The 124056-nt window shown below is 37.7% G+C and overlaps 7 protein-coding genes across 12 annotated transcripts; all 7 read left to right on the plus strand.

The window, feature by feature from the left end:
• The first annotated feature begins 2115 nt into the window (after positions 1–2115).
• Positions 2116–22699, plus strand: LOC143866843 (uncharacterized). Of its 4 annotated transcripts, none has more exons than XM_077376016.1 (10): positions 2116–2203; positions 7616–7665; positions 20198–20618; positions 20741–20926; positions 21004–21096; positions 21175–21276; positions 21384–21683; positions 21775–21849; positions 21949–22172; positions 22268–22699. In XM_077376016.1, the coding sequence occupies exons 3-9, from the start codon at positions 20208–20210 to the stop codon at positions 22099–22101; spliced, it is 1320 nt and encodes a 439-aa protein (XP_077232131.1). In that variant the 5' UTR covers positions 2116–2203; positions 7616–7665; positions 20198–20207; the 3' UTR covers positions 22102–22172; positions 22268–22699. The 4 variants fall into 4 exon arrangements, with proteins under 4 accessions (XP_077232131.1, XP_077232133.1, XP_077232132.1 ...); XM_077376017.1 differs by lacking the exon at positions 2116–2203 and adding an exon at positions 7344–7435; XM_077376018.1 differs by lacking the exon at positions 7616–7665 and having other exon boundaries at positions 2142–2203.
• On the plus strand, positions 15960–16953 carry LOC143866838 (uncharacterized). Its single transcript, XM_077376012.1, has 2 exons — positions 15960–15988; positions 16092–16953. Exons 1-2 carry the CDS (start codon positions 15960–15962, stop codon positions 16951–16953), a joined length of 891 nt encoding a protein of 296 aa, XP_077232127.1.
• LOC143866839 (uncharacterized) lies at positions 17099–19818 on the plus strand. Its single transcript, XM_077376013.1, has 4 exons — positions 17099–17550; positions 17882–18424; positions 19114–19462; positions 19579–19818. The coding sequence occupies exons 1-4, from the start codon at positions 17099–17101 to the stop codon at positions 19816–19818; spliced, it is 1584 nt and encodes a 527-aa protein (XP_077232128.1).
• A 16095-nt stretch (positions 22700–38794) lies between the features above and the next one.
• LOC143866844 (uncharacterized) lies at positions 38795–77357 on the plus strand. Of its 3 annotated transcripts, XM_077376021.1 has the most exons (10): positions 38795–38864; positions 39691–39731; positions 51653–51803; positions 75438–75529; positions 75618–75803; positions 75888–76070; positions 76159–76455; positions 76543–76621; positions 76727–76951; positions 77036–77357. In XM_077376021.1, the coding sequence occupies exons 4-8, from the start codon at positions 75491–75493 to the stop codon at positions 76552–76554; spliced, it is 717 nt and encodes a 238-aa protein (XP_077232136.1). In that variant the 5' UTR covers positions 38795–38864; positions 39691–39731; positions 51653–51803; positions 75438–75490; the 3' UTR covers positions 76555–76621; positions 76727–76951; positions 77036–77357. The 3 variants fall into 3 exon arrangements, with proteins under 3 accessions (XP_077232136.1, XP_077232135.1, XP_077232137.1); XM_077376020.1 differs by lacking the exon at positions 51653–51803 and having other exon boundaries at positions 38798–38864; XM_077376022.1 differs by lacking the exons at positions 38795–38864; positions 39691–39731; positions 51653–51803 and adding an exon at positions 66981–67092.
• LOC143866842 (uncharacterized) lies at positions 51834–53924 on the plus strand. The gene is made up of 4 exons (XM_077376015.1): positions 51834–52528; positions 52608–52745; positions 52823–52879; positions 52974–53924. The coding sequence occupies exons 1-4, from the start codon at positions 51938–51940 to the stop codon at positions 53844–53846; spliced, it is 1659 nt and encodes a 552-aa protein (XP_077232130.1). The 5' UTR covers positions 51834–51937; the 3' UTR covers positions 53847–53924.
• LOC143866846 (ubiquitin-like-specific protease 1A) lies at positions 53788–55131 on the plus strand. The gene is made up of 5 exons (XM_077376023.1): positions 53788–53989; positions 54069–54167; positions 54251–54493; positions 54588–54682; positions 54762–55131. The coding sequence occupies exons 1-5, from the start codon at positions 53912–53914 to the stop codon at positions 54925–54927; spliced, it is 681 nt and encodes a 226-aa protein (XP_077232138.1). The 5' UTR covers positions 53788–53911; the 3' UTR covers positions 54928–55131.
• Positions 77358–77704: 347 nt separating the features above from the next.
• LOC143866847 (ribosome-recycling factor, chloroplastic-like) lies at positions 77705–82077 on the plus strand. The gene is made up of 7 exons (XM_077376024.1): positions 77705–77908; positions 78650–78691; positions 79004–79060; positions 79182–79232; positions 79440–79496; positions 80269–80759; positions 81879–82077. Exons 1-6 carry the CDS (start codon positions 77843–77845, stop codon positions 80284–80286), a joined length of 291 nt encoding a protein of 96 aa, XP_077232139.1. The 5' UTR covers positions 77705–77842; the 3' UTR covers positions 80287–80759; positions 81879–82077.
• The last annotated feature ends 41979 nt before the right edge of the window (positions 82078–124056 follow it).

A 124056-nucleotide genomic window follows, 5' to 3' on the forward strand; every position in this document is an offset into this window, starting at 1 on the left:
CATCAATTAGGCATGACACTCATAACCTAGCCATTCTTAGGTGCCATGTCTTTCATTTCTTTTGTGTGTGCTTCTTATTCATCTCCGATACATGCATGATTAGCTAGACGTTATCTCAGGGATATTCGTTCCCATGTCGCATGATTTTCGCCCAAAACTCTTCAAAGTTAATAATAAATGGCATAAGAGACCAGGTGCTTGCACTTAGGCGAATTGGGAGCGCCTAACCCCTTCCCCATTCGTATCAGGCACGGACCTTTTGTATCTCTGGTTATCTGTTGCGACAGAGCACAGCATGGGATCCAGGGCCTACTTCCTTGGATGATGACTATTTCTTTGTTTAAGATACGCCTCGAATCCGGGCTGGTTCCCGAATCGAGAGGTATCTCACTTTACATCACCACTCATGCTGTGAGGGGCACTCTTTTGAGAGTTCCTTGGTGGAGCTCTTCTTCACGTGGACAATTTAGAGATTTTCTGGGGGCCCGTTCCCCGCCTCTCTCGGATCGAGGTCCACAGGGCTGCAATGAATATTTTTAATAAATACGCATGCACATATATTTTTAAAAATAGTGAACCCACCTTGTTCGAAGATCTAAACCATTTAGTTCTCATACCCCAATGTATATACGTCGTATGACAAAAATCAACTCCATTCGATGATCCTAACTCTACGGTCTAAAGAGATTTCTATATGGTATAGCTTATCTACACATTAGAGGGTTAGATTATCCAATGGAGATTATATTTGGGGCATAATCTAATAACATTGGGTTGGGGCCTAGCAGGTTAATTTGGTTCTTCTAACAAGATGTGTTTCATTGTATTTTTCAAAATATATTCTCACCTACGAGTGGACACAGTATACATTAGGGCCATATAGCACTTGCGTGCATACGTCATAAAAAGTTTATTTGTTTTTTAGAAAATTCAGTGGGGCCACTTTGTTCAAAGATCCAAACTGTTCATTTGTTGAGCCTTGACATATATATAGGCTGGGCCCCAAAATCATCTCCATCTGGTGATCCTAACAATTCAATCTAATACTACGGATATCATCTCTATAGGATTTTTGGGGCACAACCTATTTATGTCGAGGCTCAAACAAATGAACAGTTAGGAACTTTGAACAAAGTCGCCCGAGTGAGATGATTTTTGTGGAGTTAGGATCATTGAATGGAGATGATTTTTTTGGAGTGATGCATTATTTTTTGGGTATAAAAATTGAATGGTTTAGATCTTTGAACAAGGTGCGTCCACTCTATTTATTGACTCTTTATTCTTATATATCTGGCATTTCTGGAGGACAAATTGGTTATATGATCCTCATGGATCGGCGAATTATTGGGCTGAGTTGGATTTGAACCAGCGTAGACATATCGCCAACGAATTTACAGTTCATCCCCATTAACCAGTGTAAATAGGCCTTTGCTGAAAAATCTTCTCCATAAGATGATCCTAACTCTCCGATACGTAAAGATTGATTAGAGGGCTTGGATCATCCTATGGAAATGATTTTATGGGAGAGGCATCTTTATGCTGGGACAAATGAATGGTTTAGATCTTTCAACAAGCTGGCCCAAGTGTTTTCTTTATATATACTTTTTAAAGGGTCCACCAACTCCAATGATCTCAACCATTTATTGTTGGGCCCACAGAGGGTTTGCCCTCAAAGAGAGATAGAGTACCGCTAGGCCCCACCAAAAGATCACGTTGAGAGAGAGAGAGAGAGGCGTCTGATGGTTGTACCGTGTGAGTCTGTGTGAGAGAGAGAGGCGCGCGGAGTAACAATTGTTAACGGGTTGTACACTTGTACTGGTAAAAAAATGGGGGTGAATTCATCCTAAAGGCAAATTTATCGGCACTCGTTAGCAAAATCTTCCTTTTCGTAATGTTTCGTTAAAAACAACGCGTAATGGTAAGCAGATTCACGACAACTGGCCCGCTGCATGTGTTTAGCAGTTCAGGCAAAAAAGGAGGTCCAACTTTTGATTCCATGGAAAATTATATCTCCGCCCCCTTTTGTTTTTTCAGTAGAAAATCGTGAGAATGTTGAAAGAGGGTGGAAATATCACTTTCCTTGAGAATACTATAAAATGACATCTCCACCTCTTCTCTTATTTGAGATTAGGGGGTTGAGAGAAAAAAGAGAGGAAAAGAGGAGATGAGGAAGAAAAAACAATGGTGGAGTTCTCTTCAGATGGTAAGAGTTTAATTGATTCTTGTTTTCACTTTGATTTTTCCCCTCCTTGTAATGCATTTGTTTTTAACCCATTTTCAATTATTTATTTTTTTTTGTCCAATTTGTCGTCTGGTTCTTTCTTTATTATTCATGTGTGAGTGAATGGTATGTAGATTTGAAAAGAAAAGCCATCACATATAGTTTCATATCACATCTCTCTAGATTTGGACTTTAGCTTAGATGGTTTCACATCACACATCACACTGTTACCTTACGTCAGAATTAATTACATGCAGATATGCTTCAATGACCATCCAATACTTTTCATTCTAAGCAAGCTTACATGAGAGTAAATCCTATCTTCACTCACCCTTTTGTTTCTCCCCTACGTTTGGTTGCTGGAATTTTTTTGATTCTTGGGACTTTTGTGGAATTTCCGCAGGAAACCCACGTTTGGTTGGTGGGCCCAAAATAATCCCAGGAACCAAAATAATCCCAGGAACCAAAAATAAGCATGTAGAAGATTTTTTTTCTTCCCAACAGTTCAAGCAACAAAACAAAACATTTTTTTTCCGACCGTAGTCCGGTCAACCAAACATGGGATTTTTATTTTACCGGGATACTTCCAGGGAGTTTTTTTCCCACCAATCTCCCAGGAAGTTTTTTGTTCCACAAAAATCCCAAGAACCAAAAAAATTCCGGCAACCAAACGGAGCTGGTCCCAGAAAGCATGAAAATGAAAAGAGTGTGGAAATATCACTTTCCATTAATAATATTATATAAAGACAATTGGCCATGCCAATCATTTTTTTATTCTTTCGCTGCTCTCTTAAAATTCATTCATTCATTCTAACTAGTTAATTGAAGCTCTAACAAACGAGTTTGAGTAAAAGAGAGATGGTAGAAGTAACTGAAACAAGAGATGAAAATACCATTGTCTTTTTTGTTTCCTTGTGCTTATATGTAAATTCCAATTGACAGGATTAACATGTTGAATGGATCAGGTGATATAGGAAAAAGAGGCACGAATCTAAACTTCTTTGCTCTTTTATATGTGGATGGAGTAGGGTAGATTTCTTTTTTTCTTTTTAACATGATCTGTATAATAAAACCTTCACATCAATGCTAATGCTAAGAATACTAAGGCCTCTTTGGATACGTGCATTAGTCTCGATAAGATTATTTTAATTAGGAGTTCATTATTAACTAGATATCATGCATTCCTTCTAAAAATCTTCTATTCTAATTTTGAGTACAGTTGGAGCTCTAATAATTAATGCTCTATAAATAATAAAAGACAACCCATCTAACCCTAATTCTGAAAGAAGGCTTGCCTGCAAAATCCACTTTTACTATCAGCAATAAAAGGCAATTGCCGCAACCCTAGCCTAACCCGAGGTTGCATTATCTCAATCCTAATCCGACCCATTCTGAACCTCTAGTCGGGAAGGCTCAACCCTAATCCAAACTGCCTCTAAATCTCTCAACCCTAATTCAAACCATCGAACTTGATTTCCAAAATCCACCCAGGTTGGTTTTGGATTGTCCTATGGCGAAGAATGAGAAAAATACAAACAAATTAAAATTTTAAAAATCTCAGTAAAAAAATTAGGTTAACGTAGTTGGGATTGGGTTGCCCAAGACCTTAGTCATAACCCAATCGGGTTGTCTTTTCCCAATCCAATCCAAGCCAAAATTGTCTTTTCCCTAGCTACGCTTGAGCCTCATCTAATTCAAGACGGGAAATCTGAAACTCGACCGAACCGCAAAAAGCTTCCATCTATCCGCAAATTGTTTTATAGGCTACTCCCATATAATGTAGTTGTCAATAATGTCACCAACAACCGGTAAGCTTTTAAAAATATTCAGTAGGTCTCAAGTAATCATCTTTGGAATCCAGTTTCATATTTGTAAATAAGCTTTTTTTTTAATCTAATCTTCTTTGCAATTCGCATACTGAGGCCTCCTAGGAAGCCATTAAATACATTTTATTTGCAAATAATCATATTTAACTTCAAGACCATTTGCATATAACAATTTATGCAAATAACTTTGATGGAGATCCAAGAGAGACCCTTAGGCCATGTTTGGCAACCATGATTTTTTTTTCATGGAATATTGGCTTACCAAGTCCTTAAAAGATAAGCATAGATGGAAAACCTTATGAAAGGTTATCCTAATCTAATACATAATTGTTTACTTGCCTAATCTACACCATCTACAACATCTAACACCCTAGATCCAGTGGTCAGATTTTACTAGATTTAATATACTGACATAAGTTTCTTTTAGTTTAATGTTATTTCTAAACAGTCACAGTTTTTCAACATGATCTGGATAGTTTATCTATTTGGGTTTACTATGGATGACAATAGCCTAAAAGTCACATGCATGTGATGATCCTAGCCATCCAAGCAACTGCCTACAAAATGACAACTAACCAACATTCAAATTTCAACTCAATCCATATGGACACTTGCGTTGCAGAGGGTGGATTCAAATAATGATTCAAACCATCTCTCTTTATGTATATACTAGTGGGACCATCCATGCGATGCACATCATGAAACTTATTTTTATATTGAAAAGAAAAAGAAAAGGGAAAAATTAATAGTAAAATAATAAAAATAAGGGAGTGTTGATATCATTTCCTTGGATATCTAATACATATAAGAGTTGGTATTGGCCATGGGGTTTGATCATTTTCATCATTTCTTTCATTTAACAAATATATATTTAGTACAACTACATGCAAGGTGTATTAATGAATTAGAACTATTTAATTTTGTATTAGATATCCACCACATTTACATTAAAGGTAGTTTCATGTTAAAAAGATTATTATAAATAAGAACTGAGAAAGGCCAATGGGTGTCAACTCTCAGCTCCTCTGTTTTTATTTCAAGATTTAATTTATTTCCACTCACTCATTCTAATTCAATTGCAATTATCTGGTCTGCATCTGGTCTTCAGCATTTCATTTTCCATGTGGACACGTGCTCTAGAGTATTTCTTTTGCCACATTACGATTTCTGTTGGGTTTTCTTTATGGGATTTGAAGATGAATTACTATCGTATTTTATAATTTTCTTATCAAACATGTTCAACAATGCAAGCCTTCCTGAGTATTTAAAGTGTACAGCCATATTCCTGCTTGGGTCTTAACCTTACGAGATACACAAGAGTAAAATTTCTGTACACCCTCATGTTTGTGTTTTTGAAAGGTTTTAAGTTGGGTTAGGTCTCTTAGGTAGAAGTAAGGTAATGCAGTTACCACCTTGCAATATTACATTATTGCCACTTCAAGCATTCTAATGCGAACCCTATAGGATTATATAAGTGATACTCTTCTTTAATTAACTCTTCTTTAATTTTTTGTGCTATTCAATGACAGATTGTGTACAATCTTGTATAATTCAAAAAAAAAAAGTGCATTATGTACAACCCATCTCTTATATGATCGATTTGCTCTGAATCTAAAGTTCTTTCTTTGTTGCCCTTTTAATTAGGGAGGTGATTTTTTCACCTCCACTGTAGGATTATGCGCCCCTCTTTTAAAGTGAATTGTGGCAGACTTTAACTCTTTTTTATGTCAAACCACGTTAAAAGGGGGAGGGTTGGGGGGGGGGGGGGGGGGGGGGGGGTTGGGGGGCACATAATCCTACAGGGGGTGAAAAAATCATCTCCCTTTAATTATTATATGCTCGCTGGTAGTTTATGATTTGTGATGCTGTGCCTGTACGGAGGGATGTTTCTCTTGGTTTTTCTTCTCTTTTTAAGCTTTGGGTGCTTAAGTTATTTGATTTGGGAGATTGGAATACTTGTTTCTTACTAATCAAATTTACTCAATCCAGGATTGCTACATTGACATTTGCTTTCAAAAGTTCTTGGCCTTATTCACCAAAAATTTTGACTAACGACAACTTCGTTGATATTTTGTACCAGAAACAAAATGAAGCCCCGCCTCAAACTTATGTAGCATTTGGTTCCATTTCATGAATTCCATTTTAGGTCTTTGTGGTCATATCAGCACAGGCTTGATACTCAATTTTAAAAGGGAAGTGATAAATGCGCCCCTTTTCATTACTTGGGACACCCAATTGCAGTGTCTCTATGACTGCAAAGGGGCTGTTGTACTTCACATGTGAGGATTCAACGGATTTGATTGCCTCGTACACTGCTATTGGCTGTCCCGTGTAATGAAAAGGGGCGTATTTATCATTTTTCTCTTAAAAAAATGGAGTTGTTATGGAAATAGCTAACTATGCCTTTAGTTTGGGAAGTGATATATCCGCCCCTTTTGATTTCTTGGGACGCCCAGCAGTAGTGTATCAATGGCTGCAGAGGGACTGATGTACTTAACCTCAGAAGGATTCAATGGGGCTGCATGCACTACAACAAAATCATCAATTACCAGCGGTTTTTAAAACCGCTGCTGTATGTTGGTATTTACCAGCGGTTATTTAGCCGGCCGCTGGTAGATCTTTGGAGAAAAAATAAAGAAAAATACCCACTCGCGCCAACTTTTCACTCCCTCGCTTTCCTCTCCCGCGCTACCCACTCCCTCGCTTTTCTCTCCCGCTCCCTCTTTTCCCTCTTTTCCATCCTCGTCTGCGATTGACGATCGAGGAGACGTGAAACCCTAATCTCCCGTGTCTTTTGCTCCCTCTTTTCCCTCTTTTCCATCCTCGTCTGCGATTGGCGAAGGAGACGTGAAACCCTAATTTTTCGTGACATTTAGAAGCCCAAAACTGCCGTCAAACTCTAATCTCCACTGCAGATTGATGAAGGAGATGAAACTGAGGAAGATAGAAGCTTCCATTGCTCTGTTTTTTTAGGGTTCGACCATTCTTTTTCATTTATTTTCTAGGGTTTTGACCACCCCTTTCCATTTTACTCCATCTCCACGCCATCCTGTTTTTGGCCACTGTGAAACGAAGAAGAGGGCATTTGGGGTTAGGGTTCATTCCTTCTGGCCTGAGATCTACACCATCGTTCCAAGCATGTGAGTTCTCCTGATTCCTCTTTTCTTTCTGAAGAAGGGTTTCAAGGTATTGCTTATTAGTTTCAGATCTAGAAGCATTTATTTCATTTTATGTCTTAGATCATGGTAGGTTTTTTTTCCCTCCTCTCTCTTTCTTTATAAATATGTGCCAAAGCTCTGTTTATTGTTTTCACTTTTACCCATTTTCTGATTTTCGATGTAGGGTTCTTTTAATTCATCAGCAATATTGGTTACTTTGAGTGAAATTAGTGAGTTGTTTACTTTTTATATGGATTTGGTTTTTAGGGCTTTTAGTATTTGGTATTGTTTGATCACTATTCTTTTTGTGTGAGTTGCCTGTTTTAGTGTAGTACTCATGCAGAATTATCTCTCGTCCTTTCTCTTTTTTAGATCTGAAGTTTTATTAGATTAGCCTTTTTTTCTTGTAGAAGAAGATATTCCTTCGACGGATTCTCCACAACAATCTGGCCAGGAAAAGGTCAGATCTTGTTTAACTTCGGCCTTCAGTTTTTCGATCTCTGTTTTAGGTTAGAATTTGTTTTGCTTGGTGATTTGGAAATCAATTTTGACAGTTTTATTGGAGTAATTGAGTTGGGAAAATTTTTTCATTTGTTGTTTCGGTTCAAATTTGGGATTTTTTGTTAGTTTAGTATAAATTTATTGATTCTTTGCTTTTCCTTGTGTTTTTGATGTTTTGATTTTGGTTGCGTAGTTAGTTATGAATTGTGCAACCATACACCACTTTGATGAAGGTAAAGACTCCTCCCTTTAGTGTAGTATGCTTTGGAAGTACAAGCAATACGGAATAATTAAGAAAATTTTTGTGTAGATGTCTTGTATTCTGACGGTGATTTATTTCAGATTTCTTCTCTAACGATATTTTCGGAATTCCTAATGTACTTGCCATTTTATGTGTTTTTAACTCTACGATATGTTTGAGCGGGTAAAAAGACATAAAAGGCTCCTATAATAGCTCTTAGATTTGAAAATATTAAGGTTAAAATAGGAAAAGATGTGGGTCCGGCTGAAGCAAGAGCATCCCCTTAAGAAAGTTACATCGGCTTTTGAATGCTCATTAGTGTAGGAAATGTTCTTTTGTTTCATGTACATTTGCATAAGTAGGGGTACTTTGGTCATTTTAGCCCTTTAATATGCATTTTAGGCATTTCCATAAAATAAGGGTAGTTAGGTCATTTAGAATTTAAGGGGTCGAGAAATTGTGAAGATGTGTTATGACCCAGTATTGACGATTAGCAAGTCTCTGTAACAACGAAAATAGGTAGAAAAAGAGAAGGAAAAGAGAAAGAGGGAGAGCAGAAGAAGAAGATTCGAGAAAATTGTATTTCTTTATATTTCTCCTCTCCTGATGCCCTTGTTTATAGGCCTCTTTTACATAACAGGACTTGATTCTCTGACTCAGATCGTAACCAACTGAGCCTAGCTGGCATTATTCTCGAATTACATGGAAAGCGTAAACGATAACATCCTAGTTTAACAACCTTTTAATGAATCAGATTATGTTAATCTAACGATGGACATAATCCTTCATCCACCGGGGTGTTCTGGTCATTCTACTGCCTCTGACTCTTTTGTCGTGATTTGATTGACCTTCCGATTGTCCTTCTTTGTCAGCAATCTCCTTCTGTTCTTCTTCTTGGCTCTCTGATATACCCTGTTCTCTATCATTTCCCACCCCTTGAAAAATAACCTTGTCCTCAAGGTTGAAGGATGGGTAATCCGATTGAAGATCGACTAAATTTTCACAAGAAGTGTCCTCCAGTAAAAGTCCTTGCCATTGAACGAGCACCTGAGTTACTGGCTTATCTTGCTGAAGCACAAGTCTTCGGCCTAAAATGGCAAGTGGTGAAACAACTGGGTGATTGTTATCAGTTAATGAAGGCAAAATGCAAGGAGGATTTGGTGTTGGTCCATGATATGGTTTGAGTTGCGAAATATGGAAGACAGGATGAATCCAACTATCTTCTACCAATGTCAATTTGTAGGCAACATTTGCCATACGGGCAAAACACTGACTTGGACAAGAACGCGACAAAGGTAAAGTAGTTCGACTCAGGGGAGTTCATGATGACGCGAGAGAGTTTTGAAACTATGATTTGTACTACTAAGGATAAGGATTAGATGTTTTTCAATAAGAGTAACTTCATTAGTTAATGTCCATCTCTATTATGCTATAGAAATTTGATGCCTTCAAACACAAGAATTAAAAAGAACTACACTATTTCATAATTAGGGAATGGATCCACATAGGTGTTGGGAAATACCTTGTTTTTCTTTCTTGCCTCTAAGATATCTGCCAAAGAAGGACGTCCTTAAAGCAAGAAGAAATTGCATGAACATGAAAACACATTAGTACAAATCAGCAATTAATTTATATATAGAATTGTTGTATCATGTATTGTAGGTTTATGGTTTAGCATGAAGTAATGAATGATTCACGTTAGTGTTCTAAAACAATTTCGTCCCCGCTAGTCATTTTCTCCAATATCGTAGTGTAAGTTGATTAACGATTTCAGTATAATTTAATTATTCACGGTCAAGAATAGTAATAGCAAATAACAGAAGAATTAGATACAAATAGAATAATAAAGATCCATTTTCATGTAGCATGCTACACAATAACCCAAATAATAGAGATTAAAGAACAAGGGTCAATCATAAGGAACTTAAGCATATAATCAAATATAATCATTTTCTGGAAGAAAATGTTCCATGTAGACGAACCCAACTAGTGTCAGGAGTAGACTTAGTCAATTTGAGCCAGGTAGATCCTTTCACCTTCTTCATGAAAATTTTCTATAGGATTCATTAGCCGACCCCAATTAGTTTGGGACAAAGGCTTAGTGAGTTGAGTTGTGTCAGTCTACGTACCATTCTCTGATGCTATCTTTGTTGTAGCAATCATATTACAATCCAAGTGTATATCAGAAATTTGAAGGATCGATCCGCTCGGGAAGTGAAAACAGGACAACAAAGGCATGGCGTGCAGATAAGTAAAACAGAATAAAGAATTACAACTACTATTAACCACAATTAAGTCCTTTTCTGTTCTTCACATTTCCCATGCTGTGCAGCAATTCACTGATTTGATTTAATACCAATGTACCTATATCCATGTATTTCAACATGGTCTGTCTCGCTAACACCTACCTGTGTGAGATTGGCATGCAATGTCACACGTGCTTCAGAGCACCTATTAGGTGATACCACTAGCAGGGAGATGTGCATTTGAATCAGTAGACAAGTCATTTAATTTTGCAATATCCCATCGCTTGTTTTTGTAGAAATTTACTCCATAAGAATGAACACGCAACTACAATTTTAAGTTTCTAAAATATGAGAAACACAAGAGATCAATTTTTGTTATAGAAACCATTCTATGCAAATATTATTAGAAATATCAAATGAAATTACTGCATATTGTGCAAACGGCTTTCGTATACAAATGAAATTGAGTTTATACATGGCTAAATTAAGTCATTTGTGCACCCCTGTCTTTTCCTATAACTTCCTATGTTGAGTTATCTTGCAAGATACATGAGCTTGACTAGGGTGAATGTAACCATGATGAGATCTATAAAATCAGATAAAAGGCATAATAATATCAATAATGCAACCTTAATTTTATTCAAACAGTTATTCTCCTATGGATAGTATTGGGTGAAATTGATATACGCAGTTACATTCTATTGGTTCAGATTCTTCAGATTAAAAGTACTAATTATCATGGAGCTGGTTGAAATAATTTATCAAACATGGTGTTACCTGTAATTTGCAGACGATATTGTGCCCAAACACCATATACTGCACTGGCTATAGTTGCAACCTGTGCATGGATTGCTTACTTATTAGCCATAAAAGACTACATACAGATAAGAAGAAACCACGTCCAGAGAAGTACATGAATTGTTCTAAAATGACATAAAATAGAAATGTGTGCTTGTCATATACATATATGATATATAATTAGATATGTGTCTGTTAAACTTGATAAAGTTATTTTAATGCTATAATATCAACAATATCAAGGAAGCAACAAATCATTATAGGAAAAAACACAAAACATTAGCATAAGAATAAAAATCTACAAATTGAATTATTTGTACCAGGGAAATTTTTTCTCATGGTACTAGTGATAAAAGAAGGTTTTGGAGGGGGATTTTGAATGTACAACAGCAAAAGGACCAATAAACAAAGAAAGGTGACCCCGTAGTTCTTGTTTCCATTAATTTTGATGGAAGGGAAAAAATTATTTCTTGTAGAACCAAAAGCACATTTTCTACACAGATATTTTCATTAGAATGCAATTCAAGGATGATATCTTGTTGCTTCTATTTTTTAAAATTTTTTTAATGCATAGAGTAGATCTATCAACAAGAGAGATTATACTAAACCCTTGTACATCACCAAAATTGACAAAGTTCTCTTTTCCATGTTCTACTTGAACCCTTTTTTTATAGGCTTAAAGGATGCCCAAATCAGCCCTCCAAAGATGTGTAGAAGACACTAGATAGACTTGGTTGTTTGTAGATATTTGTAGAGATGTGCAGGAATTCTAGAGTATTCTTGAGAATTCTTTCAAGAGACAAGTGTAGAGTATTCTAGCGAGTCTAGAAATTTCTAGGATGCCCTCGAACCGTTGGATGATGCCGAGTGGCATGAATGCATGATCAGGGCCATTGGCGGAGGAAAGAGACTATCTAAGGGTGAGCTCCTTAGTGCAAATCACCTATGAGACCTCTGAATATGAGAACTTCAAGCGTTGTAAATCCTTCCACGGTATAATACAATTCTTCTTCCGATTCCACTCCTGTGTGCTTTCTTGTGTGAAAGTTTGTTTTGTTGCCTTGATCGAAGGCTAGGACACTTGGATTTGGCTGACTCGGGGCTAAAGTTGAGTTTTGCATGAGTGCCGCATAGGTTTTAGCCTACAGATTAGCAGGCCCATGACAAGTAGCCTAACAATGAATCGGTCATTTGGTGTACAAATATGGAAAACTGAACTGTGTTATAAATGGTTTTAGCTTTTGACTCTTTCAAATGAAAAGGTAGCAGCAGCGAGAGAGTAGGCTCTCCATGGAAAGTATATTACATTATAATAATAAATGAAAATTGGCAAAAACTTAAAAGTTAAAACATATCAACATAGAATTTATGTCTACCACTTGTTCAAGGAGTGTATTGTCAATTAGGAGTCTAACAAAGTCTTCTAGGTAGTGATGCCAGATGCAATTCTCTCAAAATAAGGCAGGGCAAATAGAATGTTAAAAGTAGACATGATTTAATTTATAATCATGTGGATAACTTTGCAAACTGCAGAAAAAAACATTTGGTAGTGAGTGGAAAGAACTGAACTCATGGATGCAATAATTGGGCAAGGAGGAAAGGGAAAGAGATATATGACAGCAGATGTCAAAGAATGTAGAATTTGGAGAGAGAAAAACATGCAAAGATAAAATACAAATTACTAACAGTAAACCAAAAACTTACTATAATGGATAAAGACACTGTAGACTTCACTTGGAGAAAGAAAAAAAAAACAGGGCTCTTTATAGCCTATCCATGAAAACTATAGAATTCTATCAAACAATTAGAACAAATATTGATGGAAGATTATGCATAGAAGTATGGTTCTTGAAAGTTACTGCAGGACAGAATGGGGAATTTTCAGAGAGGTCCCTAAGATACTAAGTCAGCCTGGAAAACTTTCTAGTATTCACTTTCAAAAAACCTTAACGACAAACGTAATGTGAACTTAGAGAAAGAATTCTAAAAGAGAAATAGTATATGGACTCATTAGCAGATAAAACTCGATGACTAATATCCTCAAATTGCTCATTATCCATCCTATTAGTTTGTCACATAAACGGATTCTCGTGTGGGCCTAACTGAAACATTGCTTGTTAACAACGTACAAAGAGGCGAGGGCAATTGCGTGTCATCTTTATCAGATATACTCTAATCTACACAACTCTAGCTGCTAATAACATATCTCAACTCAACTCAACTAAGCCTTTGTCCCAAACTAATTGGGGTTGGCTAAGCTGCTAATAACATATAAATAATAAAAATCTATATATTAGACTAGCCTTATAGCAACCTATTCTCTTCGAACATTCATTTTCAGTCACCAGGAGTGTATGCACATCTCATTAGCCAACTGTCAGGAGTGAATCATTGGATTGATAAGGATGCTGGCTATCTAAATCCCTGGTGAGACATGAAGCAAGGAGATAGTGGACGTGGCCTAATATTTTGCGCGGTAATTGATTTTGCCACTATATCCTTTTTATTTCTTTTGCAAGAAATAAGAAGGAACTGAGGAAGATACAATATCTGGTTTTGGACTTGCAAAAACCAAGTTCACCTGCTCAATCAAAATCAACAGCTGAGTGAAGAGAAAAGTCCTGAATATATCAAAGATAAATGAACTGAAACCGTGTGAGCCTCTCCAATATCACTTGAAAATCGGTTCACTTTGTGAACTGTAAAAGCTCTTTTTGACAAGAGGTTATCAGATATACTAGTCCTCCAATTGGTCGTTACTCGATAAGACTGGCTCCGCCATACACACACATAGTTTGACATATAACTCTAGTGCAGCATTAGAAGTTGAGCATGGGATGAAAATTTTGTTGCATTCAGTTAATGTCTGAGAACACAACAGCGTGGAAGACATGTGATCTCCAACCCCAAAAACATGTAAGGCTCCCAAGATCTTTAATGTGAAAGTGATAATGAGAAACTAAACAACATAAATGAGCAAGATGACTTTTCCACTAGTGGTTTGATGTACAAAGATAGAGTACTCACTCGGGCTTTAAATAAGCTCTGTCTGTATCACAGTACTGCTGAATTCTTCAGGATATATGGCGGTTTTCTCAGCCGAGAAACTAGAGAGAAGTCAAGAGGAATCTAGGCCTACTTGAGGCATAATGTATACCTCCTCATTAAGATCGTCATTTTGGAACATGTTCTTGATATCCATCTGATAAAGGTTCCCACTGTCTAAGAACATGAATGGCAAGAATATTTTGGTGGCAGTCATTTTAGCAACTATAGTGTAGGTTTCTTCATAGTCAACACCACATTCTTTAGTAAATCACAAGTTACAATTTAATCCTTGCATCTTCACTACAATGCTACACGTTACTCATGTATAGCATATAAGATTTAGGTTAAAAAACAGAGCTAGCAGTGCTGAAAGTAAGCAGTATGAGCATGTGAGACAGGAGTTCTGGAAGAAAATCAAAATGTTCAAGAAAACAAAAAATTCTAGGAGACTTATGGACTGACGTCAAGGGGGTTTTGAATTTCATATCGGGTAGATTTTTTTCCTCGAATAAAGATATGTTTCAATCGTAAGGGCCCTTTAACCATCATTGGTCAAGGTTGGAGGATCTTTCTCTATTTTAAAAGATAGACTTCAGAAGCACAGGATCAGAATTTGTAAATCAGGCATCGAGCTAGAGCATCATTTTCTCAATACAAAAAGATTTCTCGACATGAAATCATTTTCCAGCAATTATATGTGGCAATACCAAGATTCAACTACATGTATTGATTATAATTTTATTTAACTTTCATTCTTGCCTGCAAAGAGAAGCATTAATCATAAATTAAATGTAGTAGGTCCATCAAGTTAGCTATTGCATACTATCATAAGAAGTCTTACAGGCTCATATTTTGTAATGGCATAAACCCATCCAAGACCAACTTCTTCATACAATCTTCTAAATGCCTGCAAAATTTATCACTAATCACATGAATTAATGTTTCTTGAGATGGCATGACCAATAGTGGCCTTTAAGATTGTGCACACGAAGTTCACAACAAAAAACACATAGTTCTATAAGTAACGTCAGTAAAACAAAGGCCAGTAGATGTATAATTGAATATTAAATAAAACCTCAATATTCATCATGCATTCAGTTCCATACTGAAAGTAGATGTGCATAGTAGCTAGTTTTTAAGATGGAGCAGTATCATAAATTTCATGGCAAAAATATCTGAAGCCAATGTACTATCAGTTGATGATTTCACTATTCTCAAAAGTAAATAGCCATCAAATCCATTATGATAATAATCATAGTAACACTATTAATTTCGGATAGAGACTGTAAGTTTATCACCAACCAACAATTAATTGACTATGCATGAACTATGGCAAAGTCATACGAGTTAATCTAATATGATAACAATTAAAAAACAAAAGATAACCATGAGATGTAACTTGATATAACTCAGAACAATATAGTTTTGTTACCATGAGATGTAACACACTACTCTATCTAGGAATGAGGCCCTGGAGAGGAGCCTGCCCAACTCCACTTACTCTCAGAAGCCGCTGCTTGAGCGGAAGTTATCTGCTAGCGCAGCTATGCAGTGGAAGCTACGTGTGTGTGTGTGCGCGCGCACGCGGACTGAAGCGCCATGACTCTCATGCAAGAATTAAATTAATATCTATGCCTGCAAAACTCCAGAGTCCAGACGAATGTGTGTGTGTGCCTGCAAAATTTGGACAACATGTCTTCATCCATTCAATCCTTTCTTTTCGACATCGCATTACCTTATTCCCGTGAGTCAACTACCCTTTTTAATACATGTTGCTTATACATGTTAATGTATTGAAAGGTGATTTTTTAATATTTCAAAAGCAATGACCTTTGTTATTAGGATGTTCATATAAGTTGAATATTGTGATCTACCTAGCATCCTCAGTTGTACGCGTCTACGGAAAAATCTCAAAAAGTCATGGATCGAAGTTGGATCCAACTTCCAAGGTATGACTATGGTAGCGTTTAGGTTTTTCAAATGTGGAAGAAATTTTATTGATTATGTATAATTTTAATATGTTTAATTTGTGTTCGCTTTTGGATACAATAGGAATGACCCGGCGTACGAGGAAGGAGTTTCTCAATTTCTTAACTTTGCGTTTACTCATGGAGCTCATGGAGGAAATATATTCTGCCCATGTAACAAATGCGGCAACGTTAGATTGGTTGATCGAGAAGAGGCCGAGGGACATTTGTTGTGGAATGGGATGCTCTTGGGCTACAGTAGATGGGTTAATCATGGGGAAGGATCATCTCGTGCTGTGAGTAATAATGAATACCAAGCACCTCATGAACCAATTATACAAGATGAAATGCACGAACTATTGAATGATATACACCCAAGATCGAGCCATGATCATGATAATAGACCACTAGATGAGGAGGGTCATTCAGCAGATGCACGTATGGACGAGCATAATGGAGATGCGGATAAGTTTTTTAAACTATTACAAGATGCGGAGCAAAAATTATACCCAGGAAGCAAGTTCACTAAATTATCCTTCGTGGTTCGATTGTTTCACATAAAGTGTCTTAATGGGTGGAGCAACAAATCATTCACCATGTTGCTTGAGTTGTTGAAAGAGGTACTTCCTGAGGGTGAAGCATTACTGAAGTCCTTTTATGAAACGAAGAAGATAATTAGGGATTTGGGCCTCCATTACGACAAAATAGATGCATGCCCCAATGATTGTATGCTATACTGGAAGGAAGCCTCCGATGATTCTCAATGTCGTATTTGTGGGGCTTCAAGGTGGAAAACAATTGAAGGGAATTCAGATGAGCAGAGAACCCATTCATCCACAAGAGAGCAGAAAGTTCCTGCAAAGATTTTGCGTCATTTTCCTTTGAAGCCAAGGTTGCAGAGGTTGTATATGTCAACTAAAACGGCTTCTTTCATGATGGCATTATGAGAACCGTACCAAAGACGATATATTAAGGCATCCTGCAGACTCTACGGCCTGGCAAACTTTTGACTACATATATCAGTGGTTTTCTTCTGAACCTCGCAATGTTAGACTTGGATTAGCAAGCGACGGCTTCAATCCATTTAGGACGATGAGTATTGCTCACAGCACATGGCCCGTTGTGCTCATTCCATATAATCTTCCACCATGGATGTGCATGAAGCAACCATATATAATGTTGTCATTGTTAATTCCTGGCCTTTCTAGTCCTGGGAATGACATTGATGTCTACTTACAACCTCTGATCGAAGAGTTGAAGGAATTATGGGTGTCAGGTTTGCAGACTTATGACGCATCGAGGCAGGAGACATTTCAGATGCATGCATCACTTTTGTGGACGATTAGCGACTTCCCTGCATATGCTAACTTGTCGGGATGGAGCACCAAAGGGAAACTGGCCTGTCCTTCTTGTAACAAGGACACATGTTCTCTGCGTTTGAAGCATGGAAGGAAGTTTTGTTACATGGGACACCGACGATTCTTAGAGGCCAACCACAGATTTCGGTCTGATAAGTCTTCTTTTAATGGAACTAAGGAGAAGAGGTTAGCTCCGATTCCCCTATAGGGACACAGGTACTGGATCAACTACAAAGCATTAACATCACATTTGGCAAGAAGCAAGATACCGGTGCAAAGAAGCAAGGTAAGCGTGGGAAGAAGAGGGTCCAAGAGGAGAGTCCCTTGGAGGAAAACAGTTCTGCCTCCGCTGCTAAGAAAAAAGAGAAGCCTCCTAAGGAGCATAATTGGAAGAAAAAAAGTATATTTTTCAGTCTTCCTTACTGGGAATCGCTCTTATTGCGCTACAACCTAGATGTTATGCACATTGAGAAGAATGGTTGCGACAGTGTAATTGGTACATTATTGAATATTGAAGGGAAAACAAAGGACAGTGTAAAAGCACGATTAGATTTACAAGAAATGGGACTGAGAAGGACACTTCACCCAGTGACTACTATAAGGAACAAAACATACTTGCCCCCAGCATGCTTCACAATGTCTCCAAAGGAGAAAGATGTTCTTTGCAACATCCTGAAGGATGTCAAGCTTCAGATGGCTATTCTTCAAATATCTCGCGACGTGTGAATGTTCGAGAGCGCAAGATTTCGGGATTGAAGAGTCATGATTGTCATGTTTTGATGCAGCAGCTACTTCCATTAGTTATACGCTCATCATTGCCTAAGAACGTCAGCTCCGTATTGATTGAGCTATGTAACTTCTTCAAAGAATTATGTTCAAAAGTCCTCAATGTAGGCGACCTCCTCAAACTACAAGATAGGATTGCACTAACACTTTGTCATATGGAGAAGATATTCCCTCCAGCCTTTTTTGATATTATGGTGCATTTACCTATTCATTTAGCGGATGAGGCAATGTTGGCTGGACCGGTACAATACCGATGGATGTACCCCATAGAGAGGTACGCACAGTTCATCAAAAAATTTGATTCGATCTTGAAGGTTTCTATAAGTTCATATTAGTGAAAGTAATGCACGCTGTGATTGTGTAGGTACCTTCTCACATTAAAGTCATATGTGCGCAATAGAAGTCGTCCCGAGGGATCTATTGCATAGGGGTACCTGGCAGAAGAATGTTTGACGTTTTGTTCAAGATATTTGGAAGGTGTTGAATTAAAGTTGAATCGGCCGGTAAGGAATGATGAAGATGCACATGTTGAAATGGAAGAAGGATTTTCTATATTCTCACTAGCAGGACACCCTCTAGGCGAAGTTAAGAGTTGCCCTTTAGATCAAACCACAATTGAACAGGCACATCAATATGTTCTCTTCAACTGCCCTGCAGTTTTTCCATTTATTGCGTAAGCCAATTAAATTGTCTTTAATCTATTCGGTAAATACTTGGAAACTCTTTTCTCTTACGTACATTAATGCTTATGCAGAGAACATGTAAACCATATTCAAAGGCTGCATCCTCGTGCTAGGTCAAGGGATATAGAGCAAATTCACAATAAAAAATTTCCAACTTGGTTTGGCACACAAGTCAGCTCACACCCACATTAAGCTACTCTTCAACTTTATTTAGCATACACGTTGGTCTTTGTTAATCATTATCAAATTTTGAATAGGTTCAAAATTTGCAGTGAACAAGGAGTGAGCATATATCAGAAAAGCTTAGATGGTTAGCTGGAGGGCCAGCGCCTGTCGCTAGGAAATACAAAGGGTTTATTAGTAAAGGTTTCCGCTTTCACACAAAGGCTCGCGAACAGAAAAGGAAAACACAGAATTGTGGAGTTGTTGTCACTGCAAATACAAGAAGTTTTTCAAGTGCCAGGGATCAGAATCCAGTAGCAGGAGATATTAGTTATTACGGTGTTTTAACAGATATCATTGAACTTAACTACTTTGGACGCCTGAAGGCATTGCTTTTCAAATGTGATTGGTTTGATGTTGTAACGCCGAACAGGGGAATAAAAATAGATGCGTTCGGTTATACAGTTGTAAATATGACACGTCATATTTATAAAAATGAGCCTTTTGTCTTTGCATCTCAAGCTGAGCAAGTATTCTATGTGCAAAATCACCCCGGTAACAAAGACTGGATGTGGTTGTGAAGACAAAACCTAGGGACTTGTATGAGTTACATGGGAACAATGATGAGGGAGATGTCCAGACCGAGGCAGCAGAAATCCAAAATTTGGAAGACGTAAATAGCTGGGAACGAATAGATATAGGAGGGACAGAAATTGACGAACCGTTGGAACAATTGACCCAGGCAATACCAGATGATGAAGAATGTGATACAGATTCAGATGATAGTGACGGTGATGAGAGTCCCTTTGCCAACGATAAATAAACGGGATCATATCTCTTTCTCTATTTGGTGTACTGCTTTGATAGTTGATTTGTTTGAATTTTGACAAAATGTCGCTCTTTTCTTAATGTTCTTACATTTGTAGACTTTGTGTAGTGGAACACTTGTATCTGTTTTTTTCTAAGAAATGGTTGAGGGGGTATCATATTTGGGAGTTTTGAATCACTAAATGTTGCTCTATTCTTAATGTTCTTAAATTTATAGGCTTTGTTTACTAAAATACTTACACCTGCTAGCTTTTGAAATTTGATGGATACATTATCATCTCCGCTTAAATGTCAAATCGTTAAATTGTTATCAATTTGCAATAGTTGTATGCTTATTATTTAAGATATCAATCTCAATTGTTAATCATGTACAGGTGATCAGACATGAGGAAACGCAATCTCACTATGCCACCCTCACATTCTCAGGCCCAAGATACTCATGATGATTCCCAGTTAGGACAGGGGGATGAGCAGATTGAGGATCTGGATGACCAGGTCGGGCACTTGCATACACAGCCCTCCTCTGTTCCTGAGACACGGGATGTTGCCTCTTCGTCGAGGAGGTCTTGGAAGAGACGTGGTCCTACTTACTGCAAAGATACATGGGGACGCCCTAGGAGCCAAAGGAAGAGAGTAGTGTTTAATAAATTTGGCCAGCCCGTAGGAAAAATAGGGAAAAAATTCACAAATTTCTTGGGCACTGTAGCAAGACTTGGTGCTAAGTTACCAATTGACCAATTCGACTGGAGTCAAGTGCCTAACGAAAAGAAAGAAGATGCGTGGGAAGTTGTTCAGGTACGATGAAAATAAATTGTATTATTAACTTCCTACAAGTTATTTTAGGAAGCTAGTATTATTTTGATTTTAAATTTTGTTATAATTCCATGGTATTAAAGACTTCTTACATGTCAATTTAGGATTACTATGATGTTGATGAGATGCATAAGAGTTGGACATTGAGTAATATCGGTACAAAATGGAAAGATTGGAAGTGTTATTTGAGAAAAGCTTACTTTGATCCTGGTTTCCCATGCACGGATGATAGAGTAATTGGTGACCAGTGGACGGGTCTCTGCGCCCATTGGCAGTCATCGCTTGCTCAGGTAAAATGCAATCTTATTTTGGTTTTAACATTAATATAAAAAAAATTAACATTATTATATTTGGTTGCTAATTTCAGAAGCGCAGTATAACGAACAAGGCTAACCGATCCAAACAAGTGATGATGCACACAAATGGGACTCAGAGCTTCGCATGTAAACGCTATGATCTGGTAATTTCATGAACTTCTAATTTAATTCCTCATTTATATATTGGTTTTGACATGATAAAATTGTTTTCCTGTTGACAGGAGAAAGGAAGTGGCAAGGTTCGTAGCCGCCCTGAACTATTCAAGCTTACTCATACGAAGAAAAACGGGAAGATTGTTGATAAAGCGTCAGAGGATCTGATAGTATGTTATTAAATATAATGTGCCAATACTATATGCTATTTTTTTATTTATTTCGCCGGTTTTATGTTAAGCTTTATTTCTATTGTTTTTTTTTCTCTTATTTTCAGAAAAAGTTTACACAGTACGAGATGGAGCATCCTGAGTCTTCCAGTAGCAACGTTGCAATCTCCAGAGACGACGCCTTTGCCCATTTCATGGGATCAGAGAGACATGGCAGGGTACGGATGATGGGGTTTGGTACGACCCCAACTGATTGTTTTGGGCCATCACCGAATCGCATGGATTATCGGAGAATGATTGAAGAAGAGCGAAATGACAAAGAACAAATTAGGGAGGATTTTTGCCAGTTTAAGGAGGAGATGACCCAGCAGCTTCAGAATTTCATGTCAAATTTTAGTGGTAGCCAGGTAATGTTTGAAATTATGTTGCATACAAGTAAGATACAAAATTGTAAAATGAGGTTTTTTACATAACGTTTCTATTTTATAATAATTTTAGAATACTGCCGATGCGACTCCATCACGAGATGTGACTTCCCCCCCTGCAAGTCACCCGCCTTGCTCCTCCACAGAGGTATAATTGATTTTACATTTTCATGCAGCTAATTCCAATACTTGACTGATATCATTGACTGTGTAATTTACAAGTTTTCATTTCCTTAATGTTGCCTAGGTTATTTTGATGAGCTTGGCACGACCGGGGATTGAATTGGCCAAAGGACTTCTTGTGAGCGAAGATCCGGCGACGATAGTTGATGGCACACCGATTGGGCCAGGATTCTCTCTTGTTAGTGTCAGGGTTATAATAGTGGGGATGAACTTCTGATAAGACCATCAGGACGACGGAAAACTATTAGAGACGTGGCTGGAGGACATGTCGTTTGGCCATCTTTTTGTGTAAATTTATGATATAATTTTGGTTTTTAATATATTTTTTTATCATATATTTACTAATCGTTTTCTTTATTTTTGTTTTTTAACTTTCTTTGCAGGTTAAAGAAGCACCAAGCAATTAAGTTACTTTTATGTTTGTAGTACCTTTTTGTAGTTATGAACTTGGATGTTATCTGTTTTTTGTAGTTATGGATGATGAGTGACATCATCATTGGGGACATGCTAAACTATAGATAATCTTCATGTGAACAGTGGTTGGGGATATGCTAAACTCTTGTATCCGATTCCAAATTTTTTGTGTGGACGAGGTAGTAAAGGGATGATTTTGCTGGTGATCATATTATTTTTGCTTTATGATTTTTATATCTTAAGTGTGCATAAATAAGGAGGTTGATATGAACAACTGATCAGGTAGCAAAGGGATAGGAATTGCATTCAGCATTGTTTATTCTTTACTTTCCTTGATCATGTAACTTTTACCTTTAGTTTTCTTTAGGAATTCAGTGTAAATAAGAAGTTATCAAGTTGTGGATGGGTCATGAGTCGAGAGTTGAGAAGTTGTTGCTCACTTTCCCTACAGACACGAGATCTACGATGAGAAAGGTAGTTCCCATCTATTAGCATTAGCATTTGATATAGAAATGCTGAGATAGATAGTTTTTAGTAATATTAGCATTTGCTCACTTTCCCTAAAATTCATGTCTCTAGCATGTGTAAATTTGGGAATTTGGCATATATTTTAGTATGCCTTCATGTGTTTATTGTGTTTATGTTGAGTGTTCTTAGATTTCTCTTGCTTCTTAACATACTTACACTTTGTAGGTAGAGTGGGGAAATGTAGATTTTCTACTGCCTTTCGGTAGAGTCTAGAGTGCTACAGAAGGCTTTATTCACGGATTGGATGAAAAGGTACCCTTTCTTTAATGTGATTGTAAATTGGTTAAGCATACATTGGTTCAATGCAGTATTCAACAATGAGAAACTGGTTATTCGGACTTGGTTAAAACACATTATTCTCACTCATGGTCCATGCAAAATTCCAGTTAAGTTACTTGGTTTGAACATAAGATGCATAATTCTCCTAGTCAAGTGAGATGGGCCACATCTTGTTGTGTACCACCACAATGATTGCCCCCACACCAAAAACTGGGTTATTAAGTAGTTATCACAGGGCCCTTGCCACTTCCCTGATAAGCAAGCTATGTTTTCATTTCTCTTGGCACATGCATGTTTTTCATTGTTTGCTCTGATTTATCCACATAACACATTTTCTTCTACCATTCATCAGGGTTTAGTGTAATGTTGCAAATTCTTTTTTTTTTATGGGTAGTGGTGTGCACTAAAAATAGACTACGCACATGGTGCCATTTCCCTCACTTTCATGTGTATTCTCTTTGCATGCTGGAAAAGTAAGGAAAGAGTCAGTGTTGCAAAATCTAGCTGCTAGAAGATCGACCAATGATCTTTTCATATTCTGAGGTTGTATTGGTTCATGTTCTTTTGGGGGTTATGGAGGTGCTCAAATAGAAAGTAACAGAAAGTAATGGGAAATATAGAGGAAAACATCAAACTCCCATACAAAAGGTTCCTGAACTTTGTCTCTTGCATGCCATATATATAGAATCCCACCAATATTGGCTTAGAGCCTCTAGCTTAAACTTCACCTGTACTGAAATTATAGTTCTGACTCAATAAAGCAAACTTGCTGTAATTAAACTTCTACCGAAGTCCGTAAATCTGGAAATAAGCATCTTAGAGACTTAACATAGCCACTTCTAGAAACCTATCTAAACAGCTCTTACACCTGGAACGAATACCATAGATCTGGAAATGAAAAACAGAAAGATTGCTTGAATTTGAGATCTAAAGACCACTGGCGAACCTTCTTCTGAATTTAGAATGAAGTCAAATGATATCACTAGAACACCTTGTTCTGCGCTTTCTTCTTATTCATTAGACTTTAGACCTCCATCTCATTTCGTCATGTAAGGAGGCCGGCAAATAGTGAGGCCGATAGCTTCCTAGGGAAGGAGTTTCTAGGATGGCTTTGAAATACTTAATGACTTTCTCTCCCTTATGAGCCCTTCTTTTGTGAGCTTTTTCTTGTTGTTTTTCTTTGTATTCTTTTGATCATCTCAATCACCAGGATGACCCTGTGTATTTTTTTTCTATATAAATATAATTCTTTACTATTCAAAAAATAGTAAAAGATTGCAACGTTTTAAATGTTGTAACATTAAATAATTCTATACGTCTGAAGTGAAAATTTCCATACGTCTGAATTGATTCATAATTCCTTACGTTTCATGGCTTTTCCTTCTTGTTTTCCTTTGTATTCTTTTGATCATCTCAATCGTCGTGTATCTTTTTCTATATTAATATAATTCTTTGCTATTAAAAACAAATTGTAAAAGATTGCAACGTTTAAATGTTTTAACATTAAATAATTACAGTGTCTGAATTGATTCATATATAGTTCTGATATAAAAACAGATGCCATTAAAAAAAACTAATTTAAAAAGCTTTAAATATTTTAAAATTTTAACATTGAAGAGCCTAAGCAACTACAATTGATCTTATATTCTAAGCCATTCAATCAAGAGAGGAGTCTCTAACTTTAAAATGCTCAATTTTTTTGTATTGCGCGAAAAACATTTTAGGCAAAATTTTTTTTTCATAGGAAAATTGTGTAATTACCTTGATTTAATGTTATACCTTCCTTGGAGGGATCAGTATAAATTGAAAATCCTCCACTTAAATGAAATTTGAACTGGTGTAGTTCAAGTAACTTTTTTTTTTCATTTGTAATCAATGGAATGGCAAGAAATTCTAGTAAGTTTTTCTTTTCCTAACTTTTCTGAAAATTCCTGCATTTCAAATGGGGGCCCGAAAAGGTGTAATTTAGCAGCTGATTTGAGGCTCTCCACCTTGTGTAGTTGATATGTCAAATAATATCAGGTGGGAGATGTTGTCCATGAAACAGTGATTTCCCCAAGGTGCCTTACTACTCAGCAAAGGCACCGACAAAGCAGTGGGGTCGAACAAAGCAGTAGTGAGATTGTGAAAGCATGTATGGAGCCTTCACCTTTATAAAATGCCCATATGCTCGGACCTCTTGACAGTGCAACCATGGGTGAATTGAAGCATTTAGTACTGGTTAAGTTCAAGGAAGGGGTACAAGTGGAAGACATACTCAAAAGTTTGAACAAGATGGCTTCTGAGATTGATGTTATCAAGTCCTTTGAATGGTACTTCTCTTCCTTCTCATTTTCAGGAATTCTTCTTTTCCTTATTGTAGCCCTCAAAATAGATTTCAGTTTTGCTAATCCTAGTCTTTAAATATGTGAGAATCTTTTATTTCTGCTCTGAACTTGTGGTTCAGTAGTATCGGAGTGTTGAGTTGGGTGTCTTGAATTCAATATTTGAGGTTTTCTGAAGAGGGTTGAGAGCTTAGAAAAGGGTGTACATGTGTTTCTGGGTGGGTTTGGTGAGGGATGCCCATTTTCTGCTCTAGTCTCGTTCCTATAGCAAATTTTCTTGTTGCCTCTACTGTCTCAAAGTAGGCTTTACTCCGTACCCTAAATGATTCATTTAGTTGATTATGTTCGAGGCTTTTAAGATCATATATCATGCTGGTGCATTTTAGTTAACTTTGTATAGATGTAAATTGTTTACCCTATAGGTGACTGCAAATGGAGATTGGGTTATTTTAGAGAAATGGAATAATCGTTTATTGAAACCTTCTTCGAAACGATGACCAAAACCTCATTCTATATGAGTTATTTTGATCTCTTTTCTAACCTGGGCAGTTTTTACAATGAAATAGATCTGTGGCTACTAGTTGGGGGCCTAGTAGAGATTTTCATATTGGTAATTATTGTGGTGTGGGCCGTGTCGCACTCGACAAAAAATGGTCTATATCCAGTATTCCACAAGAAAAAGATGGTATTTCATAGCATTTCCCATTCCTAGATTCATCCACTGTAACTTATCACTTTTAACACTTAGTAAATTGAGCATTGGCTTGTTTACTTCTACAGATTCTAAGGAGTTAGTATCTGAAGGGTCTGGCTGTCAGAAAATTCCAATTAAGGAGATCTATGCTGCCACGAATGATCTAAATGCTTTGAACTTCATTGGCCAAGGCATAGCAGGTGAACATCTATTTCTACTTGCCACAGTAAATTCACCCTCTGTTTCATTCACCTAATAGCTTGCAGAAAGATACTTTAGAGATAAAATACAATAGAAGTATATGTGAATGTCTAGAGTCTAGAGTCTAGACATTATATTTAACATAGTGGTAGCAAAGAAGCAACGAAAATGCTCAATTGAATGTTTTCAAACTTTATTTTTATTAACTGCCATGTGTACAAGGTACGAGCCATTCATCATGGTATCAAGATGCTCCTTAATGTTGATATGAACAAGGTGGTGGTGGAAGGGGACTCTCTCAATGTTATTAGATGCATCGAGGTACAAAGGCGGTGCCTTGGAGATTTGCCGACTTCTTTGATGAAATTCAGGATAGAATTGGGGCACCATCGGTCTCTTTTTCACATGTGAGGTGGTCAGCCAATGGCGAGGCAGATAAATTAGCTCATGGAGGTGGTTTCCAAAAAAATTGTCGAGTTTTTCGACTTTCTTTCGGGACCTCCTCGGTCTCGGTTTTTATTTAATGAAATCTATTTTGCCATTCAAAAAAAAAAACCCGCCTTGTCATCATTTTTTTTAAAGATGCATAGTTAACATGACCTAGTCTACCATGCCATAAACAAGAAGAATCAGTAATATAAGCAGAAGAAGATGAAGCTTTATTCATAATGTTCTCAGTTACATTCAGTTTGAATAAGCCCTCACTAGAGTAACCCTTTCCTACAAATTCACCACTTTTAGTGATTACAAATTTATCAGCCTCAAAAACCAGTTTAAATCCTTTCCTGATCAGAAGTGACCCAGACACCAGATTCTTTCTTATATCTGGTACATGAAGGACATCACAGAGCTTCAGAACTTTTCCAGATGTAAGCTTCAACAGCACTGTTCCTTTACCCGTCACAACAGATGAGGACGAGTTTCCCATGAAAAGCTGCTCTCCATCCCCTACAAGCTCGTAGGAAGAAAATACACTTCTGTCACTACAGATGTGTCTGGTGGCACCAGTGTCCACCCACCAGTCCTTCACGTTATTAACCAGGTTCACTTCAGATACTACGGCCGACAGATATTGATCTTCAGCCACATTAGCCTGAGGCGCAATGTTTCCTTGAATGTTTTTCTTCTTATCATTTTTCCGACAGTTTTTAGCATAGTGACCTGCTTTCCCACACACAAAGCAGTTACCTTTCTTTTTCTTGAAATTCTTATTATTTTTCTTGAAATGATCTTTTCCTGATCCAGATGCAGGTTTAGAAAAAGTTTTCTTTCCAGATGAAGATTCAGTGAGATTTGCCTTAGAGTTTAACTCATAGGCCTTAGATTTCAGTTTTCTGAAACGATTTTCATCTTCAGTTCTAAGATAAACAAACAAGTCTTGAAGAGAAAAATCATTTCTGTCATGCAATAATGTGTCTTGGAATTTCTCCCATGAAGGTGGTAGTTTTTCAATAATTGCACCAATTTGGATCTGTTCTTCTATTTTGATCCCTCTAGCAAGAATGTCAGAAACAATCAATTGGATCTCATTCACTTGATCCATAATGGATTTTCCATCTATCATCTGATATCGAAAATATTTTCCAATTAGATGTTTCTTTGAACCCGCTGCTTCGACTAGGTATTTCTTCTCTAGAGTTTCCCACAACACTTTTGCAGACTCAATTCTAAAAAATACATCAAATAATTGATTACTGAGACAACTCAGTATATGACCTTTACAGAGATAGTTATCTCATTTTCTTTTCTCAATGAGATGAGTTCTTGCAGGTTCTTCCTCATCAGGTAATGAGTCAGGATCCTTCAAGATATAGTCTAGGTTTAGAAAAGTCAGAAAGAATCGCATTTTTTCCTGCCATCTACCGAAATCCGATCCGTCAAATTTCTCCGGTCTTTCGGTTTGGGAAGCCATGATGAGTAATTTCCAATAATCGAAATCCAAAAATTACAGATCACAGATCGTAGATTTGCCTTAAGAATGTTAGAAAATTTATGTGCAAATCTCGCCCCCACTATGATGAATCAACGGTGCAGATGGGCGTCTCGGCGTATGCCTCCAGGATACAACAACTCTTGCTCCAGGGGTGTGCACTCACGCAGCCCGGATGCCTAAGAACTTGCTTATATTTGCCAAAAACCTTGAGCAGAAAAGCAGAGAGAAAGCCAGAGAAGAGAAAGAGCAGAAGAAGAATCCGTCAAGGATAATCTTCTGTTTTCTGTAAAGCCGATTTATATAGAAAGGTAATCGATCCGTTAGGATGAAACGTCGCACTCTTTTGGTGCGTGAGAGACGTTTTCCAAACGGTCACTAAACCACGATTAAGAAATCTCAAACCGTAAAAAAAGAATTAAAACAAAATAAATAAATTCTTAACCGTTAAAAGGAAAAATAAATAATAGAAAAAGAAAAGCCTTAGGTCCACGAGCGCGGCCGGCCGGGCCGGGCCGGGCCGGGCGGCGCGCGTGTGGTAAGATCAAAAGCCCACCGGACCCAAGTGGGCGATCCGTGCGCGTAGGATCCCCATAACCTCTTGCTCATTTACAAGGTTAAGAGAGTGAAAGTATATATATGGCCACTCTCATCCTCTCACACTTCCCATCTAGGACTAAAGTTTTCTCATGACTTTAGTCTTTTTGGAGGGAAGCCCAAAAGCATACATAAAATTACTAAAAACACCCCATTGTAAGTTTGAATTACAAAAAGACTTCTTTTCACATAAAAGTCAACAATGGGGCTGTTCTCAACGTGAATCCTTGGATAGCAAGCCTATCCGCGGATAAAATAAATCCCGGCTTCTCTTCCAAGACCCAATGGGAACTCGTTGAATCCTTTCTTCCTACCTCTGACACCAAGACCGCACGCACTTCACTGTTCCTGTGATCTTTTCTTTTTATACAATACCTGTAGGTGCTTTGTTCGCTATTTGAACTTGTAGTCACAAGTAAATCTTTTGGTACCTAACCTGAAATCATAGCCACAAGTGAAGGAAGTAGCTCAGCATCCTTTGATCAGGTGTGATAGAGTTGATTGATGTTACTGACAAATTTATAAGTGAGATTGAAGTTTCAATAACCCAAAGCGATGAACAAATGAATTGATTAGAATTTGGAAAGCTAATTTTAATTACTACATTTTGCATAAGAGAAATATAACACATGACTCATTTTGGAAACAATAGGAGGCAATTATCATTGGATGTGATGCACTGGATAGCAAGATAATGGTGTCACAGGAAATAGGGGCATCCAATTAAAAGTAGTACTTCAATAATAAATAGATTCTAAGCTTAATGAAGGCAAAAAAACACTCATTAAAATGAAAAGAGAACTCTAAAAAAAAAAATCGACTATATGCTTACCAAAAGAAGCAGTGAGTTCCTACAAATGACTGTGAATGTGGGGCAACTAAATTTTCACACAAAACATTAATTTTTTATGGAAGGAATATTTTGATGCACGACATTGGATAGCTTCGCCCCAAAAAGAGGGGGTTATTTTTAATTGCATGTTTCTAAGCCATGCTTAGAATACATATTTCTCACTCTCTGCATTCTTCGATCCGAAATTCACGAAAGAAGTTTTTTGTTTCTATGTTTTTTACTTCTTTGTTACCCATTTTTTCAATTTCATTTTCCCCCTAACTTCAAGAGAGGGGGGGGGGGGGGGGGGGGGGGTGTTATCTTGGTGTATTGATTTCTTCAGTCTGAAGTGATGTTCGTGGTAAAACTCTTACCAGAGTTCAGTTGCCTTGAAGGTTAGTAAAAGGTGTGCTAATTGCTGCGATTCCATTATATGATCAACAAATTGGTTTGAATCAAAATCTTCATAATAGAATTCAGCTCTGGATATATCAAGTTATTTAAGAGCTAGTAAGAAGATCAAAAGAAAAGTACTCATCTCAGTTAATTTTAAAGTACAGAGCTATGGGGATATATTGTGATCTCTCAACTGAATAGGAACGTCACATCAATAGCAGATTGACAATGCTCTAATATGTTCGTTTTTCCACATTATATTCCAGGTATGCACATCGTCAATGAGGTTTGGATAAGCTAGTGAGGTTCTTTTAAAAGTGGCTGAAAGATACTGACACTAGTAGTGCTTAAGCTGAATTTTTTTAATCTGAGCTAACCGATGGTATTGCAAAAACTGGCCCAGATTAGATCAAATTCCTATCTAAGGGGTTCCCTAGCCTTGACAAAAGTTTGTGAATGCTCACATGTGTTGCTGGCCTTACAACTCCCTGGCTATCCTAATTGGTAACTTGTCAAATAAACATTGGATTAGTGAGCCATTGGCTTGAGTCAATCATTGTGCCTTGGGCTTCCAAATTTAATGTGAATTAAGAGAGGAACTCAAGATAAAGTGATCAGAATTCTGTAACTAATGTCCATGTAAGTTGCATTTGACTCATTACAGCATTCAGTTCCTCCAAATTGTACAAATACCAAATAGCAACCTGTTTCACAATCTTGGAATTATGAGGGGTTTCATGAATTCTGTGTCACATATTTGACTCAAACAGAGATGTTTTCTCCGTTTATGTTGCAGCTGAGATTAAATCCATAAAGTGGCGAAGACTCCAGTATCACCATCTTTTAATAGAGATGATAAAGATCTCCTAGTTTGATGGTGTTGAAGTGGCCGGAGATTACAATCATACCAATGGGTTTATGATCGACAGCAACCTCTCCCCGATTAAGGAAGTTAGATCAGTTTCTCTCACTAAAACTTCGTAAAGGAACTGTCTACCATATCATCTCTGAGTATTTGTTCCTAAATACAAGGATTGTAGTCATCTTTAACAATGAGGTTCATTGCAACTTCAGTGCTCAACCGAGACTCACCAATAGCCCTAAGTCTCAACCTCTTTGAACGCAACAAGTTGCCAAATTCTGCTGCCAAGAACAGTCCAGTAATGCATAATAACTGCTGAATTTGGTTGTCAATGTACAGAGCTGACCTTGCAAGAGGGGTGAAGCATCATCAGTTCGAAGAAAGCTTGAAGCTCAATTGTGGAGGAAATTCTCCACCTGACAGCACCTTCCTGTCAGGTTCAGAAATTCTGAACACAGTAACGTAGGGCAGTCACCAATAGGTTAAATACTTGGTGGAAACGATGGACAACAAGATGAAAGTTCCTCTATCACTGCTAGGACCAACAGAAACCAAGTGAAATTTGCTGTTGGTTTTTCCTAGTAATCACAGACAGAAGCAAGAAGCACTGATGTTTCCAACTGATGATGCTTTTTAGAATCAGAAATTATGTAAACCCAGACAGTACAGAAATATGCATCTTTAAGCAACAGACGTACTATGTATAATCGGGGCGAAAACTAATCCAGCTGATCAACTTGGAAACCCGTGGTACACAAAATAAATCAAACAAAACCCAGTAAAGAAAAAAAAACGCAATCAAATGTATCAAAAACATATTTCTCTACCGAAGCGCCCGAGGATCCAGAACTTTCGGCACCATATTTCCTTCCCGACTGCTCACGAACTCGAGACCCCTTACTTTTGCCCTACCAAAAGAATAACCCCAAACCAGATAAATTTTCATCTCTCCAAAAAAAATAGAGAAAAAGAAAAAGTGCACAAAGCTCCACAAGAAATTGAAGAAATGACCGAAGCAAGTTGCCTCAGTCTATAGACCCGATAGCCAAAGAGCACCCCCAAAAATCAAAAATAAGAAATCAATAAATCAAATTTATCATCCCTACTTAAGTAACCAGAAAAAAAATGGAAATGAATATCTAAGAGATGAATAAAATGAAAACAAATGACACTACTTACCTCTCTATAGTGCTGTAAATAAACCTTTAGAGGCTCGATATAGTACACGAATCCTAACGTTGTCATTGCCTCCAACAAATCATCTCCGTTGAGAGAGAGAGGCGTCAAACGATCAACAGAGATGATTTGTTGGAGGCAATGGTAACTTTAGGATTCGTTGGAGGCAATGGTAACTTTAGGATTCGTGGACTATATCGAGCCTTTGCGGGTTTATTTACAGCGCTATAGAGATGTAAGTAGTGTCATTTGTTTTCTTTTTATTCATCTCTTAGATATTCATTTTCATTTATTTTTCTGGTTACTTAGATAGGGATGATAATTTTGATTTATTGATTTCTTATTTTGGCGGGTGCTCTTTAGCTATCGGATCAATAGACTGAGGTATCTTTCTTCTGACATTTCTGCAATTTCTTTTGGAGATATGTGCACTTTTTTCTTTTTCTCTATTTTTTTGGAGAAATAAAAATTTATCCGGTCTAGGTTATGCTTTTGGTAGGGTGAAAGTAAGGGGTCTCGAGCTCGCGAGCAGTCGGGAAGGAAAGATGGTGCTGAAAGTTCTAGATCCTGGGGCGGTTCGGTAGAGAAATATTTTTTTGATACATTTGATTGCGTTTTTTTTCTTTACTGGGTTTTGTTTGATTTATTTTGTGTACCATGGGTTTCCAGGGTGATCAGCTTGGAGTCTATGATTTGGGCAATGACAACTGAAATTTCAGTAACAGGCATAGCCAATTTCAGTTAACTGTCCAGTAAGTATGGATGTAACTGGTTCAAAATGGGATTTATGTATTGATATGCAATAGCATCCGCAACAAATGGACTGTCACAACCTGTAAGCAGATCAAGGTAGCTGGTTAGTATACTTACAATTTTTATTATAACAATGACAATTTTCAATTCGAGAATTTTTTTTTACATGAAAATAGAGTTGAATAAATGCTGGAAAATCACTTTCCATTAATAATCTAATATAAAGACTCAAAAATAATAAAATTCAAAAAATTTAATATTTGAATTTGAATTTAATAACGGGAGAGAAATTTGAATCAAGTGTGAGGAATTGGGTATGAAAGGCACAAATTAAACAATTCAAATAAAATGCGTGGAGATGTCACTACCAATTTTAAAATACGATGTGCACGGGTAAACGAGATACTATTTAAAGCTCAGAGTTCCAACCAAATGAATGCCTTTAGAAAGAAAGCAAAAGATGATAGATTTAATAATTGGTGGGATTTAAAAATGTAAAACAACAGTGAGTTGTTACTGCAGTTAAATAAGGCAGAAATTTGAAGTATGGTAATAAGATGAATTCAATAGAGAAAGCTGCAAATTGATTTTTATAGGATGAGATAATTATTCTAGGTCAGCAGAAAACGGGTAAACAACAAACTAGTTTTTTAAGGTAGCGTGTATTCAACAACATAAATTTAATACACCGAATTTGTAAGGACTGTAGTTCATAGTTTCATTCCACCAATATATTGGAAAATGTGAAAATATGTTTTAAAAGCAAATGTAATAAAACAGAGTTAAGTCAGGCTTGTTTGTTTTAATGACAAAATATACAATTTTGAATTGTTTCATAGAAAATAGATGATTTGATTCTAATCTTCATAAATAAATGAAATCGGCACAGATGAATCGTAAGTAAGGGAATGAAATCAATACAAACAGATCCTGAATATGATGATGAAATTAGTACAAACAATCTGAATGAAATCAATGTAAATAATGAGTCACAAATAAAATGGTAAATCAGTGTAAACCGATCATGAATAAGTTGATAAGATAAATAAAATCAAAGGTTGAGGCCTTCACCGTTTACAAAGTCGAATGCCGAACCGTGTGTTTCACGCTGGGGTGAAGAGAGGAGGAAATGGTGGGTCATGTGAGCCTGTTGGAAAACTTTGAGATGGTGTCTAGTTGCTGGCCCGATTGTTGAAAATGAAGAAAATGAAGAGAAATAAAGAGGAAAAGTGGAGAAAATGCTTGAAAGAAGAGAGATCTTGTTGCTTGTGGTTTTTTCATGTGGGAATGTTGTGTCTAAGAAGGCTCTTGGTGAGCCTATTTATAGAGAAAAGATGAGGTAAGAGAGCCGCTATGGCGAATCTGTCAAAGGATTTTGATGCTATTTTTTCTTCTTTTTTTGAAAATCAAGGTGTAAACACAGGATTTTTCGGGATTTTCTTGAGGGATAAAAAATATAAGGCGGGATTCGGGGGATTTTAACGAGATTCAGCTATATAGGGAAGGATTTAGGGTGGGAAATTGGATATGAGATTTGTAGGGAGAAAACGAGTAAGGAAAGAGGAGTTTTTGTCTTTATGGTTGAAGGCATGATGTTGTAAATTCAAAGAGTTTCTTGTGTTTTTCTATGCTTAAGAGAAGGGGGTAGAGGATGTAAATATGAAGGGTGAATAGGGCTTCCTTTTATTGACTTTTCAAAGGGGTGGAAAATGCAGAATTTAAAAAGCGCATGCTTACAGAGAGACATTTGGCTTTGCCATCCATTTTTTATGCTTTCACTGCTCTCTTAGACTTTTGTCATTCATTCTAACTAGTTAATTGAAGCACTAACAAATGAGGTTGAGTGAAAGAGAGAAGCTAGAATGAACAAAACAAAGAGATGGCTATTTTGCATGCAAAATTCTTCATATTCACCATTGATGGTGACTTTTGGATTAACTATGTTGTCCTTTGAGTTCTTTCATTAATGGTGACCTTTGGTTTAATCCATTAATGGAGACTCTTGGCTTACCCTAGGTGTCCTTTGAGTTCTTTCATTACTGGTGACTTTTTGTTTAATCCATTAATGGATACTCTTGGCTTGCTCCTAGGACCCTACAAATAGGTGCCTTAGGTGAATCAATTAGTGAAATTTATACTCAAATAGATGCTTTCGAAGTCTACTTTCTAACGGAAGAAATGACACTAAAAAATTCCTAGCGTTTTGAGAGTTATGGCAGAAAGAGTGAAACATGTCAGTGTATGTGAAAAATATGTAGAAATGGTGAAATTTTACAATTTACTTGGACGGTATTTGTGGCATAAAATCTAGAGAAATGGTGAAACTTACCAATTTATATGGAAATTGTTTATGGCATAAAATCTGCAGAAATGATGAAACTTACCCGCTTACGTGGAAACTATTTAGAGCATAAAACCGCAGAAATGATGGAACTTGCCAGTTTACGTGGAAACTGTTTATGGCATAAAATCTGCAGAAATGATGAACTTGCCAATTTACGTGGAAACTGTTTATGGCATAAAAATATGTAGAAATGATGAAACTTGTTAGTTTACATGAAACAGATTATGGCATAAAATCTGCAGAAATGGTGGAAATTTGGTCTAACTTTTAATGACCACAACTTTGTCGATTTAAATCCAAATTTAGTGAAATTTGCTCCTATTCAAAGCTCTTGAAGTCTACTATTGAGTGAAACTAACTGTACTAAGAAATTTGAAGTAATTTGAGAGCTGAAATTAAAATACTGAAGCATGCTATTTACAAAGGTAAATCCAAATAGATTTCTATGGGATTAGAAAGTTATGCTTTCTTCTGTGATCCATATTGTATAGAGCATGTTCCCAATACTTATACATTACATGATTCATTAAAAATTAGAAATTCTATTATTTATTATATTGAGACTCCATTGATTGTAATGCAATGTTGAATATTGTCAATGAATTGATTATTTGTCGGTCATCCAGTAAGATGTCATCTGATTATTGGTCGCCTTGATTGGCTCCTCCAGTAAGGTGATCTGATTATTGGTCGCCTTTGTTGGGTCCTTCATCAAGGTATCATCTGATTGTCCCCACCAGAAGGTCATTGGGGTTCGTGGCTTGTGCAAGTCCTCTGTTATTGGACCCATCCGGATTTGGTTATCTATATAAGCTATTTGGTAACTCTTGAGCTTTGTTTTAAATATGTTTGCCCCGTGAGGGATTACACCTGTGATTTATTGTTTTTATGATTCTACTGAGCATTGTTTGGCCATGAACCTATATACTGTGAAATAGGAAATGTTTAGAAGTGATATGTCTCATACATTGCCAAATATTGTTATGATCTTTGTATAATTGAGTGCTAACATGTTATAAGTCGCTTTGCATCATTAGTAGGGCATTTATGTACTCATAGGGCTTAACTTAGTGACTTGCTGAGCTGTTTTGCTCATTCTAGTTAAAGAACTGTTTTTATAGAGGTTGAGTCTCCAGAAAGGGATAGGGATCACTGAGGATCTTGGAGTAAGCTTTGTAGAGCTGTTTTTGTTGCATCTGTGTCAACAGGTAATGTGTATAATGTAAATATGTGATCATGTTATGGTTGAAAGAAAGAGGAAATATGTAATATTCTTTTTGGGATGTATGTAACTATTGAATACATGAATGGAAGTAATCTTAGTGATATTTGATCGTACATTCATTGGAATTCATTGAAAGAAAAAAAATGTAGTACTCTGAACCCCAATATATGGAAACACTTTTGAACGGCACCACACCATGGGATTTTCGGATCTTGGGGTGTGGGTCATGACATCTTTCCTCTTCTAAATTTGGAATAGATAGATTTCTTTGCTTTTATTTTGCATTAATTGAATAATAAAACCTTTATACAAGCGTAAATAGAGTACTAGGGCCTCTTTGGGTGCATCGTGCATTAGTCTTTATTTATCTACAATAGTCTTTATTTATCTATCAGATTATTTTAAGTTAATCTTATTTGTAAATAATGACTTTAATTAGGAGTTAATTATTAACTAGATAACATTTATCCCTCGTATAAGTCTTCTATTTCAATTTTCTAATTTTGAATATAATTGGAGCACTAATAATCAATGCTTTATAAACAATAAAAGGTAACCCATCTAAACCGTTCCAAAAGAGGGCTTTGAGCTTGAGATTGCTCACTTAAAATCTACTTTTACCATCAGCAATAAAAGACAATTACCTCATCCCTAACCCAACCCAACATAGCATTTTCTCAACCCTAACCCGACCCAATATGAAGCTCGGATTGTGAAGGGTAAACCGTAACCTAACCCGCCTCTAAATCTCTCAACCCTAGTCCAACCCATCTAACCCGATTTTCAAAATTGGGCCAGGTTGGTTTTGGATTGGCGTATTGCAAAAATAGAAAGAAAACAAAAAAATAAACTTCTAGATTTTAAAATTGAATTAAAAATTTAGCAGACAACTAGTTAGCACGGCAAAATTTCATTGTATGACGCCACGCCACCTTGACGAAAAAAGTCGAAATGGTTCCATTCTAAAGTCTTTTCTCTAAGATAACATAATTTCCAGGAACTTTTCCTGATACGACACTTGGTGACTTGCTCAAAGATGGCACAATTGTTTAGGATCTTTCCCTTATACGACACTTGTAAAAGAGACGAAAATATTCCCATATCTATGGATAGTCTCAAGAACACTGGAGAATATGAAGAATATAGAGAGAAAGAGATATTTTTCATTTTCTTCAAAATAGAAAATTTCAACTTTTTTTAATCATAGGAGGTGATATGCAACATTCACACTCGATAAGAGTCCTAGCTAAATCTCCTTACCTACATAATTAATAGGTAAGAATCCTAGGCAATGGTAAGAAAGATTGCTACCCAATATCCATTTTTCTTACTAGGTAATAGCTAATTAGAAGATGAATAATTAAAAATCAGATAACTAGTTGGCATCACTCTCATCAGGCATTATTAGAAATAGCTCCTTCTTCATCAGACCCGAAATGGGAAACTGGCATGGCCCCTTTCTTCTCCATGTCAAAAGCTCTCTCATCTGACCACAGTGTTTTAAAGCTTCATATTAGTGCATCCATTCTTTCTTTAAAAGTAGAACTTTTCAAGAAAGTTTTCTGCAAAATATTTTTTTTGAAATTTTAAATTTATGGTTTGGTTCACATACTTTAATTTTTTGGAATTTTAGATTCTGATATTAGGTTCACCTCCTTTTAACTTTTTGAAACTTATTAAGGATTTACCAAATTTATTAGGGGTAGTTATAAATCCACCCCCTATAAATATTTATTCACCCCTTTTATAAGTTGTGGCTACCGGTACAACACGTTACAATCTTACCCCCCTCTTCCTCACACACACACACTCGGTACAATAATCACACACCCTCTCTCACTCTCTCTTAACATGAACTTTTGGTGGGGTTGGCAAACCCTCGGTGGGCCCAACTATAAATGCTTTAAATCATTGGAGAAGTTGGAGCCCGTAAAAAGTTTATATCTTTAAAAATCACTTGGGCCTATTTACAATGGGGCCATCAAAGGAACGGTCTAGATATTGGAATAATGAGGTAGCAATGAATTTTTAACGTGATTCGACGTCAAAAAGCGTTAAAGTTGCCCACAGTTCAAGTTATAAGAGGGGTGCATGCGTACTTCACAGGGGGTGAAAATATCATCTCCCTTCCTTAATCTTTCGTGAAAAATAACTCTAAATGGTGAGCAGATTCACGACAGCTGGTCCGCTGCATGGGGTCCAATACTTTTGATTCTAAGGAAAAATTATATCTCCACACCTTTTTTGTCGGTACCTAGAAAATCGTGAAAATGTTGAAAGGGGGTGGAAATATCACTGTCGTTGAGAATACTATAAGCTGATAAGTTCACCACCTCTTTTCTTATTCGAGATTAGGGTTGAGGGAAAAAAGAGAAGAAAAGAGGAGATGAGGAAGAAAAAACGATGGTGGAGTTCTCTTCAGATGGTAAGAGTTTAATCGATTCTTGGATTCACCTTCATTTTTCCCCTTCTTTTACTTTATTTGTTTTTTAGCCCATTTTCAATTATTTATTTGTTTTTGTCCAGAGTCTTTCAATATCTAAGTTCCAATCGCGGAGGAAAAAAATAATTTTTGTAGAAATTTTTTCATGAGATTGGGGAAGAACCCAAGTTAGAAAAACAGATCACAAATGCCTTTATGTGAAAGTCCCTAGCAAATCCCTTTTCACACACTAAAAAAGATAATTTGAACCAACCTTATTCAATTTTTATCTAAAAGAACCTTCAATTTATGATGATATTCTACTAAATTGATCACAATCATATTATTTCCCTCTAAATTTTGAAAAGGAAACCCATCACATGTAGTTTCATATCACATCTCTCTAGATTTGGAGTTTACCTTAGATGGTTTCACATCACACATCACACTGTTACCTTATGTCAGGATTAATTACATGCAGATATGCTTTAATGACCATCTAATACTTTTCATTCTAAGCAAGCTTACATGAGAGTAAATCCTATCTTCACCCTTTTGTTTCTACCTAACAGAAAGCATGAAAATGAAAAGAGTGTGGAAATATCACTTTCCATTAATAATATTATATAAAGACAATTGGCCATGCCAATCATTTTTTTTATTCTTTCGCTGCTCTCTTAAAATTCATTCATTCATTCTAACTAGTTAATTGAAGGTCTAACAAACGAGTTTGAGTAAAAGAGAGATGGTAGAAGTAACTGAAATAAGAGATGAAAATACCATTGTCTTTTTTGTTTCCTGGTGCTTATATGTAAATTCCAATTGACAGGAATAACATGTTGAATGGATCAGGTGATATAGGAAAAAGAGGTACGAATCTAAACTTCTTTGCTCTTTTATATGTCGATGGAGTAGGGTAGATTTTTTTTTTCTTTTTAATATTATCTGTATAATAAAACCTTCACATCAATGCTAATGCTAAGAATACTAGGGCCTCTTTGGATACGTGCATTAGTCTCGATAAGATTATTTTAATTAGGAGTTCATTATTAACTAGATATCATGCATTCCTTCTAAAACTCTTCTATTGTAATTTTGAGTACAGTTGGAGCTCTAATAATTAATGCTCTATAAATAACAACCCATCTAACCCTAATTCTGAAAGAAGGCTTGCCTGCAAAATCCACTTTTACTATCAGCAATAAAAGGCAATTACCGCAACCCTAGCCTAACCCAAGGTTGCATTATCTCAATCCTAATCCGACCCATTCTGAACCTCTAGTCGGGAAGGCTCAACCCTAACCCAAACTGCCTCTAAATCTCTCAACCCTAATTCAAACCATCTAACTTGATTTCCAAAATCCAGCCAGGTTGGTTTTGGATTGTCCTATAGTGAAGAATGAAAAAAATACAAATAAATAAGATTTTAAAAATCGCAGTAAAAAAATTAGGTTAATGTTTCCCAAGACCTTTGTCATAACCCAATCGGGGTATCTTTTCCTAATCCAATCCAAGCAAAAATTGTTGAGCCCCACCCAAGTTGCAACCCCAGTTATGCTTGAGCCACATCTAATTCAAGACTGGAAATCTGAAACTAGACCGAACCACAAAAAGCTTCCATCTATCCACAAACTGTTTTCTAAGCTTTTAAAAATATGTCACCAACAACCGGTAAGCTTTTAAAAATATTCAGTAGGTCTCAAGTAATCATCTTTGGAATCCAGTTTCCTATTTGCAAATAAGCTTATTTTAATCTAATATTATTTGTAATTGGCATACTGAGGCCTCCTAGGAAGCCATTAACTACATCTTATTTGCAAATATTCATATTTAACTTCAAGACCATTTGCATCTAACAATTTATGCAAATAACTTTGATGGAGATCCAAGATAGACCCTTACGCCATGTTTGGAAACCATGATTTTTTTTCATGAAATATTGGCTTACCAAGTGTTGAAAAGGGGGCAAGGAGAGTAGGAGAAAGAGAGAATTGAGAGGGTATGAGTGAGGAATGATGCAAAGTGGCTGAGAAATAAGGAAAACAAAAACTTGCATTTGAGTTGAATTTTTTCTTTTCCCTATTTTCAGCCACTTTTCACCCTCTCCTCATTAATGCATGCCCGCCCAAGGCTCCCTCTTCCACCCTTCATGCCCCTCTCCCACCACTTGATAAACCAATATTCCATAGAAAAAACTTTCAATTCTACCAAACATGGCCTTAGGGCCTCTATAGATGCTACCAAAATTGATTCTTAATAACAACTAAGTTGAAAAATGACGAATTTCTATTAATCTTGGACTGCTACAATTAACCAAAATCTGTCCTCGAGTAATGTCCTTAAAAGATAAGCATAGACGGAAAACCTTAGGAAAGATTATCCTAATCCTATGATTTGGCCTAATCTTCGAATTTATTACCGACTCGTTTGTCCTGCCGTATCCGACATAGCAGGCGTGTCCACACGTGTCGACACTCCTTTGGACACTTTTACTTGTATTTCTAGAAGTGTTAGACTTAATGTGGGTGTGTAGACATGTTTTTGTACCGTGTCAAGTGTGACATTCTGTTTTTTTTATCGAATACCGTGTTTACCTCATTTAGACAACTCGTATCCATGTCAAAACTGGACACGCGAATCAATATCCACATAATGATTACATATACTTTCTATTTTAGCCGTGTCTCCGTTTCTAAAGTTTGGGGGTTTGCCGTGTCCGACACTCCGTGTTTGACACTCCGTGTCCATGTCGACACACGACACTTGTGTCCCTTTCCACAAATCATAGTCCTAATCTAATACATAATTGTTAAATTGCCTAATCTACAACATCTAACGCCCTAGATCCAGTGGTCAGATTTTACTAGATTTAATTTACTGACATAAGTTTCTTTTAGTTTAATGTTATTTCTAAATAGGACATTACAGCTTCTTTGGACCATTAAATATGGCATTGCTAAGACTATTATAACCATTATTTGCGTGTAGGACCACACGCTGATAATTATTACCGGCATCATAAGAGATCCTTAATCATCATAATTGTGGGAATCACATAGTAATCAGACAATTTTGCTTAGTTCATCACAGTTTTTCAACATGATCTGGATAGTTCATCGAGAAAGAGTGGTTCAGTTTTGAGAATCTTTAGAGTGCCCCCCTTTGCTGGAATTTCTAGTCATTCTCAAACCTTTTTGGGTGCCCGATAAGTCGTGGGAATGCTTTCGGTTAAGGAAACGACGTGCTCGAAAGAGACCTATTGTGTTGGAGGCAAAGAGGACATACTGAGTTTCAGCACAGCTCCATGGAGACATTTATTATACCGGATGTGGGAGATGAAGAGGAAACATTTTTTTTATGGCTAAAGAGGAAACATTAGTAATAGGAAAAGTAACATAATATATCTATAAAAACTTCGGTTGAGTCAAACCAATCGGACGAGGTTGAGTTTAAAAAGAAATTCATAAATATCGATCATTGATTAATATCAATTAATATTGAGTATTAGATTTCGAAACATACGGGGAAATGGAATTATGTGGAAATGGGCTGTGCTTTATTGCATTTTGGGTGAATTTAGTAGGGGTTATTTGAATAGGAAAGGTTACTCTAATAAACATCACGCGCGACCAATAATAGAAAATCCATTGTTTTTATGCTTTGATGATTCCTAAATTGTTCCCCAAAGCAAACATGTCTCTATTGTATGTTCAAGGTACTCTAATCTATTTGTTGAAACTTCTAAATTTTGTCAAAAGTATGTTTTGCCAATTCTAATTTAGTTCCTTTTATTTGTCTGTCCTATTTGTTTCCAAGTGAGAAGAGGTTTACTATATGTTTTTGGATTCTCATAATTTTTTTTCGCTAAAGATGCCAAATTAAAAAATAACCTTGAGTTTGAACCTGGAGCAAATTATTGTATGCAGCCGGAGAGGTGGAAAGAGCGAAAGCCATTATAAATAAAATGGAACTTGCATAAATCTAATGGAAAGGAGCTTGCAAAGAAGAATATTCGAGAAATGATGCTGAAAAAAATAACCGACCTCGATATTTAGCTTGTCGGTGGGGGTGGCTCAGAATGCTGGGCCACCAAGAAGCAGCCATGCTGTACGGCTCAGAATGTTGGGCCACAAAGAAGCAACATGTGCATAAAATGAGTGTAGCGGAGATGTGAATGCTTAGATGGATGTGCGGCCACACAAGGTTAGATAGAATTAAAAATGAAGATATCTGTAAAAAGGTGGGGCTGGCACCAATTGAGGAGAAGATGAGAGAGCACCGCTTAATATGATTTGGACATATCCAACGTAGGCCTTTGGATGCTCCGGTGAGAAGAGGTGACTCGTGCCAAATTGATGGAGTAAAAAGAGGTAGGGGCAGATCGAAAACAACTTGGGTAGAAACAATGAGGAAAGACTTGATAGCTAGGAACATAACAGAGAACATGACTTTGGATAGGGTAGAATGGAAGAAATTGATCCACGTAGAAGAACCCAACTAGAGCCAGGATTAGTGCCGGATAGATTCCTTTCACATTCTTCATGAAAGTTTTCTAAAGGATTCATTTAGCTGACCCCAACTAGTTTGGGACAAAGGCTTTGTTGAGTTGAGTTGAGATATTTAGCTTGTCGGTGCGAATTTCTGGTTTCAACAATAGAGGTGGCAAGGACGCATGAAATAGATAGGGTATTTGACTTGGAAGGATTCTTGGTTCTACAGTATCTTATTATATAAAAGTTGTAATTCATTCAATGCAAACAATGGTGAATGCGTTGAAGTTAGGTTAGTTATGGTGGGTGAGGCGTTTTCGAAGAATGATTGATGGTCATTTAGCATGTAACCGTGGATTTGAAGAGGAAGGAGAATATAGTGACATGGATGCAACATATGGCGTTTATTGAGAGAGAGAGAGAGAGAGAGAGAGAGAGAGAGAGAGAGAGAGAGAGAGAGAGAGGATTTGTCCATATCTAGTAGATTTGTTTCATGTTATAAATGATATCGTTTGGAGGTGTGAAAATACAATTGTAACGGAATAATTAGAGTAAGTTTGGTTAGATGCGATTGTGGTTTTGTTTTTTTTTCTTTTGTTTCTTTTGTGTGTGTGTGTGTTGGGGGGGGGGGGGGGGGGGGGGGGGGAGATTCGTCCATATCTATTAGATTAGATTTGTTCCCTGTTATAAATGATATTTATTGGGGTTGCGTTTATGGGTTTTTTTTTTTTTTTTTGGGGGGGGGGGGGGTTTGGCGATTCGTCCATATCTATTAGATTAGATTTGTTTCTTGTTATAAATGTTATTGATTGGGGTGTGAAAATATGATTGTAACAGAACAATTGGCATATGGTTAGATGCGATTATGGGAGATTTAATAGACTGCTAATTGCAGGAATTTTTGAAGATTGGAAACAGGTGGGTAAATAACAATAAATGGGGGTGGGTTGGTGAATTTTGTAATAGATACGTTCTTAAGCTGTTGGAGGTGCTGAAGTGGCAGCCGCATAAGACTGTGGAGGAAGGAGAGGGTGTCCACCTCAGCCCTCCAACCATTACAAAATGAGGTGGGAAGGACGCATGAAAAAGGTAGTGGGGTAGACGTGGAAGGATTCTTGGTTCCATTGTATCTTATTACATAGAGGTTGTAATTCATTCAATGCAGACAATGGTGAATGCCACGGTTAGGTGTTGTTATGGTGGGTGAGGCATTTTGGAAGAATGACTGATGAAGGTCATTTAGCATGTAACGGTGGAGGGAGGATTCATCCATACCTATTAGATTTGTTTCCTGTTATAAATGATATCGATTGGGGTTTGAAAATACAATTGTAACTGAAAAAATAGAGTATGGTTAGATGCAATTATGGGAAATTTAATAGACTGCTAATTGCAGGAACTTTTTAAGATTGGATATGGATGGGTAAATAAGGATAAATGGGGGTGGGTGGGCGGATTTAGTAATAGATACGTTCTTAAGCTGTTGGAGGTGCTGAAGTGGCCGTCACATAACACTGTGGAGGAAGGAGAGGGTGTCCACCTCAGCCCTCCAATCGTTTCAAAACGATCATCTTTATAATAGATAGATATACACACTAGCAATAACTTAACTCTGAATACGATTAGTGAAAGAAGAGAGCTGTTTTATCCCTGAAAATGTCGTCCAGTTTATGTTTTTCTAGCTTGGGGAAGTTGAAAAGTGTTGTTGTTTAAGAGGGTGGGTCCAGTCTTGGTGATTCCTCTTCGAGACATGGTTTGAGCCTGAAGAACAAATTAACAGTCTCATAGTGGGTGACAATAGGATTATTCGCAAGATCCACAAATGCTCTTAACAAACCTTCATGTGGAAAGTGAGGTGGTGATGAATGGCCCGGAGGCCATCATCTCCTGCGCCACTGGAATGGTCTTTGATCAAGATGCGATCATGGATGGACTTGTAAAGTTGTAAGGCATTCTAGTTCTTCTAGGGATAAAATTGTCATTTCATTCTTGGTTGCGTGATCTTCATTTGAATTCAGCTATACATTTATAGAATCACTTGCATGAAAATTGAACAACAATTCTTTCCATGGGCTATGTGTCTCATCCCATGCAAAAGCTAGTTATGGGAAAAAGTTGTCATTCCATCATCAAACTAAATGATAAAATGACATCAAACTCAATGATAAAATGAATTGAAACTTTACCTTGTAGCGACATCTAATTTTGAGTCCAACAATTTTATACTCAAAATCACTTATCAAAGGGAAACAATATCAGCACAACCATTTTTTAATAATATGCATGAACTTACCTTGTGCTATATACAATTCTCAAAAAGCTTTGTACCACCTTTAACAGCCAGTTAAAGCATATGTGACAAGTTGTCTTCATGCCTATTATCATTTGGCTTCTCAAAATAGTTCCTTAATGAACAAAATACCCTTAATTTACATGAAAACATTCATGTTTATGATTTGATTTATTTCAATAAGAGAAATGCAAAGAAGAAATTTGAGTAACATAGATTTCCCTCTCTATTCTGTCTTCTTTTCAAAGATGCATTTTTTTATAACGGAAGTGCCCATATTATTTAATAAAATAACAAATATGCCCCAACTTTAGTATACTTTTCAATATTACGTGGGCTCTTTGGGTTAGCCTTGACAGAAGATGTGTCTTCATATATTTTCCCTTTAAATATTGAGATTTTTTCATGTGATAGGAATTGATTAGGGGTGCAACTCGGGTCGGGTTGGGTCGGGTTAAGGCCAACCCGACCCAACCCGAGGAGCTCAACCTTCAACCCTAACCCAACACAACCCGACTCTCAACCCTACTTGGCTAACCCAACCCAAGCCAAGCCAAATTGGTTTTTCCCTAACCCGAACCCAACCCGAATTCCCAAGTTGGGTTGGGTTGGGTCGGGTTTAGACACTTCAGAAGAAATATTTAGGAAGGGAAATGGCATCCAAGTTCAAAACCCAAGGAAAAAAAAACACTAATAGAACACATCCACAAATTAAATAACTGCAAATGAAGCAAGGACAGCATGACAATCACAATCACAAGGATATGCACCCTCTGTATCTCCATCTCATCTACACAACAACAGCCATCTCTCCAGAGAATTATATTTTTAAGGATAGAAAGTAGAAAAAAATAAAACGTCAAAAACTAAAAAAGCCAAAAAAAATGTTAATGTTTGCCGGGTTACGGGTTGGGTTGCCTGATGCCCAACCCAAACCCAACCTGAATTTTGGTCGGGTTGCCAAATCCCAACCCTGACCCGAACCCAACCCGAATTTTGTCAACCCAACCCGCCCAAAAATCGGGTTGAACCCTTCGGGTTCAACCCGACCCAAGTTGCACCCCTAGAATTGATGAGGACAATGGGCACTACAAGTGAGATCGTGGGTGTTAGTGGAAACTCACGAAGATTGAAAGGAGTTGTTCACGGAAGCTGGAATTGATGAGTTATACGTGAAGCCTATGATTTGCACTAAGTTCATCTCTCTCCTCCAAAAAATCGGCAACTAAGTCCATAGCAAATCCCGTGTGTGTGTGTGTGTGTGTGTGAGAGAGAGAGAGAGAGAGAGAGAGAGAGAGAGAGAGAGAGAGACTTATGCCCGCATTATACATTTTGTCACTAAATTTTAAAAAGGGCCTGATATAGATTTGGAACTTATGAGTGCTACATATTCAATAGAATGGGACGATAAGGTAGGAAAGGCATCTCAGTCAAGAGAATCATGCCCTGTTATCAGAGCTGAACAAAAAAGCTCTCTAAAGCAGTAGCATCTTTCCTTTCTAGAACAATACTTGCTACCCTCATCCTTTTATATCATCTATTTTTTCGAGTTGACATACAATACTATTAGCGCCTGTTTGGATACCTCATATTTTGTATTTGGATTTGGAAATTTGACATAAGGGGGACAAATAAAAGGCATAATATCAGAGGGGTCAAGTGTTTGTTGAAAATGACCGAAGGAGGTCAAAATTTGGTTTTGAAAATTTCGGATGACGAGAATGCCCCTCTGGCAGAAACCGAGTGAAATGACGTAGATAAATAAAAAAAGCTTTTAAGTTTTCCCTCTTCTCTCTTCCCTCTTCTCTCCTCTCGTCGGCGATCTCGACCATCTGTTTTTCGTCCTCTCCTCCGGCGATCTCTACGGCAATCACTCCGGCGATCTCGACGGCGATCTCGACCAAGGGGAAGCACGTATCAAACCTCGCATTTGAAGGAAACCCTACCTGGTACGTCGTTTTCTTCCCTTACTTTATTCAATCTCATTTTTATTTACTTTTTAAAAGGAAAATGAGGTTGAGAGATGCAAAAGGGGGGGGGGGAATCATGCAATATGTTTTTAATTTTTTTCAGTTCATATACATGTCAGTTACTGCATTTCCTCCTACAGAGTAAAATAGTTGTAAATGTTGTTTATTGCTGCTAGGGTTTTATGTTTGACATTAATTTGTGAAATGGAGAAACGTTCTGCTGTTTATTTATTCTAGGATTTTATTATGTACATTAATTTGTGAAATGGAGAGATGGGATTTCATTTCATATATGCGTATCCACCTACAGAGTAAAATAGAGTTGCATGCTACGGTATTTGTTGATGCTAGTGTTTAATTTTTGACGTTAATTTGTGGAATGGAGAAATGCGATCTCGACGGCGATCTCGACCAAGGGGAAGCACGTATCAAACCTCGCATTTGAAGGAAACCCTACCTGGTACGTCGTTTTCTTCCCTTACTTTATTCAATCTCATTTTTATTTACTTTTTAAAAGGAAAATGAGGTTGAGAGAGATGCAAAAGGGGGGGGGGAATCATGCAATATGTTTTTAATTTTTTTCAGTTCATATACATGTCAGTTACTGCATTTCCTCCTACAGAGTAAAATAGTTGTAAATGTTGTTTATTGCTGCTAGGGTTTTATGTTTGACATTAATTTGTGAAATGGAGAAACGTTCTGCTGTTTATTTATTCTAGGATTTTATTATGTACATTAATTTGTGAAATGGAGAGATGGGATTTCATTTCATATATGCGTATCCACCTACAGAGTAAAATAGAGTTGCATGCTACGGTATTTGTTGATGCTAGTGTTTAATTTTTGACGTTAATTTGTGGAATGGAGAAATGCGATTTCGTTTCATGTACATATGTTAATGCTAGGCTTTTAATTTTACAATTTGTGGAGTGGAGAAATGGGATTTCAAAAACACCTTCTTGAAAACCATGTAGAGCTCCCCTATATTGGCCTTGAAAACCCTCTTTTGGTACTAGTAACCCCACCTAGGTAGCTGGAAACCCTTTTCTGTGAACTTGGGGACCATGTTGGGCAGTTGATGGCCCCTCTATGGCGACTTCTTCTAGGATTTGATGGACCCTCCAAGGGTACTTCTCCTACCCCATTTGAGGGCCCATAATCCCTTCTCTAATACCATGCATAGCTCCCCTCTATTGCCCTTGAGAAGCCCCCCTTAGATACTAATAACCCCTTTTTTGTAGCTGAAAACCCATGACTTTGAACTTGACGACCATCTTCTGGATTTGATGGACCCTCCAAGGGTACTTCTTCTACCCCATTTGAGGGCCCATAATCCCTTCTCTAATACCATGCATAGCTCCCCTCTATTGCCCTTGAGAAGCCCCCCTTAGGTACTAATAACCCCTTTTTTGTAGCTGAAAACCCATGACTTTCAACTTCAAGACTTTCTTCTGGATTTGATGGACCCTCCAAGGGTACTTCTTCTACCCCATTTGAGTGCCCATAATCCCTTCCCTAATACCATGCATAGCTCCCTTCTATTGCCCTTGAGAAGCCCCCCTTAGGTACTGATAACCCCTTTTTGTAGCTGAAAACCCATGACTTTGAACTTGACGACCATCTTTTGGATTTGATGGACCCTCCAAGGGTACTTCTTCTACCCCATTTGAGGGCCCATAATCCCTTCTCTAATACCATGCATAGCTCCCCTCTATTGCCCTTGAGAAGCCCCCCTTAGGTACTAGTAACCCCTTTTTTGTAGCTAAAAACCCATGACTTTGAACTTCAGGACTTTCTTCTGGATTTGATGGACCCTCCAAGGGTACTTCTTCTACCCCATTTGAGGGCCCATAATCCCTTCTCTAATACCATGCATAGCTCCCCTCTATTGCCCTTGAGAAGCCCCCCTTAGGTACTAGTAACCCCTTTTTTGTAGCTGAAAACCCATGACTTTCAACTTCAGGACTTTCTTCTGGATTTGATGGACCCTCCAAGGGTACTTCTTCTACCCCATTTGAGTGCCCATAATCCCTTCTCTAATACCATGCACAGCTCCCCTCGGTTGCCCTTGAGAAGCCCCACTTAGGTACTAGTAACCCCTTTTTTGTAGCTGAAAACCCATGACTTTGAACTTCAGGATCATCTTCTGGATTTGATGCACCCTCCAAGGGTACTTCTTCTACCCCATTTGAGGGCCCATAATCCCTTCTCTAATACCATCCATAGGTCCCCTCTGTTGCCCTTGAGAAGCCCCCCTTACGTACTAATAACCCCTTTTTGTAGCTGAAAACCCATGCCTTTGAACTTGAGGACCTTCTTCTGAATTTGATGGACCCTCCAAGGGTACTTCTCCTACCCCATTTGAGGGCCCATAATCCCTTCTCTAATACCATCCATAGCTCCCCTCTATTGCCCTTGAGAAGCCCCCCTTACGTACTAATAACCCTATTTTTCTAGTTGAAAACCCATGCCTTTGAACTTCATGATCTTCTTCTGCATTTGATGGACCCTCCAAGGGTACTTCTCCTACCCCATTTGAGGGCCCATAATCCCTTTTCTAATACTATGCATAGCTCCCCTCTATTGCCCTTGAGAAGCCTCCCTTAGGTACTAATAACCCCTTGTTTGTAGCTGAAAACCCATGTCTTTGAACTTCAGGACCTTCTTCTGGATTTGATGGACCCTCCAAGGGTACTTCTCCTACCCCATTTGAGGGCCCATAATCCCTTCTCTAATACCATGCATAGCTCCCCTCTGTTGCCCTTGAGAAACCTCCCTTAGGTACTAATAACCCCTTTTTTGTAGCTGAAAACCCATGCCTTTGAACTTCAGGATCTTCTTCTGCATTTGATGGACCCTCCAAGGGTACTTCTCCTACCCCATTTGAGGGCCCATAATCCCTTCTCTAATACCATCCATAGCTCCCCTCTATTGCCCTTGAGAAGCCCCCCTTACGTACTAATAACCCCTTTTTTGTAGCTGAAAACCCATGCCTTTGAACTTGAGGACCTTCTTCTGGATTTGATGGACCCTCCGAGGGTACTTCTTCTACCTCATTTGAGGGCCCATAATCCCTTCTCTAATACCATGCATAGCTCCCCTCTATTGCCCTTGAGAAGCCTTCCTTAGGTACTAATAACCCCTTTTTTGTAGCTGAAAACCCATGCCTTTGAACTTCAGGACCTTCTTCTGCATTTATGTTAGGTTTTATTTTTTACGTTAATTTTTGGAATGGAGAAATGCGATTTCATTTCATGTACATATCAGTTACCGCATTTCCACCTACGGAGTAAAATAAATGCAAATGGTCGTCTGCTATTTGTTTATGCTAGGCTTTTATTTTTACAATTTGTGGAGTGGAGAAATGGGTTTTCAAAAACACCTTCTTCAATACCATGTAGAGGGCACAGTTTATAGTTGATGGGCCTTCTTTAATACCATGTGGAGACCCATGTTCATTGTTGAAGCAGTCATGGTTCACTTGTTTTATCTTCGATTTCATTTATTAAATTATTGGTCCAATGGTGGTCATTGAATTCCAATAGCTAGTGCTTATCTGCTTTGTTTCTCAAAAGGTCTGATGCTATGAGTTTTTTTTTAAATGCATGTGAGCTAATACTCGCCTGATGCCCATGTGGATGAGAATTTTAACAGACCTCCTAATCTGTTTTGGGGGTTTGTCCTTGTTGTTGTGCTTTCAGAAAATTCATATAGAACACTGATCGTTGCACTTATTGCTTAGCTCTTTTGTTTCTTGTTTGCTTTGCTTCATATCTAAGAAGCCAGACCTTAGAGGTTACAGACATGATACATATTTTCAGGTAAGTATGAGAATTGTAATAATTGTTGGTTTGCTTGCTAGCTTTTCTTCATAATAGTACTGATTGGGAATATGAGTTTATGCTATGGGTTGGATTTTATTGATTTTCTTGGTAATTTATTTTAGAGATGATGAGGACGAGAATTTTAATGATTGTCAATATAACTGAGTTTTATGAATTGATCTCGGTGATTTTGATTTGGTTGTTCATTGTTATACAGTTTTTATCCGGTCAGGAGCCATTCAAAGCCTTGAAAGATGGTGATGCGAAAAAGTGATAGAGTGAAAGTAACAAAGCCTCCAACAAGGACAGAAAGGAGTTTAGAAGGGGAGGAGACGAAAACTGCAGCTGTGAAGAAGAGAGGAACAGATGTAAGTGTGTATGTTGTTAATTGTATCAATCATAGTAAGTTAATTCATTTACCACATATATTTTGGCGATGTAATTTGTTTTGCAGGCTCCATACGTCCCAGCACGATGTTCTCCAGTTTCTTTCAAATCGGCAATGGACAGGATAAAGTTCAAGTCAGTCCATTTTCATGCCATAGAAAAGACTCATTTCCGACATCTGTTTGGCATGGAGGACATTATCATGCACAAGCCTCTCATAAGAGCTATCCACGATAAGTGGACTCCCGGCACTAACACGTTCACGTTAGGGAGTATAAATGTCCCCTTCCTTCCAAGAGATGTGGCATTGGCATTAGGACTGCCACTTAGTGGAGAGCGAATGGACGTGGTGAGGGTTCTGTCATTCGACAGGACAAAACCGCAACCTAAAGTGCCTGGCTGGCCATTTCCAGAGGCCAACGTCAAGGCATCGGTTATTGAGAATGAAATTACAGCATTAGTTAGAGAACGCAATAAAGTTTCGATAGAGAAGACAGTGAAATATGTTCTCCTGCATCTTTTTGCCTCTGTCCTTTTCACAAAAAGCGCACATCGAGCTGACGAGCTCTTCTGGCCCTACATCGACGACATAGGAAACATTGGCAACTATAACTGGGCGATGACAGTGTATGACTGGCTCGTAGATTACCTAGACAGAGTCAGCAAGGGTGGCAGGTACCTTGGTGGCTGCTCGTTGGTAATTCAGGTAATTTGGACTCATGACATTTAATATTCTAACTGTGCTGTTTATAGTTTGATTAACATGGTGTTTCGTATGTATGCAGGTATGGTTATACGAGCATACCACATTTTGGATTCCCACCAATCCAACTGCTCGTCCACGTGTCCTTAAATGGGACTGGAAAGCAAACGAATCAAAGACATATCGATTAGTGGAGCAGAAGCAGATAAAGAAATCGGAGGTGAGATATGAAAAATTTGTTAACGTATATATCAATACTAGTATCTTGATAACTGACTATGTTTTCCAAAAATTCAGGTGGTGGTGACATTGAAAGTATCTCTGTTAGAGAAGTCACAGTACCTACAGGATGAGGTAATGAGTCGAGCATGACTATGTTGCCTACGTTATTTTATTTTACTTTTTGATTTTTTAAATTTGATCATTGACTGTCATGTTTAAACATTAGGATGTTGAGGAGACAATGGAAGCCGATAAGGAACAGTTGGAATCCGAGGGGATAGTTTTGGGAGTAGAAAGTGAAATGGAGAAAGGAAGTAGTGAAGATGAGTCGAAGCATATAAAAATTTTGGCGAGAGAGAGAGATGTAGTTGATAGACAGTGGCAGATGATTAGAGCAGCATGGGAAGAAATAAGAAAAAGAGAGGAAAATGTTGGAAAAAGAGAGGAAGATGTTAGAAAGAAAGAGGAGGATTTGAAAAAAGGATGGGAGCGTATGCGGAGAACAAATGAAGGGACTGGGGGAAGAATGGAGGGGGTTGAGGTGGAGAGGAAGGGCGAAAATGCATCTCAAGGTGCACGATTATCTTCGCAGCTGTGCGAGGATTGGACGAATTTAGCTGACCTTGGATGTGACATGGATGCAGCCGCCACCCTAATAGATGTATGGGCTCAGAACCCCAAGTCATATGAAGAAATATTCGGCACCACAGACGGGGTGATCCTTAACCCTTTACAACGATTGTTCGAAATGGAGGTGACCAAGGAAGAGGCACCATCTACTGAAGTTGAGATGAAAGTGAGTGGTCTAAGGGATGAGATGGTGGATTCCGAATTAGGGAGCATTGTGAGGGGTGTGAAGATGGATGGAAGGAGTAGGAAACCTGTGAGAGCCAGGAAAAGCCCCTACTATTCAGGGAAGACCCGAAAGAGAAGGCAGAAGGAAGGGAAGAAACAGGGGGAGGACCCCAACATACCTAAACCACCGCCCAAGAAGAAAGGGGATGACGGGAAGATGCGTAAGGGAAGGAGAACAGCTCTGATAGAGAGACTTCTAAAGCATGAAAAAAGGCAAGTAGATGTGAATTATATTATACCATGATTTAAGTTGATCAGAATTGAAAATTATTAACTAACAATTTAATACAATTTTGCAGTGATATCCTCATGAAAACAGATGATGTACACCTAATAGCTGAAGACCTACAACAGCTTTGGAATGTCAGACAATACATGATTGGCACTGTAAGTCATTTTTTATCATTAATTTCTACATTACTGTAGGTAATAATGTACATCTGACATTTACTTCTCTTCCTTGAAGATTGTCGATATATATGGGAAGCACGTGCAGTCCTCCAACGACGATGGGTTAGCAGATCCTACAATGGGGGGAATTGTCTTCGTTCCATCGGTGGTACATGTAAGTGTAATTTCTATCATCCCACATTGAGGTTTACATAAGATTTTATCTGTAGTATCCCATTGAATTCCTTTTTTTTATAGGGAACTCTGACTGCAGTGGGGACCGAAGTCACTGAGGAGCTGAGGGTAGAAAAGTGGAAGACAGCGAAGGACGCTCTGCACAGTAGACTTATAAACCACCACCTCGAAGCAGTAAAAATGGTACTATTACCATTATGTGAAGACAACCATTGGGTTCTCCTCATTGTCGATATGGTCAACAAAATCTTCCACGAATGCAATTCCTGTAAAGGAATGGAGTTCCAGGAAAGAGCAGGATTGACCGTAAGTGGGTTAGCATCTTTAATGTTTTCCTACTTATAAATCTATACGTATAACACTTATGTTTCCTAAACCTGTCAATGTTAACCACTTGCAGGTTGCGTTGTTGAAGGAGTACTTAAAGGAAAGGGGCTGTGATATAGACCACTTTCAATATGCGCAGATGGAAAATTTCCCACAACAGGCCAATGGGTCAGTATATTAGTATATTTAAATGTTTATTTTTCTAGGCTATGATTTTGATTCGCTCAATACAACCGTTGTTATGCAGGTTCGACTGTGGTTTGTTCGTGCTTAAAGCGATCGACCATCTGTATGCAAATGATCCATTTACTTTCAGCAAGTCTGACATTCCCGCTTATCGGCTGCAGCTGTGCGAAAGATTCTTGCGCGGAGAGTTTGGGGACTGTGGCGATTTCCTTAAGGGGGATATATGACTGAAAAATGAAGAACATCTCTTCAAGTTCTGATGGATGTTGTAAACATGGTGGACATTGATAGTTTTTCCAGTGAAGTTTTCTGTCTATTTGTAAGCAAAATGGGGTAAAATGGGCTAAATTTATTTGTAATTGTTGGGCGCATATGTGTAGGACATAAAGCAGGGTGTAGAGACACAGAGGGAGGGTTTGTTTGTATCTCAGCATACTGACAACTATGTATTTGTAATTAAAAATCAAGTTCTGTCAACTGATGGTCGTTGTGGCATTGGGTTCATTCCGAAATATGGTAAAGGACTTTGAAATTTATCAAATATTTCTTCATAAAGTTTTGGGGGAATTTATATTTGTATTGGATAGAAATATGATTTATTTGTATTGAATTGTGGTTATTTTCTGTAGTTTTAATTTATTTTCATCGTCATAGTTGGCAGTGGGAGCCCTATTTTTTCTGATTTTCTGGGTATTTATATTTTTATTGTAGGTGAAAATGTTAGGACATTGTCTGATAGAGCCCCAAATTGCACGTTGTTCGTACTTTTGAGGAAGAAAAATCTCCCTGCGAGATTGGTGGGAAAATAAGTTATCCCTCTTGAAAAAATATTTCCGGTTTTGTTTGGTTGGTTTAACTGTTGGGAAGAAAATAATTCTTCCGCAAACTTGTTCATAAATTTAACACCATTTATGACAACAGCCACCCCCTTCTCTCCAAATGGATTGTCCACCCCACAGCATAGGAAGATCCATAACGTCCATTTCATGGGCCACAATTTAAATCGGTTTTATGGCAAAAGACAATTCATGCATTTAGATCATGTTTTGTACTTCCTATGTGCTACTGTGAAAAAAAAAATAAAAATTTTTGACATTCTCGGAGCTCCGACAATTTGTCTCGGATCTCCGAGAATATTGGCAGATGGAACCTGGACATATTGTCGGAGTTCCGACCAAAATTTTCGGAACTCCGAGATTCACCCAGCAAACCTCGGAGCTCCGATCAAAAATCTCGGATCTCCGAGATTCGGTCCAGTAGGAATAATTTCCATCCGTCCCATCTCGGAACTCCGACAATATGTCTCGGATCTCCGAGAATATTGGCAGAAGGAACCAGGAAAATTTGTCGGAGTTCCGAGACAAATTTTCGGAACTCCTAGATTTCACCCAGCTACCCTCGGAGCTCCGAGAAAAAATCTCGGAACTCCGAGATTCGGTCCAGTAGGAATAAATGTATTCCGTCTCTTCTCGGAACTCCGAATCAATATCCCGGAACTCCGAGATTCGAACCCTCAGGAAGTCGGAATTCCGAGCCCATTTCTCGGAACTCCGACAATGAGTCCAGTAGAATTGAACAAAATTCCTATATTCTCGGAACTCCGACAATATGTGTCGGAGCTCCGAGATCCGGCCAGCAACGTTATAACCGTCCAGGTTCGTTGTTTTAACTATTCTTCTCCTCTTTCCCTCTTTCCCTCTTTCCCTCTTCCTTCCACTTCCCTTCAAACCCTAACTCCATTTTTCGTTTTCTCTGTCATTTTCTCCCTACATCATCCTCCAAAAGCCTCATCTCCCTTCCAAATCCCTCTCTTCTTCCTAAAACCCTACCATTTCACCCATTTTTCATTTTTTCTTTCTTTCCTTCTCTAAGTCTCCTGTTTTCCTCCATTTTTGGGGTATTCCTCATTTGTTTTACATATTTCTTTTCTCTCCACCCACATTTCCCCTCACCATGCCTCCTAGGACCAAAAATCTCAACATCGGAGGCTCCTCCCAAGTTCAAGACCCCGAATACGTTCCTGAAGTACTTCCCATGGAAGAAGGGCCTTCACGGAAGAAGGCGAAGGCGAAGGTTGTGGCTGCCGAGGTTGTGCCAAAGTCCTATTTCACTGGGGATAAGGCCAAGAAACTCTGGGACGACGTCGGCACTAGGCGCGTCCTGACCGGTAGGTACATTGATCCCCCTGTCCTTGAAAATTTTGATTTAAAGGCCAAATTTGATGCTCTTCATTGGACACCCATCCTTCACATGAACGAACCCGTTTACCCTCGATTGGTGCGTCTCTTCTATGCCAATCTCACCATTTCCCCTTCCTTCTTCAAAATCGAATCTAAGGTCAAGAAAACTGTCATCAAACTCACCTATCAGACTTTTGCCACAGTATTTGGGATTAGCCTTGAGGGCCTCTTACACTATTTTTGGCCGGACGATTGGACACATGAACTTGATGATATTGATCATGACACTGTCTATGGTCGGATAACACGGCGCTACCACCCTAATATGCCCGTACAATCTGCCGACCTCATTCCGGTTGCGTGCGTGCTCCATAACTTCATGTACCACATCTTCATACCTCGTGGTGGGATGCGTGAAGCCCTAAGACCCTTAGAGGCATATATTATCTACAGCATCCTAGAGGGCCGCCAGCTTTGTCTGCCATATATCATGTTTCGCTTCATGTTTCAGACCCCTGAACGCTACCGATCTTCCTTGCCATATGGCATGATTCTCACCCGTGTCTTCCGGCACTTCGGCATCACCTTGGATGGAGAGATGACCATGACTCCTACTGCCCCGTTTGATGTTCCGACCTTTAACCGCATGGCTCTTAATGAAGCAGCGATTGACATCGATGTTCACGATGGAGGAGGCTACGAAGCTGAGGACCAGCCTGCACCGGCACCTCAGCCTTCAGAAGATACATCTCAGTTCTGTACTCGCCAGGATTTGGCTCACATGCAGGAGGCCATTGAGCGATCCATGGCCTCTCAGTTTCAGCAGTTGTCTACCCATGTCGACTCTGCGATTTCGACTCGCTTCCACAACATGACTTCTCACTTTGATGACCAGTGGGCCGCCTATTATCGCTACATCTCCAGTGGTCAGTGGGGCCAGGCGCCGGGCAGTTCTTCTCATCACCCACCGCCTCCTTCGGAGTAGTAGATGGCTCTAGTTCTCTGATGATGGATCCTGTCTTGTTCAGATTTCTTTTTATATTAGCTTTATCTATATGTTTCTATAGTGTTTGGATTATCAGTTGGTTGTATGGATGATATTTAGGTAGTTGCTTGGATAGTCAGTTGGATCTTTTTGGGATGTATTCCGTTTTATATAATTCTGTTACTGTTATGATGTGTCGTGGATGCTATGTCCTTTGAGTGGTTGTATGCACTTTCATTGGGTCACATCTACTCTCTTTCCTTTTGTTCCACCTTTTTTGGTGATGACAAAAGGGGGAGAATATTTGAGCTCCCAAGTCATAATAATATGCATATATTAAGGGGGAGTAAAGCTCTATGCTCCATTTTTTTGGGACATCAATGCCCTTCAAACGAACAAAAAGGTCAATAAATATAGGTTGCAAAATGACAAACTTTTTTTGGCCCTTTCTTACCAGCAGGGAAAAGCTTTTTGCAAACTTTTTTGCAAAATGACAAACTTTTTGCAAAATGAACAAAAAGGTCAATAATATGCATATATATATATATACACAACCAATTTAATTTTCCAGTTCTTGAATTTTCTTACCAGCAGGGAAAAGCTTATTTTAACAATGCTTGCAAGGTAGAACTCATTCGAGCTTCAGAAAACTGGGCAACCTTCAACTATGACAACCCATTCCACCTTAAGAAAACAGGGTTTCCCTCAAAAAATTACAGTATACCAGTAATTACAGTATACCATTAATTACAGTATAACAAAGAATACAGTATTCCACCTTCAAAAAATTGGGTTTCCCTCATAAAACTGGGCAGCCTTCAACTATGCACACCACTAATTACAGTATACCATTAATTACAGTATAACAAAAAATAGAGTATTCCACCTTCAGAAAATTGGGTTTTCCTCAGAAAACTTGCCAGCCTTCAACTATGCACACCACTAATTACAGTATACCAAAAAATGGTTTCCCTCAAAAAATTATTATATACAGCAACTAATTACTGTGCACACTTTCAATTAATCCACTTCTCCTCCTTCATCCAACTGGAGCCTCCAATGCATTCTCCGCGGAATAATTACGTGAAAAAAGGAGCTGCACAAGGTACACCCGACCTACAACACCACCACCACACCGAATAAGTATGGAATCGGGGATGTTCTATACTACTTATTGACCTCAATATATTACGTATCATGTACCTATTGAAAACGGGGGCAGAGGGTCCAATGGCAGATTCATCAGGGAGTTGTCTCTCCATGGGAGGTTCTCTGCAACTCTTTTTGTTGTGGCCTAGTTTTCCACAGATCGTACATTTGCGATGCACTCCACTCTGCAATTCGCGGTCAGATCTTCTCGTTCGCGGCCGTCCATGTGGTCTTTTCGCTATTGGAGGTAATACAGTCTGCAGAGGTTCTGGAGGCAGTTCCCATTGAGTGCGATCTACTGTAGGGTGAAGCACCTCACAGTACGTTTCCCGATACATCTCTATACGAAACCATTTATGGCAATAATCGTACTCATCAAAATCTGTGATGGCAATGGCTGCCATGGCATGTCCGCACGAAAGCCCAAGCGTTTGGAACTCACGACATGTACAGGTTTGTTGCAGCAAGTTTACGACATCATGATGATCACGGGACCTTACTTCAAATTCGTGCACACCTACTCGATAAGCAGTATATCCGCGACCCTGTTCCCTGGCCAGTCCCAAATGTTTTTCTGCATAATGCCTGCACTTTGTTTCCCATTGAAGGCCCATCGCTTGACGTTTCTGTATGTATTCGGAGCTCTTAAAACGAGTCAGCTCCACCGCAGCTGCAATCGGCAATTTTCTGGCATCCTTTAGCACTGCATTGTAACACTCCGATCTATTGGTGGTCAACACATCATATCTTTCCCCCTTGAAGTAGAAACTAGCCAGTTTTCCTTCGGAATAGCGGCTATCCAGTTGTGTGCATTTTCATTCCTCGCCTTAATTTTTTCCATTGTGTCTATGAAAACACTCTCTCTCAAAGCCCTAGCAGCTCTCCAGAACAATTTCTTAAGTAAAGGGTCTTTGAAGTCGGTGTACAGATTGGCGGCGAGGTGACGCATGCAGTAGCTATGGTTTGCAATAGGCATTACTTTAGGCACTGCTTGCATCAACCCCTTTTGTCGATCGGAGCACAGGGTCAATGCGCCTATCCCCTCAGGCAATACGTGCCGCTTCACCAAATAGAGGAACCAGCACCAACTATCTTCGTTCTCAGTCTCGACAACACCAAAAGCTAATGGAACTAATCCGTTGTTCCCGTCTACCCCAACTGCGATCAGTAAGATTCCAAGATACTTTCCACGTAGATGCGTCCCATCGACCAAAACTATCGATCTGAGTGTTCGTTGGAAAGAACGTATGCTGGGACCAAATGCCCAGAATAAGCGAGCAAATTTATCATCTCCCCCTCGACGTAGATCTCTCGCTCGAAAAACACGCATGTAGGTGCCCGGGTTTGTTCTCATCATCTCAACTATCAGTGCAGGGAGCAAGCGGTACGAGTCCTCCACATTTCCACACTTTATTTCAAGGATGATGTTCATCGCAAGGTGTGCTCTACGGTAGGTCATGGTTATACCCCAGTGCGACTTGATGTACTGTCTTATGATCCTTGTCCCCACATCTTCTGGACGGTCAAATAGGGGTAAGCATGTCTCGGCAACCCATGGGGATGTAGCTAGATGATTATCATTGCCCTTTAAGTGAGATGTACACGTATGGTCGCTCACAAACTTCTTCACTAACACATAAGTCATACGGCTAATGCCTGATATACGCCACTTGCAACCTGGTTCCTTGCATACAACGGCATACTTCTTGGGAGTTGACCGTGACTTCTTGAACATGAATCGCTGCCGAATTGTATACTCCTTAACGGCCTTCTTGAACTGCTTCATATTTGGATACATAGCCCCAACAGTTAACTCATCGAACTGAAGATTATCTGCATCTACCTCATTAGCCCCAACATACATGTCGTCTACTTCCAGTGGCCGACTTGTGCCAGCAGGTAGAAATGGCCAACCATTGGCGGTAGGGGGAGCCACTTCTGTTGGCCTAAGATTTTCACCAGAATCTTCGTTCTGATTTTCATTTCCATTATAATTTTCAGGATCATGGGCGGCCTCATCACCCTCCTCATCCTGAACCTCAGCCTCAGCCTCGTCATCATCCTCATCATCATCCTCTGCAGGATCATCATCATTGTCATCTTCAGTTCTAAATTCTTCGAAATCACAACCGAAGACATGAAAATCATCCTCCAAAACGTTAATATGCTCCAACGGCACATCTGCATCATTCCCGGGGACAATGATATCTTCGGAGGTAGGGTTCTCATACATATCGTCCGAGAAGTTTTCATTTAGGTCAACTCGTACCCTACACATTTCAACAATATAAAATTAGGATAGTAGATTGAGTACTTCAATATAAATAAAATTGTACAAGACACACCTTGAACTAAATTGTGCCGAGTCACCTCCTATGATTGTATTACCCAATTCTGTTTCATATTCTCTTTCTAAGTCTACTTCAAAACGAGAGTCGGGAGTGACAGTTACTCGTTCCGATGGATATCTTAGGTGTGGAATCGGTGGAACGGAAGTAGGAGGTATGCATGCATTATGAGAGGGATTTTGAGAGGGAATCGGTGGTACAGAAGTCAAACGTATGGGCAGGTTATGAGAGGGATTTCGAGGTGAAAAGGAAGTAGAAGGTATGACATTGTTTGTGGGCAGAATTGAAGAATAAGATGAATTTAGGCCATTGTCAATTTTTGTTATGTATAGCATCACGGAGTTGAAATTATCTTTCTCAAGCACCTTAACCAACGATTGGAAGATTTCATCGCTATCGACCTCGATTAGAGTGCTTATATATGGATCAACAACATATCGACATTTGATGGATAGTGACACCCGTCCTCCAATACTCCCAATTCGACTGTGGATTAGAGCCTCTAATTCTTTAAGATTCATTCGGGGACTTACCAATAACAATTTCTTACTCCCACCAACATATTTCCAATTAACTTCATCCTTCAGTATGCCATCATAGTGTAACAGTAGAGAAAGCATTGTGCGTGCCAGTTTACGAAGACCTGCAAAGGGCAGACAAGATATGATAAGAACCAGTACGTAAAGGGGGCTTCTCAAGGCGAATAAGTAGAGGCCGACATAAGCAAAACCTTTGGAGGCACACGTTGAAAGAAGAAAATATGACCTTCCTGATTGAAAACTTGTCTGCAAAAGGAGTATATGATATGGTTAAGACTTAAACATGAGAAGAAGATGATAACATATTTTTACTCAGTACATTTAATACCAGACTGAAGCATGGAAATAATTTAACATAAGTGAACATTGCATTTCAAGTATACAGGTCACAGTACGAAATCTAGTTTAAAGACGAAATCTACGAGAAATTAGTTTAACATGTTACATCTGGCAAGGATATAATATTTTCTTAATTAAATTACAGCAGAAGGGATTATGGGCCCTCAAATGGGGTAGAAGAAGTACCCTCGGAGGGTCCATCAAATTCAGAAGAAGGTCCTCAAGTTCAAAGGCATGGGTTTTCAGCTACAAAAAAGGGGTTATTAGTACGTAAGGGGGGCTTCTCAAGGGCAATAGAGGGGAGCTATGGATGGTATTAGAGAAGGGATTATGGGCCCTCAAATGGGGTAGGAGAATTACCCTGGGAGGGTCCATCAAATGCAGAAGAAGATCCTGAAGTTCAAAGGCATGGGTTTTCAGCTACAAAAAAGGGGTTATTAATACCTAAGGGAGGCTTCTCAAGGGCAACAAAGGGGAGCTATGCATGGTATTAGAGAAGGGATTATGGGCCCTCAAATGGGGTAGGAGAAGTACCCTTGGAGGGTCCATCAAATCCAGAAGAAGGTCCTGAAGTTCAAAGGCATGGGTTTTCAGCTACAAACAAGGGGTTATTAGTACCTAAGGGAGGCTTCTCAAGGGCAATAGAGGGGAGCTATGCATAGTATTAGAAAAGGGATTATGGGCCCTCAAATGGGGTAGGAGAAGTACCCTTGGAGGGTCCATCAAATGCAGAAGAAGATCCTGAAGTTCAAAGGCATGGGTTTTCAGCTAGAAAAAAGGGGTTATTAGTACGTAAGGGGGGCTTCTCAAGGGCAATAGAGGAGAGCTATGCATGGTATTCGAGAAGGGATTATTGGCCCTCAAATGGGGTAGGAGAAGTACCCTTGGAGGGTCCATCAAATCCAGAAGAAGGTCCTGAAGTTCAAAGGCATGTGTTTTCAGCTAGAAAAAGGGGTTATTAGTACGTAAGGGGGGCTTCTCAAGGGCAACAGAGGGGACCTATGGATGGTATTAGAGAAGGGATTATGGGCCCTCAAATGGGGTAGAAGTACCCTTGGAGGGTCCATCAAATCCAGAAGATGGTCCTGAAGTTCAAAGTCATGGGTTTCCAGCTACAAAAAAGGGGTTACTAGTACCTAAGGGGGGCTTCTCAAGGGCAACCGAGGGGAGCTATGCATGGTATTAGAGAAGGGATTATGGGCACTCAAATGGGGTAGAAGAAGTACCCTTGGAGGGTCCATCAAATCCAGAAGAAAGTCCTGAAGTTGAAAGTCATGGGTTTTCAGCTACAAAAAAGGAGTTATTAGTACCTAAGGGGGGCTTCTCAAGGGCAATAGAGGGGAGCTATGCATGGTATTAGAGAAGGGATTATGGGCCCTCAAATGGGGTAGAAGAAGTACCCTTAGAGGGTCCATCAAATCCAGAAGATGGTCCTGAAGTTCAAAGTCATGGGTTTTCAGCTACAAAAAAGGGGTTACTAGTACCTAAGAGGGGCTTCTCAAGGCCAATAGAGGGGACCTATGGATGGTATTAGAGAAGGGATTATGGGCCCTCAAATGGGGTAGGACAAGTACCCTTGGAGGGTCCATCAAATCCAGAAGAAGGTCCTGAAGTTCAAAGGCATGGGTTTTCACCTACAAAAAAGGGGTTATTAGTACGTAGGGGGGGCTTCTCAAGGGCAATAGAGGGGAGCTATGGATGGTATTAGAGAAGGGATTATGGGCTCTCAAATGGGGTAGAAGAAGTACCCTCGGAGGGTCCATCAAATCCAGAAGAAGGTCCTCAAGTTCAAAGGCATGGGTTTTCAGCTACAAAAAAGGGGTTATTAGTACCTAAGGGAGGCTTCTCAAGGGCAACAGAGGGGAGCTATGCATGGTATTAGAGAAGGGATTATGGGCCCTCAAATGGGGTAGGAGAAGTACCCTCGGAGGGTCAATCAAATCCAGAAGGTCCTTAAGTTCAAAGGCATGGGTTTTCAGCTACAAAAAACGGGTTATTAGTACCTAAGGGAGGCTTCTCAAGGGCAACAGTGGGGAGCTATGCATGGTATTAGAGAAGGGATTATGGGCCCTCAAATGGGGTAGGAGAAGTACCCTTGGAGGGTCCATCAAATCCAGAAGAAGATCCTGAAGTTCAAAGGCATGGGTTTTCAGCTAGAAAAAAGGGGTTATTAGTACGTAAGGGGGGCTTCTCAAGGGCAATAGAGGGGAGCTATGCATGGTATTAGAGAAGGGGTTATGGGCCCTCAAATGGGGTAGGAGAAGTACCCTTGGAGGGTCCATCAAATCCAGAAGAAGGTCCTGAAGTTCAAAGGCATGTGTTTTCAGCTACAAAAAATGGGTTATTAGTACGTAAGGGGGGCTTCTCAAGGGCAACAGAGGGGACCTATGGATGGTATTAGAGAAGGGATTATGGGCCCTCAAATGGGGTAGAAGAAGTACCCTTGGAGGGTTCATCAAATCCAGAAGATGGTCCTGAAGTTCAAAGTCATGGGTTTTCAGCTACAAAAAAGGGGTTACTAGTACCTAAGGGGGGCTTCTCAAGGCCAATAGAGGGGACCTATGGATGGTATTAGAGAAGGGATTATGGGCCCTCAAATGGGGTAGGAGAAGTACCCTTGGAGGGTGCAGCAAATCCAAAGATGGTGCTCAACTTCAAAGGCATGGGTTTTCAGCTACAAAGAAGGGGTTATTAGTACCTAAGGGGGGCTTCTCAAGGGCAACACAGGGGAGCTATGCATGGTATTAGAGAAGGGATTATGGGCCCTCAAAAATTCAATCCCTACACTCTTCAAACTCATGTCTGTCTTCTTTTCGCAAGCACTTTCACATTTAACACCAAAGCTAAATGGGATAGCATGAGTTTTTAATTACTAATAATAGCAATATCTTATGGAGCACAACCACCCTTTGCGCATTATCATATTGCCACATTTCTCTTAAATAAAATCTTTGCAAATTATTTCTTTCAGATAGTAAAGAAAATAATATGAAAGATAACAAGGGGGTGAAGGCAACGGAGAAAGATATGTGATTGTATAAGAATGCCATATTGAAACATGTACCCCAACTGTAAGAACGGTGTGTTTGCCACAAATGGTTTATTTTTTCTCTAAATATACACTCAACTCCTATTGTTAAAGCATCAATTTCTTTAATGTTAATCTTTATTTGTTAGTTTCAAGAATTTGTTGCTCAAAATAAATGGATGTTAAGAAAGCTTTTATTCATGGAAAGTTCAAAAACATAAATGTAGTTCAAAAGCTTTTAGTATGAGAGGTGAGACTACAAACTACATCTACATCTCTACTATGACAGGTGAGAATACAAATTTGTCAACTGACTACAAACTACATCTCTACTTCGTACTCACACCGAAGACAAATCATGAAAAATAAACTGAGACCAGGTAGGGTTTACTGTTTTTCAGGTTTCATACGTGCTTCACCTTCGTCGAGATCGCCGGAGAGATTGCCTACGGCTCTGTTTGGTTGTCAAAAATCAGGCATCTCATTAGAATTTCGTGGGAATTTTAGATGCTGGCACGTCGTTTGGTTGTGTTTTTCAAACCCGATGGTCAAAACACCCACAACAATGTCGGGATACGGTCGGCCCACGTGGCTCTCCAATGAGAACCGAATGGCAAACCCCCAAAACCGAGTTTCTATATTAGAATTTCAACAGGAATGGCCTTCTCAAACGACGGATGAGGCTCCACGCACTGCTTCGTCGCATATCTACCGCTAAATTCTTGTAACCAAATGGCATTTGAGAATTTAGTTCCAACAAAATCCTAGTAAGCATCCCTACAACCAAACGTTACTTCAAAACCCCACCCCCATAAGGTCCTTTCATTGCCATTCTGCACAAATCCCCTTTCACTTCCCCTTCCCGCCGAGATTCACGAACCAAACAGACCCGTAGAGATCGCCGGAGAAGACGACGGAAAAAAAAAAAAACACAGACGGGAGGAGAGAAGAGGGAAGAGAGAAGAGGGAAGAGAAAGAGAGGGAAACTAAAATGCTTTTTTATTCTTAAAAGTCATATCACCTATTTCTGCCACAAGGGTATTCTCGTCATTGAAAATTTTGAAAACCAAATTTTGACCCTCTTCTGTCATTTTCAGCATACACTTGACCCCTCTGATATTATTTCTTTTATTTGTCCTCCCTCTGTCAAATTTTCTTTGGATTTTGAATTGAGTTTTGAATACAAATATGAATAGATACGTCAGCTCATGTTGAGGGAGACAGAGAGGGAAGGGGGTACTTCCTACTGGAGGGGAGAGGTTGAGGAGCAAAGAGTGTGAAGGAAACTTCCAAATCTGTGGATTTCCAATTACTTATTCCCACAGCATATTTGGAAAACTGATTTTTTTCACTGTCAGTTGCTGAATTGGAAATCCAAGAATTTTTGTATTTGGATTTCGAATTGAGTTGAATACAAATATGAATAGATACGTCAGCTCATGTTGAGGGAGACAGAGAGGGAAGGGGGTACTTCCTACTGGAGGGGAGAGGTTGAGGAGCAAAGAGTGTGAAGGAAACTTCCAAATCTGTGGATTTCCAATTACTTATTCCCACAGCATATTTGGAAATCTGATTTTTTTCACTGTTAGTTGCTGAATTGGAAATCCAAGAATTTGATCCGGATCCAAATTACAATGCAAAAAGGGCTGCAAATGTGAGAAATCCAAATCAAAATCTTCTCGGCATCTAAATGGGCCCTAAAGGAAACCTAATCCCCAAATATACGTCAAGAACTCACCCCATCAAATATACAGCATACTGGGACACTTCTTTTCTTAATAGCAGGGAACATTGCTAAGCTAGTGATTGAAGAAATTCTGTAAGGTATAATCAGTAGCACACATCTGTTAATGTTCACAACCTGTTCTTGTGATTCAAATTATACATTTTCATGTCAAATTATAGGAAAGAAAGAATAAGATGATTTGTGTTTTCGGAGAAATTATATGGTATAAGGCCTTACAACAATAATGCCCTTGTATGGTGGAGGTACCACCCTTGTATTTGATCCAACAGCAGCTTCTCAAAAAGTGAGTTGCTGTGTTTTTGATATATTTTGTAAATCAAATGTATGGTGGTGGGAGACTAAATGTATAGTGGTGGGTGATTAAACCTGTGGTCTGGAAGGCTTTCATTTTCCCAATAAATTTTGTAACAATGATGTGTTTTAATTGTAATAGATCTAAGAACATATACGTTAGCCATATGGTTTGTACCCAAAGCAATTCCTATTTATCAGGGTATAACCAGTAGCACAAATCTTATATTGTTCACAAATTGCTTTCATGATTCAAATTCTACAATTTCAAGTCCAATACTGATTATTACACTCAAACTAACGCAGCATTGAGTCTCCACTTAGAAAATAGATCCACAAAAGGGCACTGTAATAAAACAACTATTAATGGAAGAAAATTATCATTTGTTCCCATCTGAATAAATCCCTAGGATTTACCTACCCTACCCAATGGGGCTGTTCTCAACATGAATCCTTGGATAGCGAGCCTATCCATGGATAAAATCAATCCCAGCTTGTCCTCCAAGCTCCAATGGGAACTCTTTGAATCCTTTCCTACTCCTCTGACATCAAGACTGCATGCGCTTCAGTATTCCAGTGATCATTTCTTTTTATAGAACTTTATACAATAGCTATAGGTGCTTTGTTTGCTATTTGAACTTGTAGTCACACGTAAATCTTTTGGTACCTGAACCTGAAATCATAGCCACAAGAGAAGGAACTGCTCAGCGTCCTTTGATCAGGTGTAAAAGAGTCTGATTGATGTTACTGACAAATTTATAAGTGGGATTGAAGCTTTAATAACCCAAAGCAATGAACAAATGAATTGATTAGTATTTGGAAAGCTAATTTTAAATACTACATCTTGCATAAGAGAAATATAACACATGACTCTTTGGGATACAATAGGAGGCAATTATCATATGGATGTCATGTGATGCACTGGATAGCAAGATAATGGTGGAATTCCTGAATCTTGATGTAAAAAAGAGATCAAATTATTCTCTGATTACTTTATCTAGATTCAAAGATATACTAAAAGGATGTAAAGTGTACTTTGCTGTGCTATTGAAAGATAACTTGATTAGTGATGAAAGTATATACAGGAAGTTAAAATTACAAGGAAGGAAATAGGGGCATCCAATTAAAAATAGTACTTCAATAATAAATGGATTCTAATCTCAATGAAGGCAAAACAGCTCTCATCAAAATGAAAAGCGAACTCTAAAAAGATAGACTATATGCTTACCAAAAAAAGCAGTGAATTCCTACAAATGACTGTGAATGTGTGTGGCAAGTGGCAACTAAATTTTCGCACAAAACCTTTATTTTTTGTGGAAGGAATATTTGATGCACGACATTGGATAGCTTCGCCCCAAAAAGAGGTGGTTATTTTTAATTGCATGTTGCTAAGCCATGCTTACAATACATATTTCTCACTCTCTGCATTCTTTGATCCTAAATTCATGAAAGAAGTTTTTTGTTTCTATGTTTTTTATTTCTTTGATACCCATTTTTTTAATTTCGTTTTCCCCCTAACGTCAAGAGAAAGGAGGGGGGGGGGGGGGGGGGGGGGGGGGGGGGGGTTGTATTTTGGTGTATGGTTTTCTTCAGTCTCAAGTGATGTTCGTGGTAAACTCTTACCAGAGTTCAGTTGCCTTAAAGGTTAGGAAATAAAAGGTGTGCTAATTGCTGCGATTCCATTATATGATCAACAAATTGGTTTGAATCAAAATCTTCATATAAGAAGTCAGCTCTGGATATGTGAAGTTATTTAAGAGCTAGTAAGACTCGCCAATCAGATAAAAGAAAAGTACTCATTTCAGTTAATTTTAAAGTACAGAGAGCTATGGGGATTTAGTGTGATCTCTCAGCTGAATAGGAACATCACATCAAAAGCAGATTACCAAGGCTCTAATATGTTCCTTTTTCCACATTTTATTCCGGGTATGTACATCGTCAATGAGGCTTGGATAAGCTAGTGAGGTTCTTTTAAAAGTGGTTGAAAGATATTCTCTCTGGTAGTGCTTAAGCTGAATTTTTTTAATCTGAGCTAACCGATGGTATTGCAAAAACTAGCCCAGATTAGATGAAATTCCTATCTAAGGGGTTCCCTAGCCTTGACAAAAGCTTGTGAATGCTCAGATGTGTTGCTGCCCTTACAACTCCCTGGCTATCCGAATTGGTAACTTGTCAAATAAACATTGGCTTAGTGAGCCATTGGCTTAAGTCAGTGATTGAGCCTTGGGATTCCAAATTTAATGTGGATTAAAAGAGGAACTCAAGATGAGGTGATCAGAATTCTGTAACTAACGTCCATAAGGTGCATTTGACTCATTACAGCATTCAGTTCCTCCAAATTGTACAAATACCAAGTAGAAACCTGTTTCAGAATTTTGGAATTATGAGGGGTTTCGTGAATTCTGTGTCACATATTTGACTCAAACAGAGATTGTTTTCTCAGTTTATGTTGCAGCTGAGATTAAAGTCGTGCAGCATCCAGTATCACCATCTTTTAATAGAGATGATTAAGATCTCCTAGTTTGATGATGTTGAAGTGGGGATTACAATCATACCAATGGGTTTATGGTCGACAGCAACCTCTCCCCGATTAAGGAAGTTAGATCAGTTTCTACTTACTAAAACTTCGTAAAGGAACTGTCTACCATATCATCTCTGAGTATTTGTACCTAAATACAAGGATTGTAGTCATCTTTAACAATGGGGTTCATTGCAACTTCAGTGCTCAACCGAGACTCACCAATAGCCCTAAGTCTGAACCTCTTTGAATGCAACCAGTCCCTCAAATTCTGCTGCCAAGAACAGTCCAGCAATGCATAATAACTGCTGAATTTGGTTGTCAATGTCCATATCGGAGCTGACCTTGCCAGAGGGGTGAAGCACCATCAGTTCGAAGCAAGCTTGAAGCTCAATTGTGGAGGAAATTCTCCACCCGACAGCACCTTCCTGTCAGGTTCAGAAATTCTGAACTCAGTAACATAGAGTAGTCACCAATAGGTTCAATACTTGGTGGAAACGATGGACAACAAGCTGAAAGTGCTTTTATCACTGCTAGGACCAACGAAAACCAAGTGAAATTTGCTGTTAGTTTTTTCTGGTAAATCACAGACAGAAGCAAGAAGCACTGATGTTTCCAACTGATGAAATAGTTTTTTAGAATCAGAAATAATGTAAACCCAGAAAGTACAGAAATATGCATCTTTAAGCAACAGACGTTCGATGTATAATCGGGGCGACAACTAATCCAGCTGATCACCCTAGAAACCCATGGTACACAAAATAAATCAAACAAAACCCAGTAAAGAAAAAAAACGCAATCAAATGTATAAAAAACATATTTCTCTACCGAAGCGCCCGAGGATCCAGAACTTTCAGCACCATATTTCCTTGCCGACTGCTTGCGAGCTCGAGAACCCTTACTTTCGCCCTACCAAGAGCATAACCCCAAACCAGATAAATTTTCATCTCTCCAAATAAATAGAGAAAAAGAAAAAGTGCACAAAGCTCCACAAGAAATTGTAGAAATGACAGAAGCAAGTTACCACAGTCTATAGATCCGATAGCCAAAGAGCACCCCCAAAATAAGAAATCAATAAATCAAAATTATCATCCCTACTTAAGTAACCAAAAAAATAAATGAAAATGAATATCTAAGAGATGAATAAAAAAAACAAATGACACTACTTACCTCTCTATAGTGCTGTAAATAAACCTTCAGAGCTCGATATAGTCCACGAATCCTAATGTTGCCATTGCCTCCAACAAATCATCTCTGTTGATCGTTTGATGCCTTTCTCTCTGACACTTTTCACTCGCTCTAACAAAAAAAAGCTTCAATCAATTCATCAAGAAAACAAAGCACAAAATCAAAATCTATAAGAGAAATGAGACGATTTTATTACTCGCTGATGACAAAGCTGCTAAATTCAGAAACGCATTCCTGAACGGATTCCCTCGCCTCCTTAGAAATCTTTCCATTCGTAGGAATCCCTTTCTTTATAATTCGACAAACATTAGTCGATGTTTGCAAACATCAGTCGAATTATGAAGAAAGGGATTCCTACAATGGAAAGATTTCTAAGGAGGCGAGGGAATCCGTTCAGGATTGCGTTTATGAATTTATCAGCTTTGTCACCAGCGAGAAATAAAATCGTCCCATTTCTCTTATAGATTCTGATTTTGTGCTTTGTTTTCTTGATGTATTGATTGAAGCTTTTTTTTTGTTAGGGAGAGTGAGAAGTGTCAGAGAGAGAGGCGTCAAACGATCAATGGAGATGATTTGTTGGATGCAATGGTAACGTTAGGATTCGTGGACTATATCGAGCCTCTGAAGGTTTATTTACAGCGCTATAGAGAGGTAAGTAGTGTCATTTGTTTTCTTTTTATTCATCTCTTACATATTCATTGTTATTTATTGTTCTGGTTACTTAGATAGGGTTGATAATTTTAATTTCTTATTTTGACGGGTGCTCTTTGGCTATCGGATCAATAGACTGAGGTAACTTTCTTCTGTCATTTCTGCAAATTCTTTTGGAGCTTTGTCCACTTTCTCTTTTTCTCTATTTTTTTTGGAGAAATAAAAATTTATCTGGTTTGGGTTATGCTTTTGGTATGGTGAAAGTAAGGGGTCTCGAGCTCGCGAGCAGTCGGGAAGGAAAGATGGTGCTGAAAGTTCTGGATCCTGGGGCGCTTCGGTAGAGAAATATTTTTTTGATATATTTGATTGGGTTTTTTTTTTTACTGGGTTTTGTTTGATTTATTTTGTGTACCACGGGTTTCCAGGGTGATCAGCTTGGAGCCTATTATTCGGGCAATGACAACTGAAATTTCAGTAACAAGCATAGCCAATTTCAGTTAACTGTCCAGTAAGTATGGATGTAACTGGTTCAAAATGGGATTTATGTATTGATATGCAATAGCATCCGCAACAAATGGACTGTCACAACCTGTAAGCAGATCAAGGTAGCTGGTTAGTATACTTACAATTTTTATTATAACAATGACAATTTTCAATTCGAGAATTTTTTTTTACATGAAAATAGAGTTGAATAAATGATGGAAAATCACTTTCCATTAATAATCTAATATAAAGACTAAAAAATAATAAAATTCAAACAATTAAATATTTGAATTTGAATTTATTAACGGGAGAGAAATTTGAATCAAGTGTGAGGAATTGGGTATGAAAGGCACAAATTAAACAATTCAAATAAAATGCGTGGAGGTGTCACTACCAATTTTAAAATACGATGTGCACGGGTAAACGAGATACTATTTAAAGCTCAGAGTTCCAACCAAATGAATGCCTTTAGAAAGAAAGCAATAGATGATAGATTTAATAATAGGTGGGATTTAAAAATGTAAAACAACAGTGAGTTGTTACTACAGTTAAATAAGGCAGAAATTTGAAGTATGGTAATAAGATGAGTTCAATAGAGAGCTGCAAATTGATTTTTATAGGATGAGATAATTATTCTAGGTCAGCAGAAAACTGGTAAACAACAAACTGATTTTTTTATCGTAGCGTGTATTCAACAACATAAATTTAATATACCGAATTTTTAAGGACTGTGGTTCATAGTTTCATTCCACCAATATATTGGAAAATGAGGAAATATGTTTTAAAAGCAAATGTAATAAAACAGACTTAAGCCAGGCTTGTTTGTTTTAATGACAAAATATACAATTTTGATTGTTTCATAGAAAATAGATGATTTGATTTCTAATCCCCATAAATAAATGAAATCGGCCCAAATGAATCGTAAGTAGGGGAATGAAATCAATACAAACAGATCCTGAATATGATGATGAAATTAGTACAAACAATCTGAATGAAATCAATGTAAATGAGTCACAAATAAAATGGTAAATCAGTGTGAACTGATCATGAATAAGTTGATAAGATAAATAAAATCAAAGGTTCAGGCCTTCTCCATTTACAAAGTTGAATGCCGAACCGTGTATTTCACGCCGGCGTGAAGAGAGGAGGAAATGGTGGGTCATATGCGCCTGTTGGAAGACTTTGAGATGGTGTCTAGTTGCTGGCCCGATCGTTGAAAATGAAGAAAATGAAGAGAAATAAAGAGGAAAAGTGGAGAAAATGCTTGAAAGAAGAGAGAGCTTGTTGCTTGTGGTTTTTCCACGTGGGAATGTGTTGTCTAAGGAGGCTCTTGGTGAGCCTATTTATAGAGAAAAGGTGAGGTAAGAGAACCGTTACGGCGAATCCGTCAAAGGATTTTGATGCTATTTTTATTTTTATTTTTTTGAAAATCAAGGTGTAAACACAGGATTTTTCAGGGTTTTCCTGAGGGATAAAAAATATTGGGCGGGATTTGGGGGATTTTAACGAGATTCGGCTATATAGGGAAGGATTTAGGTTGGGAAATTGGATATGAGATTTGTAGAGAGAAAACGAGTAAGGAAAGAGGAGTTTTTGTCTTTATGGTTAAAGGCATGATGTTGTAAATTCAAAGAATTTCTTGTGTTTTTCTATGCTTAAGAGAAGGGGGTAGAGGATGTAAATATGAAGGGTGAAGAGGGCTTCCTTTTATTGACTTTTCAAAGGGGTGGAAAATGCAGAATTTAAAAAGCGCATGCTTACGGAGACATTTGGCTTTGCCATCCATATTTTTATGCTTTCACTGCTCTCTTAGACTTCTCTCATTCATTCTAACTAGTTAATTGAGGCACTAACAAATGAGGTTGAGTGAAAGAGAGAAGCTAGAATGAACAAAACAAAGAGATGAAAATCTGTCAGAGTTTTTGCATTAATCTCATTAAGAAATAATATTTCTAAATGAATTAATAAAAACTCAAGATAGTTTCAAATACTCCCCTAGAAGCATAAAATTAGACAAAGCAGTGGATTGTACAAATTAGGCTTGAGGCTTTATATAGAGATGTATGGTGGCTTTTCATATTCATTGAAATCCCAATAGTCATGACATAAATGGATGAATAAATGAGTTTGATTAATGAACCTATTTAATGGTGTTCATTAATAGGTTCATGATGGCTATGTCTCTTTGCATGCAAAATTCTTCATATTCACCATTAATGGTGACTTTTGGACTTCTTGTCCCCGTTGTATCTTTCATGGTATCAATAAATATATATCTTTCATGGTATCAATAAATATATGTCGCCTTTCAAAAAATAAAAATAAAATTGTGTCTTAGTGACTGCTGATTTCAAGTTCCACTTTTCTGGTTCATTTCCACTTTTCTGGTTCATTTAACTTCGGATGATTCAAACTCCTTTGAAATTAGGTTTATCGTTTTGGAGGGAATATGGCTTTTTGGCAACATTGTTTCTCTGTATTTCATACAATCTTATTTGGCATTCTGAACCCGGTCGTCTATCTTTGTGCATTTCTTGTGTGTTATCATTGGGAGTGAAAGGGTTATGTAGAGAGCAATTTATTTATTTTGCTTTAATAAATGTTTCATATGGTCTGTTAAACCAGTTAAGCAATATACCTAGGTTCAGTATGGTCTTATTTGCAAATAATCATATTTAACTTCAAGACCATTTGCATATAACAATTTATGCAAATAGCTTTGATGGAGATCCAAGAGAGACCCTTAGGCCATGTTTGGCAACCATGATTTTTTTCATTGAACATTGGCTTACCAAGTGTTGAAAAGGGGCAAAGAGAGTAGGAGAAAGAGAGAATTGAGAGGGTATGTGTGAGGAGATGATGCGAAGTGGCTGAAAAATAAGGAAAACAAAAACTCGCCTTTGAGTTTAATTTCTTCTTTTCCCTATTTTCGGCCACTTTTCACCCTCTCCTCATTAATGCATCCCCGCCCAAGTCTCCCTCTTCCACCCTTCTTGCCCTTTCCCTCCACTTGATAAACCAATATTCCATCGAAAAAACTTTCAATTCTACCAAACATGGCCTTAAGGCCTCTATAGATGCTACCAAAATTCATTCTTAATAACAACTAACTTGAAAAATGATGAATTTCTATTAATCTTGGACCGTTACAATTAACTATAATCTGTCCTTAAGTAATGTCCTTAAAAGATAAGCATAGACGGAAAACCTTATGAAAGATTATCCTAATCTAATATATAAATGCTTAATTGACTAATCTACAACATCTAACACCCTAGATCCAATGGTCAGATTTTGCGAGAATTGGTCCTAAGTTACCCATTGACTATCTTGATTGGAGTCAAATGCCGAATGAAAACAAAGAAGTGTGGGATATTGTTCAGGTACGATGAAAATGAAATTTATGTTAGATTTTCTTATTGCATTCATTTTAATTCCATCATATTATTAACATTTTACATGACCTTTTAGCAAACTTACGATGTTCATGAGATACATAAGAGTTGGGTGATTGGTAATATCGGTCTAAAATGGAAAAATTGGAAGTGTAAGATCAAAAAACAGTACTTCGATGAAAATATGCCATGCACAGAGCCGAGAGTAGAACAATCGCAGTGGAGGAAACTTTGCATCCATTGGCGTTCCCCGCTGGGTCAGGTAAGATGTGATATTATTGTTTTGGTTTTTCTGTGATTTCATTCAAAGATTTATAATTTATATTATATTAATTCTAAATTGCAGGAGCTGAGTAAAACCAATAAGGCTAATAGGTCCAAACAAAAAAGTATGCATACTGCGGGAAGTAAGAGTTTCGCAATGATACATAGTGAGGCGGGTGGGAATCTTAGCCGCATCGAAATGTTTAAGCGTACTCATACCAAGAAGAATGGGAAGCCTGTTGATCCAGCCTCAGAGGAACTGATGGTATGTTAGGGTATAAAATGTTTATATTTATATATTTCTTGGTTTAACTGGGTAGTTTTCTTATAACTTATCTTTATTTTACTTTCAGAACAAATTTAAAGAGTATGAGACACAGCATCCAGAGGCTACCACTACCGGCATTGTTGCTAGGGACGACGGCTTTGCCCAGTGTGTGGGATCAGAAAGGCGTGGCCGAGTACGGATGATGGGATATGGTGCAAACTTGACTAACACATTTAGGTCATCCTCAAGTCGCATGAATTACTGTACACAGATCGAACAACAAAGAGATGTAATTGAACAACTTAGGGAGGAGAATAGCCAGTTTAAGGAGGCTATTACCCAAAAGATTGATGATTTCATATCGACTTACATGCGCAGCCAGGTAAAATTTGAATTTTGTTCGTTAGGAGTTAGTTATAAATATGTGATATGATGCTTTTGAATGATGGATCTACCTTAAAATATTTAGGGCTCCCGCTGAGGGGTCACCTACACGAATGGATGCTTCATCCCCCTCTAGTATCAACATAGATCACTCCCGCCCTGAGGTATAAATGGTTTTTACGTTTTCATCCGATTAATCATGTATTTTCTTTACTATTATAATTTTGGAGTATAAATGTACTTGGCTTCATTTCTTTAATGTTGCTAAGGTTATTTTGATGAGCATGAAAAAACCGGGGCTTGAAGTGGCCAAGGGACTTCTTGTGAGTGATGATCCGATGACTGTAGTTGATGGCAAACCAATGGGAGATGGATTCTCTCTGGTTAGTATCAGGGTTGCAATGGTGGGTACTGAACCTCTAATAAGACCATCAGGACGACGCAAAACTATTAGAGACGCCGCAGGAGGACATGTGCCATGGGTTTCTTCCTTTGTAAGTATATGATACTTTTATTTATTAATAAATTTATTTCGACTTTGTTGAATCTGTCACTTATTCTAATTTTTTTTTTTGCAGGTCAAACGAACAGGAAGCACTTAAGCCAGTTTCTTGTGTCTTTTCTATTTCTGTTCTTTAGTACATGCATGGATTTTGGTAACTTTTTGTATGGGGTTTTGATGTACTTAACCAAACACGAAGCACTTCAGTCCCTTTGTCTTATTCCATTTCTATGGTTGATGTATGAACCTTTATATTTCATTTCTAAGTTTGAAGTAGTGCATCATTACAGTCAATCTACACATGTAGTGTATTTTGCCACATTATGTTATTTTTATGTAAGGTATTTTGATGTACAATTCGTACAAATTTAAGCTATTTAATGTCTCTGTGTTGTCTATTCCAAATGGGAGCTTTATAAGGTATAGAGATGATGGTTGTTGGGATGTATTGGAGAGGGGGCTGATGGTGGATTGTTGAAGGAGGTGATGTTGAGATGGAGGAGAGGAGGCTGATGGTGGATTGTTGAAGGAGGTGATGTTGAGATGGAGGAGAGGAGGCTGATGGTGGATTGTTGAAGGAGGTGATGTTGAGATGGAGGAGAGGAGATTGTGGGTGATGGAAAGGTTGGTTGTTTTCCCTCTTCTTCTTCTCAGATTATATGTTCTTCGTTTATCTCCATTTCCCCCCTCACATCTTTAATCTTCTTTTTTTATTTTTTCTCTGTTTGGATATTTTTTCCTCAAGGAGCGGTTCTGTTTTGATTACAGCCCTTATTGTAGGCAGCGATGAGAAGCAAGGTCATCAGATGCATTTATCTGTTGTGAACTGAGGAATGGAATCCATAATCCCTTCATCCCCATTTCACTCATTTCTGTTTAGGTGATGTCAAAGGATCAAGCCCGCCAACTATTTGATGCAATGCCTGACATGAACAAATATTATAACTGGGTATGTAATCTCTTGGCACATCTCCATCAACATTTTTTTGTATTGCATATCCATAGTAGTTCAATGTTTTTCCAAGGATATGTCCTCTCCTCATAGATACAATTCAGATTTTATGTAGAAGAAAGAGATACAATTCAGATTTTATGTAGAAGCTTTCTTCTAGGATTGGCAATTCAAATTTTAGAGTTAGGCCATGATTTCTTCCATCAAATTCAAAACTATTGATCTTTCTTTAAAAATCATTGCTGTGAGTGAGATGTTACTGGTGCAGCCTTATATGCTGTAAGTTTACTTCTTTGTATTTGTAAGAGTGATTTGATTAATTGAATAAAGTGGTTGTATTTGATTTTTCTTGGCCGCGTTCCGAGTCACATACGTTTTTTTAAACACTGGTTGTGGGTGGAGGGTGGCTCAGCTATTGGGTGCTTTTCATGGCAGCATGGGTTCTCGGAGGCCAGTTCATCTTGTGGGCATGTTTTTTTATTTGTGTAGGGATCTGGATACTAGATTTTTTTTTCATATCTTGTGAAAGGCCAGCAATTCCATGGATTCTCTGGCAAAAAAGGGTTGTTGGGCAATCTCTGTTCCTTTTTGTAATTTGGTATTTCATTGTACCAAATTTTGTTTTGAATGGTTTTGTACCAATATATTTATATGTTATCTTTCCAGAAAAAAGGAAAGAAAGCGAAGTTGATCAATTTTCTGATATTTCGTGTTATTTCCTGTTCTTCTGAATTGTAGGAGTTGTCAAAAGTTGTGGCCAAGCAAACCGAGGAAGGGAAGGTATGCTCAATGCTTTGTAGGCTTTTCGGAACTTTTCCTACTATCATATAGATTATCGTTTTTATTTCATTTGATTGACTTAAGACTTTGGAGTTTTCTTTATCAAATATGTTTAATTTTTTTTCGCTGCTTCTCTTCTTTTCCATTGAAAATAGTCTAACCCACCTTAAAAACCATAATTGGTTTTGACAAAATTTTGCTAGTATTTGTGAAGAAAAAGCAAAGCATGCGATATTGTAAGATGATATTAGATTTTGTATGTGAGGCTAGAATTATAACTTTCTTCATATGTTGCTGATCTACTATTTGCAGGTCGCTATACGAAACATAAGGAGAGATGCAATAAAAGCTTATGAGAAACTTGAGAAGGTTTGCATCTTGAATTTGCCTTTCAAAGCTTTGAATATACAATTTCTTTTTATTCACTTGTTCTCATTTATTTGCTTAACAACCATTCCTCCTTTCGTGTTATCTTTCTTATATTGTGCAGGAAAAAAAGCTCTCCGAAGACAATGCGAAGGATTTGTCGAGTGATTTGCAGGTACCAAATTGTCTTGTGCTTCATGGGTCGATAATGTCTTAGTTGCTGCAGATTTTCTGTTTTTTTTTAACTTCTACTCTTAGGCTTAGCCTTTTCTTTCATTGATTAAAGCCGTATGTGCCAAAGTATTTTGTATCCTCAGCCTTATGCACAGGAGAGTACTTCCAACACTCAAACTTTAACAATTTGGTTGTCATCTTTTTGCAGAAAGTGACAGATGAGTTTATGAAGAAGATCGATTCCATGTACAAACAGAAAGAGAAGGTATAAAAAGCTTGATACATTACACAGATACTTTCCATGGAACTACATGTAGGGTCACATAAGGTGGCACATGTAATGTACACTTGCATAGCTTTCTCATTGAAGATCTTTTCTTACAGCATGTTTGGCCACAGTTGGAAAAAGAATTTCCAAAACATCCAACTTTCCGAGGTTTAGTAACCCATTCTTCTAGTTAAAAGTTATTTCATAGAAAAATGTGAGGAAAACAACCAGCTCTAAAGCTGGGTTTATTTTTTCTTTGGAAAATATTTCCATAAATGTTTTCCAGTGTAGCCAAACATGCCTATCAGCATGCCCATATTAGTCACCGACTTGCAGGTGAAAAACCATACGGGGAATGATATTCCCACCCCCTTCTCTAGCATTTCTGCCTCCTTTTGATTGTCTTTTCTTAAAAAAACGACTTTTTCGGAAAAATCGAACACAAGGGGTGGAAAGTCAGTTATTTTCAAGAACATACAAACAAAAAGGGGGTGGGAATGCTGGAAAAACAGGTTGGAAATATCATTTCCCAAAACATGTACACAAATCCATAGCACCTGTTAAGTGTTGTATCCTTGTAAACTGAATATGGGTTTCAACAAACCATATTGGCCTTACCCATCCGAATCATGTCATATATTATCTGTACACACTTCACATACATTAAGCCACATTGTTATAGAGCTCCATAGAATTGATAGTTTTCTGTTAATTTTTCTTTACTTGCTCTCTTTTCATAACATATTCCAATCCTGTGTTTGATTTTCAGGAATTGTTGAAAGTCTAACTCTAGAAACAGATTCAGACAGGTCAACCTCGTGAGACTGTTTTTGAAGCTGTACAGTTTATTGTCATTGTCATCATCATCATCATCATCTCCTTACATCATTGATGATCATGACCATGTTCATATTGTGGTGGACCCTAAGCATGTTTTTTTCTGTCTTTACACTGCCTTTTTTTTATTGTATTTGTGTTCTCAGCCCCTTCCTTCATTGCTCTTAGAACTAAAAGAACCCACTGTGTTAGTGCATGAATAGCCAGTGTGCAATGTTTTATTTTGATCAACTGATAGAGCATTCTCTTCCTTTGATACACACAATCATGCTAACTGTTGAAGACAGCTATGTTTTAGAAGAGATGCTGCCTTAGTGTTTGTACTTGATTGAGAAATCAAGAATGTCTTGGGCAAAAGCTCATGTATCAAAAGCTCATGCGAAGTGTCAGGTGACTTTCACAGATTTTCCAAACTTATTTGAGGTAAATTTGCCTCATCTGTTAGAACTATGAATTGTTTTCTTTTTTAATTGGTTTTCAACTTCTATAACTGTATTTCTTGGATGGCTTTCTTTGGATACTTATATTATAAATAAGAGGAAAAGGATTGTACGCTCGACCGTACCTAAAGTTAGGTACGGTAGAGTGCCAAATCACATGGGTCCCACATTTTTGGTGAGCATCTAAACTATTCATTTGCAAGGCCCCATCATAGATAGGGTGCATACCAAAAATCAGCTCCATAGGATGATCCTAACCCATCCATTTGTGGAGGCCAAAATGGACAGACAGTGTTTGTCCACAAATCTGCCCATTTTGGCCTCCAGTTTTGGAGGGGTTAGGATGATTCAATGGTGCTGATTTTTGGTATGCACCCTATCTATGATGGGGCCTTGCAAATGAATGGTTTAGATGCCCACCAAAAATGGGGGACCCATGTGATTTGGCACTCTACCGTACCTAACTTTAGGTACGGTCGAGCGTACAATCTTATTCCTCTATAAATAAATATATTATGTTTGTTTTCTAAAGTAATTAATTCATTCTTTAGGAAATATCAATAAGTATATTTTTTCTTTACAGAAGTTCACATGACCTAAATTATCATACCATTATTTTAAGAAAACTCTTAAGATAGTAAATTTTTCCTACCTTGGACTCATTCTTTGTAAGAAAAAATTTGTCTGCCTCAAGCAAATGCTGAAAACTTTTCTTAAGACGAGAGAGAACCAGACATTAGTTTCTTTCAATTATCTAGTGCATGAAGAACATCGTTAAGATTTAAAACCTATTCCATAAATATTTTCTTTCCTTGTGAATAATATAATTTCTAATCTTTACATTTACAATTATATCTTCCTTACGAGAGGAAGTCTAAGCTGAAGGGAGCCCTTGCAAACACGATGGTGATGTGCAACCAATGGGGGAGCCCTTTCACCTCTTTTTTTCAAGGGCTCCCCTTCAGTCTAGAATTCCTCTCCTTACAAATGTACTTTCTTTCTTTAAAAAAAAGAAGTTATAAAGCATTTTTTTATTGGTCGCCCCGTGCATCGCACTAGTTGTTCAAATGTACTCATAGGCAAATGTGTTTGTTTCTTGCAGGGATGCTGTTTGTGAATAACTCTTTGCCCAATGATGGGGGAAAAGGAATTTCAGGCTGAATACAGTGCATCATACTATATCACATGTGGAAATGAAATTTGACAGTGTTGTCTTGGTTGTGTGTCAATTCTATGTATCCTAATTTGACTTTACAGTAATCAACAAGAATGAATGAAGGCGATTAGTCCAGTGATGTAAACACATGTTTTTTTTAACGTTGATGTGAACATTGATCGATTGAAATAGTATAGTTTTTGGTTTTTATAAATGTGATGTGTATATAACAGGTTCTAATTGTAAAACAGGTTATGTATCAAACAAATTTGTTATTCCCGTGTTTTGGGATCTGCTAAAAATTAATTTTTTTTAAAAAAAACTGTAACTTTTAGCGGCGGTCATGACTGTTGTTATATGCTGCAAAACCCAGTCCATTGTTAGATCTTTAGTAGCGGTTGTCACTGCTGCTATTGGTACCGCTAGTATATGTAACAACTTTAGCCGCGGTTGAGACCGCTGCTATATGCTGCTAAACCCACTCCATAGTTAGGTATTTAGCAGCGGTTAAGACCGCTTCTAATAAGCCCGCTAGTGAAAGTAACAAATTTAGCAGCAGCGGTTTAGACCGCTGCTATATTGGTGAACCTAGACTCCGAAGAGTTGAAAATAGTAGCGGTGATAACTGCTGCTAAATAGTTTCATACACAAGCGGTCCATATAGCAGCGGTGATAACCGCTGCCATAACGTATAGCGACTCGAGATTTAGTAGCGGTTAAATGACTGCTACTAAAAGTAATGGCAGCGGTTGAGCCTGCTTTGCGCAGCGGTTTTGCCCGCTGCTAAAAACCATTTTTGTTGTAGTGCTTTGATAAGTTGCACCAGCATTCTTGAGACTGAATGGCATCACTCTGAGCAGTAGGTTCCACATTGTGTAGTAAACGCCATCTTGGTTTTGTCTTCTGGAGCCATCTTTATCTGATTTTAAAAGAAGAGAATGGTATTATTGTTACAGAAATGTAGAGACAAATACATATGTATGGGGCATGGTTTCAAATTTCGGTTTCGGAATGTGTTTCGATCCTCACTTAAACCGAAATTTCGGTTTCGGTTTCGGAATCCGAAGAAATCTAATAAAATAATATTTTATCTCGTACAAAATTTTGGCTGAAATTACCAAAATTTTATCTCGTATAAAATAATTTCGGGGAAAACAAAATTTCGAGATTTCGGTCGAAATTTAAAACCATGGTATGGAGAGAGAGAGGGTGCGGGGGTAGAAATACAGAAATGGGGATGGTAAACCTGTCAATTGATTCTGCAGTTGCAGCAAAGAGTAGAAGACGGAAAATCTGAGATGGAGAGAGCACGTGTTATGGTCCAACATGGTTAGAATACGTGCTGGCTTTCCAACCTGGTTAGAATACCTGCTGGCTTTCCCCCAGTCTTCTGCAAAAATAAATAAATAAATAAATGATATGGACTCCTTCCTCTCTACCGTTAGCCAACAATGCAACCATGCTTTTTTTTTCCTGTTAATTAAAATTGAGGGGAAAGTTAATATTCGGAGAGGAATATTGAGGGCAAAGGAATTTGTCTCTTGTCGAATTTAAGAGATTAAAGGCAAGTTTGCTGAATTTAAGAGATTTAGGGCGATCGAATAGGAAGGGTTGCTGAATTTAAGAGATTAAAGGGGGGTTGGATTGAAAACGATTGCAACGTTTGGGAGATCACAATAAATAGGAAGGGGAAAGGGTTGCACCGTTTGGAAGGTGTCTAAGAATAAAGAAGCTTAATTGTTTGGAATGGGGTTTTGCTGAACAAAGAACATTTTCCATGGAGAGATTTCAGGGTCGTAGATCTAAGAATGTGAAATGATTGGAAGGGGAAGAGATGTGTCTGTGCAATTAATATGGTTTGCATCCGTTTTGAAATGGAATCAGCAACAATATATATGTCTTTTTGAAGAGTTGAGGTGGCTTCCACATAAGACTGAGGCATAAGGAGAGGGTGTCTACCTAAGCACAAAACGGTTACAACTCCATCTTTAATATAATATATACTAATGGGACCGAGGGATGCACAATTTGAATGTTATTTAAGTTCGAAATGAAATTGATAGTCGTAGGTGCCTTTTTTAGCGAACTCTCAAATGCGCTTCAGTGGAAAGTTCGGCAAAAACATGAACTTTCGCGGCTGCGCGAACTTGAAATCACGGGTTATATGTAAAAACCTTGCTTATGATGTTCACCTCATCGAGGTGAAACTTTAGAAAGTCCACACGTATTCATTTTCGCAGAACCCGCCTCTCCAAAAAGAAGAACGAACCCTAATCTCAAGAACAGGGTATGATGTGCTCTCTCTCTCTCTCTCTCTCTCTCTCTCTCAAGAACAGGGTACGTTTTTTTCCTGTCATTTTTTCCTCCATCAATGCCTAACCATCTCCCTTTCATCTTTCATTTATCAAAGACAAACCAAAAGGTCTCCGGGCAAGGGTTTTCTGAGCATTGTTCTTCAAAAATTGCTATTTGGATTCATCTTATGTTGTTTTTTTTTTGAAGAATCATGTGCAGATTTTAAAACCCATTTCTATTTAAACCTAGGGTTTTAAAACCATTTCTATTCTGCCATCTCTATTTTCTTGAAAATTACAGCACCGTTTTTTGAAAACCCCCTTTTATTTATTTTCATTTTTTAAATCCTTTTATTTCAGATTATATCCTGCTATAAATCTTTATTTATAGTAAAAATGTTGTAGACCTTGTTTATAGTAAAAATCTTTATTTAACCTGCAGGTTCAATCTTTATTTAACCTGCTATAAATCTTTATTTATAGTAAAAATCTTTATTTAACCTGCAAGTTCAATGTTGCATACTGATTGTAGTTGAAAAGATGAGAAAGCTTAAATTAAGATGTCCTAAGAGCCATTTTATCATGTGCACAGCATATTTCCTTTGATGTAGCAGTAGATGTAAATGTGGTGTGCAACAAATTTTGAGTGGATCATTGGTGTGGATCATTGCTAGCCATTGGTGTAGTTTCGGAGGATTTTTGTTTAGGGATAAGATATGGTGTGGGAGTTGGCGACAACAAGTTTTGGGTGGGCAACATCCCTCTTTGGGGGTTCCATACTTCGCATTTTAGAAGGATTATATTCAATAGAATTATTTGGTGTGCAACCTCTCGAAACCTTCCAACCAAGCTTCAGTAGGTCTATCATTTGTCTAATATTGACCTTTGCTAAAAAACTCCACGGTAGGAAGCCCTATCTCTAGATATATTGGAGCTGAATTTTGATGGAGGAAACTGGGTGATATGAACTTTGTTTAGAGATCTGAAGCTCACACCCAAAACAGAGTATCGGAAAGAGAAATGGAGAGAAGAGAGGAAAGAAAAAGGAAGAAGAAGAAGTCAGAGAAAGAATATTGTTTTTCATTATCTGCCCTCATTGGCTGTGATCCCACCTTTAAAAGGGCTGTCACAAATCGTTTAAGTACAGCTGGCGATTTCTTATAACAACTACTATCTTCTCTTTTCATATGTAAAGACAAAAGATGGAAAATTAACTAACTAAGACTGGACTAATCTTAATTACGCATGTAATCCTTCATCCACTTGGGTTTATTCGTAATCTTCCTTTCTCTCACTGGTTGCCCCTGTTTCTGCTGACTTTCCTCATTCACTTTCCCTTCCTGTGCACGTGCTTCATTTCCCTCTTGTGTCTGTGTGCTATCACTGGGTCAGTGGTTGTAGGAGTATAATTAGAGCTCTCTCTCTCTCTCTCTCATCACATCACACTACTGAATTGAGTCTCTAAATAGGAGTATGTGGTGCAGATGATGGAGTATAGCAAAGGATAATTTTTGAACGCTAGGCATTGGCGAGGAAGGATTTCAGCAGGCTCTGTTAATCTTAACTTTGATAATAGTTATTATTTGAACTGTAAATTGTTGGAAGTGGCTGAAAGTGGGTCAGATAGAAACAAGGTTGTTATTCGTTATTCCATGAATTCTTTTTGGTATCTTAACTAACCATGTATTTTTTGCTGTGTTTAGAAGACAATGAGATGGACTTGTTAGATGCTCAATCTTGTTTTCTATTGCCTTGTTTGATGTGATAAGGGCTGCATTTGACCATAGAGTGGCAGCATTGGCAACTTGTCTTTTTTGTTGAAACTATAAATCTTGGCAGCAAGGGCTGCATTTGACCGTTATTTCTAAGTAAATGTGCCACCAACTATTTCAATGAAAATTTTCTAACCATTCAATCATAAATCTTGGATAAATGCTTACCTAAATGGGCGGTTCAGATCCGACCTTCGAAAGATCTAGCTATCCATTTGATAAGTCTTGCTTTGGGTCTCTTGTGGCCTCCATTGGAGATCCAGAGCAAGCCCTATTAAGTGGGCGGTTTAGATCGACGGTATAGTTGGCCATATTTTGGGGCTATAGGAGATCCAAACCAAGCCCTATCAAGTGGACGGCTCAGATCAATCTAACAACTAACTTATTACTCGCTTAGACAGGGGAGCCTATGACCCTGTCCAAAGTGAAATGACTACTTTGGCCTTGCACTTTGTAGGACCCACTAATGCATAATATTACTTAGATATTTTAGTAGGGCCCACAAATCCATGGGATCATAGTAAAAATAGATTATTAAAAGTCAAGGACTTCGACTAACGGGTGATTTCAATGTCTGCATGACTCTAAAAAGTCCCCGCTGGAGTCCCCAAAGTCCAAAGTGTCCGCACATTAAAGTCCAAGTCCCCAAAGAGTCATGGACAATATGGAGAAGTCCGCACATTAATGTCCGCACGTTTAAATCCCGCACGACTAAACCCCCCTATGCCATGGTCATGTTTCCTTATGGCTTAGTTGAACCCAAAACACGTTACTTGAAACGAAAACATGTTACTCGACCTCAAAACAGTGCAAGTCGAAGCCAAAAATCCATGTATTGTAATTAAACCATAATTGAAATAAAACATGGAAAACAGATTGCACTTATCTCTTTTGATGGAAAAAAGTTTATGGGAAACCCGATTAAGAAGAAGAAGGCTGAGTTGTGCCACTGGTCACTCTCCTTAAGAATTGTATCCGCCCCCTACCGGTGCAACCGGGATCTGCGAACCGATGCTCCAAGATAAAACAGCCAAAGTTGGCTCCAGTCCACGTGCACTCGCTGACTGGTCCACCCAGAACCACCTTAGAACTGTGCTCAGACACAGAAGGAACATAAGGAGATGAAGCAAAACCAAAAAACATAACCCTTTTTCTGTGTAAACCTCTTTCTTTTTCTGTTGGCAAAAGCCACCCCAAACGTAGACCCCAAAAACTCTTAGCCTTACTCAAACCGTATTCTCTTCTCCTTTTTATAGACCACAAAGTGTCTATTGGAAAGAGCCACCAATAATGGGTATTAATATTGAGAAAAGCCACCATTAAAAGCCTTGAACGTTTCTCTTCCAACATTCATATCTGTGACCGTTAGAGATGAAACGGTTTTGCAACTTTAATAGGTGTTATTATCATAACCGTTTGGGGTGCCATTAAAAAACAAACATTTTGCAATTAATGGGGTAAAATGGAAACCGTTTTAGGCATTAAAAAGATTTTTTTAATGCGGGCTTTGGGTGTGGAACTGTGGTGTTGATTGGGAACAATATATCATTATCGTTTGATGACATCGATGCCAACTTTGGTAACCTTTGTTCTCAATTTATTTCAAGTTTTTTGTATTCAATTGTATGATAAAATGTGAAATTTCGTCAGTATATATTACTTATATGCCTATCTTCTTGATTTTTCAGGAATCCAAACTGAAGGCATCAAGAATGCACATCTATGTTCGAAGAGGCGGTCCAAATTATCAAACTGGGCTGAAAAAAATGCGGGCTTTGGGTGTGGAACTTAAATGTCGCACTTGTAGCCTTTAAGGCATCCCCATCGATTTGATCCATCCTTTGTAAATTTTCTTTTGTGTTAAATAAATTAAAAGTTATTTTGTCAAAGTCTACAGGTTCTATACTTTTGTAAAGCAGGTTTTGCATGTGTCACAGGTTCTTATATGTGAAGCAGGTTCTCTATGTGTGATAGGTTTTAATTTGTACAGTAGGTTCTGTATGTGTGTATTGTACCCATGTCTCTATGTGTGACAGGTTTTAATTTGTACAGCAGGTTCTATATGGGTGTATTGTACCCATGTCTCTATGTGTGACAGGTTTTAATTTGTACAGCAGGTTCTGTATGTGTGTATTGTACCCATGTAGTCTATACATCAGGTTCTATGTGTGACAGGTTCTCTATGTACAGCAGGTTCTATTCAGCTTTTCTTTATTTTTCAAAAAAAATAAAATTCACACTTTTACCAGCGGTTATAACCGCTGGTATAAAACCCCCGTGAGAACATCCCTATATGTTTACCCGCGGTTATACCCGCTGGTATATCTCAAGTTCACACCGATATACCAGCAGTTATAACCGCTGCAGTTTATTTACTTACACCCGCGGGTTTATTAGCCGCGGTTTACACCGCTGGTATATATCTGTAGGTCAACTAACGACACTGAGATATACCAGCGGTTTAAACCGCCGCTAATTATTACAATACACTAGCGGTGTTAATAGCCGCGGTTCACACCGCTGCTAAAGTTGACATATACTTGCGGTTTAAATAGCTACGGTTATAACCGCTGGTAAAAGATGGACCGACGGGACATACACCAGCGGAAAGGAAACCGCGGGTAAAGTGTATAACAGCGGTGTTACCTAATAGTAGCAGCGGTTTTGACCGCTGGTAAAGATTGATTTTGTTGTAGTGATGCCACGTACACTGCTGCTGGGTGACCCAAGTAATCAAAGGGGGCGTATATATCACTTCCCCTTTAGTTTTTGTACTATACTTTGTCTGGCCATGTCTCATATGCATTATGTCTTGATGAGAATAGTCTGAATTATTTCACGCAAGCTGCTGACTTATGAAGAATTTCTTACAAGTGCTTCATGTCAAACGACTGAATTTATTCCTAGAATTTATTGAACATGTTATGTGTAAATCATGCGATCCTCCAAATTTTCTGGATGAATTTGCCTTTACTATTCTAATGTCAAAATATTATATCCTTTTTTCCTTTCTAAATATACCCTAACGATACTCACTTTGATGTTTAATTAGTTCGCAACATCCGAATTATTTTGCTCCTCTGCTTATCCATCAAGTAATCATCTTTTTAAGTTCATGGTAGCAACTGATCACATGATTATTTTCATAATGTAGATGAACCGCACGTGCAACGCACATTGAAGTTTCAATGGCGCGTCTTAAGAGGACAACTAGGACAACTTCTATAGGAAGTGCTAGGATGACTGTTGTACAATTTAGAGCGTCATTGTCAGTACAGACAGATAACAAGGCATACCTTCATACTCTGCCTATACAGTAGAGGACGATGCACAACCCACTCCTCCTTTAGAAGAGCAGTTGGAAGAAGAGGAACTAGAGGAGGTGGAAGAAGAGGAGCCAGAAGAGGTGGAAGAAGAACCAAAGGAGGTGAAAAAAGAGCAACCAGAGGAGATGGAAGAAGAAGAACCAGAAGAGGTGGAAGAAGATGAACTATCTCAGAGGATGTAGAAGAAGATAACAAGTGCACTGAGGCCTCGAACAAAGGTGAGGCTGGTATTAGGTGAAGTTGTGGATTGCAACTTCAGTGAAGTTGAATAGATGTTTTGTACTCCAACGTTTTTTGTACACCCTCTATAGTATATCTGTTATTACGGTTTTGATGTATGGGGCTGAAACTTCAATGAAGTTGAATAGATGTTTTGTACTCCAACCGTTTTTGTACACCCTCTGTGGTGTATCTATTATTACGGTTTTGATGTATGGGGCTGAAATGAATTAATGAATGAAAATGCATTTTGACTTTTCTGTTTAAATAAAGTGATATTTGATAATGGTTTCAAGATATTAACTTGAATATCTTTTCTTCTTATTTAAGATATGGAACAAATATTCCTATTACTCAGTATATTACTATTTGTATCATCATCCAGGCCACATTCATCTTCAGATATTTCAATGTTGTCTTCATATTTGAACTTGTCAAGATCAACTAAAGAATCTTACCTCTAGCAAAATTTGGTCCCGTGTTACATTTCGTTACATTTCTGAAACTTGTTCAAATTTTAGTATTGGATGATTACTATGTTGTTCTTTGGAAGAAAAAAATGGCCATGTAAACCCTCAGAGAACATAGTGAAATTGGTTAGAACAATAACATAGATATTATTTTCATACACGAACAAATAAAGACACTTAGTTTATCCAAGAAATATAGAAGATTATGTGGTTTTATCTCTTCGTTTTTACTTGCCGGTGATAGATTATGTGGTTTCATTTGCTCTTCTTTTTTACCTTCTATAATGTAGAGAAATTTACTTGATTTGATATGTAACATGCACTCATAAGTACCCAAGAGACAAGGTGGATTTTGAAGTTGCTTATAAAATATGCACAACAAGCCATTATGTAGCTCATTTTTTCAGCATAGAACACCCACGTCTTAGTTGACCAAGGGTACCAAGCCCCCTGTTATAGTAAGTGGGAGGTGATCCATCTTGAACTTGGGTGTCACTTGCCTTTTTTCCCTTAATGATTTGTCAATTACGAATGCCTGACAAAAAATTTTTTTCAATCTTTCATGTGTTGTCGGTTTGATATGCTAGATTATCAACTTTTCTATTAGGGGAGGCATCATCCAAGCCTTAGGGAGCTCCTGGTGGAGTTTATCTGCTCCAGGTTTTAAAGGAGAGATCTATTATTAGTGTTTTCAAGCTCAATTGACATGAGACCAATTGGTTGTTTCTATTGGAAATCGGGTAGCAAATCTGTGTGCTTGAAGGAATGTATCATAGATCCTTGATGGATTGCCTCCTTAGGGTTATCAGATTGGTTTGGCACTTCTCCTTCAAAGAATTGAACTTCTTTTGCTTTGTTGCTTTTTCTTTTCTGTCTTCAGGCTTGCTGTTTATCTGTGTGACTTTTTGCGAGACTTTGGCCTGTAGGCTTTGCAGCTAGGGTTGAGGGAGCCTTAACAGGTTGCTTACCTGTTTTACTAGTAGTATCTATTGGAAATCGGGTAGCAAATCTGTGTGCTTGAAGGAATGTATCATAAATCCTCTAGAACCGAGAGCTATGAAGTAGTCTTTTCCATAAATCTGCATTAGGATTTCCCCTATTTTGTAACCGATTGATTGCCTCTGTTAGCTATACATTTTCAATAGCTTTGATTTGAAAATAATTACTAAAGGAGCAATTTTGATTTCAATTTACTATAAACTTCACCGTTTTCATAAAGAACCATGAAATAACTGATTTTTTTTATTCAAACTCCAACATGAAATGGTTCTTCTTTCTAGTGATTCTCGCTCTACAAATTATATTTCTTTTGATATCTCGTCTTTCTATTCACTCTTTTGCATAGTTATTTTGCTTTCACAACTTCATAATATAATTTCTTTCTCTTTTCTTTAATTCTTGTTGTATACAAAATTTACGTTTATTTTCATTTCTTCGATTTTTGTAAATTTGTTTATTTCATTGTTTTGTAGATCTCTTAAGAAATCCTTCCATCAAGCTTTTTCAGCTACCGACAAGGTAATTCCTTTTTTTCCGCCCTCCAAAAATATGTTTCTTTTGATATCTTGTGTTTCTATACACTCTTTTATAAACAAAATACAAGAAAGTTAAAGTTGTACCAATTTTTGAATTAAAGATAAACAGAGATCCACCATTTCAAAAAAAAAAAGATAAACAGAGATCCAGTTAATCTTTTTTATTTTTTTAACCAATGTTCTAGGATCAGCTATTCTGATATTTGTAATGGCCTGCCTATGTTAAATCTTGAGCATCTCACTCATACTATGCTGACGGAATATTTTAATATGAATATTGTGGATGTAGACGCCAAAAAATATATCGAGATTTTCCTCAGCATTATGTTTGGGATAAAAGAGGTCATCTCTGGACCAAAAGAAAGAAAAAATGCCATTGGAAGAATCTCAACTCAACTCAACTAAGCCTTTGTCCCAAACTAGTTGGGGTCGGCTAATGAATCCTTTAGAAAATTTCATGAAGAAGGTGAAGGATCTACCCGGCTCAAAATGACTAAATCTTCTCCTGACACTAGTTGGGTTCGTCTACATGGATCATTTTCTTCCATTTTATCCTATCCAAGGTCATGTTCTCTGTTATGTTCCTAGCCCTCAAGTCTTTCCTCACTGTTTCCACCCAAGTTGATTTCGGTCTGCCCTTACCTCTTTTTACTCCATCAACTTGGCACGAGTCACTTATTCTCACTGGAGCATCCAAAGGGCCTACTTTGTATATGCCCAAATCATCTTAAGAGGTGCTCTCTCATCTTCTCCTCAATTGGTGCCACCCCCACCTTTTTACGGATGTCTTCATTTTTAATTCGATCTAACCTTGTGTGGCCATACCTATCTAAGCATTTGCATCTCTGCTACACTCATCTTAGGCACATGCTGCTTCTTGGTAGCCCAAACTTTTGAGCCGTACAACATGGCTAACCTCACAGCTGTCTTATAAAACTTTCCCTTCAACTTGGTAGGGATTTTACGATCGCACAGAACTCTTGAGGCAAGCTTCCACATCAACCAACCTGCTCTTATTCTATGGTTAACATCCTCTTCAATCTCTCCTTATGTATAATTGAACCAAGATAGTGAAAGATATCCCTCTTAGGTACCTCCTGTCCAGTCCAGGCATATTTACTACATCCTGGTCTCGCCTCCTTACATTACTAAAGTTGCACTCCATATACTCTTACTCCTACTCAGTCTGTAACCTTTGGATTCCAAAGTAGTTCTCCATAACTCTAACTTAGCATTTACTCCTGCTCATTTACTCCCTTGGTTTCGTCAATTAATACTATGTCATCTGCAAATAACATACACCATGGCACCTCATCCTGGATACCCTCCGTAAGTTCATCCATAACTAGCGTAAAAAGATAAGGGCTTAGAGCTGATCCTTGGTGCAATCCTATTGTAATTGGAAACTCACTAGACGTGCCATCTGTGGTTCTAATTCTACTTACCGCGCCATCATACATATCCTTAATCATATCAACATATTTAGTACGCACTTTTTTCCTTTCAAGGACCCACCCCATTACACTCCTGGGAACCCTATCATACGCTTTCTCCAAATCAATGAAAACCATATGAAGGTCCTTTTTATTTTCTCTAAATCTCTCTATTAACCGCCTAATCAAGAAGATAGCTTCCATAGTCGATCGTCCGGGCATGAAGCCAAATTGATTCTCTGACACCTTAGTCTTGTTTCTTCCTCTTTGATTATTAATATCTTACTTCCGTCTTACTTTATTTACATGTAATGTAGGAAAAATGTGTGATTGATGATGACCAAAAGGGATGGGCTATTGCGCGCATCGGTAAGCAGTGGAGGGAATGGAAGAGTTTCCTGAAGACCAACTACTTTGACAAGAATCTCGAAGGGCATGATAGTAGAGCGATTGAGTCTCAGTACCGATCTCTGTGTGACTACTAGAATACTCAGGAATCAAAGGTATGAGTTTAAAACTGTAACGATTTCATTTGCTTTAAATTGAAATTATTTTTTGCTTAAATATGTAAACTGCTATCACATGTTTCAGGACCGTTGCGCACGAAATAAAGCCATTCGCGCGAAACAGACTATCAAACACACCGGTGGCACAAAGCCCATCTTAGTATATCGAGAGGAGGTAAATTCATTATTGTATTATATTAATTTTCTTCTCATCTATTGATAATGACAAGCATTGATATTGTTGACATGAGGATAGGCTGTAAAGAATAATGGTATCCTTCCAAGCCGAGGAGAACTTTTCATTCGTCTCCATAGCAGGAAAGGCGGGGAGCCTTATGATGATGTCTATGGAGCTCTTATAGTATGTTTCATAACTTTCATACCGTCTTTTTTATTTTATTTTTTAACTCTAGATAAGACTTTATTATAGCACATTCTCTTTTCTTCAGGATAAGATAAAGGAGGTTCCTGATCTTAGCCCCGCAGTTGCTCCAGATGACAGCTAAGACCAGGTATTTGGGGTACAGAGATGCGACAGGGTGCGGATAATGGTGCCCGAACCTACCCCGAGTAGGCTATTTGGCTATACGTCTAGTGGTCGGATGTCACAGGAGAGGGCTAAATCACTAGAAAAGGCCAATGAGAAACTTGTCGGTGAGGTGGCGAGTATGAGAGAGAAGCAGACCCAGATGGAACAACAGTTGGCGGCAGTCTTATCTCATTTACAGGGCTTCCAAAATTGCAATGTATGTTTATAAATTTTTTCCAGTAAATAGTTCTTTTAGTTCACTAATACCTTTATGTATCTCTTTTGTTATATGTTAGCCACCCGACATTTCTGCTCCTTCAAGACAACATGCAACCTCGTCTGGCAGACACAATGATCTCCGTGATGATCATTTTAATCTAAATCTTATCTTGGTTTGTGACTTAATAAACAATTGCCTATTTTTAATTATGATCATTTGGCTTTTTTTTATAAGGTTGTCTTAATGAGCATTCGACGAGAGAGAGAGAGAGTTGAAGTGGCTTGTGGTATTCGTAAGAGTGTTGATCCGACACATGTAGTCGACGACGGGCCATTAGGAGAGTATTTAACTGAGGTCCATGTCATGATTGCATTGGAGCCAAAGGAATCTCTTGTAAGACAAACCGAATTATTCCAATTTATCGGAGATGCTTTAGGAGGAGAAATCGCTTGGCCATCCTATTTTGTAAGTAATTGATATACGAGGACATATTTATTTTTGCTTCATGATAATTTTATTTACCGGTATACTGATTTTTTATTATTTACTTTTGGGTTCCATTTGTTTTCAGGTTAATTCAGCACGGAATACATGAGCCACCTTTTAAGTAGAGAACCTAAGTAGAATCATAAAGGGGTTTTGGCTTCCCTTTAGGGTTCTCTTTTGGGTTCCCTCTGTTTTATGTTCAATTTTGGGTGCCCTCCTAAGTAGAATCCTAAAGGGGGTTTACATGTAGTAGCAACATTATTGCACGTTGGTGCAATTTCGAGACAGTGTTATGTTATTTTTGTGGATTCTCTTGCCTCTTTTAGTTTTTTTTTTGGAATTGTATTGGACCTTTTTTGCCTCATTTATTTTCTGTGAATATTTGTGTATGCAATTTTATAGTCACAATTTTTAGTTGTGATCGAACATATTTAGCTTTGTCTCATGAAAGCAACCTTTTTCGTCCTTCTTCTCGTAGTACACTTCTAGTTTATTTTTTTTGCATGAAGGTACATATAGACTATCTTCCAATTCCTTTATTTGCAGTGTCTTCTTCTATGTTTGTGTACAAGTGGGTTGGCCTTGTTCAATGCCTATCCACACATAGCTTTCGAGTGTTTGTAAGAGCAGGTGGTTTATGCAACTTAATCTCTGCACATGTAGTCGAGGGCAATAGTGAACTAAAAATTAAGTAATCTGAATTGTTTTTAAGATATCTTTCGTGCTTTGTGCATTTAACCTATTGGTTTGAGTTGTATGAACCATTTTACGTCTCTTTAATCAATAACTTTGACGAGTCTATAAATATAAACTTTGAGTCTTTTTTTTTTAAAAAAAAAAAAACTTTGAGGAGTCTATAAATATGAATTTTGTGCGTTTTTGTCTTAAGAAGTTGGAATTGATTAGGACTCTCTTAAGAAGTCTATAAATATAAACTTTAAGGAGGTGTGGGAGAATAAAGCAAACCCTAATCGTTTCTGCAGCCCTAGAAAGAGGTTTTCATGGAGAGCGAGAAGAAACTCAATAACAAAGATTGAAGAACGCAGATCGAGGTAAGATCCGCACTTTAAATTGATTCTTTGAAGAGGAATTGTGTAATTAGAAGGGAAATTTTGATGGTTGAATCCTAATTAGAAACGATTAATACGGTTGGTCTTGGATTTCTTGTGGATTGTTTAGTTTCTCGGTCCCCAATGAATTCAAGAACAATATGTTATGGCTTTGGAAATTGGGAATTTATGGTTTTCACCCGGAATCTTAGAGCTTTGATGAGATTTCCGTTTACTGGGTATTGATGCGTGAAATTGGGTTCAATGGAATCTCATCGTCAAACGCAGTCCGTCGGATCTAACCTCGCGCGAAACGGAGTTCAAACGAACAAGTTATGAACGTATGAAGTTTGTGGAAATTGGGTAGAAAATTTGTGATTCGCGACCTTGGGAAGAAAACCCAGCCCATGAATCTTGGACGCCCGAAGAGAGATGTTTGGACATCCGAAGGGGTGTTCGGACGTCCGATTCGGGCGCTCAAAGGTGAAGAGTTCAAAAAACCCGAGAGCCCCATTCTTCGGGAATTCTCAGAGACGTCTGAAGGGTTTTTCGAAGGATGTGTTTGGATGTCCACAGACGAAGGATGTGTTTGGATGTCCAAAGACCCTGTTCAGGAGTCCGAAGCCACTGAAATCTGAAAATTTATTTATTTAATTCTGAGTTTTGGGTCAATTAATCTGACTTGTTTCTTACACCCAACAATTATTGAATTGACTAAGAACATTTAGTTAATACAAGAAAAGACCCAATAGAGAATTGATTGTGAAACTCCCTTACTGTTAACCATAGGGAATTGAAGAACGATTTCGAGATTGACTCAACTCTCAAACCATGATCAAGGTGAGTAATAGGGATTACTCTAATGGGGTATTCGTAAACCCTCTTGGATGCTTATTGTTTCTTTTGATTTTCACCTGTATTAGCTTATTGATATTCATATCTCAAATTGAATTCTGAGCCCAGTATATTATCGATTTTGAATGTTTAAGGGTACAACCCCTTTCATCGATTCTTTTGACTGATTATTGTATCGAACTCACTATTCTCATTATTGAAACCCTCTATTGAATATCGAACCGTTGAATATTGACAATTCTTGGGAAGCTTAAGTTTATTTCTGGACCCATGCTAGTGGGGAATGCATAATACATTGGCAAACTGAACAATTCTGAACTATTGGCCAATTCTGGACCCGTGTCGGTGAGGAATGTATAATACACTGACGAATTGTCGACAATCGAATTTCTGAACAATAATAAACTAAGCTCTTTCTGAACCCAAGACGTATTGATTTCTGACATTGATACCTGTACCGAAATACCATCTAACATCTGATTATGACCATTTGCTTTTGATGATCTCCATTATTGATATTCTATCTGTTATTGTAGTTCTTATTACTTCACATGAGCTTTGGCTCACCCGTGGTTTACAAAATTTTGATCCCGAGGCATGAATCCAACTTAGGATTGGAGTGGCAAGTGAAGATTACCACGAGGAAGGAAGAAGATTTTTATTTTAACATAGTTATTGAGTGAATATTTGAATGATAGGTTTTGTTAATAATTTATTTAGTTATGGGATGGAGAGTGAAAGATTGACACTCAAAGATTATGGGATTAATTAGTTTTATGGATATTTATGGATTTGATTTAATATAGTTATTTTGAGCATGGTTCTGTTATACTGTTAGCCTTGCATGCTTGTAGAATTCTCTTCACTAAGATCATCTCTTTCCTCAAAGAAATAACCAATAAAATGTGTCTCCCAATGAGTGCCGCCTGTTGTGATGATCCCCAGCAAATCCCATATATGTGTGTTTGCGCTAGTAGGAAACCATGAAAAATCTCATCTATGTACAGAAGAAATGTAAACTTTTTATGTTAAGATAATAATTAAATGACTAATCACAAAAGTACCGAAAAATCCAATTCAAAATTTCAAACTTGCTAAACTGGGCCTGAAATAGATTTGAAACTCAGAAGCGCTACATAATTAAAATAGAATGGGATGATAAGGTAGGAAGGTCATCTTCTCAATTAAGAGAATCAGGTCCCGTTCTTGGAGCTGACCCAAAAGCTCTTTAAGGCAGTAAGTATCTTTCCTTTCCAGAACAATACATGCTACCCGCATACTTTTATAATCGCTTATTTTTTCAAGTTGACATACGATACTACTAATTCTTTTCACATATAAATTCAAAAATCAAGTATGAAGATATCGGATCATATGCCGAGATATGGACTCACAACTCTTTTCACATACAAATTCAAAAATCAAGTATGAAGATATCGGATCATATGCCGAGGTATGGACTCACAACGTAGTCGTGCCTGAAGGGTGTTTCACAATATGCAAGGATAAACTTTGTGTAGACAATAAGGAACAATAGAAGATAACATGCAGAATTTTCCCAAAAGCTGCTGAAAAATCACATTCAATGTATAAAATAAGAAGAGAAGGTCATCCACCACCCTCGCTAAATACTAGGGGTGCAAACCGGGTCGGGTCGGGTTGAGGCCAACCAGACCCAACCCGAGGAACCCATTTTTCCAAACAAACCTGAGTTCCAACCCGGCGGGGATCAACCCGACCCAACAAGAGAAACAATTTCCTCAACCAAACCCAACCCAGCCCGACCCGATTTCCATATTGAATCGTGTTCAGACCATCTAAATATGTTAACCCCACTTGTACTTCTGCTCCCAGTATTTTTCCTCAGAAAATATGCATGGATGCCATATAATTCATCTAATTAAGACACTAATGATCCAATGTAGAAAGTCAAGTTAGAAATGAAGGGTCAATGATATAGGGATGCACCAGTTTCTAATTAAGACACTAATGGATCCAATATAGAAAGTCAGATATTACGTGCATAAATCTAGATTGAACACTATCGAGAGTGCAAGTTGCATTCTGTAAAAACTTAGCAGAAAATGGTCGGGTTATAATTCGGGTCGGGTTGCTTGATACCCCAACCTAACCCAACCTGACTTTCAATCGGGTTATAAATTCCCAACTTGCAACCCAACCCAAGCCGAAAAATTCAACCCAACCCTCCCAATAATCGGGTTGAACCCGTCAGGTTGCCCAAAAATCGGGTTGAACCCGTCAGGTTCGGGTTGCACCCCTACGAAATACCATAAACAGTCGTAATCCCCAAATACACAGCAGGAACTCACACGATAAAATATACAACATACTGGGACTCTTCTTTGCTTGTTAGTCGGAAACATTGCTAAGCATGTAAAAGTAGTGATCGAAGAAATTCCTTAAGGTATAACCATTAGCAAACATCTTATAATGTTCACAAGCTATTGTTGTAGGAAAGAAAAATTTCATGTCAAATTATATAGGAAAGAAAAAATCAAGATGATTTGTGTTTTCGATAAATTTTGTAAATCAAATGTATGGTAGTGGGAGACTAAACATATGGTGGTGGGCGACTAAACCTGTGGAAGGCCCTAATTTTTCCAATAAATTTTGTAACAATGATTTGTGTTTTAGTTGTAATAGATCTAAGAACATATACATTGGCCAGATAGTTTGTATCCAAAGCAATTCATATTTATCAAGGTATAACCAGTAGCACACATCTTATAATGTTCACAAACTGCTTTCATGATTCAAATTCTACAATTTCAAGTCTAATATTGATTATTACACTAAAAATTAAATGCAACTTGGAGTATCCACTTAGAAAATGGATCCACAAAAGGGCTTTGTAATAAAACAACTACACTTGATCGAAGAAATTAAATTAATATTTGCTCCCGTTAGAATAAATCCCTTGGATTGACTAATATGCTTGTATAGTGCACCCTACCCAATGGGGCTGTTCTCAACGTGAATCCTTGGATAGCAAGCCTATCCGCGGATAAAATAAATCCCGGCTTCTCTTCCAAGACCCAATGGGAACTCGTTGAATCCTTTCTTCCTACCTCTGACACCAAGACCGCACGCACTTCACTGTTCCTGTGATCTTTTCTTTTTATACAATACCTGTAGGTGCTTTGTTCGCTATTTGAACTTGTAGTCACAAGTAAATCTTTTGGTACCTAACCTGAAATCATAGCCACAAGTGAAGGAAGTAGCTCAGCATCCTTTGATCAGGTGTGATAGAGTTGATTGATGTTACTGACAAATTTATAAGTGAGATTGAAGTTTCAATAACCCAAAGCGATGAACAAATGAATTGATTAGAATTTGGAAAGCTAATTTTAATTACTACATTTTGCATAAGAGAAATATAACACGACTCACTTTGGAAACAATAGGAGGCAATTATCATTGGATGTGATGCACTGGATAGCAAGATAATGGTGGAATTCCTGAATCTTGATTTAAAAAACAGATCATATTATCCTCTGATTACTTTATCGAGATTGAAAGATATACTAAAAGGATGTAAAGTGTATTTTTCTGTGCTATTGAAAGATAATTTGATCAGTGATGAAAGTATATACAGAAAGCCAAAATTACATGGAAGGAAATAGGGGCATCCAATTAAAAGTAGTACTTCAATAATAAATAGATTCTAAGCTCAATGAAGGCAAAAAAGCACTCATTAAAATGAAAAAAGAACTCTAAAAAAAAAAAAAGACTATATACTTACCAAAAGAAGCAGTGAGTTCCTACAAATGACTGTGAATGTGTGGCAACTAAATTTCCACACAAAACATTTATTTTTTATGGAAGGAATATTTTGATGCACGACATTGGATAGTTTCGTCCCAAAAAGAGGGGGTTATTTTTAATTGCATGTTTCTAAGCCATGCTTAGAATACATATTTCTCACTCTCTGCATTCTTCGATCCTAAATTCATGAAAGAAGTTTTTTGTTTCTATGTTTTTTACTTCTTTGTTACCCATTTTTTCAAGTTCATTTTCTCCCTAACTTCAAGAGGGGGGGGGGGGGGGGGGTTATCTTGGTGTATTGATTTCTTCAGTCTGAAGTGATTTTCGTGGTAAACTCTTACCAGAGTTCAGTTGCCTTAAAGGTTAGTAAAAGGTGTGCTAATTGCTGCGATTCCATTATATGATCAACAGATTGGTTTGAATCAATATCTTCATAATAGAATTCAGCTCTGGATATATCAAGTTATTTAAGAGCTAGTAAGACTAGACCAATCAGATCAAAAGAAAAGTACTCATCTCAGTTAATTTTAATGTACAGAGCTATGGGGATTTATTGTGATCTCTCAACTGAATAGGAACGTCACATCAATAGCAGATTGACAATGCTCTAATATGTTCGTTTTTCCACATTATATTCCAGGTATGCACATCCTCCATGAGGTTTGGATAAGCTAGTGAGGTTCCTTTAAAAGTGGCTGAAAGATACTCACACTGGTAGTGCTTAAGCTGAATTTTTTTAATCTGAGCTAACCGATGGTATTGCAAAAACTGGCCCAGATTAGATCAAATTCCTATCTAAGGGGTTCCCTAGCCTTGACAAAAGTTTGTGAATGCTCACATGTGTTGCTGCCCTTACAACTCCCTGGCTATCCTAATTGGTAACTTGTCAAATAAACATTGGATTAGTGAGCCATTGGCTTGAGTCAATCATTGTGCCTTGGGCTTCCAAATTTAATGTGGATTAAGAGAGGAACTCAATATGAAGTGATCAGAATTCTGTAACTAACGTCCATGTAAGTTGCATTTGACTCATTACAACATTCAGTCCTCCAAATTGTACAAATACCAAATAGCAACCTGTTTCACAATCTTGGAATTATGAAGGGTTTCATGAATTCTGTGTCACATATTTGACTCAAACAGAGATGTTTTCTCAGTTTATGTTGCAGCTGAGATTAAATCCATAAAGTGGCGAAGACTCCAGTATCACCATCTTTTAATAGAGATGATAAAGATCTCCTAGTTTGATGGTGTTGAAGTGGCCGGAGATTACAATCATACCAATGGGTTTATGATCGACAGCAACCTCTCCCCGATTAAGGAAGTTAGATCAGTTTCCCTCACTAAAACTTCGTAAAGGAACTGTCTACCATATCATCTCTGAGTATTTGTACCTAAATACAAGGATTGTAGTCATCTTTAACAATGAGGTTCATTGCAACTTCAGTGCTCAACCGAGACTCACCAATATCCCCAAGTCTCAACCTCTTTGAAGGCAACAAGTTGCCAAATTCTGCTGCCAAGAACAGTCCAGTAATGCATAATAACTGCTGAATTTGGTTGTCAATGTACAGAGCTGACCTTGCAAGAGGGGTGAAGCACCATCAGTTTGAAGAAAGCTTGAAGCTCAATTGTGGAGGAAATTCTCCACCCGACAGCACCTTCCCGTCAGGTTCAGAAATTCTGAACACAGTAACGTAGGGCAGTCACCAATAGGTTAAATACTTGGTGGAAACGATGGACAACAAGATGAAAGTTCCTCTATCACTGCTAGGACCAACAGAAACCAAGTGAAATTTGCTGTTGGTTTTTCCTAGTAAATCACAGACAGAAGCAAGAAGCACTGATGTTTCCAACTGATGATGCTTTTTAGAATCAGAAATTATGTAAACCCAGACAGTACAGAAATATGCATCTTTAAGCAACAGACGTACTATGTATAATCGGGGCGAAAACTAATCCAGCTGATCAACTTGGAAACCCGTGGTACACAAAATAAATCAAACAAAACCCAGTAAAGAAAAAAAAACGCAATCAAATGTATCAAAAACATATTTCTCTACCGAAGCGCCCGAGGATCCAGAACTTTCGGCACCATATTTCCTTCCCGACTGCTCACGAACTTGAGACCCCTTACTTTTGCCCTACCAAAAGAATAACCCCAAACCAGATAAATTTTCATCTCTCCAAAAAAATAGAGAAAAAGAAAAAGTGCACAAAGCTCCACAAGAAATTGCAGAAATGACCGAAGCAAGTTACCTCAGTCTATAGACCCGATAGCCAAAGAGCACCCCCAAAAATAAGAAATCAATAAATCAAAATTATCATCCCTACTTAAGTAACCAGAAAAAAAATGGAAATGAATATCTAAGAGATGAATAAAATGAAAACAAATGACACTACTTACCTCTCTACAGTGCTGTAAATAAACCTTCAGAGGCTCGATATAGTACATGAATCCTAACGTTGTCATTGCCTCCAACAAATCATCTCCGTTGAGAGAGAGAGGCGTCAAACGATCAACAGAGATGATTTGTTGGAGGCAATGGTAACTTTAGGATTCGTTGGAGGCAATGGTAACTTTAGGATTCGTGGACTATATCGAGCCTTTGAGGGTTTATTTACAGCGCTATAGAGATGTAAGTAGTGTCATTTGTTTTCTTTTTATCCATCTCTTAGATATTCATTTTCATTTATTTTTCTGGTTACTTAGATAGGGATGATAATTTTGATTTATTGATTTCTTATTTTGGCGGGTGCTCTTTAGCTATCGGATCAATAGACTGAGGTAACTTTCTTCTGACATTTCTGCAATTTCTTTTGGAGATATGTGCACTTTTTTCTTTTTCTCTATTTTTTTGGAGAAATAAAAATTTATCTGGTCTAGGTTATGCTTTTGGTAGGGTGAAAGTAAGGGGTCTCGAGCTCGCGAGCAGTCGGGAAGGAAAGATGGTGCTGAAAGTTCTAGATCCTGGGGTGCTTCGGTAGAGAAATATTTTTTTGATACATTTGATTGCGTTTTTTTTTCTTTACTGGGTTTTGTTTGATTTATTTTGTGTACCACGGGTTTCCAAGTTGATCAGCTTGGAGTCTATGATTCGGGCAGTGACAACTGAAATTTCAGTAAGAAGCATAGCCAATTTCAGTTAACTGTCCAGTAAGTATGGATGTAACTGGTTCAAAATGGGACTTATGTATTGATATGCAATAGCATCCGCAACAAATGGACTGTCACAACCTGTAAGCAGATCAAGGTAGCTGGTTAGTATACTTACAATTTTTATTATAACAATGACAATTTTCAATTCGAGAATTTTTTTTTACATGAAAATAGAGTTGAATAAATGCTGGAAAATCACTTTCCATTAATAATCTAATATAAAGACTAAAAAATAATAAAATTCAAACAATTAAATATTTGAATTTGAATTTATTAACGGGAGAGAAATTTGAATCAAGTGTGAGGAATTGGGTATGAAAGGCACAAATTAAACAATTCAAATAAAATGCGTGGAGGGGTCACTACCAATTTTAAAATACGACGTGCACGGGTAAACAAGATACTATTTAAAGCTCAGAGTTCCAACCAAATGAATGCCTTTAGAAAGAAAGCAATAGATGATAGATTTAATAATAGGTGGGATTTAAAAATGTAAAACAACAGTGAGTTGTTACTACAGTTAAATAAGGCAGAAATTTGAAGTATGGTAATAAGATGAATTCAATACTCCATTTCAAAAAAAAGATGAATTCAATAGAGAGCTGCAAATTGATTTTTATAGGTTGAGATATTTATTCTAGGTCAGTAGAAAACTGGTAAACAACAAACTGATTTTTTTATGGTAGCGTGTATTCAACAACATAAATTTAATACACCGAATTTGTAAGGACTGTAGTTCATAGTTTCATTCCACCAATATATTGGAATATGAGCATATGTTTTAAAAGCAAATGTAATAAAACAGACTTAAGCCAGGCTTGTTTGTTTTAATGACAAAATATACAATCTTGAATTGTTTCATAGAAAATAGATGATTTGATTCTAATCTTCATAAATAAATGAAATCGGCCCAAATGAATCGTAAGTAGGGGAATGAAATCAATACAAACAGATCCTGAATATGATGATGAAATTAGTACAAACAATCTGAATGAAATCAATGTAAATGAGTCACAAATAAAATGGTAAATCAGTGTAAACCGATCATGAATAAGTTGATAAGATAAATAAAATCAAAGGTTGAGGCCTTCACCGTTTACAAAGTCGAATGCCGAACCGTGTGTTTCACGCTGGGGTGAAGAGAGGAGGAAATGGTGGGTCATGTGAGCCTGTTGGAAAACTTTGAGATGGTGTCTAGTTGCTGGCCCGATTGTTGAAAATGAAGAAAATGAAGAGAAATAAAGAGGAAAAGTGGAGAAAATGCTTGAAAGAAGAGAGATCTTGTTGCTTGTGGTTTTTCCATGTGGGAATGTTGTGTCTAAGGAGGCTCTTGGTGAGCCTATTTATAGAGAAAGGATGAGGTAAGAGAGCCGATATGGCGAATCTGTCAAAGGATTTTGATGCAATTTTTTCTTTTTTTTTTGAAAATCAAGGTGTAAACACAGAATTTTTCGGGATTTTCTTGAGGGATAAAAATATAGGGCGGGATTTGGGGGATTTTGACGAGATTCGACTGTATAGGGAAGGATTTAGGGTGGGAAATGGGATATGAGATTTGTAGGGAGAAAACGAGTATGGAAAGAGGTGTTTTCGTCTTTATGGTTGAAGGCGTGATATTGTAAATTCAAAGAGTTTCTTGTCTTTTTCTATACTTAAGAGAAGGGGGTAGAGGATGTAAAAATGAAGGGTGAAGAGGGCTTCCTTTTATTGACTTTTCAAAGGGGTGGAAAATGCAGAATTTAAAAAGCGCATGCTTACAGAGACATTTGGCTTTGCCATCCATTTTTTATGCTTTCACTGCTCTCTTAGACTTTTGTCATTCATTCTAACTAGTTAGTTGAGGCACTAACAAATGAGGTTGAGTGAAAGAGAGAAGCTAGAATGAACAAAACAAAGAGATGGCTATTTTGCATGCAAAATTCTTCATATTCACCATTAATGGTGACTTTTGGATTAACTATGTTGTCCTTTGAGTTCTTTCATTAATGGTGACCTTTGGTTTAATCCAGTAATGGAAACTCTTGGCTTAACCTAGGTGTCCTTTGAGTTCTTTCATTACTGGTGACTTTTTGTATAATCCATTAACGGATACTCTTGGCTTGCTCCTAGGATCCTACAAATAGGTGCCTTAGGTGAATCAATTAGTGAAATTTATACTCAAATAGATGCTTTCGAAATCTACTTTCTAACGGAAGAAATGACACAAAAAAATTCCTAGTGGTTTGAGAGTTATGGCAGAAAGAGTGAAACATGTCAGTGTATGTGAAAAATATGTAGAAATGGTGAAATTTTACAATTTACTTGGACGGTATTTGTGGCATAAAATCTAGAGAAATGGTGAAACTTACCAGTTTATATGGAAATTGTTTATGGCATAAAATCTACAGAAATGATGAAACTTACCTGTTTACGTGGAAACTATTTAGAGCATAAAACCGCAGAAATGATGGAACTTGCCAGTTTACGTGGAAACTGTTTATGGCATAAAATCTGCAGAAATGATGAAACTTGCCAATTTACGTGGAAACTGTTTATGGCATAAAAATATGTAGAAATGATGAAGCTTGTTAGTTTACATGAAACAGATTATGGCATAAAATCTGCAGAAATGGTGGAAATTTGGTCTAACTTTTAATGACCATAACTTTGTCGATTTAAATCCGAATTTAGTGAAACTTGCGCCTATTCAAAGCTCTTGAAGTCTACTATTGAGTGAAACTAACTGTACTAAGAAATTTGAAGTAATTTGAGAGCTGAAATTAAAATACTGAAGCATGTCTATTTACAAAGGTAAATCCAAATAGATTTCTATGGGATTAGAAAGTTATGCTTTCTTCTGTGATCCATATTGTGTAGAGCATGTTCCCAATACTTATACATTACATGATTCATTAAAAATTAGAAATTCTATTATTTATTATATTGAGACTCCATTGAATGTAATGCAATATTGAATATTGTCAATGAATTGATTATTTGTCGCGCCTTAAATGGGTCATCCAGTAAGATGTCATCTGATTATTGGTCACCTTGATTGGCTCCTCCAGTAAGGTGATCTGATTATTGGTCGCCTTGGTTGGGTCCTTCAGCAAGGTATCATTTGATTGTCCCCACCATAAGGTCATTGGGGTTCGTGGCTTGTGCAAGTCCTCTGTTATTGCTTTTGGACCCATCCGGATTTGGTTATCTATATAAGCTATTTGGTAACTCTTGAGCTTTGTTTTAAATATGTTTGCCCTGTACACCTGTGATTTATTGTTTTTATGATTCTACTGAGCATTTTTTGGCCATGAACCTATATACTGTGAAATAGGAAATGTTTAGAAGTGATATGTCTCATACATTGTCAAATATTGTTATGATCTTTGTATAATTGAGTGCTAACATGTTATAAATCGCTTTGCATCATTAGTAGGGCATTTATGTACTCATAGGGCATAACTTAGTTACTTGCTCAGCTGTTTTGCTCATTCCAGTGAGGTTGAGTCTCCAGAAAGGGATAGGGATCAGTGAGGATCTTGGAGTAAGCTTTGTAGAGCTGTTTTTGTTGCATCTGTGTCAACAGGTAATATGTGTATAATGTAAATATGTGATCATGTTATGGTTGAAAGAAAGAGGAAATATGTAATATTCTTTTTGGGATGTATGTAACTATTGAATACATGAATGGAAGCAATCTTAGTGATATTTGATCGTACATTCATTGGAATTCATTGAAAGAAAAAAATGTAGTACTCTGAACCAATATATGGAAACACTTTTGAACGGCACCACACCATGGGATTTTCGGATCCTGGGGCGTGGGTCGTGACATCTTTCCTCTTCTAAATTTGGAATAGATAGATTTCTTTGCTTTGACTTTGCATTAATTGAATAATAAAACCTTTATACAAGCGTAAATAGAGTACTAGGGCCTCTTTGGGTGCATCGTGAATTAGTCTTTATTTATCTACAATAGTCTTTATTTATCTATCAGATTATTTTAAGTTAATCTTATTTGTAAATAATGACTTTAATTAGGAGTTAATTATTAACTAGATAACATTTATCCCTCGTATAAGTCTTCTATTTCAATTTTCTAATTTTGAATATAATTGGAGCACTAATAATCAATGCTTTATAAACAATAAAAGGTAACCCATCTAAACCGTTCCAAAAGAGGGCTTTGAGCTTGAGATTGCTCACTTAAAATCTACTTTTACCATCAGCAATAAAAGACAATTACCTCATCCTTAACCCAACCCAACATAGCATTATCTCAAACCTAACCCGACCCAATATGAAGCTCGGATTGTGAAGGGTAAACCGTAACCTAACCCGCCTCTAAATCTCTCAACCCTAATCCAACCCATCTAACCCGATTTTCAAAATTGGGCCAGGTTGGTTTTGGATTGGCGTATTGCAAAAATAGAAAGAAAACAAAAAAACAACTTCTAGATTTTAAAATTGAATTAAAAATTTAGCAGACAACTAGTTAGCATGGCAAAATTTCATTGTATGACGCCACGCCACCTTGACGAAAAAAGTCGAAATGGTTCCATTCTAAAGTCTTTTCTCTAAGATAACATAATTTTCCAGGAACTTTTCCTGATACGACACTTGGTGACTTGCTCAAAGATGGCACAATTGTTTAGGATCTTTCCCTTATACGACACTTGTAAAAGAGACTAAAATATTCCCATATCTATGGATAGTCTCAAGAACACTGGAGAATATGAAGAATATAGAGAGAAATAGATGATTTTTCATTTTCTTCAAAATAGAAAATTTCAACTTTTTTTAAACATAAGAGGTGATATGCAACATTCACACTCGATAAGAGTCCTAGCTAAATCTCCTTCTTACCTACCTAATTAATAGGAAAGAATCCTAGGCAATGGTAAGAAAGTTTGCTACCCAATATCCATTTTTCTAACTAGGTAATAGCTAATTAGAAGATGAATAATTAAAAATCAGATAACTAGTTGGCATCACTCTCATCAGGCATTATTAGAAATAGCTGCTTCTTCATCGGACCCGAAATGGCAAACTGGCATGGCCCCTTTCTTCTCCATGTCAAAAGCTCTCTCATCTGACCACAGTGTTTTAAAGCTTCATATTGGTGCATCCATTCTTTCTTTAAAAGTAGAACTTTTCAAGAAAGTTTTCTGCAAAATATTTTTTCTGAAATTTTAAATTTTATGGTTTGGTTCACATACTTTAATTTTTTGGAATTTTAAATTTCACGAGTTAAGAAAAAAAAAATTTCAGGAATGGCCTATTTACAAATGGGGCCATCCAATGAATTTTTTAACGTGATTTGACGTCAAAAAGCGTTAAAGTTGCCCACAGTTCAAGTTATAAGGGGGTGCATGCGTACTTCACAGAGGGTGAAAATATCATCTCCCTTTCTTAATCTTTCGTGAAAAATAACTCTAAATGGTGAGCAGATTCACGACAGCTGGTCCGCTGCATGGGGTCCAATACTTTTGATTCTAAGGAAAAATTATATCTCCACACCTTTTTTGTCGGTACCTAGAAAATCGTGAAATGTTGAAAGGGGGTGGAAATATCACTGTCGTTGAGAATACTATAAGCTGATAAGTTCACCACCTCTTTTCTTATTCGAGATTAGGGTTGAGAGAAAAAAGAGAAGAAAAGAGGAGATGAGGAAGAAAAAACGATGGTGGAGTTCTCTTCTGATGGTAAGAGTTTAATCGATTCTTGGATTCACCTTCATTTTTCCCCTTCTTTTACTTTATTTGTTTTTAGCCCATTTTCAATTGTTTATTTATTTGTTTTTGTCCACAGAGTCTTTCAATATCTAAGTTCCAATCGCGGAGGAAAAAATAATTTTTGTAGAAATTTTTTCATGAGATTGGGAAAGAACCCAAGTTAGAAAAACAGATCACAAATGCCTTTATGTGAAAGTCCCTAGCAAATCCCTTTTCACACACTAAAAAAGATAATTTGAACCAACCTTATTCAATTTTTATCTAAAAGAACCTTCAATTTATGATGATATTCTACTAAATTGATCACAATCATATTATTTCCCTCTAAATTTTGAAAAGGAAACCCATCACATGTAGTTTCATATCACATCTCTCTAGATTTGGAGTTTAGCTTAGATGGTTTCACATCACACATCACACATCACACTGTTACCTTATGTCAGGATTAATTACATGCAGATATGCTTTAATGACCATCTAATATTTTTCATTCTAAGCAAGCTTACATGAGAGTAAATCCTATCTTCACCCTTTTGTTTCTACCTAACAGAAAGCATGAAAATGAAAAGAGTGTGGAAATATCACTTTCCATTAATAATATTATATAAATTCAATTGGCCATGCCAATCATTTTTTTTATTCTTTCGCTGCTCTCTTAAAATTCCTTCATTCATTCTAACTAGTTAATTGAAGCTCTAACAAACGAGTTTGAGTAAAAGAGAGATGGTAGAAGTAACTGAAATAAGAGATGAAAATACCATTGTCTTTTTTGTTTCCTGGTGCTTATATGTAAATTCCAATTGACAGGAATAACATGTTGAATGGATCAGGTGATATAGGAAAAAGAGGTACGAATCTAAACTTCTTTGCGCTTTTATATGTGGATGGAGTAGGGTAGATTTCTTTTTTTCTTTTTAATATTATCTGTATAATAAAACCTTCACATCAATGCTAATGCTAAGAATACTAGGGCCTCTTTGGATACGTGCATTAGTCTCGATAAGATTATTTTAATTAGGAGTTCATTATTAACTAGATATCATGCATTCCTTCTAAAAATCTTCTATTCTAATTTTGAGCACAGTTGGAGCTCTAATAATTAATGCTCTATAAATAATAAAAGACAACCCATCTAACCCTAATTCTGAAAGAAGGCTTGCCTGCAAAATCCACTTTTACTATCAGCAAGAAAAGGCAATTACCGCAACCCTAGCCTAACCCAAGGTTGCATTATCTCAATCCTAATCCGACCCATTATGAACCTCTAGTCGGGAAGGCTCAACCCTAACCCAAACTGCCTCTAAATCTCTCAACCCTAATTCAAACCATCTAACTTGATTTCCAAAATCCAGCCAGGTTGGTTTTGGATTGTCCTATAGCGAAGAATGAAAAAAATACAAATAAATAAGATTTTAAAAATCGCAGTAAAATAATTAGGTTAATGTTTCCCAAGACCTTTGTCATAACCCAATCGGGGTATCTTTTCCTAATCCAATCCAAGCAAAAATTGTTGAGCCCCACCCAAGTTGCAACCCCAGTTATACTTGAGCCACATCTAATTCAAGACTGGAAATCTGAAACTAGACCGAACCACAAAAAGCTTCCATCTATCCACAAACTGTTTTCTAAGCTTTTAAAAATATGTCACCAACAACCGGTAAGCTTTTAAAAATATTCAGTAGGTCTCAAGTAATCATCTTTGGAATCCAGTTTCCTATTTCCAAATAAGCTTATTTTAATCTAATATTATTTGTAATTGGCATACTGAGGCCTCCTAGGAAGCCATTAACTACATCTTATTTGCAAATATTCATATTTAACTTCAAGACCATTTGCATCTAACAATTTATGCAAATAACTTTGATGGAGATCCAAGATAGACCCTTAGGCCATGTTTGGAAACCATGATTTTTTTTCACGAAATATTGGCTTACCAAGTGTTGAAAAGGGGGCAAGGAGAGTAGGAGAAAGAGAGAATTGAGAGGGTATGAGTGAGGAATGATGCAAAGTGGCTGAGAAATAAGGAAAAGAAAAACTCGCATTTGAGTTGAATTTCTTCTTTTCCCTATTTTCAGCCACTTTTCACCCTCTCCTCATTAATGCATGCCCGCCCAAGTCTCCCTCTTCCACCCTTCATGCCCCTCTCCCACCACTTGATAAACCAATATTCCATAGAAAAAACTTTCAATTCTACCAAACATGGCCTTAGGGCCTCTATAGATGCTACCAAAATTGATTCTTAATAACAACTAAGTTGAAAAATGACGAATTTCTATTAATCTTGGACTGCTACAATTAACCAAAATCTGTCCTCAAGTAATGTCCTTAAAAGATAAGCATAGACGGAAAACCTTATGAAAGATTATCCTAATCCTATGATTTGGCCTACGCTTCGAATTTATTGCCGACTCGTTTGTCCTGCCGTATCCGACACAGCAGGCGTGTCCACACGTGTCGACACTCCTTTGGACACTTTTACTTGTATTTCTGGAAGTGTTAGACTTAATGTGGGTGTGTAGACATGTTTTTGTACCGTGTCAAGTGTGACATTCTGTTTTTTTTATCGAATACCGTGTTTACCTCATTTAGACAACTCGTATCCATGTCAAAACTGGACACGCGAATCAATATCCACATAATGATTACATATACTTTCTATTTTAGCCATGTCTCCGTTTCTAAAGTTTGGGGGTTTGCCGTGTCCGACACTCCGTGTCCATGTCGACACACGACACTTGTGTCCCTGTACACAAATCATAGTCCTAATCTAATACATAATTGTTAAATTGCCTAATCTACAACATCTAACGCCCTAGATCCAGTGGTCAGATTTTACTAGATTTAATTTACTGACATAAGTTTCTTTTAGTTTAATGTTATTTCTAAATAGGACATTACAGCTTCTTTGGACCATTAAATATGGCATTGCTAAGCCTATTATAACCATTATTTGCGTGTAGGACCACACGCTGATAATTATTACCGGCATCTTAAGAGATCCTTAATCATCATAATTGTGGGAATCACATAGTAATCAGACAATTTTGCTTAGTTCATCACAGTTTTTCAACATGATCTGGATAGTTCATCGAGAAAGAGTGGTTCAGTTTTGAGAATCTTTAGAGTGCCCCCCTTTGCTGGAATTTCTAGTCATTCTCAAACCTTTTTGGGTGCCCGATAAGTCGTGGGAATGCTTTCGGGTAAGGAAACGACGTGCTCGAAAGAGACCTATTGTGTTGGAGGCAAAGAGGACATACTGAGTTTCAGCACAGCTCCATGGAGACACTTATTATACCGGATGTGGGAGATGAAGAGGAAACATTTTTTTTATGGCTAAAGAGGAGACATTAGTAATAGGAAAAGTAACGTAATATATCTATAAAAACTTCGGTTGAGTCAAACCAATCGGACGAGGTTGAGTTTAAAAAGAAATTCATAAATATCGATCATTGATTAATATCAATTAATATTGAGTATTAGATTTCGAAACATACGGGGAAATGGAATTATGTGGAAATGGGCTGTGCTTTATTGCATTTTGGGTGAATTTAGTAGGGGTTATTTGAATAGGAAAGGTTACTCTAATAAACATCACGCGCGACCAATAATAGAAAATCCAGTGTTTTTATGCTTTGATGATTCCTAAATTGTTCCCCAAAGCAAACACGTCTCTATTGTATGTTCAAGGTACTCTAATCTATTTGTTGAAACTTCTAAATTTTGTCAAAAGTATGTTTTGCCAATTCTAATTTAGTTCCTTTTATTTGTCTGTCCTATTTTTTTCCAAGTGAGAAGGGGTTTACTATATGTTTTTGGATTATCATAATTTTTTTTTGCTAAAGATGCCAAATTAAAAAATAACCTTGAGTTTGAACCTGGAGCAAATTATTGTATGCAGCCGGAGAGGTGGAAAGAGCGAAAGCCATTATAAATAAAATGGAACTTGCATAAATCTAATGGAAAGGAGCTTGCAAAGAAGAATATTCGAGAAATGATGCTGAAAAAAATAACCGACCTCGATATTTAGCTTGTCGGTGGGGGTGGCTCAGAATGCTGTGCCACCAAGAAGCAGCCATGCTGTACGGCTCAGAATGTTGGGCCACAAAGAAGCAACATGTGCATAAAATGAGTGTAGCGGAGATGCGAATGCTTAGATGGATGTACGGCCACCCAAGGTTAGATAGAATTAAAAATGAAGACATCTGTAAAAAGGTGGGGCTGGCACCAATTGAGGAGAAGATGAGAGAGCACCGCTTAATATGATTTAGACATATCCAACGTAGGCCTTTGGATGCTCCGGTGAGAAGAGGTGACTTGTGCCAAATTGATGGAGTAAAAAGAGGTAGGGGCAGATCGAAAACAACTTGGGTAGAAACAATGAGGAAAGACTTGATAGCTAGGAACATAACAGAGAACATGACTTTGGATAGCGTAGAATGGAAGAAATTGATCCACGTAGAAGAACCCAACTAGAGCCAGGATTAGAGCCGGATAGATTCCTTTCACATTCTTCATGAATGTTTTCTAAAGGATTCATTTAGCTGACCCCAACTAGTTTGGGACAAAGGCTTTGTTGAGTTGAGTTGAGATATTTAGCTTGTCGGTGCGAATTTCTGGTTTCAACAATAGAGGTGGCAAGGGCGCATGAAATAGATAGGGTATTTGACTTGGAAGGATTCTTGGTTCTATAGTATCTTATTATATAAAAGTTGTAATTCATTCAATGCAAACAATGGTGAATGCGTTGAAGTTAGGTTAGTTATGGTGGGTGAGGCGTTTTCGAAGAATGATTGATGGTCATTTAGCATGTAACTGTGGATTTGAAGAGGAAGGAGAATATAGTGACATGGATGCAATATATGGCGTTTATTGAGAGAGAGAGAGAGAGAGAGAGAGGATTTGTCCATATCTATTAGATTTGTTTCATGTTATAAATGATATCGTTTGGAGGTGTGAAAATACAATTGTAACAGAATAATTAGAGTAAGTTTGGTTAGATGCGATTGTGGTTTTGTTTTTTTTCTTCTTTTGTTCCTTTTGTGTGTGTGTGTGTGTGTGTTGGGGGGGGGGGGGGGGGGATTCGTCCATATCTATTAGATTAGATTTGTTCCCTGTTATAAATGATATTTATTGGGGTGTTGCGTTTATGGGTTTTTTTTTTTTTTTTGGGGGGGGGGGGGGGGGGGTGGGGATTCGTCCATATCTATTAGATTAGATTTGTTTCTTGTTATAAATGTTATTGATTGGGGTGTGAAAATATGATTGTAACGGAACAATTAGCATATGGTTAGATGCGATTATGGGAGATTTAATAGACTGCTAATTGCAGGAATTTTTGAAGATTGGAAACAGGTGGGTAAATAACAATAAATGGGGGTGGGTTGGTGAATTTTGTAATAGATACGTTCTTAAGCTGTTGGAGGTGCTGAAGTGGCAGCCGCATAAGACTGTGAAGGAAGGAGAGGGTGTCTACCTCAGCCCTCCAACCATTACAAAATGAGGTGGGAAGGACTCATGAAAAAGGTAGTGGTATAGACGTGGAAGGATTCTTGGTTCCATTGTATCTTATTACATAGAGGTTGTAATTCATTCAATGCCGACAATGGTGAATGCGTTACGGTTAGGTGTTGTTATGGTGGGTGAGGCATTTTGGAAGAATGACTGATGAAGGTCATTTAGCATGTAACGGTGGAGGGATGATTCATCCATACCTATTAGATTTGTTTCCTGTTATAAATGAGGGCAAAGGAATTTGTCTCTTGTCTAGAGGAGTTTGAATGGGACCACTTGTCGAATTTAAGAGATTAAAGGTAAGTTTGCTGAATTTAAGAGATTTAGGGCGATCGAATAGGAAGGGTTGCTGAATTTAAGAGATTAAAGGCGGGTTGGATTGAAAACGATTGCAACGTTTGGGAGATCACAATAAATAGGAAGGGGAAAGGGTTGCACCGTTTGGAAGGTGTCTAAGAATAAAGAAGAAGCTTAATTGTTTGGAATGGGGTTTTGCTGAATAAAGAACATTTTCCATGGAGAGATTTCAGGGTCGTAGATCTAAGAATGTGAAATGACTGGAAGGGGAAGAGATGTGTCTGTGCAATTAATATGGTTTGCATCCGTTTTGAAATGGAATCAACAACAACATATATGTTTTTTTGAAGAGTTGAGGTGGCTGCCACATAAGACTGAGGCAGAAGGAGAGGGTGTCTACCTAAGCACAAAACGGTTATAACTCCATCTTTAATATAATAGATACTAATGGGACCGAGTGATGCACAATTTGAATGTTATTTAAGTTTGAAATGAAATTGATAGTTGACTAAAGAATAAATGGTTGGATGGAGCAATGATATGAGTTTTACCATTGGGTAGCGACCGTGAAAAGGACTCAGAATAAATCGGAACTATCAGAGATCATAAGGAAACCATGGCATAGGTGGATCCTATCTGAAAAGAATCATTGGCACCCATATGAGGATGATTATGCTTATGGGACATATGAGGAGGATTCTGCCCCATCATCTCTAAAGACTCCCTTCTGCATGATAGCTAGTGTGCAACCCAACCCGGGAAGCATCTAGGTGTTGTCATGCCCATGTTCACAATAGGTAACATGCAGCCCAACCCAGGAAGCATCTGGGTGTTGTCATGGCCATGGTGGAACTATACCTCCTCAACTCCAATTCTAGATGGTTTCCCCCTTCTTTACCACTAATATTATGCATGAGAAAATGTTGGATAGAATCCATATCTTAAGAAGCCCAAATATGATTCTTAAGACTGTTGGATAAAATAGACGGATCAGATTTCTACAGATCTTATAAACAAAGAATGAAAGAATGATATATGGCTTAGTTGAACCCAAAACACGTTACTTGAAACGAAAACATGTTACTCGACCTCAAAACAGTGCAAGTCGAAGCCAAAAATCCATGTATTGTAATTAAACCATAATTGAAATAAAACATGGAAAACAGATTGCACTTATCTCTTTTGATGGAAAAACGTTTATGGGAAACCCGATTAAGAAGAAGAAGGCTGAGTCGTGCCACTGGTCACTCTCCTTAAGAATCGTATCCGCCCCCTACCGGTGCAACCGGGATCCGCGAACCGATGCTCCAAGATAAAACAGCCAAAGTTGGCTCCAGTCCATGTGCACTCGCTGACTGGTCCACCCAGAACCACCTTAGAACTTTGCTCAGACACGGAAGGAACATAAGGAGATGAAGCAAAACCAAAAAACATAACCCTTTTTCTGTGTAAACCTCTTTATTTTTCTGTTGGCAAAAGCCACCCCAAACGTAGACCCCAAAAACTCTTAGCCTTACCCAAACCGTATTCTCTTCTCCTTTTTATAGATCACAAAGTGTGTATTGGAAAGAGCCACCAATAATGGGTATTAATGTTGAGAAAAGCCACCATTAAAAGCCTTGAACGTTTCTCTTCCAACATTCATATCTGTGACCGTTAGAGATGAAACAGTTTTGCAACTTTATTAGGTGTTATTATCATAACCGTTTGGGGTGCCATTAAAAAATAAACGTTTAGCAATTAATGGGGTAAAATGGAAACCGTTTTAGGCATTAAAAAGATTTTTTTTCCATTTAAACCCAAAAAAGCACTCAAAAGTCACTAGCTTTTGAAATAAAAGGGAAATCAAATTTTGAATCTTTCTCTCTAAATTGTAAAGACAACGCAAAAGCACTTTTGATTTTTCAAATTCTTTAAAATTTCCAACAATCCCCCACAAGATTCAAAATACAGTTAGAGTTTAAAAACGGAAGCATCTGAGCACATTAGAAAAATAGAGTGAATTCATACCGGTGTCTTTTGGACTTCAACCAATATTTAGGATAAACAGATTACGTTACCGAGTACGGGTAGAGTTAGACTCCTTCAACCTTTTCTCGTAGGTGTAACTGGCTAACCTGTTACTCACACCCTACGTTCGATTCCTTGGTGATTCATTCACAGTATTGGAACATTTTGGCCTTGTTCCCCTCTTGGTTCTCATGAATGTTCTAGAGAATTACCCGTTAAATTCTCATAGGAAGCGGCCTCACCTCCACATTCACTTAGGCCAGTCATCAAGTGTGCATCGCAAGTAACACACCACCCAATTCAGGTTATGAACTGATTAAGAGTCTCAAACTCATCCTACCGCATTTGCAGTGAACACTATCTTCCAATATTTTGCATCTAGAAGTGGGGGGTGATAGTGTTAACAAACCATCTGGTGACTTGTTAGTACCCATTTAACCTAATTTCAGGGATCTCCTTTCACATAGGTTGGGTGTCCATCACTAATGGTTAATGCCTCGGTCTTTAACCCCATTCCTTTCCGATGCCTTATATACCACTTTATGTGGCTTTACCAGAGGATCTGCAGACTCTTCTTCGCCTTTACAAAGTCAAGTGTTATTGTCCCTCATCTGCTTTACCAACTTATGCCTGAGGCAATCATGCCCCTTTTGCCATTTAAGGTTTTACATTTGGCCTTGGCTAAAGCATTTTTTGTTTTGTTTTGCAGTCACTATATAAAATTACCGAGGGAACCGGTCTTGGCCATAGCAGCCCATCTGCCATAAAAACATAACTTGAGCCATTTGGCTCCACCTCCTGCTAGAGATAAGGCTATTATAATCTTACTATCATATAGTGGGACTTTTACAACACATGTGTGTAACCGATTTTCATGAAATCGCTCCACCACTTAAGATGGATAAGTACCCACTGGTATACTTGGATTCTCTCAATTAGAGATACAATTAGCGCAACCTAGCCTTCTTGAACAGTAGGACCCCCACAATTTGAACAATTACTTCTCAATTCTGAGTTACCAGGTACAATCCATCCCAATCTAATGTACACATGTACCTATCAGGCAACAAACCATAAGTGAGTATATGGAATTTACATTTTAAGCCTCCATACTCCAAAAATTATGGTTAGCCTCTCAACCAAGAATTTAAAGTCATGTCCATACGCTACATGCATCATTGCATATGTAATTGCATTCAATTGTCTAATCTTCATATAAGTATTTTTATGGACTTACATTCTGCAATCTGCAGAATATGTATGTAATAGGTACATAATGCATATAATATTCAAATTGTGTTCCAATATGCCAAATCTACTTATTTTCCAAAAAAATACAGAAAATTAGAATGACATTTTAACATGCATTATATTGATGAATTTCATCAATTCTTCTTTAGATGGAATGAACTAGTTAGGGTAATGCCAAACCCAATTTGGCTCTTAGAGTTCCCATGCCATAGTACATATAAAACATCATTTCCAATACATAATGGCAATACACCAAGTTCCTTAACAAGAACAAGAACTTTAAACTTTGATAGTATATGAATTATATAGCATTCCCATTCAAGTAATGCAGATTTTTTCTCATTGAAAATAAATCATTACTTATATTGCCATTAGATTCATTTACAAGCATTCAACAAGACATGCTTATCTCTTATGCTCTGTTTGGATGCCGGGTTTTTTTTTTTTCCTGGGATTTATGTGGGTAAAGGTAGGAGACAAAAGAGGGGACAAGCATTAATTAGAGAAAGATATTATGATGAGTGGAGAGAGAGGGTAGAGAGAGAAAGAGAGAACACCCTTTTCAAGACAAGATTTTGCTGATGTCAGCAAGAAAAAGCTGATGTGACCACTAAACCTTTACCCACATAAATCCTGGAAACAAAAAAAACCCAGCAACCAAACAGAGCATTAAAGGCATTTTAGCAAACACTTGACAAGCATCATTTTTTTAACCATGTACCATTACCAAAACAAATGAGTGTCAAAACATTTAACTAGATAAATGGGTGTTGATATCAAAACATAGGCTACTGATTTTATGAGCCACCGCAAACGGTCCAAATATCAAGCCCCTATGATGATCAACCATGAATTCCCTTTTCTTTTATCAACAAACCAATAAAATTTCTTAAAACAGAAATTTAACATGTTGAGGCAATTGTATAAAGATACAATAAGAAAATCCATCATCAAAGCCAAACAAATATAATCTACTAGTTTAAGTCATAAGGTACTCAACCTTTTTATTTGCCAAACCAAATAAGAGATTGGTTTTTACACCAATTTAAAAACAAAGTGTTTCCCAAACCCCATCCATGTGATCAATTTAGTTCCAAACATCAAAAGAGTTTTAACTAAATGATGAAAAAAACATCATATGAATATCAACCAAGCATGTAAAATTTCAAAACTGTAATTGAAATAAAATATGGAACTTTTCATGTTTTAAAGAGCAAACATAAACGGATCAACAATCAACATCATAACATGAGGCTAAAAATCATTAAAATGTTCTATTTTCTTTTGAGAAATCTAAACATATCTTTTGACTTTGTTTGCACCAAAATTGGGTTTTTTTAGAAAGCCATAGATCATAGATCAGTAACAAGTTTGACCCTTATAAGAGAAGTAATAAATCTGAAATACTACGATTCTTAAGTTTGTTGGATAGAATCCATATCTTAAGAAGCCCAAATATGATTCTTAAGACTGTTGGATAAAATAGACGGATCAGATTTCTACAGATCTTATAAACAAAGAATGAAAGAATGATATATGGTTTAGTTGAACCCAAAACACGTTACTTGAAACGAAAACATGTTACTCAACTTCAAAACAGTGCAAGTCGAAGTCAAAAATCCATGTATTGTAATTAAACCATAATTGAAATAAAACATGAAAAACAGATTGCACTTATCTCTTTTGATGGAAAAATGTTTATGGGAAACCTGATTAAGAAGAAGAAAGCTGAGTCGTGCCACTGGTCACTCTCCTTAAGAATCGTATCTGCCCCCTACCGGTGCAACCGGGATCCGCGAACCGATGCTCCAAGATAAAACAGCCAAAGTTGGCTCCAGTCCACGTGCACTCGCTGACTGGTCCACCCAGAACCACCTTAGAACTGTGCTCAGACACGGAAGGAACAGAAGGAGATGAAGCAAAACAAAAAAACATAACCCTTTTTCTGTGTAAACCTCTTTCTTTTTCTATTGGCAAAAGCCACCCCAAACGTAGACCCCAAAAACTCTTAGCCTTACCCAAACCGTATTCTTTTCTCCTTTTTATAGACCACAAAGTGTCTATTGGAAAGAGCCACCAATAATGGGTATTAATGTTGAGAAAAGCCAACATTAAAAGCCTTGAACGTTTCTCTTCCAACATTCATATCTGTGACCGTTAGAGATGAAACGGTTTTGCAACTTTAATAGGTGTTATTATCATAACCGTTTGTGGTGCCATTAAAAAACAAACGTTTAGCAATTAATGGGGTAAAATGGAAACTGTTTTAGGCATTAAAAAGATTTATTTATTTTTCATTTAAACCTAAAAAAGCACTCAAAAGTCACTAGCTTTTGAAATAAAAGGGAAATCAAATTTTGAATATTTCCCTCTAAATTTTAAAGACAACGCAAAAGCACTTTTGATTTTTCAAATTTTTTAAAATTTCCAACAGAAAAATAAGAAAATAAAAAAAAAACAATTTGAAAAGTTGAAAAAGGAAAGACCGACTATAGAAATCTTCCCATGGTTTCAGAAACACCCCTCAGATTGTAAGGAAGAAAATTATCTTCATCAAACAATTATCAAACCTTCTCCTCCATGGTTCCCGAGTCATCCTATAAAAAGCAAGAAAAGAATCAAGAAAAATAGATTCTCCTTTACAACACAAATATTAGCCATGAAAATAAGAAACCCATCTAAGGATTTATGCTTTTAGAACCATCTCCTGTAGAGCTAAATCAATGATATCAGAAAAATACAATTAAGCCCATTACCTGCCCATTTTCTTCAGGAAAAATCATAACCAACTCACCAAACATTTCACCCCCTCCTAGATCATTGAACTAACATATCAATGAGCTAGGATCCCAGACCTGATTGCTGATTGGATTTTGTTGGTTTTGTTTTCTTGAATGCGGTTGTTGTAAGGGTCTTTGCTACCAGGGACCTTTCTCAGGGAAATTAAGATCTTGACGTGGCAGTAAGTCACAAATGTTTGGATGAATTCAAAAGCGTCACAATCAAATGAAGCTTAAAAAAAACATGGAAACAAGGAACATCAGCAAACATGAATGGTTTAGATCATCTGATTATGTGGGGGTAACTGTACATTTAGCTTCAAATAATTGTTAAGAGGTGCTTAAAGAGGTCATTTGTCTCTCTTCTAAACATATCTTTTTTGCAACCTATGTGTTCGAAGTGAATGTGATCTGGTCATTTGATACACAACAGGCGAACAATTCCGGCCCATTGTTGTTAGCACTGGGTTGATCCTAGCTCATTGATATGTTGGTTCACATTTAAGTTCCTTCTATAGAAGCTAAATCTTTGATTTTAGTAGGCCTTAAGCTCTCACAGACATCTCATAATCGTGGTCCACTAGATCAACAGGCCCTTATGTGGGACGCAAGCTGTGCTTGGAATGCATTGACGTCTAATTCCCCACGATCATATTTGTTATGCAACAATACATTTAAGTGCCCTCACTTGTGTACTTAATGCTTTTTCAGAAGATTACATATACCCATCACAATTACATGCTTGTGTATGTACATTTAGGATGCAGTTAGAACTTTTCACAAACATGTCTACATGTCTTTGGGTTTAGCTCCACATGCACATGTGACAAAGGTATGTATACATGGTACACATTAGGTCATGCTTCTACCACTTTCCAGCATTGTCATCAACTTATGTATTTTCGTAAAAATGACTGCATTTTTAGAACCTTTTTGCTTCACGTGAATTCAGAGAACGGTGGTAGAAATATCATTTGGCATAGTATAGATTATGTGAGGAATAAGAGTCGGACAAAACTCCAGGACAGAGAGGTTTCAGGATGGTTCAAATTCAAACAGTGCAGAAAACCCGTAAAATCATAAAAATCATAGATATTTGTTTTCTCTGAAAAATAAGTTTGGTCTGCTCAACCTAAATATTTGGTAAAAATCAACATACATTGGCCGAATAGAAATGAAAAAAAAAGCAAAATAGAGGAGATTTCCTGGATGCTTCCCACCGACGACCATTTTCTTTTTTTTCACCTTTGGAATCTGTACACTCTTTCCCTTCTCTCTCTGATACGCAAAAAAACCTCCCCCCCTCCCTAAACGGAATTTAATAACAAACAACGAACTCGCCACCTTGAAGCTCCAAGATATCTTCGAGGTTGGCCATGTTTGCAGGACTTGCAAGTACTGGAAGGAGAAGAATGACATTTCTGGTTTAAGGGCGGTTTTCTTTCTTTTTACCTATCAATTTCTGGAAGGGAAAGAGTTCGACACATTGTCAGACTCCGTCATGCCGGAATCCCCGCATAGTAGCAATATGCATATTGCATCTGATCATTTCTTCGGCGTGATTGGAAATTTGCCACTTGTTTCTGTCGACATCGAGAAGGAGTCGTTCAGTTTTGAGGATCTTCACAGAGTGTGCCCCTTTGCCGAAATTTCTAGGCGTTCTCAAACCTTTTTGGGTGCCCAATAAGTCGTCGGAATGCTTTTGGGTAAGGCAGTGACAGGTGCTGGAAAGAGACCTCCTATTTTCTTGGAGGCGAAGAGGACATACTCGTTTCAACACAGCTCCATGGAGACCCTTATTATACCGGATGTGGGTGTCGAAGAGGAAACGTTAGTAATAGGAAAAGTAATGTAATATATCTATAAAAACTTCGGTTGAGTCAAACCTAACGGATGGGGTTGGGTTTAAAAAGAAATTCATAAATATCGATCTTTGATTAATATCAATTAATATTGAGTATTAGATTTCGAAGGGTACGGGTGGATGGAATTATGTAGAAATGGGTTGTGCTTTCTTTATTGCATCTTGGGTGAAATTAGTAGGGGTTATTTGAATAGGAAAGGTTACTCTAATAAACATCACGAGACACCAATAATAAAAAGTTCAGTGTTTTAATGCTTTGATGATTCCTAAATCAGGGGAACTCCAAAGGTGCTCCTCTAATAAACATCACGCGTCTCTATTGTATGTTCAAGGTACTCCTCTAATAAACATCACGCGTCTCTATTGGATGTTCAAGGTACTCTTCTAATCTATTTGTGGAAACTTCTAAAGTTTGTCAAAAATATGTTGCCAATTCTAATTTAGTTCATTTTATTTCTATGTTCTATTCTCTTTTTTTGCGATTATGGGAGATTTAATAGACTGTTAATTGCAGGAATTTTTGAAGATTGGAAATGGGTGGGTAAATAAGAATAAATGGGCGGGGGTGGGGGTGCGTGAATTTAATAATAGATACGTTCTTAAGCTGTTGGAGGTGCTGAAGTGGCAGACACATAGGACTGTGGAGAAAGGAGAGGGTGTCCACCTCAGCCCTCTAACCATTACAAAACGAGGTGTGAATGACACATGAAATAAGTAGTGGAATAGAAGTGGAAGGATTCTTGGTTCCATCGTATCTTATTATATAGAGGTTGTAATTCATTCAATGCAAACAATGGTGAATGTGTTGAGGTTAGGTGTAGTTTTGGTGGGTGAGGCATTTTTGAAGAATGATTGATGAAGGTCATTTAGCATGTAACGGTGGATTTGAAGAGGAAGGAGAATATAGCGCCATGGAGGCAACATATGGCTTTTAGAGGGAGAGAGGATTCATCCATATCGATTATATTTGTTTCTTGTTATAAATGATATCAATTGGGGTGTGAAAATACAATTGTAACGGATTAATTATAGTATGGTTAGATGCGATTAGTTTTTT

The sequence above is a fragment of the Tasmannia lanceolata genome, unplaced genomic scaffold (assembly GCF_043159265.1).
Source record: "Tasmannia lanceolata isolate RefF3 unplaced genomic scaffold, GAP_Taslan_0.1 ptg000162l, whole genome shotgun sequence".
NCBI lineage: Eukaryota > Viridiplantae > Streptophyta > Magnoliopsida > Canellales > Winteraceae > Tasmannia > Tasmannia lanceolata.

Coding starts and splice junctions, on each gene's coding strand:
- LOC143866838 (XM_077376012.1), top strand. CDS start 15,960: ATGGATCGAAGTTGGATCCAACTTCCAAG. Junction 15,989..16,091: donor AGTTGGATCCAACTTCCAAG/GTATGACTATGG, acceptor TGGATACAATAG/GAATGACCCGGCGTACGAGG.
- LOC143866839 (XM_077376013.1), top strand. CDS start 17,099: ATGAGTATTGCTCACAGCACATGGCCCGTTGTGCTCATTCCATATAAT. Junction 18,425..19,113: donor TGGATGTACCCCATAGAGAG/GTACGCACAGTT, acceptor GCAGTGAACAAG/GAGTGAGCATATATCAGAAA. Junction 19,463..19,578: donor ATGCGTTCGGTTATACAGTT/GTAAATATGACA, acceptor GTGGTTGTGAAG/ACAAAACCTAGGGACTTGTA.
- LOC143866843 (XM_077376016.1), top strand. CDS start 20,208: ATGAGGAAACGCAATCTCACTATGCCACCCTCACATTCTCAGGCCCAA. Junction 21,097..21,174: donor CATGTAAACGCTATGATCTG/GTAATTTCATGA, acceptor TCCTGTTGACAG/GAGAAAGGAAGTGGCAAGGT. Junction 21,277..21,383: donor AAGCGTCAGAGGATCTGATA/GTATGTTATTAA, acceptor TCTTATTTTCAG/AAAAAGTTTACACAGTACGA.
- LOC143866844 (XM_077376020.1), top strand. CDS start 39,698: ATGTTGAATGGATCAGGTGATATAGGAAAAAGAG. Junction 75,530..75,617: donor AAGTGTGGGATATTGTTCAG/GTACGATGAAAA, acceptor ATGACCTTTTAG/CAAACTTACGATGTTCATGA. Junction 75,804..75,887: donor GGCGTTCCCCGCTGGGTCAG/GTAAGATGTGAT, acceptor TCTAAATTGCAG/GAGCTGAGTAAAACCAATAA.
- LOC143866842 (XM_077376015.1), top strand. CDS start 51,938: ATGGACAGGATAAAGTTCAAGTCAGTCCATTTTCATGCCATAGAAAAG. Junction 52,529..52,607: donor GCTGCTCGTTGGTAATTCAG/GTAATTTGGACT, acceptor GTATGTATGCAG/GTATGGTTATACGAGCATAC. Junction 52,880..52,973: donor CACAGTACCTACAGGATGAG/GTAATGAGTCGA, acceptor TTTAAACATTAG/GATGTTGAGGAGACAATGGA.
- LOC143866846 (XM_077376023.1), top strand. CDS start 53,912: ATGAAAACAGATGATGTACACCTAATAGCTGAAGACCTACAACAGCTT. Junction 53,990..54,068: donor GACAATACATGATTGGCACT/GTAAGTCATTTT, acceptor TCTTCCTTGAAG/ATTGTCGATATATATGGGAA. Junction 54,494..54,587: donor AGGAAAGAGCAGGATTGACC/GTAAGTGGGTTA, acceptor AACCACTTGCAG/GTTGCGTTGTTGAAGGAGTA.
- LOC143866847 (XM_077376024.1), top strand. CDS start 77,843: ATGTCAAAGGATCAAGCCCGCCAACTATTTGATGCAATGCCTGACATG. Junction 77,909..78,649: donor TGAACAAATATTATAACTGG/GTATGTAATCTC, acceptor TCTGAATTGTAG/GAGTTGTCAAAAGTTGTGGC. Junction 78,692..79,003: donor AGCAAACCGAGGAAGGGAAG/GTATGCTCAATG, acceptor TACTATTTGCAG/GTCGCTATACGAAACATAAG.